Source organism: Cupressus sempervirens, chromosome 1 (genome assembly GCF_028749045.1).
Source record: "Cupressus sempervirens isolate cs-2001-9-10 chromosome 1, ASM2874904v1, whole genome shotgun sequence".
Classification (NCBI taxonomy): Eukaryota; Viridiplantae; Streptophyta; class Pinopsida; order Cupressales; family Cupressaceae; genus Cupressus; species Cupressus sempervirens.
This window is the reverse complement of record NC_143118.1, coordinates 618931109-619075287: the sequence shown is the minus strand read 5'-3', so window position 1 is coordinate 619075287 and position 144179 is coordinate 618931109. Positions and strand designations below refer to the sequence as shown.

Below are 144179 nucleotides of genomic sequence, written 5' to 3'. Positions count from 1 at the left end.
ACAAATATTTCATAAATCAATGCCATGTTTTTAGCTTCACTTTTCAAATATACATTACTCTTTTCACTTGTTCTAACAATTCTAATCTTAATCAAGTATAAATGTGATCTCTCATACCATTCTCTCGGTTCTTCTTTCAGTTCATACAAAGTATTGTTCAATTTACAAACTAGGTGCTTTTTATCAAGCTCAAAAAACCCTTCTAGTTGTTCTCTATAAACTTCATCTTCAAGTATTCTATTCAAAAATGTTGACTAACATTCATTTAAAATTTGATTAATTTCTTGTAAGATGCATATGCCAAGAGAGTTAAGACTCCTTCCAATCTTTCTATATTAGCAATAAGGATGATGGTAATATAAATGCTACTATGAATAATGAGAATGCCAAAGTCAATACTAGAAAGAGCCCCTGTCTTGAAGAGGAACCAGTCTTGTCAATATTGTTTAAAGAAGAACAATACTTTGTTTTAGCAAACTCCCTTGGCAAAAAACCCAATCCCTTCTATGTGTCATTATTCATCAATGGTCACAGGTTAAGTACTTGTATAATAGATTCGAGAGCGTCACATAATGGCATGTCATCCACCATTGTTTGTGCCTTAGACTTTCCCTTAACTGAAACCTTTGGGAATTTCTATTCCATAGTTGTTAAACAAGTACCCCTCATAGGCCAAGTTAAGGATGCCCACGTATCCCTAGCAACACATCTAGAAAGAAGGTTGAAGTTAACCATCCTAGTGGTTGACATCCCTGCCAATTATGGTATTCTCTTGAGTAGAAACTTTCGTAGGAATATGGGAGACAAAATCAAATTAGACTAGTGATATGCCATCAACCCTATGGAAAATATGAAGATTAAACTCGAGCCGAAGAAAAGGTTAAGTTCACAGTGATGAAGTATTTTGATCCTAAAGCCCGAATCTTGTATCAAGAGATGGAGTGTGGTAATTATATGATGTTCACTAACTTTAGTATTTTGCAAGAAGAAGCAGAACCGTCTAATGATTAGTGAATGTGGACATTAAAATTTGACGGTAGTTGTGCATCTGTTGGAGCAAGAATAAGTGTGGTGCTTACATCCCCTAAGAGAGACATCATACATCTAGCATATAGGTTGCAACTCAAGAATATGAACAATATTGCAAAGCATTAAGCATTGCTCTTGGACATAGCTGCAATAAAGAAAAAAGAAGCAAGAATTCTAAAGGCTCTACATGATGTAGAGATGATAGTTAAGAAAGTCTTAACACAATATATGGTGAAAAATCACAAATTATAAAATTATAGGAATTGAGTGTGGGATGAACTTGAGGTTTTTGATGCCTTCTCAACTGAAGTTGTCCCACGAGAGAAAAATGCAAGGGTTGATTCATTGACAGTCTCAACTTCCTTGTAGTTACCTCATCCTAAATTCGAAGATAAAGAATATAAGGTTGAGGTCTTGTTCAAACCAAATGTGCTTCATAATGTAGACTCATGGCAAGTGTTCAATGATGACAAGCATATCCAACAATTTCTTGAAGGATCCAAGCCTCTCACTAACATGTACTTTGAAGGAAGTGATAGTCCCTATTGAGAGTGCTCACCTAATAGCAAGAATTATTTGGAGCCAATAACTCTACAATTGAAAGGTAATAAAATCCCTCCACACCTGGTTTCATTAGAGAAGCTTTTAAGAAAACATGATGCGTATATTAGAAGAGAAAGGGATAGGAAAGCTGGTATCTATAGAGAATATGATGGATTAAACATTGGAAGTGAACTAAAACAAAAAATTATCAACATTGGGAAATGTTGCACCAAAGAGGAACGAGCTAAGGTAAAGAAGTTTCTTATGAAATATCAAGATATTTTTGCATGGGGTTATTGGATTTTGGAGAATTTCATGAATGGAGAGTTTAAGCATAAAATTCTCTTCAAGCCAGATGCAATACTCTTTAGATAGAAGCAACATAACTACAATCCCATGATTGTTGACACTATCTTTAGAGAAGTAGACAAAATGTTGGAAGTAAGGGTCATCTACCCCATACACAATTTAACATAGATCATAAAAATTATCCCTAACAGAAAGAAGAATGGAGAGATCAAGATATGTGTTGATTTTCAAAATCTAAACCAGTCATCTCTTAAGGACAACTATGCTCTCCCTAATATGGACCACTTGTTTCAAACCATAACAGGTTCAAACATGATGTCAATGTTGGATGGACTCTCAAGCTTCAATCAGATTGATTTAGATGAAAAGGATCAATATAAGAAAATGTTCATTACCCCATGGGGAATGTTTGCCTACGACAGAATGCCCTTTGTGTTAATCAATATTGGAGCAACATTTTAGAGAGCCATGAGCATGTCATTCATAGATCTGAAGAATAAGATAATTTTTATCTACTTGGATGATTTAACTATTTCAGGCCAAAAAGAGAGAAGATTATTTGAAAGACTTGGAGAAGGTGTTGCAAAGGTCCAGAGAGCATGGCATATCAATCAACCCAAAGAAGTTGGTTTTCTGTGTTACAGAAGGAAAGTTGTTGGATCACATTATTTCTTAAAAGGGCATTTGTATTGATTTTGAATTTGTTGAAGTTATCCAACAACTTAATCTACTATCAAGAAAAACTAGAGTCAAATCATTCTTTGGCCAAGTGAACTTCTTAAGACATTTTATTCCCATTTTCTTTGAAAAATACAAAATGTATAGTGGATATGATGAAAGGAAATCAAGGCTTTAAATGGAATGAAATTGGAAAGAAGATGTTCAAATATATAAAGGGTGTTATTACAAAGGCCCTTGTTCTTGTCCATCCAAACTATGTTAGGCAATTTATCATATATTGTTATGCATCAAACCACAAAATGTCAGCCATCCTTATGCAGGAGAATAAGGAAGGTGTTTAAGCACCTATTTCTTTCATGAGTATACATCTCAAGGACCATGAGCTCAAATACTCCTAATGGAGAAGCATGCCTATGTTGTGGTAAGATCTTTAAAGAATTTTTTATTTTACATTCTTCATTCAAATTCAATTTGTCATGTACCATATTCAGCAGTTAAGTGCATCTTGACTCAACAAAAGATTGGATGTAAGACACGAGGATCTTGGATCGATAAAGTTCAAGAATGTTATATTGAGATAAAGTCTACCAAGCTAGTCCACGGCAGTGGTATGTGCAAGGAAATTTAAAAAAATCGAGAAGTAAGTGAAGCAAAAGAATCTCTGAAGGTACTAATAATAAGCATGTAGGACCCATGATTTTCCAACATTGCTTATTTCCTAACTTGTGGAGAATGTCCCAGTGGATTAACATACAAGTAGAGGAGACATTTAAGGACCAAATCAGCTAAGTATGTCATATGAGATGATGTATTGTATAAGATGTCAATTGATGGTACATTTTTAAGATGCATGGATAAGCCTCAACAAGAGAAATTGCTCAGAGAATTCCATAATGAAGCATGTGGCAGGAACTACTCCTCTTCAATTACTGCCTACAAGATCCTAAGGAAGTGCTACTATTGGCTTGGCATGTTCAAAGATGCATACAAATGGGTGGCCCAGTATGAGAAGTGTAAGTTATTTTGGGGGAAACCACAATTGGGTGCTCTCTCATTAAGACCAGTGGTGATTGAAGCTCCCTTCTAGCAGTGGGGGCTAGATTTTATTGGCCCAATCAATCCTTCCTCTACTATTGGCCATTCATACATCATCAAGAAAATTGATTGCTTCACGAAGTGGGTGGAAGCAAAGCCAACAAAGAGAACCACTTATGAGGTAGTTTGTGAATTTATAAAAGAAAACATCCTAGTTAGATTTGGAGTTCCTTTGAAGTTGGTAATGGATAACGCTGCATGTTTCTCTTCAAAAACATTGTAGAATTCTTCTATGACAATGGTATACACTTGATCCATTCATCAAACTATTTCCTACAAGGAAAGATGTAAGCATTATCAAGCAACAAGAACATAGTTAATATCATGAAAAATCTTGTCTCTAACCATCAAAGAAACTCGCCAAAGAAAATGCATGAATCTCTATAAGAAGACAAGGTTACTACTAAAAGAGCCATAGGCATCTCGCCATTTGAGTTGGTATATGGAACTAAAGAAAGTCTTCCACTTCCTATGGAGCTATCAGTGCGCAAGTACTGGAACATGAAGTTTTTTGAGATGGCTTGGAAATGTGAAACTTGTATCTCACGAAGCTAGATGAAGAGTGTGAACAACTTGTAGACCACATCACTCAACATTAAATATACGTGAAAGAGAGATTTGACAAAAATAACCAGACCAAGGAGATCCATTGAAGGTGACATGGTCTTACTATGGGATAAGAGATGTGAACCAAAAAGTATACATTCTAAGTTTGAGTCTCTTTGGAAAGAGCCATTCAAGATTGTGCAAGCTAATCAAAATAATGCTTTCAAGTTGGCTTATCCCACTTGAGAGGTTCTATCGTATTCCCATAATGGCCAAGGCTTGAAGTTGTATCATATTCAAAATTGAAAGTAGGCAACCCTTGCATGGTTAGTTAGGTGACTTCATTTCCTACTATGTGCCTTAGTTTAGCATGTTTTCCTCTCCTAGTCTAGTTATTGCCAGACTTTCAATCTCCCCCCCACCCCCCATTTTTTAAGGTTCTAGCTTGGAGTTAGGTCAAATGCAATGGTATCTAAGTGTCCAAGTCTAGGTTGATATAGGTGGATTTTCTTCTCATCACTTGTCCTTAACCTTTCCTAGGTAGGATTTTGGGATCTCCCTACTCGACCTTCTCCCTTGAGCCTTATTTACAGGAATCATGAAAAATCAATCTAGACTAGTCTTCTATGACTAGCATAGGTGGGATTGTTGTTGAGTGATCCCTTGATGAAAATAAGGCTAGCAATTGATTAGATCAACACGAATTTATTTGAGCATGCCAGTTTTGGAATTTCATATGTTAGACTACTCCTTTGTTGGAAGAGAAGGTCATACACTAAGTTTTAGACACTTGGACATAGACAACTTTCATAAGCTAGTGAGAAGAAATGTGGTATGGAAATGCTTAGTTCAATCTGCCTAAGCTAATGAGCCCTTGAGTTACCATAGAAATGATGAAATCACTCATTTTTATATGGTGTCAAAGTTCCACCACTTTGGCTACTCCTTCAAAAGTGCACCCTAGAGAGAATTTTTCTGTAAGTAAAAGACTTCACATTTCATGAACTCTATATATAGAGCTATGTATTCTAAGTATATTTGGAGGCATTCTCAATGAGGCAAATAAATTCTTATGGTGTCCAAATGACAAGAAGAGCCAAGGCAGAAAATGACCATTTGCAGTGTGTTGGGGTTGCTAATATTCAACATTGCTCAGGAAAATAATTAGAGCATGCACATCATGTATGGACATCAAGAATTTCACAAACAAGTCTTTTAGATTTTATAATCTTAGATGCTTGCACAGAAGACTCAACAATCAACCCATTCATCCTATCACTCTAAAGCTCAAAGAGAGTGGACCTGTGGAGGCGGTTGGTTTTCCAGTGGTTGTCCAAGCACCTAAGCTTGTCAAAGAATGCATAGCTCAATATGATGCAAGCACTAAGAAAATCAAGATGCCAGATAACTCTATTCATCTCACATTTGATAGAGGCTTGATGCAGAGTGCTTTTGGGATTCCAAAAAGAGCTGAATATTGTGACATTGACTTTGGCTCATTCGCATCGATGTTTAATGAAAAACACTTTGAGGCGAGGAGACATCCTAACAACTTGGTTCCACCCACCAAAGAATAAAGAGTAAACTTGCAAAGACATTGTTCGAAACTAGTCTAAAGCGAGAAATTATGGATATCCTAGCTTTGCTTCTAAGGTTAAAAGGATATGTCGAGGTCCTAGATTTGATAAAACACCACTTCTTTCTAGTGTAGGTTGTGTGTGATGATGGACAACATATTGATTGATCCCAAATCTTGTGTGATGAGTTTACTAGTTGGATGAACTAGACAAAGGCATTTAAGCAGTTTTATATGTCTTCTTACCTTATATATGTGTTGGAAACACATCATCCATTGCCTGGCTTATCGTATATCAAAGATTTTGATGAAACTACAAAGGTGTATGAGTTATGCTTATGTTTACAGTTGGAGAAGAGCTTTGAAGAGTATGTAAAGGTGAGTGATTCCTTCACTATGAGGCTATGTAGAGAGCTACAAGGGTGAGTTGAAAGAAGATTTTCACCATAGGCAATTTTAGTTGTAAGCCAATTTGGATGCTTCTTTATCTAGTTTCCCTCATTCTCCTACATCTGAATTGGTGTGTTTGATGGATTTCCAAAGAGGTTTCCTAGGTATCCTATAGACAATCTAGTACTAATTGAAGTGTATAGGCAAGTTTTAGAAGTGGATACCTTGTTTCTATTGTAAAGAAGATGAGGATTCCCCTCCCTATTGATGTAGGATGATACTCTTATGTGTCTAGGTCAAACGCAAGAACTTAATCAAGCCCTTTGAAGGAAACGTCAAATTGGTAGACTATGAAATCATCAAGTCATCGTATGATCCCGCAAATTATGTAAAGAATATCCTACAACTCGGCTCTGGCTAAAAGCATGTGTCTAACTTTGAGGATTGTTGCATCAATTATTATACTAAAATTTAGACCAGGCAGAAGTTTTGGTCTAGGCTCACTGTAGGAGAAGTTGAATTATATAAAGTGAATGTCAATGTAGATGATATAGAGGATGATGGTTCACATTTGAGGTCCTCTAATTACGAAAGGGGGGTCAAGGACAAACATATCTTGTCTACTCTACTAGAGGGCCCAGAAATTGATAAAATGGAGATTCTTATGGATGAAATCATAAAGAGAATGGAAAAATGGGTAGAGTGAACGAGAGCCAGAAGAAAGTGGACAGGTGCTACTAGTTTATATGTAGGTGTATTCAGTGGATCTCAAACAACATTAGCAACTACTTATGCCACAACAGCTACTACTTTAGCTTCAATGAGTCCATCACAGTCTATTAGTAGAGGAGGAAGAGATCAACCTCTAGAAAAGAACATTTAAGTCACTCCTAATTGTCGAGGATACTCTTTGCCTAATACTAGTAAAGTTGGACATGTAGGGGCAGAGATGGATAAAGAGAAAGAGAAAGACAAGGAAAAGGAGCAGTCGAATGGAAAATACTCTAACAATTCTAGTGATAAATCTTGATGGGGATAACAACCAACCAAGTGATGACCCTAAAGGAGATAGTGGAGATGGACAATTACAAGAGAATCCTCAATAACAAAAACCACAAGGAGGAGTCACGGATCAAGGTAATGTCCTTTCTTATTTTATAACTAAAACTGTCACATTTCCTTTCTCTAGTAGGAAGAAGGAGACTCCCCCAGTGGCTGTCAAAATCTACAATCAGCACTCAATGTCCTCAAAACCAACTCTTGGTTGGAGGACACTATCAAGAGAAAGAAGAAATGGATGGAAGAAAGTGCACCTCCTAAGAATTTGATAGCCCAAGCTACGCAATCTCATCCCTCATTCCATAAGGCTAAGAAGAAGAAGACATTTGCAGCTCTTGCCACTAATACCAATGTTGGACATATGGTAATGGGAATAGCTCATCCACAAAAAGTACGAAGAATTAAGGAGCTAGCGCTAGAAGATTTCCAAGTTAAAACCCATGATAAGGGGCCTCTAATGCACAATACTATGCTTAGTGTGTGGAAAGATTCTAATGTCAAAATTGTGGATAGATTGGGAGAGTTGATGACAACCAAGATAACACTTAAGGCCTCAAAAAAAGAATTAACAGAATATATCAGGGTAGTGCTCAGACCACAACTACATTTGATCCAACCACTGAGTAAAACAAGAATCTACTAGTGAAGCTAAAATCAGAGAGGCATTTTGGTTAGATAGGTCACACTTGGATAGAAGAATTGAAGGTCTGAGGTCCTCCTTAATTGAGAACTTGGGTGATTTGATTTTGGATGCAGACAAGTTGAGAGAGGTTGTATCTACTCACCAAGTCTCGATGCAAATAGAGTCAAATAAATTGACAGAAGAATTGGCATTGATCCAAGAGGTGATAAACATGAAGATTGATGTTGTTATAACTCTTGGCATCCTCAGAACTAGTAAAGAATCATTGCTTCATTGGAAGCAATCAATGGAATTCAAGAAGGAGAGCACAGTTAAGGCTAAGCAAGAGCTAAAGATTGTATATGAAGATGTGAAAAAGGTGATTGAAAAGGTCTACGTGTACCTCGAGGATTTGCACTCTGAGTCATATGTGACTACAAATAAATATTTGGTATACATTGGGTGAATGAAATAAAAATTCATAAAATTCATAAAGGAATCAACTAGCCCTACCAATTTTCAAGATTCTATGATCTCGAAGCTCGATGGAAGTTGAAGAGGGCATCTAAAGAACTCCAATCAGAGGTCACCATAGTAGAATAACTAAGAGATTACCATAAGTTTTGGGTGGTCAAAGCTGACAATATCTACATCAATAATGTCAAAGAGATTAGAATGGTATGTGATGCATTGAGAGAACATTAGGCCATGACAGTTACTTTGAAGAAGTTGAACTGACATAAATAGAAGTGTTATATTCTTCTGATGATTCTCTTTTAGTCTGAATGTAGGCCAATCTCTCTCTCCCTCTTTGTTTCTCCCTATTTATTGTATCCATATATGGCAATTCTCCTCATATGTATGCATTTTGCAATGAATGACTATTAGTCAATCCTAATTTTGGGCTATGCCTTGCAAATGCTCTGATATGTAATGATGAAATGTAGCTGGTGAAAACTCTAAGAAGGCATGTAAATGTAACCTTTAAAAGATGAATAAGGGATCAACAAATTTTGGTGTGAACAAATCATGTAGTTGTGCCTACTGAGTGAAACATTGCATTTGCACTGAGTTTATTTGCTATTCATGTCAGTTTAGTTGTATACTGCATGGGAATGAAGTTTGATTGCTGATGAAAATTATTGGATTAATAATAAATTATGTTGTTACTTTCCTTATAGTTAGTAATATGAAGTATTTCTCTCATTTGCATTCTTATTTCATTTCCCCTATTCTGCATGAGGTAGATTCATGTGTGTTTTCATTCCTGTGTGAGAAATTGGGATTTATTTAATGAAAGTTTATTAAGTGAAAGGTGATTTGAATATTGCTATAAGCCTAATACCTTAGGCAATCTATGTGTTGTCTTATCATTAATTATTTTCCTATCTCCCCTGAAGTTTGCATTTGTTAGTTTAGCTTTGCATATAGAAGATAGAGTATATTGCATTTTAGGAATTATAGGAGAGTTAAAAGTGGTTTACATGCATTCATAATCATGAATATGGTGGACTGTTATCACCATCAATCTACCTAAGTTTCTTGAAACTTTGGGTAGCTCGATAATTTCCTCTATTGCTCTCTGGTTAAGAAAATAGCCCCAAAAGTCCTCTGATCTACTAAAGACAACATTTATTGCAAATATTTGCATTCAAGGGAGTTGTAGCTTTCAATTCAAAGCATGCTATATCACTGACCCAATATGTTGATTTTAGGTTGTTCTTCCCTACATTTGGGCACAATAAAGAGTCTAGGTATAAGTTTAACCTAGAAAGAAAAACTGTTAACCAACAGTTATGTACAACTTCACCATTCTCATTCAATTTATTTCTCAAATTCCACTTTGTGCCAATTACATTATTCTCAATTGGTCTCAATACTCATGTCCATGTGTTTTTCTTAATCTGATCAATCTCTTCATTCGCAACATTTATCCAATATTCATTATCAATTGTGGCTTTTATAGTTATGGGCTTAAACTCAACAAGTAAACAAGTATTGTCTTTGAACTTACGTCTTGTCATAACTCCAACACTTTTACCTCCAATGATTTGTTTAGGTGAATGGTTCCTTCTTGCATATTTTGCAAGCACAAATTTTGTTCTTTGATTTCCAATATTATCTTTGTGCCCAACATCCTGCTTGAGTTGTTATATATGTGGCTCGGGTAATGCAAGATGACACTTTGTGGATCTTTAATGTTGCTTGGGCATTACACCAATAGCATATTCATATACATAGAGAAATTTGATGTAATCATCAAGTTCCTATTTGGTTTCCTTGTCATTCATGTCTGCAAACCCATCAATTCTCATATCTACACTTTTAATCATTGTATTAGTAGCCTTCTTCAAATATTTATAGGCTTTTCTCTTAGAAGAATGACCAAGGAAAATATTGTCAGTTGCTTTAGAATTGAATTTCTTGTTCCTTGCATCTTTATGAATGTAACATCTACTTCCAAATATCTTGAAATAACTCACATTAGGTGCATGACCACACCAAAGTTCATAAGGTGTCTTCTTTGTTCCTCTATTTAGTTGAACTTCATTGAGAGTGTAGACTCCAATGCTAATGGCTTCTTTCCAAAATATTTCAGCAATTCCCTTTTCAATCAAAAATGTCCTTGTACAAACCAGAATTGATATGTTCCTTCTCTCAGTAATCCCATTCTATTATGGAGTCCTTGGTGCTAATAATTGTCTCTTAATTCCATGCTTAGCAAAGAAGTTAGTGAGTTTAGCAGACATAAACTCACCACCTCTATCAGATCTCAAACATTCTAATTGTCTACTAGTTTATTTTTCAACTCTAGCTTTATACCATTTGAATATATCAAAATCATGTGACTTTAACTTCATAAACATGAGTATCATCATCCTAGAATAATCATCAACAAAAAGTATGAAATATCTATCACCATAATAAATGTCTACTCTCATTGGTCCACATAAATCTTTATGCACTAATTCCACAATGTCATTAGAAGTGTGTGTGTCTTTCTTTAAAAACTTGGCTTAGTCATCTTACTAAGCTGACAATGTTTGTACATAGCATTCTCAGGTTTATGAAAATTTGGTAAGCCCCTAACTCTTTTCCTTCTACTGACTTTTATCATATTCTCAAAGTTTGACATTACATGGCCTCTCATGCCACAACCACACATCTTCAACATTTGCAAACAAACATTTACCAACTATAGGATCTAGGTAAAATAGATTACCTCTTGTTTTTTCTTCAATACCAATCAAGTTCCACCATCATCATAGATCTTGACTTTCCCATTCCAAAGCTCTAGCTTGTAACCTATATTATTCAACTGAGAAACACTCAATGATTATATTTTAGTCCTTACACCCAATATGCATCATCACTCTGATTTTTTCATTTAACGTCAATGAGCCTCTACCTTTCATTGGGCATGAAACCTCATTCCCTTGCTTAACAATTCCACCAATATTCCTCAAGTTTATCAAACTTACTAATGTCACCAGTCATGTGATGTAAACATCCATTATCAATGATCCATGTGTCATTCTTACTAGCATGTGAAAAAAGCACTTCAAGGTCTTTTTTAAATGCAACATATACCACTTCAACTCTTTCTTTCTCATCTTTAGTATCTCCCTTGGTGTACTCTTCTTCAACAATATAGCATGATTTATTCCCTTTGTCCTTGTAGTTTTTTTTATTTGTTAGTTTTTGGTGACTAATCAAGGAAGTACTATACACTCGCTTAGGGTTAGGGGTTTCATAACGTGTGATGAGATAGTAGCTTCTTGCAGTGGTATTGAATTGTACGGGTTTATAGATTGTAATCATGTTGTAATCACTAAATAATAAAAAGATTGGAAACATTATTTGGTGGAGGTAGCCCAAGGATCGTGTGAATCACTTCTTCTTTTTTTGAATCTCGTGTTCTCTTATGTGTGCATTATTAGTTTTTATTATTGGATATATTTGCATGATTGTTATTTTTGTCTTGATAATCCTAACATTATTGATGTATTTGTGATCATTTTTATCATTTATGTAACTCTTGCTCTTGTTAGGACATCTTGCAACAATGTGACCTACTTCATTAAATTTAAAACATATCAATTGTAATTTACCTTTGAAATTACTTTTACCTCTGGAAAACCTCCTTGATAACAATGCTTCAATCTTATCCATATCTTCTTCTGAGTGTGACTCATTTTCTTCCTTAATGCTCTTTTCTTTCTTTGAACTACCAATGGTTAGTGAAGTCTTGAAATCATACCCAATTGTAGGCACACTATTATCAAAATTACTTAATTCAAATGTTGTCAAACAACCAACTAAATCATCAAGAATAAGATAATTACCAAACATAGCTCTAATTTCCTAAATTGTAGATACTTTAATAGCATAATTAGCTAAGAGTTTTGAGAACTTTGCTTACAACTCTAGTATCACTTATGACTCCTCCAATAGCTTTGATCGCACTCACAACTTCCTGGATTTTAATCATATATAACAGAAAAAAATTCACCTTCTTTCATTCTCATGACATCATATTTGCCTCTCATGCTTTCTACTCTTGTTCTCAGTACATTCCCATTTCTACCATGTCCAAGTGCCAACTTGTCCTACATTTCTTTAGTACTATTACAATTTTCAACATAATCAATCTTAACATCATTTAGTGTAGATGCAATCTCAATCATCAGACTATTATGTTCTTTTTTTTAGCCATCTCTTCCTTTTGCCATGGGAGGGGTAGAAGAAACATATTGATGTTCTAGCAAATATGTACCATTCTCTCCAATTCTAGATAAATATAGCTTTGCCCTATTTTATTGTGAACAAAAGTTCTCCTTGTTAAATTTGGTACCCCTCTCTTATACATTTCAGATTTTTAGCTCAAGTTTCTTTAAACTTCTTTCTTCAAGCACTCAAGTCTGATACCAGTTATTAGATAACAAATAGGGGGTGAATCAGATATATCCAATTATCCTATAGGACTTTTAAAAACTTTACCACCAATTCAAACTTCATATACTTTCATATCAATAACTCGATAATCACATCAAACATTTTGAATCAAACTTATAACAACTTCACTTCAAATTGTTATCTAATTTTTCCTTACTATATTGAGTTGCAACATCAGACAATTAATATGAAAATAAACTTGCAACACAATAAGCATTCACACATTTGACATAAATACTTAACATGGAAATCCTTTAAAGGGAAAAAAACACCTAGGAACCGACAACCCAAATAATTTCACTCTGCTAAAGTAAGCTCTATTAGGAGTCAACCGTGTCGAAGGTTACATCCATATTTTTAGTGTAAGCTAATCAGAGGATTTTATCCAAATATCATCTAGACCTTATCACTCATTGACATTTGTAAAGAGTGACCTGCTCTAGAGGACTTACAAACATCACTGATGGATGCTAATATAAGATTTGAAAGACTTGTTAGGTCAACTCAGTTAAGATATTTTATCATCTACAATGGTAAGAAATACCATTCAACTGATATGTTAGGTTTAGTACTACCTTTCTTGTTGTTCAAATCTTTGCTTCTCTCTGTCTATTCCTTATGATCTCTTTCTGTCTGATTTATACACTTTCTCTTTCACTTGGCACTTCCTTTACTTGGTCTTTCAAAATTTGTTATGCTTGGTTCACCTTCTATCTTCTTCCTTCTTCAACTTGTTCACCAACACCAATATCAGCAATAATCAACCACCAAAAATAATCATGGTGATCCATTTTAAAAGCTAACTTTTATCTTTCCAGAATCATCCAAATTCTGTCACTTAATCACGATTGTAGATCGCATATCTCATGCATTTAGTCACTTAACAAATAGACTTCCTTCTTGAACTTTGTGTTCATCTTCGTTCTATTAAATCTCCCTCATCAGATCTTCAACACACTTTTCTAGTTGTAGATCTCCTATCTAACTTTGACTTTATCCTTTGAACTTCTCGAACATTCTTAATTTTTATCAAATGTTGGCCTCACATTAATATTTTCTTAACTTGTTCCTCTTATTCATACTTAATGAACAAGACAACATCACTTGGTTAACACTAAAATTACTTCATTAACACTAGATTTTAACATTTCCTTATTAAGTGCTTGGTGACAACTATAGTAGCTTGGTGACAACTATAGTAGCTTGGTTAATGTTGTGTTCCTTTATTAACTATGCAATTTCAATGTTGTAACTTGAACATACATCTTGCTTAGGATCATGTAAAGAAATTAAATGAACATTATACTGTCAGAGTCCAACTCATTCAAGTATCCTTTGAATACCATACACTTATCATCATACTTTCTCCAAACCCACTTCATCATTCAAATCCTCTTCATCAATGAAATGATATGGCACTCTACTGAATTAGCATAATGTCTTACCAACTAAGGCTTGGCATAAGTAACAATCTAACAATTGATACGAGTCTTTCACATGCATTAACAACATTATCAGTTGGGGCTAAAATTATCTACTTGTTTGTTGTCCCTTAATTGAATTTTGATGCATCTCTTGATGACCTTAATGCTTCGGTTATTCATCTTACAAGAATTCAAATCCTCTTTATAGTTGTTTCCCATTTTTGGTACCTATAGTTTAAAATAGTCTAAAATAAAACCAACATTTTTAGAAGGTCATTCTCCTTAATCAATTTTGTCATAGTTGGAATCTTGGGCTTGAAACATTAGTTGGGAATATTCATTAGTAACTAACTTCCTATTTTAAAGTATATTTATTTTGTTGGTCAATCACAACTTAGTCCCTTCGTTACAAAGTTAACAGTCATTTTTCACTCTTCAAGAGGAAACTTTTAGGTCTAAAAGGTATTTTAGGACCTTTGTTAAGATCTAAAAGCATGGAATGAACTAAAAGAAATGGGATAAAGTAAAGTAGCTCATTACATACTTTTGTTCAAAAAAGAAACAAGTTTCATAAGAATTATCAGAATCTAAAAACCCATGTGAAAGAAAGTATACCAAGGTATTCTTTAAATGAAATATGTGTGGGAAAAGACTTATGTTCCTAAATGATTATTCGGTTTCAAAGGATGGAAAGAACAAAGTGAAACCTATAAAATGGAAGAATTCAAGGCATCGGGATGGGTAATAAGTGCAAGAAGTATGTCTTAAAACTAACATTTGGCTTAGAAAAAAAATATAAAGCAAGAAAGCCTCTTCACATAAAGTAAAATTTATAAGGAAAAGAATGTTAAAGAATACCCAAAGAGGTTTTGGATTATGAAACTTGGAAAACAAGTCTAAACTAAAAGGAAGCAGAAAGATAGAAGACTTTTAGAAGGGTTGTCAAAACCCAACAATAAGAAAAGTACTCATTTTAAAAGCGATGGAATCTCATATTAATGGCATGCCCTTATTGTTTAGGAGTAATAAAACACTAAGTGGTGATGAAACTAGCATTAATGGTGCATCTTTTCAATCATTTCAAGAAATAATTTTTATACAATTTGAGAATCCTTAGAAGATTAATCTATGTTTATTAAGCATGAAGAAGAAGCTAAAGCTAGGGCCTCATCCCCCTAATGAAAAACAACAAAAATATAATGAGTTATACAATTCAACTTGGTTGGGTTGTATTTACATTAGTAAAAATGATGACGTATAAACATATAAGATATGACCATTTGAATGGACTATTAATTGCTCTGTAAAATGGAGGATACAAAAATGGGCAAAATTCATTTAAATGAATTATGGTGAAGGGTAAAAAACCCAAAGACACTTGATTACCAAAAAAGTGATAAAGAGTACTTCTTTGTAGGAAACCATCTTTCCTACTACTATGCAATGTACTGAGATGGCAATGGAGTGCCTAAATTGCTACAATCCATAGACAACATAAATAAAGAAGAAGAATGATAATTTCTCATTATTCTTGATAGGGAAACCATTTAGAATTCTTTCATTTTACTTATAAGAGAGAAATAATGCCATTTGGATTTTTCTTTGTCACAACTGTAATATGTGGGTCTCACTCTAATGGTCTAAAGCTAGCTCAAAAACTGCTTAGGGACAGTTACCATTGGCCTATTATTCAGATAGATGTTGTACGATATGCTAAGTCCTATAAGAAATGTCAACTTCATGGTAACTCGGTTCATGCTCTTGGACGTAAGTTAATACCTTATGTTACATATTGGCTTTTTTTGCAGTGGGATTTGACTTAGTAGGCAAAATCAAGCCTAACTCTTCTAGCAGGCATAAGTTCATTTGACTTATGTTACATATTGGCTTTTTTTGCAATGGGATTTGACTTAGTAGGCAAAATCAAGCCTAACTCTTCTAGCGAGCATAAGTTCATTATCAAAACAACTGAGTACTTTAAAATATGGATTGAAGATGTCCCTCTTTTTGCTACTATAGAAAAAAAATGTCCCTCTTTGTACTGAATCGCACAATCTCTTGCTATGACCTCCATTCATTCATTTTCATTGATTATGAAGGACCGTTTAAAAATAAGGATCTCAAGTAGTTATGCAAGAAGTGTAAGATTAAACAACACTAGTCCTTAATCTACAATCCTCAAGGGAATGACCAAGTTTAAGCGTCTAACAAAACACTTCTGAAAATATCGCATAGGATAGTTCATAAATCAAAAAGGGATTGGCACTTACAGATCAATCTTCCATTATGATCTCATAAGACTAGCATTCACACACCTATTGGGGCTACACCTTTTGCATTAGTATATAGATTTGAAGTTGTTCTACCACTTGAGGCTGAGAGTCCTTCTCTATGAGTTTTTTTGAAATGTTTGATCACTGGTGAAGACTAAAGCACGATGAGAATCCAAGAACTAGAGTTTCTACATGAGTATTGAAAAGTTGCTTTAGATCATATGCAAGCTTATCAGAAAAGGGTGTCCTAAAGCTATAACAAATTGTGGATTGTTCCAAATTGATGACTTAGTCCTTAGAGAGAATCCAAAGAATTAACAAAATAGGGTATAGAAAGGCAATTTTGAATCTAATTAGCTAGGTCCCTACACTATCACTCTTGCTATCAAAATTGCTGCTTATCAACTCTCTGCACATGAGGGACAAAAACTCCATGAGCCTAACAATGTTCTACAAGGTCCTTTTACCCACCCCCTCCTTGTTAGTATGTGGAAGGTAATCCCCCCCATGTCTACTGAGGTATTTGGAAGGAGAGAAATAATAGGGTGTTTAGGAATGAAGAGAGAAGTGAGGAGGTTGTTGTAGACAAGATTTGCAAACTTTTGGTCGACAATATGAAGTGCGACAGGTGGAGGAAGTCATTGATCCCCCCTAATCAGTTGGATATTAGGATTGCCATGTGCTGGAATTTGGATGACGGGATTATGGAGACTAATAATTCCATTATGTTGGCAAGGAAAAGGACATGATGGAAACCCCCAAGAGAGAAATGGGTTAAGCTCAACTTTCATGGTGCTACTAGAAAGGAGGGATCGACAGGTGGAGGTATAGTTAGAGACAGCAAGGGTAGGATGCTCTTGGCCTATACTGGATAGCTGGGGACAATGTCCAACAATATTGCAGAAGCAATGGCTCTTTTTTGGGGTTTAAAATTGGTGATCAATATAGGATGGGAAAACGTGGGGATTGAAGGTGACTCAAAAATCATTCAAGAGACTATAAAAGGCATCATGAAAGAAGGGTGGGCAATCAAATGTATTGTAGAAGACATCAGACACTTAAATTAGTTATTTTTAAAAGATTTGAAATGCATCATATTTTTGGGAAGGAAATGGGGTGACTGATGGAATGGCGACTTTAGGTCTAAATGTGAAGGGACTACGATGTTGAAGGGAATTTAATGCCTTGCCAAAATTGGTAAGAGATTTAGTGAATAAAGAAATCAAGCATGATGAAATCTAGCTCGAGGATCCTTTTAAATTATAGTGACTTGTTGCTGAGTAGGCGGATGGGACAAAGTCATTATGGACAGATGGCAAGGAGTGGCTGAAAAGGTACTTGTGATAATAAATTCGCAAGGCCCGAAAAGGAAAGAATTTTGAAGTTTGAGATGAGCGAACTTTTTTATGATTTTATTGTGTGTCCTCATACATTGTGATGAGTAAAGGTTCAAATTTTAAATGGTTTGGGAGTATTGGGAATGATGGAAAAGATTGGAGAAGAGATAGAGGCAGTTGACACATGACATTTATGTCTAGATGGGACACAACTATTATTAACAATAAAGGCCTTTATGTTTGCTTATGGGCCATTATTTTTGTGCCTAAGTGTGACTGCATTCATAGTAATTGCCTCTAGGATTGGGAGAAGGAGAGAGTTTTAAGGAAAATTGCAAAGATGGGGGGAGATCTTTTGCTAATTGAGCCTTCCATGATAGAGGAGAGTGATAGGAAGTCGTTGGTGTGGTATATGCTGAAGAAGGGAGGATTCTTCCCATTTATGGAGGCATTGAATGGGTACAATGAGAATTGTTCCCTACATTTTGTCAATTCTTAGCTGGATAGAAGAGTCATGATTAATGGCATCTCATTCATATCTCAAAGGAAGTCATCTCTTTGGCAACGGGACTTGCTATGAGGGGAAGGAAATGGCAAAAAGTGACAAGGGTGGCTGACAAAGCGAGTCTGCATCACTTCTTCTTGAAAGGGGAGGAACCCATTCGACATAGAGGAGGGTTTATGTGAGAGAAGCTCCACAAACCATGGAATGAAGTTTGTCTGATGTTGATGAAGTACCTAACTCTAGAAGGGAGGTATGGTGTTTGTTATTATTATCATTTCCCTCTCCTAAACCATTTTCGTCATAATGACTTTATTTCCATTCCATTCTTTCTATTACATGATTTGGTGGACATGATTACTGATGTTAAAGAAAAAATTAGGAAGGGAGTTAATGATATTAGTTTGCATCAAAGGTTGATCCTCTGGCTTTATCAATTTCACCTTGCCTTGGTCCCCCCAAGGATTGTTGACATTGATATTCTTGCTCACCACAACCCCCATCCCCTTAGGATTACGAGCCCCAAAGCCCCTACCCCACAACCTTCACCCAGTGGGTCCCCTATTGAGTCAAAGCCCACACCCTCAGGTAAAACAGGAAAGTCGAATAAAGGGAAAAAGAAGGTACCGGAGGAATTGGAGGAGAAGTGGAGAGGTGGTAGGAGGAGGTTGGGGAGGATTGCGAAATCCAATGCTAAAAGGAAGCTGAGATCTGGGGCCTCGTAGGAGTCAGATTCGAAGGAGATGGGTTGTCTTAAACAAAGGATTAAAGAGAAGGCTTCGAATTTTGATGAGGAGAACATGGAGGAGGAGGAAGTGGAAGTTTCTGATTCCTCAAGGTCTAGATCGGGAGATGGGATTAAAGGAAAGAAAGAGATGACGCATGTTATGGCCACCATTGGGTTGGGATGTGTGGACTTAACTTAGCACCAGTTCCCTGAAACTATGAATAGAGTGCCCTCCCCTATTATGATATCCTCTCCTGTAAGGGTTTCTTTCGAAGATAATGTTATATCTAAACCCCCGGTCATGTAGGATGTCACTAAGGAGTAGGTGGATGGCTACCATTACGACAAGTAGGAGGTCACCGAGGAGGTCTGGAAGATGGTAGGCAATGAACTGTGAGAGAGAATCTATGCTCTAGAGGAAAGAATGTGTCTCTTGACTAAATTTACTATCAAGGTTACACATGCTACTGCTACCACGTTACATCTGCTAAAAGACCAAGAGGATGATTTGACTAACAAGGACTCTAGGATGTTGTTTGACTTCCTTGTGGAAGATTGGGTTAAAATCCTCCTAGGGAGGAAGGATGCCAAGAAGCCTTAGGGCTCTTTCCTCCTAGTTTCTTATGTTTTTTTTCTATTGGTTGTTGAACTTTTTTGGGTTTAAGGCAGTTGTGCCTTAATTTTTTTTCTTTCTTAGTTTTATAAGTTGTAGTTGTGTTATGCATGTTTATACTTTTTTCATTGTGATTCCAAACAATGTTTTTGTGTTAAAAGTGGTAGGGGGTAATTCTGGTTGGTCGTAATCTACTCGTGGTTCACCAGTTTGACTATTTAATGGGCCAACGCCCTTATTTTCGCTACTTTAAATTCAAAAATAATGTTCTACATCTCAAGAAGTTCTATGCTTGACACTCTTGTTGTCTAGAGCATTGCACATACTTTATGATCCTGAAAAAAAAAAATTTTAAAATCACATATGATCCTCAAAAGTATCCAAAAGAAATCACATATGATCCTTAATGCTTTGGTTATCCATCTTACATGAATTCAAATCCTCTTTTGTAGTAGTTTCCCATTTTTGGTACCTATAGTTTAAAATAGTCTAAACTAAAACTAACACTTTTAGAAGGTCATTCTCCTTAATCGGTTTTGTCATAGTTAGAATTTTTTTCTTGAAACATTAGTTGGGAATATTCATTAGTAATCAATTGCCTATTTGAAAGTATATTCATTTTGTTGGTCAATCACAACTTAATCCCTTGGTTATCAAGTTAACAGTCATTTGTCACTCTTCAAGAGGAAAATTTTGGGCCTAAAAGGTATTTCTAGGACCTTTGTTAAGATCTAAAAGCATGAAAGGAACTAAAAGAAATGGGATAAAGTAAAGTAGCTCATTAGATAATTTTGTTCAAAAAAGAAACAAGTTTCATAAGAATTATCCGAATCTAAAAACCCATGTGAAAGAAAGTATACCAAGGTATTCTTTAAATGAAATATGTGTGGGAAAAGACTTAAGTTCTTAAATGATTATTTGGTTTCAAAGGATGGAAAGAACAAAGTGAAACCTATAAAAAGGAAGAATTCAAGGCATCGGGATGAGGGATAAGTGGAAGAAGTATGTTCTAAAACTAACATTTGGCATAGGAAAAAAATATAAAGCAAGAAAGCCTCTTCACATAAGGTAAAATTTATAAGGAAAAGAACATTAAAGAATTCCCAAGGAGGTTTTGAATTATGAAACTCGAAAAACGAGTCTAAACTAAAGGGAAGCAGAAAGATGGAAGATTTTTAGAAGGGTTGTCAGAACCCAACAATAAGAAAAGTACTTGTTTTGAAAGCGATAGAATCTTGTATTTATGACATGTCCTTATTGTTTAGGAGTGATAGAATATTAAGTGATTATGAAACTAACATTAATGGTGCATCTTTTCAATCATTTCAAGGAATGATTTTTATACAATTTGAGAATCCTTAGAAGATTAATCTATGTTTTATTAAGCATAAAGAAGAAGTTAAAGCTAGGCCATCATCCCCCTAATGAAAAATAACAAAAATCTAATGAGTTAAACAATTCAACTTTGTTACTCTTTCTGTAAATTTGGAGTTTGGGTTGCATTTACATTAGAAAAAAAAGATGGCATATAAAGATATAGGATATGACCATTTGAATGGACTATAAATTGCTCTGTAAAATATAGGATACAAAAATGGGCCAAATTAATTTGGATGAATTATGGTGAAGGGTAAACAACCCAAAGACACCTAATTACCAAAAAAGTGATAAAGAGTAGTTCTTTCCTAGAAACCATCTTTCCTACTGCTATGCAATGTATTGAGATGATAATGGAGTGCCTAAATTGCTACAATCCATAGACAACATAAATAAAGAAAAAGAATGATAATTTCTCATTATTCTTGATAGGGAAACCATTTAGAAATCTTTCATTTTACTTATAAGAGAGGAATAATGCCATTGGGATTTTTCTTTGTCACAATTGTAATATGTGGGTCTCACTATAATGGCCTAAAGCTAGCTCAAAAACTACTTTGGGATAGTTACCATTGGCCTATTATTTAGACAAATGTTGTACGATATGTTAAGTCCTATAAGAAATGTCAACTTCATGGTAACTCGATTCATGATCTTGGACATAAGTTAATACCTTATGTTACATATTGGCTTTTTTTGCAGTGGGATTTGACTTAGTAGGCAAAATCAAGCCTAACTCTTCTAGCTAACATAAGTTCATTATCAAAACAACTGAGTACTTTACAATATGGATTGAAGATGTCCCTCTTTTTGCTACTATAGAAAAAAAAGGTCTCTCTTTATATTGAATCACGCAATCTCTTGCTATGACCTCCATTCATTCATTGCCACTGATAATGAAGAACTGTTTAAAAATAAGGATCTCAAGCAGTTATGCAAGAAGTTTAAGGTTAAGCAACACTAGTCCTCAATTTACAATCCTCAAGGGAGTGACCAAGTTTAAGTGTCTAACAAAACACTTATGAAAATTTTGCATAGGATAGTTCATAAATCAAAAAGGGATTGGCAATTATAGATCAATCTTGCATTATGATATCATAGGACTAGCATTCACACACCTATTGGGGCTACACCTTTTGACTTAGTATATAGATTTGAAGTTGTTCTACCACTTGAGGCTGAGAGTCCTTCTCTATGGGTTTTTTTGAAAGGTTTGATCACTGATAAAGACTAAAGCACTATGAGAATTCAAGAACTAGAGTTTCTAGATGAGTATCAAAAAGTTTCTTTAGATCATATGCGAGCTTATCAAAAAAGGGTGTCTTAAAGCTATAACAAGAAGGTTCATTGTAGACAATTCCAAATTGATGACTTAGTATTTAGAGTGAATCCAACGAATCAACAAAATAGGGTATAGAAAGGCAATTTTGAATCTAATTAGATGGGTCCCTCATTATCACTCTTGCTTTCATAATTGGTGCTTATCAACTCTCTACACATGACAGAGAACAACTCCATGAGCCTAACAATGTTCTACATCTCAAGAAGTTCTATGCTTGATGCTCTTGTTGTCCAGTGCTTTGTACATACTTTATGATCCTAAGAAAAAACAACCAAAAAAAAATCACATATGATCCTAAAAAAAATGAAACAAAAATCAAATAAATCAAATATACAAAAACAAATTCCTCCCAAGTGGTGAAAACCTAGAAATAAGCGCTCCTTAAGACCCCTGTACATATGTCTATCAGAATGTCGCTTTGTGCTTCAAACCCAATTTCATCTCATATCTCCTTGTCTTCCCTAGTTTGGAATTGATCATTTTCTAGCTATTGTGGGCATGAACTATATATAGCTTTGATGACCCTAAATGTCTATTGCTTTGACCCCTTGGATACCTAAGTGATTTGGGGCATCATCATTATCTTTTGCATCATATTTTCTCTCACAAGACCACACTCATGGTTATTATGACACTTATGCCTTGGTATAGGTGTAATCTTGCAACATTAAACTTAAGTAATCTACCAGCAAGACATCTTAACCTTTATGCCTTTGATGCTTGTAGTGCCTCTCCCATTTGACTTTTGTAAGTCATCCTAATGGATGCACCCTTGCTGATCATTTGTTGTGATGGATCATGATTGTGACCCTGAGTTGTCTACACCGTTGAGGTGTTTGGATTTATGTTCCTTTATCAATTGCATTAATTATGCTTTTGACTGATCTTTGAGATTATGATGTGATTTTTGGTTCACTGAGGTTTGTGCCAGTGGTTACCAAGATCGATGTGGTATCATGAGGTTGTTCCATGATTACCTTGAGATGTGTGCAGAGATTGCACTATGTTCTTTTACCATGCTACACTAGGCTAGGTTCCTGTAGCAGTGGTTAGTCATGTTTATGACTGTGTTCGCTTATGTGTTTTAAGTGCCTTATTTAATGCTTAAGTAATTAGAATGGATTGTTCTTGTTGGATTCTTTGGTTATGTGTTGCGGACATTTACCTTGTTATATTTCTGATTAGAGAGATATTTGTTACTCATGTTATGTTCACATTTGAGAGGACCCGAGGGTCAGATGCTACACTTTGATTCCAGTATCATGGATTTTCGACTACTATGCTGTTTAGTTAATCATATTGCATGATGATGCCATTTTAAGATGACAGTGTGTTTTATGATGATATCTAGTTATCTAGTTATCTGGTATTTGGACATACCTCTGATTTCGCTATATGATGGATTTAATGCTATGGTTATTTACTTCATTCCTGCATTGCTATGCCTTTTGCGAACGTGAGTGATGTAAATAGATTATTTTAATATAATTAAATAAATGGTTAAATTAGGTGATTTAATGCATTTATTGCTTCGGCTATGTTATTATATGCAATTGCACTCGATCGTGTTGTTTAATGTGCAGGATGTATATCCCTGGCAGTGGCACATGGAGTTAGTGATTCAGCCATTCATATTTTACCAATGTCGTCCTTGTATGGTCGACGTATCCTTAATTAAATGTTTAATTTAAACCTTTCGGTGATTATTAAATCCGAACTCTTTGCATTATGTGATTAGACCAGTAAGCGTGTCTATGCATTTAGAGGTTCGCATTGTCACGAAAGTTATTAAGGAGATTTATGTGTTTTTGGGTTTTCGGGTTTTTTTAATTTGATTTATTTTAATTTCTGGCAGCTTTTCCATAGATGAATTCCTATTTATAGGAATAGCCTATTTTCGTTTGGGTCGATTCGGGGGTTAACTAGGTTGGCTGGTTAAATGCCCTAATCGATTATTCACTTGAAAAGTGAATAAATATCCAAAAAGGAATTTAATTCCTCACTTCTCACTTTCAAATTGGAAAATTGGAGAGTAAAACCAAAAATCCTCTTCATGAGGATTTACTGTTTTGTTCGTTGTGGGAGCTACGGGCGTGGGATCGTCGCAAGGTTGGGCTCGTTGGATCCAGCTCGGGGAAACCTTGGATTGCCGCGATTTTCAGCTACTTCTGCAGGATATTTATTTTATGGTTCGGATTCCCGTTTTGCCCTTTTGGTTGTGAGGTAGGGCTTTCCTATTTTATTGTTTTTGCTCCGTTTCTGCTTCTGTTTTTGGTAGCCGTTTGTTTGGAGGCTGAGAACTAGTGTTCCCCTCTGTTTCTGTATGTTAGTTCTACCCGGTTGGGCGGGTATGAACATTTCCTTATTTTTCAAGATGAGGGTTTGGAGTTTTGCACTGTTATGCTGGCCGTTTTTGCATACAGTGTCCGATTCCATTTTTTTTGGATTTTTGGGGTTTTTGAACCCAAAGGCCAAATGGGTTTTAATTTTGAAGTTTTCCAAATTTTTGAGGTTTTTACCTCGTTTTGCATGCTGCACTGTTTTCTCGAGTTTTCTTGGCACAATGTGGGTCGTGGACCTCGATGATCCGTTTGGATATCAGTCAGACCACTATTGCACCTTTTGTTGCATTAGGATGCGTGTCGCACCCGTACTCCCGACTTTGTGTTCGATTGAGTGATTTGTTACTTGTTATGGTTTCTTTTGGACCTTTGCTTTTGTTCGTGAATGCTAGGATTCATGTAGAATCCATACTCTCAGATTGAGGCCGTTGAGTGAGTTCATGATGTTTGGTCTTGTTGCATCATTGGGATTTGTGTAGAATCCATACTCTCGAATTGAGGCCGATTGAGTGATTTAATGATGTATGGTTTTATTGGCTTTGGGATTCATGTAGAATCCATCCTCTTGAGTTCCTTTCAGTTGGGTGTTTTGTTTTGCATTGTGTTCTCATTCCTGTCCTTGTGTTATGATCTTCGTGATGGTGGTGCGCCACACACAAGTACGTACACGTACATTTGTTGCGTGACTTGCGAGGCCCGATCTTTTGTGGATTTGCTAGAAGTTATGATCATTGGGGTTGAGATGGGAGTATGCATGCCCACGGGCACTTGTCGTAGGATGAGCATGGGTAGGGTAGGGTAGCATATGGAGGGGGCTTCCATCTCGCAGCCTAGTGACCTTAGTCCCATAGGGTTGGCAAAGGAAGTTTTAACTAAGTGATAATTAAAGAAAATGTGTGACTGATAATAAAACTTAAGATAATAAAATGTGTGTGCGGGGTCCTCCGTTGAGGATTTGAAACGCACGATCCGAGCTTGGGCTTGTCGATGCCAAGCGACTCTCCATGATGTCAGCCCCTACTTAGTAGCCTTTTGACTGTCTGACCAGGACCTTTACTCCTTGCATTGTCTTAGGTTCTTGGTTCAGCCATCATACTGTCTGGCGTGAGTGTTAGCCTTGGTTGTTGTTTTGTGTGTTTGTGGTTGGTTCATTATCTCCATCAGCACGGCGGGAGTGGACCAACGGGTGCCACGTGGTTGGGAGGCGTAGCTACCTTCACCACTGTTAGGGACTAGTGTACAGAGGTGGTCTCTTATCCTAGTGCGACCGTTGCTGGATGTTTTCACTTGGTACTTCGAATTCTAGAGTATGCTTTCTTGTTATTTATGCTTTCATTGGGATGCTTGTATATCATGTTTAGATGATGTTAGTTTATTTGACGCATTCCCTTATTATGATGTTTGGCATATGATTAGATGATGTTATTTGATTTAGTAGTATATTTGTTGCTTATTGTTGTTTAGCATGTGATAGGTGATGTTATCTACTGTACGATTATCTTATGTTTTTCTACTAGCATGTTAGATTTCCTTATGTTGTTGTTATGCATGTTTTAGTAGTAACGTCCCTATTACGATAGTACTGACGATCTGGTCAGTGGCTTGGGATGTTACGCGCGGGGGATGGCTAGGACCCACGATGGTCTTATGATGCTATTGACGGTTGGGAGGAACCGCGCACTTATTTGGTTCTTTAGTTCTAAAATGTTGCTTTGGATCTCTGCGATGTTTGTATTCAACGTGTTCTTTGCTGCTGTAGTTTAGATGGTTTGATGATCTTCTTTCTGTGTTGTTCTTGCACTCGATTGTTCATTCCTCGAGCCTTTGTGGTTTCGGTACTCCTTGGTGTGGAGGTTCTTTGCTCTATTTTGGTCCTTTTTGCTTCTGGGAGTGTTTTCGTGTTTCTATGGGTGACATTTGTTCAGCATTGTGCGACACTGATAAAGTATCGCACGCCCATAGAAAGAATGTCGTACGATACTGTAAAGTATCGCACGCATTACTGGAGAAGTGTCGTACGACACTGGAAGAGTGTTGCACGGCTTTATGAGAAATGTCGCGCGATACTTTTCCAGTATCGCACGCCTTCTTGAGAAGTGTCGCACGCGGTAAGAGAGAAGTGTCGCCCTCCCTTAGTAAAAAGTGTCGCACGATTTTTATAGAAAACCTGCGCGTGCCATCAGCGGGCACTTTTCTTCTTGATCCGATCCTTTTGAGAGTGGTTTTCGATACCCTTTTGGGCGTTCTTCGACCCTATGCTGTTGCATTTTGAATTCTCTCGATTTCTCTTGAAATCGAGTTTTCGTGTTTCTGTTTTAGTCTATTTAATTTCTTATACTTAAGATATATTTTAATATATGCGACAAATCGTTTGAGATAGGTTTCAGACCTCTTGGAGATAAGTTATGGATTCTAGAAAATTTCAGGGCTTCAGAAATCCAGACTTAGCCAATTTTCAGGGCTTCAGGATTTCAGGCTTGGCCAAATTTTGGGATTCTGCATTTTACCCCAGCTTGGTGCTTTGTTGATGAGTGGTCTTTTCTTGTGCCCTCATCTTGTTGTTGTGGTTGTTGGCTTTTGTTTGGGTGTGTCAGTTTGGTAGTGGCATTCGGAGATTCGTTGGTTGTCGGGATTGTGTTGAAGTCTTTCGTTGTGATCTTTGTGATCCCTGTATGATGTTGTCTTGTGCATTCATACTTGTTGTAGACACCTAAAAATCCTTTAGAAAATAAAGTATTTTTATTTTCTAAAAAATTCCTGATGACATCATCATTTATTAATTAATTATTTAATTAATTAATTAATTTTTATGCCATTAAATACCTTTATCTTAATTAAAAATATTTAATTAAGAAATCCCTCCCAAAAATGTTTAAATCTTATTTAAACATTATTTCCTTATTTATTAATTATTTAATTAATAAATTGACCAAAAATCTCAAAATAAATTATTTATTTATTTTTTGCCCAAAACTTGGCCAATTTCCTTATGACCAATAACCTCTTCCAAAATCTTCTAATCCTTCTTTAATTTTGATTAAAGGCTAATCCCATCATTTCCTACCCCTAATCCCAACTCAAAATATTTAATTAAGATTAAATATTAGTCCTCATGTTTATTAAAAAAGTTTTAATAAATATCTCTTCAACCCAAACCCTTGAAATAAATAAAACTTTATTTATTTCCTAAAAATCTAATTTATCCTCATCCTAAGAAGTTCTAGACTCTTCTAGAAAGTCTTCATCCTCATCCTAGGAAATTCTAGACTATTCTAGAAAGTCTTTATCCTCATCCAAAGTCTAGACTCTTCTAGAAGATGTCTTTAAACCTAATCCTAATCCCCTCCTAACCTTGTCACATTCCCTAAACATGGGTTAAGAATTACTAACCCAAGCCAAAGTTAACAAATATCTCCTCCTTCACCCACCCTCATTAAATGCCATCCACTTGCCTATCCCTAAGCTAATCCTAAACCATCCTAATCCATCCTCTAATCATTTGCACAAGCCTAAGCAAGCTTAAAACCTTCCTAATCAAGTCCAAGTCGAATTTGCTCTCATCACCCTCAAAATATCTCAACCATAAAACTTTATGAAGTCCACTAAGTCATAAATGACTCTTACAAGCCCTTTTATTGCTCTTACAAGTCATTATGAGGGTCTTTATGAAGATTTTATCCCTTGAGCCTCCTTTGTTGACTCATCCTTCCCCTTTCCTCCATCCTCTCACCATGTGACATGTGTCACTCCTTGATTGGTTGTAAGGAAGCACAATCCATGTGCTCTCCTCTCATGCAATCTAAGCCCTCCATGAGCTTTTTCCCATCCTTGCATCCTAGCCCTTGATCCCTCAAGCCCTTTGCCTATTTAAGGAATCCTCTCCCAAGTCATTTTAACACAATCCATGAAGTAAAGTTATAATGCTATTTTGAGAGCCAAATCCATACTAAAGCCATCTATCCACACCAAAAATCCACAATCATCCATTGAAGCCTTTGGAAGCATATTGAGCATACATCCTATCTATTTAGACAAAGCTACTCAACAAGAGAGCTTCTTATTGAGTGAGTCCATTAATGGCTCATATTCTCAATTGAGAGCTCATCTTAGTCTATCTTGAAGTTTATGAATTTTGTTTAGTTTGTAGAAATTTTATTTAAATTTGGTTTCTATTAGCATACTAACATTGCTCATATACACTTGTAAAAAAAATATATCTTGGCTTGATTTGAATCCTTGTTTCCAAGGATCTGCGGGCAGGGCATTACATCTGGTATCAGAGCCCATGTTCAAACATTGGGATCTCTGTGTTTATGTTGCCCATGTAGTTGTTGTTGCATTGGTTGAGTGCAAATGTCTTGGTGAGAACTCGTGATCTTGTTGCTTTGGTATCTACTTGTGATGGACTTGCTTGTCCAGTAGAGGCAACTAGAGTAGCGTGTGGAGAAGGAAGTGAGTCTTCCTGATTTTGTGAGCGAAATCGATGTGCCTAGGCTGGTTGGTTGCTTGTGTGACCCTCGTTGGATGGAACCACTTATTGGTGTCCATGTGTTGGTTTGTGTGTCGCTTTTTATTTCTCCTTGTGGAGTAGGTGCATTGTTTCCCTGTTTTCTCCTGATTGTAAGTTGATGAATGAATCTTATTGTGATTCTTTATTTTGTTGTTATAATGATGAAATGGTTCCTTTCATTGAAAATGAGAGTTTATTTTGAATCATTGCAAAGTAATAGATTTGCATTATATCCTTGGGTTAATGACTTAAGTCCCCAATTTGATTGTTTCTTAAGCTTATGTAAAACTGTATTAATTTGATGGATATCTAAATGTTGCATTGCATGGAAATTTTTGTTTTTTGCATATGCATGAGATTACTGATGGTATACTGTTTGATGTGTGTGAGTGTGTTCTCTAACATTGCTAGGATGATGTATTCCTTAGCATTGTGTGGTGATTTATCCCTCTTGTGTCACTGTACTCAGTCATCACCTATAATGTGATTTGTTGATGCCTTATTTTATTGGGTTGGGGGTACTTTCCTCATGTTGTTGGGCTAGCATTGGTTTTTAGTATTTTTCCTCTCTTGGAGTAGTCATCAAATTTTATCTATCGCTCTCGTTGTGACAGTTGTTACATTTGACTTATTGTTGAAGTGAGCTCTTTTTTGTACTTATTGTTGGAATTGATAATTCTCCCATTTGGGCTTTTTGATTATGTTTCATGATGACTATTCTGGATGTGTTTTATTGCTACCCAATTGTGTGTTGTGACTCTATCATGTTCATCTCGAACCTCTGGTAGTACGTTCAAGGGATAATATCATGGAGAACATGCTAGTGTGTCCTTGTTAGATCTAAAGTTGTTATTGTAACTGAATGGTTTAAATGGTGATTAAACTTAATGTTATTTTTGAAAGAAATTGAAAGGTATGTACTTGTTCTATAGTGACTCTTGGACCCTTGCTTGAAAATCTTTTAGTTCATTGTGCATTAGTGCTTATGTTATGCTTAATTAATGAATTTATGAAAAAAGAGTAATGATGGTTTCAATGTGTGGATTACCTTTCATTCCATGTCTTATGTTGTTGGGCATGCGTGTCCTTGTGTGGTTTTGGACATTTCGTCCTTTGCTTGTCCTAGTGACCAAGGCTGTTGGTTTTGTCTTTGTTGTTTTGATTTGAGTGGTGGCTCAGATCGTAGGTCTTGGTCTGTCTTAGCTTCTTCATGTTGTAGTCCTTGTCGATATCTTTTCGACGCTTTTCAAATGGATTCAATCTGAGTCTGACTGTGAGACTATGGCTTCTGGAGTTGTTGATCGATGTTCTGAGTACCTTTTCGAGTAGAGGCCAATTCAATCATGACATATCGTATTTATGGCCATTGGAGAAGTTTAACTCCTCATGTTATTCATAACGGAAGAGTTATCTTGTCTTCATAATCTACTACGTACTTGTTGGAGTTCGTGCTTGGGTTTTTGTGTTTCCTATTGCACTGACCCACCCTTGTGAGGTGTAGTGTGGTTTGTGAGCGTTCCTTGCTCAGGGTTGATGTTGCCTTGTCTTTTGGGAGTGACTCGGTTCTTTGATGAGTCTACATTTTCCTTTCTGGATGTTGACCTTGGCACATCTCTGTATTCTTTCTCTCTTGAGAGAGTAGGCCAGTGTGGTTATGCCACTAGCTCAGTTAGTGTTTTCTGGAGAGTATGTTGATGGTTGGGGAAATTGTGCGTTCCCTAACGCGTCTTGGGCTGATTTAGTGTAGAGGTTGAGAGAGAGACTCCCTCTCAGTCCTATACTCTGTAGTATCCTTCTCCCTAAGCTTATATCTTCATGTGGATTGTCTCAGTCAAGTTTTCTCTTTAACTGTTGACTTGAGGCTAGAGATTGAGTTTAGCGGTAGATTGGGTGTAGTTTTCCTAGCATGGTGCTAGAGGGACATGGTATTGTTGGACACATGTTACCATCTCATGAGTTGGTATGCAGACATTTGATGATTGTGTCCACTGACGAAAGTCTGTGCAACCTTGTGAAAAGGTGATATCTTGTCTAGTTGGGTTATGTTACCCTAGTTTCCAGTAGTAGTGGAGTTTTTGTGCCTTGGTGAGGTGTTGTGCTCCTACACTTGGTGGTGAGTAGTCCTTTGGAGTGTGTCCTTTTGTTGGTAAACTTTCATCCTCTTTGTTCTAAGGGTGAGTTTACGTGGATTCCAGAATGATCATGTGTGACATGATAGTATTCTTGGGAGTTTGGGATGGTTATTCCCCATGATTCCAACTTTGTGCTTAGTGTTTTGACCTAGTTTTGTGGTCATGTGGTTGGTGCATGTCATGGTTGGGCACCCATTGACAAGGTAGAGTGGCTTGTTCCTTACCTTTTATTGTTGACTCTGTGGCTAGATGGGTTCTTCCTAGTGCATAGAAGGTTCCTTGTTGGAGGACCTTGTGTCTGTGTGACACCCATTCTCTCGGGGTTAACCTATTTGGGGGTTAACGTGATGGTTTGAGAATGTTGGAGTGATTTGGGTTTGACTTGTACAGAGTTGTTGAGTCATTCCTATTGCTCGCTTAGGATTTTGTTCTTGGTGTGTTTGGTTTCTATTCTTGGATTGCAGGCTTCCAGGAGTAAGCCTAGTCCTTGGGGGGGGATGATGTAGTGCCTCTCCCATTTGGCTTTTGTAAGTCGTCCTGATGGATGCACCCTTGCTGATCATTTGTTGTGATGGATCATGATTGTGACCCTGAGTGGTCTACACCGTTGAGGTGTTTGGATTTATGTTCCTTTATCAGTTGCATTGATTATGCTTTTGACTGATCTTTGAGATTATGATGTGATTTTTGGTTCACTGAAGTTTGTGCCAGTGGTTACCAGGATCGATGTGGTATCATGAGGTTGTTTCGTGATTACCTTGAGATGTGTGGAAAGATTGCACTATGTTCTTTTACCATGCTACACTGGGCTAGGTTCCTGTAGCAGTGGTTAGTCATGTTTATGACTGTGTTCGCTTATGTGTTTTAAGTGCCTTATTTAATGCTTAAGTAATTAGAATAGATTGTTCTTGTTGGATTCTTTGGTTATGTGCTGCGGACATTTACCTTGTTATATTTCTGATTAGAGAGATATTTGTTACTCATGTTATGTTCACATTTGAGAGGACCCGAGGGTCAGATGCTACACTTTGATTCCAGTATCATGGATTTTAGACTACTATGTTGTTCAGTTAATCATATTGCATGATGATGCCATGTTGAGATGACAGTGTGTTTTATGATGATATCTAGTTATCTAGTTATTTGGTATTTGGACATACCTCTGATTTCGCTATATGATGGATTTAATGTTATGGTTATTTACTTCATTCCTGCGTTGCTATGCCTTTTGCGAACGTGAGTGATGTAAATAGATTATTTTAATATAATTAAATAAATGGTTAAATTAGGTGATTTAATGCATTTATTGCTTCGGCTATGTTATTATATGCAATTGCACTTGATCGTGTTGTTTAGTGTGTAGGATGTATATCCCTGGCAGTGGCACATGGAGTTAGTGATTCAGCCATTCATATTTTACCAATGTCGTCCTTGTATGGTCGACGTATCCTTAATTAAATGTTTAATTTAAACCTTTCGATGATTATTAAATCCGAACTCTTTGCATTATGTGATTAGACCAGTAAGCGTGTTTGTGCATTTAGAGGTTCGCATTGTCGCGAAAGTTATTAAGGAGATTTATGTGTTTTTGGGTTTTCGGGCTTTTTAAATTTGATTTATTTTAATTTCTGGCAGCTTTGCCATAGATGAATTCCTATTTATAGGAATAGCCTGTTTTCGTTTGGGTCGATTCGGGGGTTAACTAGGTTGGCTGGTTAAATGCCCTAATCGATTATTCACCTGAAAAGTGAATAAATATCCAAAAAGGAATTTAATTCCTCACTTCTCACTTTCAAATTGGAAAGTTGGGGAGTAAAACCCAAAATCCTCTTCATGAGGATTTACTATTTTGTTCGTTGTGGGAGCTACGGGCGTGGGATCGTCACAAGGTTGGGCTCGTTGGATCCAGCTCAGGGAAACCTTGGATTGCCGCGATTTTCAGCTACTTCTGCGAGATATTTATTTTATGGTTCGAATTCCCGTTTTGCCCTTTTGGCTGTGAGGTAGGGCTTTCCTGTTTTATTGTTTCTGCTCCGTTTCTGCTTCTGTTTTTGGTAGCCGTTTGTTTGGAGGCTGAGAACTAGTGTTCCCCTCCGTTTCTGTATGTTAGTTCTACCCGGTTGGGCGGGTATGAACATTTCCCTGTTTTTCGGGATGAGGGTTTGGAGTTTTGCACCGTTATGCTGGCCGTTTTTGCATACGGTGTCTGATTCCATTTATTTTTGGATTTTTGGGGTTTTTGAACCCAAAGGCCAAATGGGTTTTAATTTTGAAATTTTTCAAATTTTTGAGGTTTTTACCTCGTTTTGCATGCCGCCCTATTTTCTCGAGTTTTCTTGGCACAATGTGGGTCGTGGACCTCGATGATCCGTTTGGATATCAGTCAGACCACTATTGCACCTTTTGTTGCATTAGGATGCATGTCGCACCTGTACTCCCGACTTTGTGTTCGATTGAGTGATTTGTTACTTGTTATGGTTTCTTTTGGACCTTTGCTTTTGTTCGTGAATGCTAGGATTCGTGTAGAATCCATACTCTCAGATTGAGGCCGGTTGAGTGAGTTCATGATGTTTAGTCTTGTTGCATCATTCGGATTCGTGTAGAATCCATACTCTCGGATTGAGGCCGATTGAGTGATTTAATGATGTATTGTTTTATTGGCTTTGGGATTCATGTAGAATCCATCTTCTTGAGTTGCTTTCAATTGGGTGTTTTGTTTTGCATTGTGTTCTCATTCTTGTCCTTGTGTTATGATCTTCGTGATGGTGGTGCGCCACACACGAGTACGTACGCGTACATTTGTTGGGTGACTTGCGAGGCCCGATCTTCTGTGGATTTGCTAGAAGTTATGATCATTGGGGTTGAGATGGGAGTATGCATGCCCACGGGCACTTGTCGTAGGATGAGCATGGGTAGGGTAGGGTAGCATATAGAGGGGGCTTCTATCTCGCAGCCTGGTGACCTTAGTCCCATAGGGTTGGCAGAGGAAGTTTTAACTAAGTGATAATTAAAGAAAATGTGACTGATAATAAAACTTAAGATAATAAAATGTGTGTGCGGGGCCCTCCGTTGAGGAGTTGAAACGCACGATCCGAGCTTGGGCTTGTCAATGCCAAGCAATTCTCCATGATGTCAGCCCCTACTTAGTAGCCTTTTGAGTGTCTGACCAGGACCTTTACTCCTTGCATTGTCTTAGGTTCTTGGTTCACCCATCATACTGTCTGGCGTGAGTGTTAGCCTTGGTTGTTGTTTTGTGTGTTTGTGGTTGGTTCATTATCTCCATCAGCACGGCGGGTGCGGACCTACGGGTGCCACGTGGTTGGGAGGCGTAGCTACCTTCACCACTGTTAGGGACTAGTGTACAGAGACGGTCTCTTATCCTAGTGCGACCGTTGCTGGATGTTTTCACTTGGTACTTCGGGTTCTGGAGTATGCTTTCTTGTTATCTATGCTTTCATTGGGATGCTTGTATATCATGTTTAGATGATGTTAGTTTATTTGACGCATTCCCTTATTATGATGTTTGGCATATGATTAGATGATGTTATTTGATTTAGTAGTATATCTGTTGCTTATTGTTGTTTAGCATGTGATAGGTGATGTTATCTACTGTAGGATTATCTTATGTTTTTCTACTAGCATGTTAGATTTCCTTATGCTGTTGTTATGCATGTTTTAGTAGTAACGTCCCTATTACGACAGTACTGACAATCTGGTCGGTGGCTTGGGATGTTACGTGCGGGGGATGGCTAGGACCCACGATGGTCTTATGATGCTATTGACAGTTGGAAGGAACCGCACACTTATTTGGTTGTTTAGTTCTGAAATGTTGCTTTGGATCTCTGCGATGTTTGCAGCATGTTCTTTGCTGCTATAGTTTAGATGGTTTGATGATCTTCTTTCTGTGTTGTTCTTGCACTCGACTGTTCATTCCTCGAGCCTTTGTGGATCCGGTACTCCCTGGTGTGGAGGTTCTTTGCTCTATTTTGGTCCTTTTTGCTTCTGGGAGTGTTTTCGTGTTTCTATGGACGACATTTGTTCAACATTGTGCGACACTGATAAAGTATTGCACGCCCATAGAAAGAATGTCGTACGATACTGTAAAGTATCGCGCGCATTACTGGACAAGTGTCGTACGACATTGGAAGAGTGTCGCACGGCTTTATGAGAAATGTTGTGCGATACTTTTCCAGTATCGCATGCCTTCTTGAGAAGTGTCGTACGCGGTAAGGGAAAAGTGTCACCCTCCCTTAGTAAAAAGTGTCGAACGGTTTTTGTGAAAAACCTGCACGTGCCATCAGCGGGCACTTTTCTTCGTGATCCGATCCTTTTGAGAGTGGTTTTGGATACCCTTTTGGGCATTCTTCGACCCTATGCTATTGCATTTTGAATTCTCTCGGTTTCTCTTGAAATCGAGTTTTCATGTTTCTGTTTTAGTCTATTTAATTTCTTATACTTAAGATATATATTAATATATGCGAATTATCGTTTGAGATAGGTTTCAGACCTCTCGGAGATAAGTTATGGGTTCTAGGAAATTTCAGGGCTTCAGAAATCCAGACTTAGCCAATTTTCAGGGCTTCAGGATTTCAGGCTTGGCCAAATTTCGGGATTCTGCATTTTACCCCAGCTTGGTGTTTTGTTGATGAGTGGTCTTTTCTTGTGCCCTCATGTTGTTGTGGTGGTTGTTGGCTTTTGTTTGGGTGTGTCATTTTGGTAGTGGCGTTCGGAGATTCGTTGGTTGCCGGGATTGTGTTGAAGTCTTCCGTTGCGATCTTTGTGATCCTTGTATGATGTTGTCTTATGCATTCATACTTGTAAAAAAAAATATCTTGGCTTGATTTGAATCCTTGTTTCCAAGGATCTCTAGGCGGGGCATTACAATGCTTATGTTATGCTCCCACATTTTAGCTTGGCGATAAAAACAAGGACCTACTTAATTGACTCTTGCAATTGCACTTTGCATTTTCATTTTATCTTGCATCTTAAGGGTTTAATTTTAGTTTAGTTTACATATGAGTTCGACAAGAGTCTCCATCTTTCATGGACATGTTGGTCAGCTCCATTCATCTTTCTAATTCTTCTTGATCATGTCTTCGTCATATCTCCTATCCTTCACTCATCTTCTTTCTTTTCCTATCATCAAAAGGGTTTAATCTTATCATTCTATCTAATCTATGCTTTTAGGCCCTTTATATAGCCTTTTTGACCTAATTTTTCCAAGTCTCAAATTCTCGCAAAATTACACAATTACCTAATTTCAACTTTTTGGATCAAAATCAACATCCAGATTCATCTTGTTTGTCAAAATCGTGATTTAAAATTATAGTTGCTTTTATTGAGTTGACTAACTTTTTGAGGCTTTTGATCTTTTTAAGGGAATCATCATTCTTTCACTTTTTCGTCATTTCTACTCTCATCATCTCATTCCATTTCATCTTTCTTCTCGTCTTAACTTACTTCTAAAGATTTATCCTTCTCGTCAAATTTAGTTAAACTAGGGCATATTATCAACGACTAGTGATCAACCTTTGGTCTTAATCTCTTATCTATCATCATGAACTTTATTTTATCTTGATTTGATCAAATCTATCTCATTTTACATATCCTCTACCTCATTTTGATTTATATCCCAAGGGGGCAGGAATATTATATCTATCTAACAAATTGATCCTAGTTGTTATTTGCTCTCTATTCGCTTGGGGAAGACTTGATCTATCGATTCTCATTCTATCATTACGGGTTTTGATTCATCTTGATTATCTATCTTAGACTTATCAGTTCTCATCTTATCATTATCAATTCTGATTCGTCTTATCTCTTTGTGCTTTGTTCAACTAGGTTCAAAGTTAGATCTTTATCTGCTATTTTGACTTCATTATTCTTGGACTAAATGTGTTCCCCATATCGGTCACATGTTAGTCAAAGAGGGGCAAATGTAATCACCCAAAAATGGTCATCTAGAAACCATGAGCCCCTTTTCTATCATTTTTTCATAATTTATCGATTACCTATCTTTGATCAAATCATCCATTTATTATTTATTCAATTATAACCTATGGTTTGGCCACCTTATCTTAAGTCTTAATTTAATTAAAACTTGCTCCCATTTAAGTAAATAAAATCCCCAAATCCCACTTTATTCCTATGTACACACATAAATACATTTTCCTATTTTAACAATAAAAAGAAAAGCATTTTGTGTACACATGTGATGACACACATTTCAAGGTGGGTGGAATCTCCTTTCTCCTGAACACATCTTTTGCCTCTTAAGTGCTACTGTTGATTTTGCCTCTTACAGATTCTTGTGCACCAAAGTCAACTTGAGATTGATTCTCTGCCATAGATTTTGCCTCTTACTCCCTACCATCCATTTCTCTTTAAAAGGAGGCTCTCTCCTTGCTCTCTCATATCTCATGCTTGCATTCTAATGGTATACTTTCATTTTGTTTACTCACACTCTTGAGCACATTTGCACTCACTTTGCTTTACTTGCATTGTAGCTTACTTTCATTCTTAGTTTACATTTCCTTTGTGGACTAGCTTAACTTGCCTAGTCTAATTAGGGGCTTGTAACTTTTTCATTATTGTTAGCTTAGCTTGCATTTGCATTGCATACTTGTGATTCTCGGATATTAGCATTCTTGTCTCTACTCCTTTGAATCTTCCATTCTATGGTGCACCTTCCAAGGGTTGTTTAACTAAGTTCATTCGAGAACCACCATATTATCATTGTACTTGCACATCATAGATAGGAAGGTATATGTCACCTTCTAGGATGATCTTCGTCATGTGTTCTCTCAAGAATAATAGTCTATAGAAGTGTGACACATTTTGCACACAAAAAGATTGAAAGTAATCAATAGAATACTCCAAGTTTTTGAATAGGTAACCACAAAAATATAATCACACTAAGAGAGAGAACACAAGTTGATAATGAGTATACGATTATAAAGATATAGGTAACGCCCAAAAGAAAATGACTAATGGTGTCATTCTTAACACCAACATATGATGTGTTAGAATTAGTATTTGATATGAGAGATCCTAAAATAAGAGTGCATGTCATATTAATCATTAATTTAATTTAATTTAAATAACATCAAATGTAATTATTAATATTATGTATAGTCATAATAGAGTACACGTTAGACTATTAATAACAATAATTATATAATAATCAGAGCTTTCATTTAATATATTTACTCCAATATTAATAATCCAAGGAGTCCAAAAGAATTAAACATCACAATATGAATAGGATATCTAGACATAAGCAAACACAAACAATATGTTAAAACATGAACTCGCATACTCACAACACAACCATAACTACTATCATGCTAGCTATTACTTCATACTCAAGGCCCCTATGTGGAGCTCTAGAACTAACCAAAGTACATATTAACATACAAGCATTAAAGCCAACAAAAGCTCCAAACACAAATAAAAAGAACATAAATAAATGGAATGGTGTTGCATTGTGAAGTTGGAGGTATTAGCTACTATTAATTATCCCCCAAGTTACAATACTTACTTCCATCTTCTCTATATACAGATCTAATGGCATCCTTGGCCCTATCCATGCCCTCATATATGTAACATGTAATAAGCCTATCCCAATCAACAACTCATACCAGAACTTCCAAGTGCTCAATGACCTACAAATATTGCGAAAAATAACACTTCAACTTAAGTGTGAATGAAAATATGCAAAATTGCAAACAAAAGTAAAATATAAAATAAATTATAAGATAGTATCTCTCATTCTATATACAAATCTAATGACATCCTTGGCCCTATCAGTGCCCTCATATATGTAGCCCATAATGGGCTTTCCCCCATTAGCAACTCATTACGAAATTTTCTAAGTGCTCAATGACCTACAAATATTGTGAAAAGATAACACTTAAATGTGAATGAAAATACAAAAAATTGCAAACAAAAGAAAAATACAAATAAAAAGTAAAAGTAAAAAATAATGTAGAATTTATTAAAATAATTACTTACACCATCTTTTCATAAGGGCCGAAAATCCAGGCTCATGAAAAATGCAATCTTCGCAACATTGGTTGAGGAATTTCCACTTCTTACCAACAAACATGTGTCTCAAAGCAACTTTTCTTAGCATCAAGGAGTTGGAGTGATGAAATTTATTGGAAATCTTGTAACTCTAGGATGAGCCAACTCCTTTTGCCCCATACATTACCTCATTATACTAAGCACTGTGTGATTGCACATAAATTAAAAATGTTTTTAGCCTTACTAATGCATGAATTGGCCCATTCAAGCTTGCCAATATAATCCAATATGAGGTCAAAGCAATAAGTCACATATGGAGACCAAAATATACTTGGGTGTCTTCCACCAAAAGTTTACCTGCATAAGCATAATTTGTCGCATTGTTCATCACAACTAGCACTTGAACTACATTTCTTTCACCAACGTCACCTACGACATCCTTAATAGGCTCACATAGGCATGTGGCATTATTGACTTGTGAGGAAGCATCATTGAATTTGAGGAACATGGTGGAAGCTAAAAACAAAGCAAAATTAATGATCAATCAATGCATCATAAGTTATGAAATTCAAATATTAATCACAAAATCATTATCAAATTCAAATCATTTAATGTATTTAATAAAGTAGAACAATCTGTCACCTCCGTAAGAAATGACAAAATTTATGAGTGTCACATCTCTCCTATCGATCCAATCATTAATCATGATAGTGCATCTCTATTAGTCCAAACCACATGTTAATCATACAATTTTGCTTTTACATCATCACTTGTTTCTAACAAGTGGGTCATTTAATACTAGTAAGGGCTTCAAACCCCACCTCCACAAATACTTACCTCCAAGTTGTCTTTCCAATTAAAGAGCCCTATTGCAATAGATCTAAAAAGTATGTCTACTAAAAATTCATTAGAGAAAGCAAACTATAAATTTTTAATTTAGAATAATCAAATAAAATGAATTCCCTGACTGCAAAAAATGGAATGTTGCAATACTACCAAAACTTGCCAATTGTATTTTTAACATCATGTAACTCTTTATTCCAAGGTATGCTCTCAAGTGAGTTTGTGTACTAGTATTGGGTCCCAAAATATGAATTCAACATTGATATTGAACTCTAGGACCAAAACTAACAATACCACTAGGAGCATAAGTAGAAGCACTAGGACAATGTAGAGGTGTTGAAGAATCCAATCCAAAACAACATACATGCAATTGAATGAGAAACAATATTCACCAACTCTTGTTGTTGCCTCTTCTTCATTTACTTTACTTCTTGAAATAAAATTAGTGTCACATAGAAATCACAAACAACATTATAAAGTGCTAATTTACATGACTCAATATCATGGACACATCCTGAGAATATGGGACTTAAATTTATTGATGGAAACCTGTCTTTTTTCTACTAGGAAAATCTTTGATATATTTTCAAGCATCATTCTTTCAACCTAGTTTATTAGTGGTCTTAAGCCTTGGGTGGAGTAGAAGTACACAATGGGAAAAATATATGACTTCCAACACCTCAATGACAAAATGACAATAAGAAACTAACATTTTTACATTGTGCTTTATAAACTAATACAAAAATTATGGTTTGTCCCATAGTACCAAAAATTAAAAATTAAAAATAAGGTGGAGATAACACTGGTCCCATGGGGAACTCGATTATAAAATACAATAACCCACAAATCTATTTGTCCAAATTTTGCCATACGACCCCATTATTTCAGGCGCCACTAAGTCACAATTCTATACCCCTGGCTACACTGCAACATAATTGCACCATCAACCTTTACCATTCGCATGGGCATCCCATCCCATTGGCATGAATAGTGTTAGTGTCTTTATCCAAGTATGTACACACTCCCTAGTTAGTTCAATAAGTATTGACAAATTGACTCGTCTTGCTCAACGTCTAATATCTTTTTCCCAACTCTAATGTTTAAATATAAAATTAAAATTTATTTTGATAAGAAAGAATATCTTTTCCAAAATTTCTCTATATGCTTTGTTCGATAATTTTTTTCAAAAAATCAAGTAAGTTAAAATCATATTATTTTACAATTATATTTTTTAATTAAAACTAGTAAAATTAATTATTATTTCTTTTATACTAAAGTAATATTATATATGATTTAAAATTTTGATAAATGTATTAATAATTTTTTTTATCTAAATAATTTTAGATTATCATAAATTTATCAAAATATTTTTTATCTTATTTATCTAAAAATAATATTTTTTTTGCTATATCATATTATTTAATAATTTTATTTTTAAACTAAAACTAATGAAATCAATTAATATTTCTTATAAGACTAAAATGATGTTACATATGAAATTAAATTTATGAATCTTAAATAAGATAATTTTATTTCTATTTTATTATACAAATTGAACTTACATGTATAGAGTTCATTTATTTTATTATTTGAAAAATAGAAAAAAAGTATAAAAATGAGCAATAAAATGATGGTCGGCATTGGTGGTGGCTCTGGTGTCCTGCGTTCGGGGCTCTAGGATGCTATGCCTATCGTTGTAAGTAACCCAATTATGATTGATTTATAGCCTGAAGTTGTTGATGAGATCTCCACATATGTGGATGACTTCTCTTCCACTGCTACTATCTTTCATTTTAAGGGGTTCTAGCCCTCTCTGTCAAATCTTAACGCCTGGATATTCCAATTATGGAAGGCCATCATTTCAGATGTTGCCCAAATTTACCCTATGGCTAGGGGTTTCTTCATTGTGAAATTGGCCTCTACTAAAGATCAAAATGCCATCTTGCATCGTGGTTTCTCATGGGGGGAGAACTTCCCCTTGATGGCGAAACCTTGGTATAAAGATTTTGACCCGATGATTGAATCCTTTAATAAAATCCCATTGTGGGTTAGGCTGTCGAATCTCCCCCTTCACCCTTGGCTGGATTCAGTCCTGGAGGTGGTGAGGAAAGCCCTCGGGGATTTCTTAATGGTTGATACAACGTCAGTCAATGTGTTTCGAATGATGTATGCTCGCCTTCTTGTGGAGATTGACATCTCCAAGGGACTCCTTGAAAAGATTAAGCTGGACTCTCCTCTTGGCTCTTGGATCCAGATGCTTGATTACAAGGGATCCCCTTTCATTGCAAGAAATGCCACAAGATAGGCCACCTAGCTACCCACTGCTTTTCTAAAAAATCTAGACCGAAGAAGTCTCTGACTTAGTGGAAAGGGGTTTCAGAAGATCACTACACAGTTCAGAAAGCCCCTCCTATTGGGGATTGTGGCTCGCCTCAGGACTCTTTGGTGGCGGACTTGACTAGTGTTGATGTTGCCCCAATGGTGGTGACCTCTCCTGTTCTCCCTCCTTTGAATTTTGCGGTGGTGACCTCTCTAGTTCTCCCTCCTGTGGATTATGTCACTGGTAATGGAGGCCCTCTTATGGCTTCGTCTTCGAATGATGTTGTTTCTGCTACGATCCAAAGTCCCTCACGGGTCGTGAGGGTTTTGGGGGCTGATTGTGGTGTTGCCGACTTTGCATGGCAGAAGGCTGTTGGTTTGGTGGAGGATGGATGGACAACTATAAAAAGGAAAAAGGTCAAGCCCTCCACTCCAACTTTTGATATGGCATTACGTTCTCAAAAGTTGGAATCGAAAGGGAAATCTTAAGTCCCTGTCCCATTTTGGATCTCCTGGCTTTTTTGGTTTGTTGTCTATTGTAGTTTTTTATGGTTAGGGACTTAATGTATATCCTTTGCCAACCATGGGGTTTTAGGTGCCCAGTCAAAACCTATTATTTGTGGCTGAGTTGTATTGTGTTATCTGTGTTGCCAAAACAGTCACCTTGTTCTAGTTGGTGACCTGTTTCACCTTCGGTCTGTAGTTCAATTTGTGTTGGGCTTCATTGAAAAAAATTTGACTTGTAATAGGGTTTCAAGCACCCTTCAAAACCTATTTTCCTTAATAAAAAAAATCATAAATTATTAATAACTATTAAATATATAAAATTATATCTAAATCTTCACTCACTCCTTCGAAGTCTCGTTGTATTATGCCAAATATTATGTTATCCAATATAATATCTAAAAAATCTACATATTTAAATATCAATTTGTTAAGATTAATGTTAATCTAATATTATATTTGAGCTCTGCTCTGACAAAATGACAAAAAAAGCGAAACCATATTTCAAGTTCAATCGCCCCTTCACGAAATTTGTCGTGTACCAGCAGAAGATTACTCCCCAATCTCCTTTGGTGACCAAAAATAAATTCGAAGTTCTTAAACAGTCAAAATCAAGGAAAGGAGATACTGGCAAAGCAAATAACAATAGCTTTGAATCATTTGTTCAACAACACACCAATCGAATCACAGAAATCTGCGAAAATTAATCTCACAAGAAAAAAGATGGCTGGCAACCAATGCGGAGAAGGAAAAATTGGCCTCGATTTCGGCAAAAATCAGATGTCACAAAAGAAAAAACTTCAAAGCAAAAATCCTTCTATTGCCAATCCAATTCTGCGACAAAATTTGAGCCTAACCCTAGCTCCAAGTTGAAGGAGAATTTCTATCAGAAGGAGCGCCCTAACAAGCCTCGATGGATATCAAAAATAAATGCAATCCCTCTTGGAAAGCAATTGGAAAATTTTTGCATAAACTCAAAGACCTCACCAAAGCAACCCTATGAGAATAATCGGTGAATTAACATTATTGCTAGTAGAAAATCAGTATACATACCTCCACATCGAAAGATGGATCAACCAATGCACAAAGGAAGGATTAAAGCTGGATCTAAGAAAATCTTCTCTGGTCAACATTCCCCAGGTGAAGAAATAATCATAAGCAACCCTTATAATGAAAAAAGATGGAAGGGCTGTGAGGACAAGGGTATCTATATGTATTGGAATGGTCCGCCAAGGAAGAGATCCAGGCTGGTACGCATCATTTCCATGATTTGGGGCGACAAGGTAAGTACCTTAAACTCCTTTGCAGATAAATTTTGGTTCATTTTATGTAGAAATATTCAGGACAAGGAAGAGATTTTGAAATTTGATACACTATTTTACAAAGGACACCATATTAAATTTTTAAAATGGCAACCTAATTTCAACAAAACCCATATTGAAAGTATGGTAACGATCAAATGGATGGAAAGCAAAGAAATCCCATCAGAATTAATGGAAGAAAACACCATTAAAAAAATTGGTAACTCACTAGGAAATGTAATTGGATTTGAAGATAACCTAAATAAAGCTAATAGGATTAGGGTTTTGGTTAAATATGATCAAAATCAACAAATAAATAGGAAGATCATTACAAATCAATCTATATACAAATTAACTTTTGAAGAATATTCAGGAGAAATATACAAACTATTAGATGCTAACTTTGCTAAATCTCAGATCATTAATAACATCAAAGATCATTTAAAAACCAAAAAGAATACAAGTAAGATAACAAGGAGAAAGGAAATGGATATTGCAAAAACTCCATTCCTACAAGAAGTAGGAAAATCATTTGAGAAAAGATCCCTAGCTAGCAAAATCGCACCAATAACAAATGAAGAAAATGTGGATAAATCAAGGGAAACAAAAGAAGAAGAGAAGATCAATTATCAACATTCACTTAGTAAATTCAAGAATTGCAAGGACTGTCAGATAGAAAAAGAGGTCATTGAAGAAATGGAATTAAATATAGTTAGATTAAATTAGCTTCACCATGAAATTCTGCTAATACAGAATGACTTAATAGATCAGAGTATATTAGCAGAAAAGTTACATAAGGAACATAAAGGGAAAGATATTCAAGCTCCTGAATCAGAAGGCACATTAGGAACAAGTGCAAATCAGATTCATGAAATGAAGTTGGACGAAGAATTGATTCACATTGGATCTATTGAACTTAGGCTAAAGGACCAAAGGACAAAAAGCAGAGTAGAACAAGTTTCAAAAACACTGCAAGAAACACCTAATCCAAACAATGATATTGAGCAAGAAGTTATCATTCCACTAGCAGATTCAGCAAAATGGAGCAATATAACTATCAGAAAGAATGGAAAGAAAAAAGTTACAAGTTTTGGCAAACTCCTAGTAATGGGAAAGACATGTTTACATCAGATAGAGAGGATAATGGATCAGTCTCAAAACTAACTCCAAATTCAGAAGGTATAGAATCCATTAGGGGTTACGAAAAACTGAACAGTCACACCACCATTGAAGGTCATAAAGAGAATGAGGCATTAAACTGCGCCCAAACAGGAACAGGTGAGAATCAACAAATTAGTAATATGTTAATCACAAAAATAATCTCAGAGGATTTGCAAGAGGGGGAGGTCTCTTCTATAGCAGAGAAGGTATTAGATGAGCAAAACCTTGACAAAATAGGCATTGCTATGAATCAAGAAGGATTGAAAACTCCAATTTGTGGAAAATCTAAGCAGAAACGTGGAAGGAAATCACTTAAAGAACTTAGAGAGGTAGCAGGGTAGGTTAAGGACCAAACAAAGATCTCTGATATACTGAACAACGGGAAGGGGAAGTTCCTTCCCAAGGAACAATGAGGATAACAACCTGGAATGCAAGGGGTCTTAACGCCCCCAGCAAAAAACGCTTGCTAAAGCGTAACCTCACCCTTTTTGACTCAAACATCTTATTATTACAAGAAACCAAACTTAGCAAAGAAGAAGGATTAAAACTAAGTCAGAAATTGGGAAAATGGAAATCAAAATTTCAGTAGTCACAGGGAGCTTCAGGAGGATTAGGGATGATTTGGAATCCCTGGTAAATCAATATTGAATTACTCTCCCTTCAAGTAAATTAGATGGGAATGAGAGTTATCAGCACAAAATCAAACTTGCAAATAATAATAATCAATGTATATGGACCGACTTCTACAGAAGATAAGCAGACAGTTTGGAATGAGATCATTTTTTTCCTGAATTCAGTGCCACGGGAAATAGCTATCATAGGTGGAGATTTCAATGCGGTCTCAAGCATGGAAGAAAAACAAGGAGAGATTAGTCAAACTAATAAAGCTATGGAAGGATTTAAAAATTGGATTCAGAGGGACTCTCTACTGGACATCAAAACCAAGAATGGAATCTATACATGGAATAATCATAGGAAGGGATTATGTTACATAGCTGAAAGATTAGACAGATTTCTTCTAAAGGGTGAATTAAATATGGATAATCTGATCATTACAAAAATATTACCTATTGCAGGATCTGACCATTTCCCAGTGAAAATGGAAATCAAAGAACAGAGTAAACCTAGTAGAAATCCTTTCAAATGCAAGAAAATGTGGTTTATGGACAAAAGCTTTATGGATCAGATCAAAGATTGGTGGTAGGAGGATCAGTTTGAAGGATCAAAAATGTTTTCCCTGGTCTCCAAACTAAAAAATTTAAAACATAAGATTCTAATTTGGAACAAGTTACATTTTAAAAATATTTTCAAAGAAAAATTAGACATAGAAGATAAAATGAGCAAATTAAATGAGGAAATTATTACGAAAGGAATGAATAATGAATCATATCTATTAGAGAAAGAATACCTCTTAAAACATGAAGAAATTCTGGCAAAAGAAGAAATGTTCTGGAGGCAGAAATCCAGAGAAAAATGGCTCCTGGAAGGAGATCGTAATACAAAAATTTTCCACAACGGCACCATTAATAATAGAAATTATATTAATATAACCAAAATTAGGAACCTAGAGGGGGAGCAAACCGAAAACCCAGTAGAAATTGCAAATTTTTTTATAGAATTCTTTTATAACACGCTTAATAACTTTGGCTCATCAAACAAATTTTCCCAAGAGGAAATGTTGAAGCATATTCCCAAGCTGATCTCAGAGGAGGATAACAAATTCCTTAACAAACCTATTTCTCTTATTGAGGTTAAGAATGCACTCTTTAGTATGAACCCAAATAAATCCCCGGGTCTTGATGGCTTCCAAGCCTTCTTCTTTCAAAAATGTTGGGATATTTTAGGAGAGGATTTATGGAAAGCATTAGAAGCAACTCGTAAAGGTGGATCCATTTTAACTGAAATCAATCATGTTTTTTTAACTCTGATTCCTAAAAAGCATGAAAGTGTAGCACCTGGAGATTTTAGGCCTATTGCATTATGCAATTCTATTTACAAAGTGTTCTCGAAAATTCTAGCTAATCGTCTTAAAAACTTTTTGCCTAAACTTATCTCAGAAGAACAAACAGGATTTGTCCCTAGTAGATCTATTCTAGACGGTATCTCAATCATACAGGAAACTATCCATTCAGCATTAAAAAATAAAGAAGCTTGTATGCTACTTAAACTTGATATTCAGAAGGCATACGACAAGGTAGACTGGAGATTTCTTTGTAAAACTTTAGAGGCCTTTGGCTTCTCCAAACAATGGATTAACATTATTTTTCAATGTATTTCAACCCCTAAAATCTTGATTCTTATCAACGGTACCCCAAAAGGTTTCTTTAATATCTCAAGGGGCATCAAACAAGGAGACCCAATATCTCCTTTCCTATTTATCATTATAGCAGAAGCATTTGGAAGGGCTATCAAAGCAGCGCAAGAAGAGAGAAAAATTATTGGGGTAAAAGTCACTAATGGAGTTGAAAATACCACCCACCAACAATTTGCTGATGACAAAATTCTTGCTGGAATGAGCACTGTGGAAGAGATTGATCACATGCAGCACATTCTGAACACATATACAAATGCATCTGGGCAAATGTTCAATGCTGAAAAATAAAAAAAAATCTTTTTAAACACTAACATTAAAGTTGAAAATCTAATCTGTCAAAAATTAGGATTTAAAAAAAGGAAAATTTCCATTCAGATACTTAGGGATTTATCTTGATAAGAACATGCACACTAATTCTGGTTGGGAGCATATTCTTAGGAAAATTGACAACCAAACTAAATCTTGGAAAGGTAGATGGTTAACAAAGGTAGGAAGAGCAACAAAGATTAAAGCAGTGTTGGCAGCTATCCCTGCCTACCAAATGTCATGTTCTTATCTTCCAAAACACATCAACTCTAAATTGGAAAGTAAATTACGAAATTTATTCTAGAAAGGACTGGAGGACAAGTAAAGTTTGTAAACCAAAAGTATATGGAGGATTAGGTATCAAGAACCTTGAATGGCAGAATGAAGCATTAGGAGCTAAACAAGTTTGGAGACTTTATCAAGAAAGAGACAGGAAATGGGCAAAAATTCTATACAATAAATATCTTAATCCTTTAGATAAAACTTCGTTATTTAGAATTAATTCTACCCCTAAAGGATCTGCTAGGTGGAACTTTCCTCTGAATAATCACAACTTGATTTCCAAATATCTTACTTGGGATATAGGGAATGGAGAGGAAGCTTTGTTCTGGGAAGACTCCTGGAATGGAAACCCTCCTTTGATTAATTCAAATTTCTATCCTGAAACTATAACACAACTAAAAACTTTATGGGAAACTATAAAACTAAATAATTTTTATTTGAGTGAATTAATTTAATGTTTTATTATTTTATCAATTCTATTATTTTCTAGATTATCTTTCTAAATTATTCAACAAAGAAGTTTTTACTAATTTAATGTACTTCAAACATATATTGTATACTAAAAATCTTGTAAGTCTTCTTTCCATTAGTCTTCATACTTCTTGTTAAGTTTTAAAATTATATTAAGTTTTAAAATTATATTAAGTTTTAAAATTATATTAGAACTTAATTCTAATTCATTGAGAGAGTCTAGAACTCAAAATTGTAACAATTATAGAAAATAAATCTAATTATAGAAATCTTACTTATAAAAATTATAAAAATAGATAGATATAAAACTATATAAATTATTTTCCTCTCTTTTTATATTTATATAAGTTAAAACTATAGAAATTATTTAATCTTATTTACAATGTATATATTAAAAATTAAAATTAAAATTAAAATTAAATAAATATCTCACAAATTGAATAGAAAATCCCTCCACAATATTTTTTACTTTAAAAAAAAATTTGAAAATTTTATAAGAATTTATAATTGTTTCAAGTATTCTTTATAGTAAATTTATACATGAAAAATATAAAATTAAGTAAAACTAAAATTTAGTAGGAACATATTTATTTAAACATTCAATGTTTTAATAAATGTGTTCCTATTAAATTAAACATTCAATGTTTAAACAAGTGCACAAGCACCAAAGTTCTTGCCTTGGTAAGTTTTAAGATAAGAGTTGAGTGAAGTTGTATATTTAATTGTTTAAATTATTATATTTTTGGTGAGAAATGAATACTATTCCATTATAGTTAATAAATTTTGACATTAAACTAAATAAACTAAAACTTTCAAAATGGTATATTGGTTATGAAGAATTAGATCAGCTAAGAAATATGTTAATATATAGGTCATTTAAAAGTTGACCAAGGTTTGAACTCAAATATATTGTTTGTATTTATTTTTCAGTGGTCATCTCATATTCAATCTCATATTCAATCTACTGTTATTAGAAATTCTTATAGAGAATTAGTGAAAGAATGTAATTATTGATTAATGTTTTTATTTTAAGTGTCAAATATTACACTATTTGTTTGCTAAAAATAGCACATATATTTTGCAAATGATATTGAAAAAAATAGAAACATCTAAAATGATAATTCAATATAAATTTTTCAAATCATATTCCTAATTTAAAATTTAAAAATAAAATAGATTTGTTCTTTTACTAATAAATTTTCAACAAATATTCAAAATAAGGGAATATAGTTTAAAATTTCTTTTAAATATTAGATAATTTAAAGTTCAAATAAGGATTATTTTTTACTAAATTACTTTGTAATTGAAACATTTTTTACTATTTAATTTGAAATTAATATATTTACTTTAAAATTTAAATATATAGTATCTTGTATAAATTATTTTAAATATAAATATATTAAAAATATAATTTTTGATCGGTATTAAAAATATAATTATTGCTAATTATAATTTTCATATAAAATATAATACACAAACAATTTAATTTATTATTTAATTTAAAATACTCCTCCATTTATTAAAAATAATTTATATTTGCACAAAATACATAATTAGAACATATTATAATTTATTAATTTGTCTAAAAATTATAATTCCCAAGAACATAGACCGGGTGGACTTTCTTTTCCACACTCCATACACCCGGCGAGCAGATAGCGTGTGAGAGAAAAATAAGGATAACACGAGCGAGTCGTGTCCGTAAATCAACGGGGGACCCACACTGAAAAATTATTTTTCTCCTTGCAATTTTCTACAGTGACCAATATCATTACAATTAAATAGTCGTTTTTAATTTCAATAAATACATTGAAAATTTAAAGTTTAGAATAAATGTAACTTGATTGGTAGATAGAAGTTTTTTAAATTTTTGTTTTGGAACTGGACGGTTCATGTACAATGTTTAAATAAATGTGTTCCTATTAATTTAAGTTTTACTTAATTTTATATTTTTCATTTATGTACAAATATTACTATAAAAAAATACTTGAAATAATGAAAAATGAGTTAATTTGTTAATAATTACTAACGTGACATAAGACGGGACGGCGGACATATTGATGGCATGCCCATACGAATGAGAATGGCCATGCGAATGGTAATGGCAGGCTACCGGTGCAAATATGGTGCCCCCATTAGATGTCCAGTGACGTTATTACTACTTAAAAACTAGAATTCAATCAAATCGGTCCACGGCAACGGCCATCCGGCCACGAATTTCCTTCGGGCTGGATGCCGCTCATGCCCATGTACCATAGGACATCATACATCTTCTGCCTTCTGACGTCATATCTAGCTGCAATGTACGCTATTTCTGCGTTACACTGACAACTAACTTTTTAAAAAGATGCATTACTGATAAAACGATTTTCCAATTATCATAAGTTAATCGAATAGTACACAGAATGTAAAAATAGGATGTATGATGCGATGACATAGAGTTGAATGGCATGCGGCATCCAGCCAACGAATTTCATGGCTAGATTCCTTTGGGTGCTGAAAATGTTGAAAATTCTGGACGGTCATGTGAAAGAGGATATTCTTAAACAAGATCGACATTTTGGCGGAATTAATGCCCCGTCATCCTTTAACTTCCAAACCTTTTGACAATCTCCGCAACGTATAATTGATTTTTTTACTCTAACAAATACATTGGTGTTGGATTTGCTCGTCTGTATGAAAGCCACAGGTTGGTGCTAGTCGAGTGCACTCGTATAAGAAAAGCAAGAAATGTGAAGAGGCGGAGACAGGCTCAAGCAAAGTAAGGAAGTGAGAAACTCCATTCAAGATTTCGGAAGTAAGAAATTCCATTGAAGATTTTATCTGCAACTCTTATAATAGTAGCTTACCAAACTAATCTTCCCTTCTTATATTTGCTGCTAAGATTTACTCTATATTGTTTTGTACATTTTTCTTTCTTAGAGCTTATGTCGTCTATTTTTAAATATCTTTACATTTCGCTTGCGACGTCCAACTGAATGGTTATCACTCTCCCCTGTTCTTAGAAGCCTTCTACATGCCAAATCCCTTTAGATTTTTCTTTTTGCAACCTTATAACATTTTTTCTCAATAAACTGCTAGCTACCTTAAAATGGATTCAGTTGGGCATCAAAAATTCTCCCAACTTCCGTTGCTGAACAAATTACTACGCATTTGTTATGTTCAAAATCTTATGATTTATAGATTGAGAGCGAGTTTCAGAGAACCGAAGTATTCAACGAATTTGTCTGTCTTTGTTCTGAAAGACTGTTCGGAGTGTCCGCAAACCTTGGTGTTTAGCAATTACTCTACTAAAATTTTAAGAATTAATGACGGCGTGAGCTCTTTTTATATTTTGTTCATATCCTTCTGGATTTGAACATGTAGATTTTATTTTGTTAATATTCTTTGGATTTGACCCTATATATTTCATTTTGTTCATATTCTATGCAGTCAAATCCAGAAGAATACTGAACAAATTATTGGCAGGAGTTTGCCAGAGTCGCGAAGTACATATAAGATAGATTTTATATTTAACTGTATATATTCCAATCCATGTTCCACATCGTACTCCCTTTTTTTTTCTGAGGATGATATACGGAGTGTGATCTGAAAAGTCAATTGTAAAATATACACAATATCCAAAGTTGTAATAGATCTATCGTATATTGTTTTTAAGAAGTTGCAGAAAATGAACTTCCATTTGTCATAAATAAAATGGGGAAATCTAAAGACTAAAATATCCTTTGCATATCCTTCGAATTCTTAGCTAGTAGGACTGTCAAACAAAATGGGGGAAATCTAAAATATCCTTTGCAGACCCTTCAAATTCTTAGCTAGTAGGACTAATATTCTTCTTAAAAAAGGACCATTCTTAAACATCACACACTAGGGAAGAAATTAAGCTTGGAAAAATAAGTTAAACTTTGACTATTTGACACTTTATCTTGGAATAAAACCTTAGTGTGTGATGTTTAAGCCATCCACAAAGAAAGGGCTGATCATTTTACTTTTTTGACTCTTTTTTTTGAACTTTGCAATTGCTCAGTTTTTTCTTCATGCACAGGATGCCTGGTAACACCATCTCCATCTCAATCGAAATGATAACCTGCCCTAACCATTGTAGCAGAAATAGTTTTTGAATCACAACTAGTTTGTGTTCAGTCAACTGGCCAACACTCTGTTTTGAAAGATCACAAGATTTTAATAAAATTAGTTGAACCAATTGATTGAGCTAAAAACAGAGTGCTTCCTAAAATTAGGGTTTCCAGGTTCATTTCTGATTTCTGCTGCAACTTTTTCTAATATGTTACTAATTAAATGAAAAATTCTGACTTTAGTTTGCTGTTTGTTAGCAAGAATTATTTCGTGCTGTGGCCTTACAACCAATTCCAAATGTTTACTTTCAGCATTTTATTAATGAAACAGCAATATGCTTTAGGAAGAGAACAAATGGGCAAATGGGCAACTAAATGATTCCAATCTGAGATAATCAGGTGCCCATCAAAACTAGATAATATTAGCATTAGCAAAAAGCCTTATGCGTAGTACCTTATAAATTTCCGGTATGTGAAAGAACAGGGGCATGAATAAGACAGCTTTTTTGAAATTGAATTTACTCACCACAATTCTCCCCCTCACACTATATAGCAATTGACCAACTCTTTCCTAATTCAGATAACTTGCACATGTACAGAGATGTGAATGAATCCATAAGAACAGATGACAGGATTACTCGAGAGCAGTTATTACAGCATTGTTCTATAACTCTTAATGTCAGCACTAGGTACATTTATATTTAAACAAAAACACTAACAAAAAGCAGAAATCCTCCAATACATTAGCGCACCTATCTAACAAGAAAACAAGGTGTTCCAAACTAATTTTACTTTAAATATTCCTTTGTAACTGTTTTGATCTTTTATCTCTCATTTTCAATCTAGAAATGACACATTGGAACAAGAGACAAACACGGACCACGGGTTTGTGCAAGAAGTGGCTTCTTGCATCAACTTGGTCCCATTACATTCTTCATTTTTTGGCAATCCTAGGAGCTGAGAACATCATATCTGATAATCCTTCACAACCTAAGCATGTAACCACTCTATATGTTGTGATATCTGCTATTCTGTTTTCTTTCCTCTTATTGCCGGTCTTTCTATGCATCTCAGTGACTTCAGATCATTGCTGAGATTAGAACCAGCAAATCCCTTTCAAGAATGATTTTCTTCCAACACCCTATCCTTCACCAGCCTTGATTCAGGACAATCATTGCTTCCCCATTGTTACTGTCAATGCCAACAAGCCAATCATAGGACAATTGGTGTAGCCACCCTCCTTAAGGTGGGGTTCCCCACTCTGCCATCACTTCCCTATAATTTGTTTGTGTTGTATTTTGTTTTGTGACAGTCTGTCATGGCGACTATTGTGGGCTTATTTTGGTTGGGGCTGTCCCTTTTGGGAAATCGTGGTTTTCTTTTTCAGATTTCAATAGGACTTCCCAATTTTGTCTTTAGTAGGCAGTCTCTTTCTTTTCTGGATGAGATGGGCAATCTGGAAAGAAGAGCAGGTGGTTGAAGTGGATGAGTCAACTGTGTTCGGATGAGTACAAAAGAAACACTAGGACCTGAAAAATGTTGCTGGCATACTAAACTCTTTAAGTGGTCGATTGAAGTCATGACCATACAAGGCTGGACCAAGGCAGAAGTCAATATATCAAACTTTGAGACCAGATTTATTTCTAAACTAGATCCAAGAGTTGGATAAATGTTTTGCAAACTTGTATGGACACGGATACGTTGTCAATATCGGTATTAGATACAGATAATGCCATTTTTTAATACCCCCAATATGGATACAACTGGGTAAGACTAAACTTTAAAAACACACAAATAGTTAACACAATTGTCTAAGTTGTTGGAGGTGATTTCCATTCCTTGAAAAGCAATATAGACACATTAGAAGTTAATTTTTAAGCTTCACAGTATGCAAAAACAGCAGAGTTGCATTGGAAGACAAACCAAAAAAAATGGGTCAGTGGAATAGAAAAAAAATTCGTTTGTCTCTCATTTGGTGTAGGTTTTGTTAATACAAATATTTCTTTTTAAATTGCATTAATGAACCTTTTTAAAATTAAATTTGGGAAGAATTATATCAATTCAAAAATTAAAAATCACATAGTAATTTGCATGGTTGGAAAACCAAATATTTTTGGGCCACATAGGTATAATATTCAACTTGTATCTGGGCTGTATTGGATCCATTTCCAAATTGGATATTACGATATGCCCGCCCAAGGAGGGACAAAGGAGTTTCCAGATACTATGTGTTTTGCAATAGAAGGCATTGATAAGGATGATTCTAAAAGAGTGAAAATCACGACATGCAGATTTAAGTCACATGCATCTCTACATTAGAACATGCACAGTTCAAGTACACGGAAATGAAAAAAATTAAGCTATGGCCTATGATGATGAAACACCTGAGAGCTCAAATTTTACCTTCTGGTTACCAGCAAAAAATTGTTTCTAAAAAATCAGAACACAAACCAAATAGATCAGCCAATGTAGGTTTATACTGAGCAATTTATAAAGCTTCAAGTTTGAACAAATATACTAGAGAGAAAAGGGCAAGCTGCATCCTAATATGTCAGTGGCCTTAAATTTCAATTTCAAGATGAGCTCGCTTTAGGGAAGTAGCTACAGTAGATAAGGCTTATTAATATGTTTTAAAGGTAGAAAGAAACCCTTAAGACCATAGACTGTCCTCCAAACCATAGAACGGTGATGGTAGCACAAGAAGGAGGCAAACCTTTGACAGAGGAGATTGAGGTCGAAACAAGACAGAATTTACTATTGGAAAGAGCCTTTATATCTTAGGAACAATAAGGCCCTTGAACATAATTACCAGAGAAAGTGCATCTTCTAAACAAAATGCATATTTAAAGAAAAGGTGTGCATGATGATAATAGACAGTTGATCAATCAACAATCTAGCAAGTAAAGAAATGGTTGGGAAATTATAGCTTGTTTTTATTCAAAATCTAACCATTTCAAGATTGTGTCTTTAAAGAAAGTTCATAGTGTACAAGTGCATAAATCTTGTTTTCTTGTTTTCAAAATTGGTCATTATGTGAATGACGTGCTATGTGATATGGTGCCAACAGATGTATATCATTTGGTATTGGAAAGACCCTAGCAATATTATTGGAGGGTTATCCCGTTGGCAAGTGATCAAGTATGAAGACTCGGATGTTGTCAGTGATGGCAACTAAGACAGTAGGAATGATCGCCTGACTTAAGATTCAGTTTTGATTAAATTTTGGTTGTGAAATATGTTTTAAGTACTACAAAGGAAATAGTGAAAAGTCAGAATGATTTTGTCAGCAAGTTTACCAGGATAATCAGTAATGGCCACAATTTTGTATAATGATAATATAAGGCTTGTATATGTTACAAATATGTTCACTTATGTTCAGATAGTGGTTGGCACATGTTTTGAATGGAAAGTATGTTGACTGGTTAAGATCGCAATATTCAGAATAAGTCTGGTAATTGGGCAATTTGACCTAAGGAATTGAATTGTTTTACCAGTTCAATTACTTGGTATTGTAAGGACGACATCCTAGATGTCAACTCTTTAATAGCAGATCTTATTAATTGGTTTCGGTCATTATGCCACATGTTTTGTGAAGACAGATGACTTGGAAACTAATTTGAAAAGGTATAAAGCAAGGATACTTTTGTATGCAAAGTATGAGAAATTATATGCGAACTTTGTATATGATGTATTGAAGATACTATATTACTATATTGATCATCTAATGCGAGATTAGATGTTTGGTCATATCAGATGCAAGATATATTATGGACTAATCAAGCATTGTGATGTCAAAACAAGTCATATTGGTATTGTAACTATTACCTTTTGTATTTTGGGCAGTGAGTCCTCATTGAGCAGTGAGCTCCTATTATGATACAACTCCTAAGAGGGTTGAGACCACTAAAAAGGTCAAGTCCTCTAACAAGGACTAATGAACTAAATGTCTGTAATAATCTTAATAGGGTCAAAACTCCCAACAGAGTAGTTTCAGATTAGTACATAGTTGTGTGTACCATTCCCACCAGGGTTTTCTCTTGGCCAGGGTTTCCTCAAAAAAAAAATCATGGTGTTCTGAGTTCCTTATTGTTATATGCTTTACTTTTTAGTATTGTTCTTTGTGGATTCGTATGGTTAAGCTTTCAGATCATTCATTGGAATGAAAGTGCTACAATACTGATTCACCCCACTCCACTACTCTCCCCCTCCACGCGCCCCCCCCAGTATTGCCTAATTCTAACGATTTTTATCAAAGCCTACTTCCTCAGAAGAAGTTTTATAGTTTGAGGAGAGTCCTAATGGATGCAGATAATTTGCAAAGCAACTTCAAGGCAGCATTCGAAGATCTCAACAGAGCTAATAAAGAAAAGGAAAGATTGAAGTTGAAGCTTAAGGATGCACAGGATTACATTAAGAAAGTCAAAGTTCAGATTGATATCTCAAGGGTAAAGAGAAAGGCGTTAGCTGAACAGATCAAGGAACCTAAATCAGATAGCGAGACAGATTTGATTGCTAAACTTCCAAAGTATAATCAAACACTAAGCATAAATTTGAAGTCAGGTCACTTCAGATGGCTAAGGAAATTGAAGAAGAAAAGTCTTAGTGAGAGAAGCTTGAAGCAGATCTGAAAAGCAAAACTTATCAATGTAAAGGTTTGAACTCTCAACTTGGCAAGGTAAAATCTGAACTTGAAGAATCAAAAGCTAAATATCAAGAACTTGAAAAGTATACTACATTGTCAAGGGTGGACTTGTGTAAACAAAGTTACATCTAGAGAAATTATATTCAAGTAGTGATAATCTTGATGAGCAATTGATGCAGAAGATAAGCCAAAGGATAAGGTAGAAGTCACAGAGAAACCAGTTCAAAAGACTAGTAAGGAAGATGAATGAAAGAAGTGGAAGTGTCATATGAAGATCACAAGGAGAATTGAAAAATGAAAGTAAAATTGATCAACTGGAGAAATACCATGCAAGGTATGAGGAGAATGATCAAAAGCTTCTTGAGAATTCTGTAATAAGATATTAGTGAACTTCAAATGAAATTTGTTAGAGGTCAAAGGTGGTATACCAGATGAATTGTATCACAAGTTAGACGTAAGAAGACAGCTAGCATTAGAAGAAGAACAAAGAATTAGGGAAGAAACATTACATAATTTGTGTACATTAGTAACAATGGATGAAATGAAAGAGATTTTAGGCAAGGTTAGAGAACAGATGAGGAACTAAAATGAGAATTGGTAAACTCATGGCTGGAATGTATGAGGAGATATCAAAGGAAACAGAGAAAGCAACTGCAGAAGTGTTAGATGAAATTGATTACGAGGGTACATTTGCACCTAAGTCGGTTCGTATAACCATTAGAGAAAAAAACAGTGAATCCTCCTGAGTAATCAGAGGATGTAAACCAAATTTTCAGTACTGTTAAGCAACCACACTTCTTTGTTTTTGGAGTTGCTATAACACAATGCATTGCAGCAAGAACAAGAGAAGAAAAGCAAGATTTCATGGGTAATTTCATCTCAAATGATGAAATTCAGGACATTATGCTTGAGGCAACAATGAGGCAGAGGATATTGGTGATGAGGAAGAACACGAAGAAGAGAAGAAGAAGAAAAATAAGACATTGTGGCAGAAGAGGAAATAAGGAAGGTGATAAATGAAGGTAAACCTTCACTAATCACAATAGACTTAGTTGAACAAGGTGACAATCCATTTGTCACACCATCAAAACATGCCACAATAACTCACTGATCCGATTACTAAGGATACCATTGCAGCTAAAAAAAGGATCAGACCAGGAAAATGGAATGTGTAACAGAAACACCTACTTCATCAAGCATGGTGACATTGTTGGCAAGTGACTTGAGTAATGACTTGAGTAAAGCCATTGCCAGTATGGATAAGGATGACAACTTACAATCTTATGATGAAGATGCTCTAATAAAAATCTCAATGATGGCATATGCTATAGCTAAGGGCTGATCAGAGAAGAAATCAAAAAAGAATACAAGGATTCTCAGTAAAGCTTGGGCAAGTTAGGCAAAGCACTACCCACTCAGATGACATTCCAAGTAATGATGTTGTGGACAATCGAGATATGGTTGTTAATGAGTTTGATGCACATGTCACTTCATTGGACCAGTCTGCTAAGGCAAAAGTTAAACAAGAAATTTCTTAAGGTATGTGCTTCACTATCCAATGATGTAAAGGTAATGGAAAAAAACATTGAGGACATTAAGATGTGTATAGATGAATGAAAAGAACTGTACATTATTTTTGTAAATTCACTCAAGCAAGTACAAGATGTAGATAAGGGAATCAAAGAAGAAGAAGATAATTTGGGAAAGACTGCAAAGATTTTTGGGAAAACTAATCTGTTACAGAATTTGACAAGATTGTGAGAAAAACATTTGATAAAATCAGTGTGCTACAGAGAGAAAGAGACATGGTAATACAAAGATTTTCACTTTTGCAAATTTTACTTACACCAAAACTGGAGATTATGCAAAAGGAGCTAGATCCATCGGATACATCAAAGAAATCTTATGAAGTATTTAGGCCAACAGACCTATAAGCAGCTAAGATAGCATATGGAATTTGTGGTGAAATTCAAGTTGCAGAGAACTTGAAGAAGACACATTTTGCTGCCCTCAAGGCAAATTTTGCAGATGTGTTAAGGTTTGTGTAGACTATATTTGGTTGGGCAATTTTGCTATGTACATAACACTTTTTGGATTCTCACCTTTGCCATTTATGTCAAATGGGTGTAGTATAATATAGTTGCAGTGAAAAATGAACAATCATATAGCATCTTGTTAAGTAAGGAGGAATATAATGATATAAGGGAATGCTGTACATATAAAGTTTTTGAGGTGAACTAGTTTTGTTTTGGCATTGACACTTAGTCAATTTTCACTGCGTTACCACCAATTTCAAAGGGGAAGATTGTTGACAAGTGATAAAGTATGAAGAGTCAAATGTTGTCATTGATGACAACCAAGATAGTAGGAATGGTTGCCTAACTTAAGATTCAGTGTTGATTAAGTTTTGGTTATGAAATATGTTTAAGTTCGATATAGGAAACAGTGAACAATCAGAATGTTTTTATCAATGAGCTTAGCAGGATAATCGGTAATGACCACAATTTTGTATATTGATAATATAAAGTTTGTATATGTTACAAATATGTTCGCTTATGTTCAGATAATGGTTGGCACATGTTTTGAATGGAAAAAATGTTGACTGGTTAAGATAGCAGTATTCAAAAAAAGTTTGGTAATCAGGCAAGTTGGCCTAAGGAATTGAATTGTTTTACCAATTCAATTACTTGGCATTGCAGGGACGACATCCTAGATGTTAACCCTTTGATAGCAGATCTTAGTAATTGGTTTTGGTCGTTGTGCCACACATTTTGTGAAGACAGCCAACTGGTTGAAAAGGTATAAAGCAAGGACAGCCTTTGTATGCGAGTATGAGATATTATCTGTGAACTTTGTATATGATTACTTGATGATGCTATGATGTTGATTTGCTGATCAGATGCAAGATTTGATGTTTGATCAGATCAGATGCGAGATATATTATGGACTAGTCAAGCATTGTGATGTCAAAACAGTAATATTGGTATTGTAACTATTACCTTTTGTATCTTGGGCAGTGAGTCCTCATTGAGCAGTGAGCTCCTATTGTAATACAAATCCTAACAGGATTGAGACCTCTACCAAGGACTAATGTACTAAATGTATGCAGTGACTCTTAATAGGGTTGAAACTCCTAACAAAGTATTTTCATATTAGTACATAGTTGTGGGTACTATCCCACCGGGGTTATCCCTAGGCCAAGGTTTCCTCGAAAACAAATCATGGTGTTATGAGTTCCTTATTGTTACGTGCCTTACTTTTCAGTATTGTTCTTTGTTAATCATTGCAATATTGATTCCCCTCCCCCCACCCCGCGCTTCTGAAGTACAACATGAACAAAGAAAACATCTCCTTAGACAACAGAAAAAGGAAGGAGCATTTGAAGTTTCAACTTTGTATTGTATGGTAAAAACCAGATTTGACTTGACAAGAAAAGTGAAATTCTAGGCCAACCAAGACAGGAATTAGAGACTGATTCAAGAGCAAAAGAGGCATAGGTACAACTTAAAATTGATGTGAAGTTGGAACAATATTCAACTAAGAAGATTACAGGTGTGCATCAAGAGATAGATTGCATTCTGTGGAGAAAATGAGAATTCCAAGTCAACCTGGAGTTGGAAGCAAATTTGGCAATAGAAGAGACAAATGATTTAAACAATGTTCCACAATGTTTCAAGGACAGGGACAAGGGGATGGTAGGGAGCACATTTTTGGGACATTTCCTAGAAGACCATTTCAAGGGACAAGAAGGAATGACAAGGTTTAATAATTTTTTGTTATACCTTGCTGCTTAAATCCTGTGAAACACAGCGATACGGCCCCTACCCTAAAACCTAGCATCCCCATCCCCTAGCCCTTTCAGGGACTGCGGAATGCCAAGGAAACACATCCCCCTCTCGTCCCTATACCTGCTCAACGCTCCAAAATGTCAAGAAATGACCATATAAGAATCAAAAGAATATTTATCAAATTCAAATATATGAGAATCAAATAAATTCAATGAAATACACACTAAAAATTACAACTATTTATTAGTTTAATTTTATGAGTTATTTCAAGTACAAGTCTCAATACTATGCTTGAAAAGTTTCAATCTTGAGATTTGAAATCAAAATAAAATGCAGTATTCAATTCCTTTGTATGACTGTACTTTATTTTCTCTGAAAATGTTGACATGGCTATCATTAAAAGATACAATTCTGCCAAAGGATGATAGGGACTCAGAAGGTTTTGAGTCTTTTAAATATTGATAACCAGAATGAGGCTTAGTTTTATAGAATATTGTATAGGGAATGGCAGGATCTTCTATCCCCAATACATTCTCAACCCTCCAAAATGCTAGGAAGTTGAAACTTTAAAAGCAGAATTACTAAAAAAGAGCTAAATACTAGCAAGAACCAAGGTTACAAAAAATATTTTAATACCCTCCCTTTGGCATTCTTTTAACTACCCTGAAGAAGGTTGTATATGTCTTGTGGTCATAAACCCTTCAAAACATTCTATTGTTGTTGAGACTATCCCTCGCTCTGCAAAATGTCAATGGCCAACAGTAGCCAAAAAGTGGAGAAGGTTATCCCCTTCTTCAAAATGGTCTACAACAAAAGACAAGAGCCTACTAGAGACTCTTGCACTAAGAAACTAGGTCCCATTCTAGCTATTAATATCCAAAGACTCGGAGCCATCTGAGTCACTATCAACCTATTGAAAAAGTGGACCATCCAATGGTAGCCACAAGGGTCAATGCCAAATAGTAAACATTTTTAGAGAAAATAAAGTAAAATCATACAAAGATATTCACTACAGCTTTTTTTAGTTTTCAATCTAAAGAATGAAATTTTTCAAGCATAGTATTGAGACTTGAACTTGGCATGACTCAAAAACTTTAACTATTAAACACTTCTAACTTTTAATGTGTATTCCATTGAAATTTTTAAACATTTGAAATTAGAATAGTTGTTTCAGTTCTCACATATTTCATTCTCATACACTTGAAAATATCATTTTCATTTTCATATGGACGTCTCCTAGCATCAAGGAGGGGTGAGAAGGTATCTTTAGGACAAGAAGTGGACATCCCCTTTGTTGAGTAACTGGGATTGTTTTTTGCAAATGTACTAGCATTGCCATTGTTATAGATATGTTCCAAATGCAAATCCCAATCTCTTATGAATATGAGAGTAGGAGACATGTCTCATGAAGAGACATGTCCCTATGATTAAACATTATTAGTTAATATATATTAACAATATAACATATGTATATATTTAATATATATGTATAATATAATATATATAATATAGTATATAATTATAATATTATATATATATATATATATATATATATATATATATATCAACATTGTGTCTTACGATTGAATCAATTTGACTGTAGCTATAATCTTAACAATCCTTCTTAGCTAGGGAGGATTTGTTATAGAACACAATATGCTCTCAAACATATGGAGATACAATGTGATATTCCTGAAATGGCATATTTGCGGATATCAACATAAATCCATCAACACACACACATATATATTAACATATATTACATGTGGAGTTTGCTACAATTCACTATGAGGCTAAATTTCTCAACACTACCTCTTTAGTAGAGAGAGAATTAAAGCAATTATAATACAAGATTTGGACACCACCTTAAGTGTGGTCTATGACAGATTTAAGTTCTGGCATCCAACAAGCTCCGGCCCAAAGAACCATAACAAATTGATTTTCATGGTGTCCGGCAAAATCTGGCCTGAAGAACCATGATGAGTTGATTATCAAGGTGTCTAGCAAAATCCAGCCCGAAGAACCATTATAAGTTGGTTATCAAGGTGTTTGGCAAAATCCGGCCCGAAGAACCATGATAACAGGTCTACCATTTATAAGATCGTTACCTTACAATAGTTACCTTCTGTGTATATATGTCAATGAAAGATTGTCACCTTTCATTACATATCATATGTGAAATAGTAACCACCATGAACCAAGTCAAAGGGTGGTTCAAAAGCTTAGATTGCAATAAATTTTACTTAGAACTTCTCCTCATAAAGAAGATATCATTTACAAAGGATTGTACCTTAAAATTCTCCTTCTGAACATTGATCCTGGGAAGTCAGGTCCTCTAGTTACTCCCTTAGAAGCTCTCTTCACCCAACAATGTCTGTCGGATTCCCTCTGAATCTGATATTGATCTTCCAACTTTTTCGTGATAAGTTATTACTTCCTCATGATGTACACAGGAGTAGGCCCATCAAAATCATGCAATTACACATGTATTTCTAGACTCCCTCTTAATATAAAAGGATACTCATAATCTCAATTATTAGAGATAGTTACTTCAAAAGCCTCACTTTATCCAACCTGATCATCAAATGACTAATGAATCCTAGATCACAACTTCTTTGAAGCTACTATAATAATATTGAGTCTGCACAATATCTGGTAGCATGTGTAAAATACAAACTTTCTTTTCTTGTAAGAATTTCCTCAAACATAAAGGAGAAGATCAAGGCAAATGGCATTCTATAGTACATATAGACATACAACTAAGAGAGAATATAGTGAGTAGACAAATGTAAAACTCAAAGACAACAAATACTTATCTGCATATGAATGGAACATCTTTCCTTTAAAGATGGTTCAAGAGGGAATTGAATAGTGTTTATCATTTCACCACCACAATTTGAAGTTACCACTCTTATATTGTCAATCAATTTGGCATCATATTCAATTATGGAAAACTTTTTTATGTTTTTTCTTTGCCAAGGATCATCCTTGGGGATCAATGGAAAGAACAAGAGCATAATAATGACTCTTATATTACATGCATGGTTAAGAGATTGACAATGATATGCAAATAAATTTAGTATTCAAGAGTGAATAACCAAGAATACTTATTGAATGAATCATTAACATTCCCGATGCACCATTCTTCCCTTCCTGCAAAAAAAATCCTCAAGGAACAATAAGAACAAGGTAAATTTCTCATATAGAAATACAAATAAAAGGTTGACCACAAGGACAACATTGAAGATAGAAAGAAAAATTTATCTCAATATTTTGGAGCAAATACCCAATGGTATCCTTAACGATGTGAGTCTTTTATATACATGTGAGAATTTTGATTTGTAGTTTCTTCTAGCATCACAATGCAAATTGTAATTGGCATTCAATATGAAATTCACACAACTTTACCCTCTTGGGAATCCCCAAATAAATCAGTGTTGCAATCTCAAATGCCCCTATAACTTCTTATGGTTGTGTCAGAGGGATGTGTTAGACTCCCTCTGAATGGTATTTCACTATTTGAACCTTAATTTACTAATGGATCCCTTGCTACGGATAATATGAATGCAAAATTCTATTCCTTAGTATATGAGTTCACTTGACACTAGAGTCACGCACACGATGACTCTTCAATCACATGCACCATGATCTAACTATGCAGTGATATAAAAGAAGATATACTTAGATAGTAGATCTGCTTTCCTTGAAATAACTATACAAATATATGGGTGCCCCTAGTTCTTATTGATAACAAAATTCTTAGCACAAATAAGAATCCTACTAGGACCATCCACACCTCCAATTATAGTCATAAGTATAATTGTGTCATTGTCAATGGCTCTTACCATTTTAAGAAACTCATTTGAATATTTCTAAATCTTCCCATCAAACAAGTCTAGTATATTGAGGAATCCACTTGCAAACCATTTGCCTTTTCTCCATTTGAAATTGACGTACATTTCACATTTTGAAATAGATCATTTTTAGATGAATTCTTCATATCCATGTGAGTGGCGATTAAATGTTTGCCTAAGGTAATGTCCCTTCTGGATATTCCCTTAATGGTATATACATAATTTACTTAACAATTTGCACTTAAGATTTGAATTGCACTTCCTTCATATTCATGAGTTCCTTAGTTTATATCTTTTGTAACATTCCAAGCTTTATTATTGCCCTTTCTTTCTAAACCTCTTAATTAATGTGTTTGGTATCCTCTTATATCTTTTTAATAGAGAGACCTCTCTTCAAATACAAACATTCACAAGTCGCTTCCCTTCTTAAATTGTCTCATTTATAAAATAACGGATGGTGGTAAACAAGTTGTCGCTCTTGGAGAATATTTTATGTTTTGACAAGTTTATTATATTCTCTTCCCATAATAGATTGTAAATGATGTATTAATAAATTATTTTATGCCACATTCCCATTGATAACATATATCTTGGCTCAACAATCTATACCTTTGGAATTTGCGTTCTCTTTATACTGTGATGTGTAAATAGAAAATCTTTCCTTAATGGAAAATTAAAAAACTCCTGTAGTTTCCTTGCAGCACAGTTTAGGATTAAACTCACAACAAGATAGCGGTTGAGGATCCATTTGTGAATGGTATTGTTCATGGCTTGTTATCTCCGGTTAATCACTATGATAAGCATGAACTATGATATCCACTCTGCTTTGAAATGAATGAGCCCATATGTGAATTTCTTCGAATATTGATCAAAATGGTTATTCTTAGGCTAAGTTGCCAGTTCAGATTCTAGTTCGGAAGCGGGTTTGAAATTTGGGTTCGAAATTCAATCAAAAAAATTTGGGTTGGGTTCGGGTTCGTTTTGGGTTTGTCCGTACAAGATTTTTTTTTTTTTTTAATATATATATGTAAAAATATGCTGCAGCATACCAGTTCATACACCACTATGCTTATCTAAAGCAATTTAGCAAATTCAACCACCACATACATTAATGATTTGTTCGAATGGCATGACAAAATGTCAAAATATACCACCATATGAATGTTTCAGTTCAAAACTTTAAAACAACAATGTCAACATTACTAATCAATAATCAGTAATCAGTAATCAATCATAGACTCATATATGATCAAATATCAATGTATCATCAAAGAATTCATCATGATTAGGCAGTTGTTGATTAGAAGCACAATTAGTGCCACTAGCTTCAACAGTCTCAAACGTAGTCTTAGTTGTACCCTCTGGGTCAGCTCAATCAGTACTATGTATATCAAGATCGCCATCTTCAGTCGCAAGTGCATCAAAGTGGACTTCAAACTCCACGGCCTCTGGTTCGACATTCGACATCCCATTGTTTTGCCTCCCCTTTTTGTACCTATTCTCTTTGTGAGTTGTAAGCCTCAAGTTTGAATGCACAAACACTAAGTTATCTGCTTTCTTGGAGTTTAATCAGTTGCGTTTTATCAAGTGGATGAAGGAGTATGTGCTCCAATTCCTCTCAGATGATGATGAACTAGCAACCTATCAAGATTTGCAAATTTACCAACAAGAAACTATAAATTAGAGTTTTGAATATTTACCAACAAGAAACTAGTAATTAGAATCTTAAGATTAAAAAACTAACCTCTAATAAAAATTTAATGGCAATGGGCTACAAGTGTTGGTATTTTGTCCATGGAAGTACCACCATTTATGAGCGTCAACATTGTTCTTTTCTTCAAGAGCGTCAAGACTACAATCATTGGTGCTCGGAAAACTCATAAATTCAAACCTCACTGTAGGCCTTAGGTGCTCAGGAAAGAGTCTCTGAAGGGTCACCTTGTACCCTTGAGCAACTTCAGAATCTCTATATAGGAGAACTCTAGTGTTACTCACCTTGAGGACTGATTGGCTATAAAACTTGGCGCTCAATGCAAAGGCAAGCACATGCAAAAGGGTAGTCATTTTGTTCCATCTCTCTACCATGATTACCAATAGCTCCTTGAAGAACATTTCATTGGGATCTTGCTCTTTCTTATTTATGATATTTCTAATGTTCTCAACCATGCAGTCAATGCCATTATATACCTCACCCAAGCAAAGGCCTATCCATGTTAGTGTATTGGATGATGCTCAATATAGGCTCGATGATCTTTAGAAGGTAGTTAGCATGATCCCACCAAGATTCATTTAGTATCAATCCCCTTTATGGCAGCTGCCTTGGCACTATTAGATTGCATCCATATGCTCCAATCAGCACTAGTTACCATTCTAGTCAAATGTGTCTTTAACCTTGATAAGGCACCTCAAAACAATAGTGTTGGAGGCAAAGCAAGTCTCAACAACCTATTTTAAAATCAAAACAGTGATAGAATAAACTTTTGAAAACATAGAATATTTACTTAAGTGGCTAGATTTCTAAAACATGTTTAGATTTTAAACAATTCAACTTACCTTCAAAAGCTCAAATTTCGAGAATTGTTTGAATATGGCTTGCATCATATGGTGGTTCGTGACAAACATTTGGATCTCTTGTGCCTCTTCATACATTTTTTTCTATCCACTCAACCTTAATGCCAATTTTTTGCAGCATTAGGTTGAGTGAGTGCACAGCACAAGGTGTCCAAAAAATGTGTTCATACCGCTCCTCAACCAATAAGCCGGCAGCCCTACAATTTTTTGCATTGTTGGTTATTACTTGAACAACATTATGAGGACCAACTTGCTCGATAGCTTGGATGAGAATGTTTGCAATGAAAGTATTACGATAATAGATAATTGTCTATTATTAGTTAATGGTTATCTATTGTAAATATCGAGTTAGCTTTAGTTTGTTTTCACTTTTTTAGCTTTCTCTATTAGAATAGAATGTTTCTATTCTTTACGATTGTTTCCTAAAGAAACATTGTTTTATTCTTTTGTATATATTGACCTTTCGGTCTCTGTTAATAACAAGTATTTACCTCAATTACTTCCATAATATGGTATCAGAGTATATTTCTTAAATAAAATTCAAAAATCATAACTTCTTTGAAATTATCAAACCCATTTTCGAAATTATTTATCTATGATCTTTGCTTCATCATATCAAAATCCTTTGATTTCCAAACAAGCATTTTTATCTAAGGGTTTGTTGAAAGATCTCTTGCAAAATTGCAATTTTTTTGTAAGCTCATTGCTGGAAAAATCGCGACTTCTGACTCGTGCTTTTTTCCCTGCCTTCAAGTCTTTGCCAACCGCGATTTAGTGCCCTATTTTTTGTGGTTTTTTAGGGGCTCATTCTGACTATAAATCATGGCACAAATCATGTTGTTTTGTCTCCAAATTGCACACATCTGAACCAGCTCACTTCTGTATCTTTTTAGGCTCGTTTGATACCAAAATCGCAATTTTAGGGTCAAGGATCAATTCATTTTGTCTCCATTCTTCATCATCTATGTTGTCCCTGCAAAAAATGCCATTTTTCTACCTGCAAAACACTTTTTCTCTGTAATTTCAACCATTAATGGCCGCCAACTAGGGTTTTCTTCGAAACCCTAATTTTTGGGCTCGAAAAAAATTTTGATCATAGATTCTTGGTTGGTTTTTCAAGAGCTCAACTAGGTTGTCATCTAATTTTTCTAGGTGCCTCAATTTTCGAGCTAGTGGATCCAGAAAACGACAACATATTCCTTATGGGTTTTTCGAGCTCTCTTCTAGGTCACTCTCAAATTTTTTTGGGTCTTCCATTTTTTGCCTTAAAGAATGTTCCTTCACAGATTTTCATTGAAAAATGTGCCATGGCATCTGTGACAAACATTCTGCTCAAGCACAACTCCAAATTCAATGGTTGAAATAATGGCACTTGGAAGTAGCGGATCATCGCAATTTTTGAATATCAGAACACCGATCACCTTGTTCTGGTTGTTACGAAACGTCTAACTACTTTTGGCTCTAATCAGGTTACATGGGATCTAAATAATCGAGAGGCGGTGATGCTTCTCAAATTATCCGTGGCTGATAATCAGCTTTCTCAGATTCCATCTGACAAGACAATTGTCGAAATTTGAACACATCTTAAAGGTCTTCATGAGACTTATGACAAAAGCAAAGCCTTCTTTCTTAAAAACACTATTTTCTATTGTCATGGATGAGCGTACCTCGCTCTAAGCACGCCTAAATCGGATTCAAGAAATCCGTGATCAGTTACTTGCCATCAGTCGCATGATGGAGGAGAGGATATTGTGGTTATCACTCTTCGGAGTTTACCAAAGTCCTATGAGCATTTTATCGAGACTATCAACGTCACATCTTCTGGTGTTGATTTGAAGTTCACTGATCTCTGCACCCTACTACTTCAACAAGATCGGTGGAAACAATAGTTCGAAAGCACCTCTAGTTCCACCTCCAAGAGCAAGCCTTTGCTACGAAATCCTTTCAGAAGGATAAAGGCAAGTTTCAACAGCCATCTGAGCAGAAGTCTTCTGCTCCAGCATTAGACGGTTCTCGAAAGAAGAACATTCAATGCAACTACTGCCACAAGTTTGGACACATGAAGGTTGAATGTCGGAAACGCTTAGTTGCATAGTCTAAGCAATCAGGTCCATAGCCCAAAGCAAACAGTGTAGAGCACACTAAGGCGGAATCTACCTTTTATGCCTTCATGGCCAAAAGACCTACAGATCATGTGAAGTGGTTTGCTTGGTACATTGATTCAGGTGCCTCTTGTCATTTCACTCACCGCAAAGGCTAGTTTACTGACTACCAACCTTACTTAGACTCTGTTATTTATGGTGGTGGAGAAGAGTACACAGTTGTCGACAAAGGCAACATACAAATTCAATCTACTGAGAGGAATTTCATAATCCTTAACGTGTACTACATTCCAAGGATGGAACTAAATCTACTCTCAGTTAATTGGTTACTGTGCCATTCTCCACACTTGGATGTCACCTTCAGTTCACATCAATGCACCATCACTAATCAAGTGACTAAGTATAGTCTTGCAGTGGGTCTTGAGGATCATGGTCTTTTCAAACTTACTAATTCTGGTGATTCACGGGACTTAGCTATGGCTACTCAACGGTCTTCTATCAACACACTTTGGCATCAGCAATATGGGCACTTAAATGTGCATTATCTCTCACAGCTTGCTTGGCATGAGCTTGTTCTTGCATTGCCAGAGATTCAGACTCAACAACTTGGAGTTTGTGGCGCATGCTAGGCTGGGAAGCAACATTGCACACCTTTCACCAATGGCGATTCATGGCGAGCTTCTCAAGTACTTCAGCTTGTTCATGTCGATATTTGCGGCCCTATGGAGACTCGTATTCTTGGGTCTAGGTAGTTTCTATTGTTTGTTGATGATTTCAGTAGAAAAATGTGGGTGTATTTCCTTAAAAAGAAATCAAATGCATTTCCTGTATTTTAAAAGTTAAAACCTTTAGTTGAAAAAGTGTCTGGGAAATCTATTATTACTCTTAGATAAGACAATGGGGGGGAATTTTGTTCAAATGTTTTCTCCAACTTATTGGATACGCATGGCATCAAATGCCAGTTAACCAAACCCCACACACCACAACAAAACAATGCAGTTGAATGTCGGAACAGGACAATCGCCAAGATGGCTCGATCCATGCTCGAACACAAACATGTTCCAAAGAAGTTTTGGGCCAAAGCAGTTAACATTATAATTTATCTGTTGAATTGGTCACCCACAGTGGCAGTCAAAGGTAAAACTCTAGAAGAAGCCTAGTAAGGTCGCAAGCCCAAAATCAATCACTCAAAGGTTTTTGGCTTCCTTGCTTTTGTTTGGATTCCTGATGCATCACGCACCAAGTTGGATGCCAAGAGTCAGAAACTCATGATTGTTGGATACAGTAGTCTTCACAAAGCCTACCACCTGATCGATGTTGAGACATCTCGTCTCATCTACAATCATGATGTAGTCCTTGATGAGCAGCGAGGACCTTTCATGCCTGCTTCTCTTGTTCCTAATCCAGCATACCAGCCTATGAAGGTTGATGATTTGGGAGTTCGGCTTCCATTAGGTCCACTTGATGGGAGGGCTCCAATAGCTCCCGCAGCTCTAGCTATACCAATGATGCTTGTACAGACACCATTGGCTTCTCCTACAGGATCACCTCGCTTTGTAGATGCTTCACCTGAGTTTGATCCAAATTCTTTTGACGAGGACCCTGATCATCATGCATCTCTTGATACTCATGTTGGTCATTCTCCCATCCGGCCTAAGTGGTGGGCTAAGACACTTGATCTTCGTAATGATGAGCTCATTGATGGGAGAACTGCTCAGAAAAAGAGCAAAACTATAGATTTTGTTAACTTTGCTCTCATGGCCAACATTCACAGTGTGTTTGAACCTCAAACATACTCCGAGGCTACAGGAATTCCAAAGTGGGAATAGGCCATGCAATCTAAACACCAAAGCCTACTAAAGAACAACACATAGGTCCTTTCTTATCTTCTGCCAGGGAAGAAACCCATTGGCTACAAATGGGTCTACAAAATCAAATACAAATCGGATGGTACTTTGGATAAGTACAAAGCTCGCTTAGTGGCGAAGGGCTTTTCTCAGTGTCAGGGCACTGATTATGAGGAGACATTTTCTCCTACTACAAAGATGAGCACCATCAGATTAGTCCTAGCCATGGCAGCTCAGTTTGGTTGGAAGGTCCATCAGATGGACGTCAAGAGTGCTTTCCTGAATGGTGATCTTCATGAAGAGGTGTACATGCCGCAGCCTCCTAGTTTCAAGGTTGTTGGTAAAGGCCATCAGGCTCTCAAAATGGTAAAAGCTCTCTATGACTTGAAGTAAGCCCCTCAAGCATGGTACATCAAAATTGATAAGTACCTCAGTGATCAAGACTTCAAGAGGAGTTCTTTAGACTCAAATCTATACATCAAGACTACTAATAGTGACATCATCCTTCTGGTTATTTATGTGGATGATCTAATCATCACTGGCAATTCGACATCTTTGATTCAGGTAATCAATCAAAATTTGTGCTAGTCTTTTGATATGACTGACCTTGGGCTCATGCATTATTACTTAAGTGTTGAAGTTTGGCAATAGTCTTCTAGTATATTCATCTCTCTATCCAAATATACCAGGGCCCTATTAGACAAATTCTGTATGCAAGACTGTAAGCCTGCATCTACACCTATGGAGAAAGGTCTCAAGTTATCCGCAAAGTCTAATTCTCCTTCCATTGATGATACTACATACAGGCAACTAGTAGGTAGCCTCATCTACCTCTTTGCTACTAGGCCTGATATCAACTTCGTAATCAGCTATATTTCACGCTTTATGATAGATCCTAAGGTTGATCATTGGATGACAGAAAAGCGTGTGCTTCGTTATGTGAAGGGCACTTCAGATTATGGACTTTTGTACTCTTGAAGTTCTAATCCTAAACTCAGTGGATTCACAAATTCAAATTGGGCAAGCTTTGTTGATGATAAAAAGTCAACTTCTAGATATGTGCTCAGTTTGGGATCCAGTGCAGTCCCATGGACCAATAAGAAGCAGCAAATAGTTTCTCTCTCCTCTACAAAGGTCGAATATTGAGGGATTGTAAAGGTAGGATATGAAGTTGTTTGGCTTCATCAGATGCTTGAGGATATGCAGATGTCACCAGCAAGACCGACTACTCTATTTGTTGATAACGAAGGCGTTATCAAGTTAGCACGAAATCTAGTCTTACATGAATGAACCAAGCATGTGGATGTTCACTACCATTACATACAACAACTAGTTCAAGATGGGACTATAGATTTGCAGTATGTTCCTACCACAGATCAAACTACAAACATTCTCACCAAGCCTCTTGGTCCTGATAAGTCTGTCAAATTCAGAGGACAACTTGGTGTTCTAGATAGATTAACCATTAAGGGAGGGTATTACGATAATAGATAATTGTTTATTATTAGTTAATGGTTATCTATTGTAAATATCTAGTTAGCTCTAGTTTGCTTTCGCTTTTTTAGCTTTCTTTGTTAAAATAGAATGTTTTTATTCTTTACGATCGTTTCCTAAGGAAACATCATTTTATTCTTTTGTATATATTGACCTTTCGGTCTCTGTTAATAACAAGCAAGTATTTACCAATTACTTCTATAATAAAACGCATCATCCTTTACCTCTCCTTCACAATCTACAGCTTTTAGAAACATTGCGTCTCTTGTAGACACTGCAAGAACATTCACCAAAGGATGATTCCTTGCATCTTTCCATCCATTTGATACTATTGTTACACTTGTTTCAACCCATGAATCCTTGATATGCAACATGGCATTCTCTACACGGGCCACCTCATCATCTAATAAAGTAGTCTGTACCTTCTCATATCAAGGGCCCTTGAACCCGTTTGGAGCTTCATTAATTACCTTCACCATGTATTGCCAATACAGTGAGTGAACAACATTAAATGACAATCCATTTGCATAAACGCATCTGGCTATGGCTTGATCAGCAATGTCTCTAGCTTCATTTTGGAACGATGATTCCAAGGGTCCCACTACTCTCTTACTTACAATTTGTTGTTAAGGAGGATGCAAGAATGGTGGCCCTCTACAGGTGGTTCACTAGGAGTGGTAGTTGAAAACATAGATGATGATTTTCCTTTTTTTAAAAGCCTACCACTTTCCAACGGATGTGAAGAATTCGTCCTCCCAGTAGCTTCCTCTACTTGCTTCTGTTATTGAATATATTTGTTTACGATGTGATTTGGAAGGAAAGTTTTAGGTAGCACTACATTTACTCTTGGCTTCCCGGTACAAAATTTGATGTCTTTTTGAGGAATAAAGCACAAATGTGTTTATACTAAAAGAGCTACTAAATTTCTCCTTGCAATGGCTACAAATCCACACATAACCTCCACTTGGCATCTGTCGAATCATTTGCACGTCTCCAAAGTGGGGAACATATGTCGATTTTGAAATGGGGAACATCTGTCGAATCATTTGCACATCTCCAAAGTTGGGGAACATCTCCTTAGTGCTTCATGTATTAACCGTTCGTCTCCACTGTTTTGGTTTCATTCTTCTGTTTGATTCTCGTTCCTTTTCCAGATACATATATACTATATTGTTGTTGCCTTGCCATGTCAGTAGATGAACTCTACATGTCGAATTTGAACTCTTTTTCTTCCTTATGAGCATTTCTTGGTCTCTTATGTGCGTTGATACTCCACAAATGGCCTCACAGTTTCCTTACTGCTTAACATGATGGTTCCTCTTAACTATGTTATATGCATGATACACTTCTCGTGGTGATTGGATGTCTAAATGCTATGGAGTGTCTATGTAAATACCTGATTGGCTTGTTGTCAATGTTGCCTCATATTCTAAGAGCTCATATCTTACCCAATTCGTGCTTATTAGAATGCTCAAGTTTGAAGCTTGACTGCAGAGAGATTTTTCATTTGAAATTGGTGGATGAAGAAGGGCAACATTGGTAGCCTCAGGGTTACAGCCTGTGAGGAGGAAATGGCTATGTATCTACGATGTTTGATTTACACAAGGCATCTTTCGATTTCTTTTGAATATGTATTAGAGAAGCCATTCTCAAGCCACTCCGCAAATCCTTCTTTCATAAGGATATACAGATGAAGGTTAGACACAATAGCCTCCATTCCTAAGTTCTCAGCTTCAAATTTGTATTGTTCTATCACTCTTTATTCATTATTCTAAGTTTGCAATATGGCTTTGATACCATGTTGAGTAACTGGGATCGTTTTCTACAAATGTACTAACATTGTCATTGTTATAGATATGTTCCAAATGCAAATCCCAATCTCTTATTAATATAAGAGTAGGAGATATGTCTCATGAAGAGACATGTCCCTATGATTAATCATTATTAGTTAATATATATTAACAATATAAATCACAATATTGCATATATATATATATAGTGACTCACGATTGAATCAATCCGACTGTAGCTATAATCTTAACACCCTTGGCATCTTGTCATTCCTGAAACAGCTAGGGCCAAGGATGGCAAGTTTTGGGGTAGAGAACGCATTATCATGTTTCATGGGATTTAAATAATGAGGTACAAGCAAGAATTGATGTGAAGCTGCAACAAGATTCAACTAGCAAGATTACAAGTGCATCTCAAGACAAAAAATTTAAAGCTCCAATTACTGTTGTCTTCACTCATTAGATTGAAGGGGAGAGTGAGTTGTGGGAGAATAATTAGTTGATAGGCTATTTATGCAGGGATTGCCCACTGGGATTCAAGGTCTCACGTTGGGAAATGTTTTGGCATTGTCCAAAAATGTTTCAGTTAAATTGGAAAAGTTTGAGATTGTTTGAGTTAAGAGAAATGATAAATGGTGAGGAAGGCTTTTATGTTCCTTCCCCCAAGGTTTAAAGTTCGGCTTCCTCTAAATCCTACAATTTGAGGGAAGATACAGAACCAGAAACATAACCCCAAGAGTTGTTGATGCCAGGGGTCCTAGACCTTACCCAACCAAGTTCTGAGGAGGTCTGTGTACCAGTCATGGAAGCGTGTGATCTCAAACCAGAGTTACTTGAATGCACAATGGGTTCTTCCCTAGACTAATAAAAAATAAATCTAAAGCATTCAAACTTTTATTATTTTAAATGATAGATGATGTTTTAGGAAGAGCTTAATTTGATGCTAAGAAATGCAGCCCTATGTTGGAAAAGTATGCTAAATAAGTTATTATTTGTAAATTATTTCATTGGTTTTTAAATGCATTACTCTTTTTATAAATATGGCATTTAAGAGAGAACTTTTGTAGTTACACATTTAGACTTTACGATCAAATTTTATTGGTTCAAAATGAGTTTTGATGCTGGATGAAATATATGATGAAAAGGAAAAGGGAGGATCAATAGTTGAGGATCGTGATTTTTATGCCTCTCAAAATTCAACATAAAAATCTAAATCATTCCAAATTTATTTGAGAAATCCTTGCTTATGACTAGGGTTTTAGGATCACACGGTCAAATATGATGCAACATCAACATTTTTTTCCTCTTGTGACTAAGGTTTCAGCGTCACATGATCAAATACAATGCAACATCAACATACATTTTTTCTTGAGGTGTCTAAAAAGGTCCTCCAATCAAGTGAGATTGATAATTAAGCATTAAGTTATGTTTTAATGATATGTTGATATAGCATATCATGATTTGCTGGTTTCCTGATCCAAGAAATACATTCCATTCAATTATTGATGCTCATTTGCAACACTAACTACTTTAAAGTTACAACTAGATAGCTGAAATAACTGTTAAAAACATTGAACATCAAATCAACAAATTATTTAACAACTATTGAAACTTTCTTAAGAAATAGATTAGATTATGCAGTTGAAAAAGAAAAGAATTGACACAATCATTGTCATGATTCTCTTTATTCATTTCTATTAGACTACAACCTTTCCTTGAATATCTGTCCATACTTGTAATGGGCATGTCAACAGCCAAAAGTATACATTTTTTTATACTTCACATCTCTAAATGACTATGCACTGATTTATATTTGGATTTTCATGTTTGCCAACATATATTACTGTTGGCAATACCATTGCACCTCTTTTTTGGTGCAAGCGCTAGTTATACAAGATCTCCCAAGAATGTGATCAGGAGTTTGGTCATAGGTAACTGCCAAACTTAGTTTAAAAGTGGGGATATGAAGTATGATTGGAACATGGGGAGAAATTTCAGATCTATTGGTGGTATCTGCAATGATCATATTGCCAGCACTGCATTAGGATCTTAACCTAGCTTTGCTTCTACAATGAAATGGTGGAATCAACATTGGATTCCTTGCTCTAGAAGAACCTATGTTGGAATCTTTAGTAGTGGCTCAAATTGTGCCGCAAAATTTCAAGAGAATACTTCGAAGACAACACTACTAGAAGATCTACATCCTCTTACTGGTTGCCATGTCCCTTTGTTGGAAGAGATTGGTATCATCCTTGTCTTATTGGGTGGAAACTCAAAAGACAAAATTGCAATAATGTCTGTGGAGTTGTAGCCATTGGACCTTGTCTTTGAACACCTATTTGAGAAGTATCAATACAAATGCCTTCATCTAGAAACAAAGGATTAAAGTAAACACTTTCTCCACACAAAAAATTACCATACAAAGCTTTTGAGCACAAACTTGGGATAAGAATATCATGAGAGTTGCCTTCATCAAGTTCTTCCATGATATCACCTGCTAACTCATTACTCACTTGATCATCATTATTTTCTTCATAAAATCTCTTAGACATAGAATCTCCTATTTGATGAGAAGGCTCAAAAAGAGGATTTCTTTGTCCTTCAAATGATCCATAGGACTTTAATTCCACTCCCATTGGATTAAAGGAACCTGTCTTCATGTCCATATAGCTTTCATCTTCAATATGTTCGGTGATATCTATCCCCTCTTGAATCATCATTTCTTATCCAAGACATCTTTCATGAAGTGTGAAAGTTGGCATGCATGATAAAGAATTATGATTACATGGTTCATCTTCTTCTCCTAGAAGCTGATTTTTAACTTTTTCATCAACCAATCGTTTAATCACAAGTTCATCAATATCATCAAATGTAAAGGTCTCCATTTCCTTAGGGAAAGAAGATATTTGTAGAAGTTCATGGCTGCTTTTATCTCCATCAATTGTAGTGGTTTCTGATTGTTCCATGACATCTAAAGTATTGATATCATCAATAGATTCATCATCACGAATGGTCATTGAAGGATGATTTGGAAGATTTTCTCCACATAGGAAGTCATCATCTGAAGCATCCAGGCACCATGTTGGAATAAAAGCAATATGATATTCACTTTGATCCACATTTTCCTCATCTTCAATCATTTGTTGTGTAGTTTCTCGAGGTTTTGATATTTCTCTTTCTTTCTCATTAGGATTGAGATGATTGAATAATTTCTCCTGGATTTGGAAATCTTCACATTCATGCCTTGATACATTAATAGATGCTTTTTCTTCTATAGGCACCATTTCTTGATCATCTCCTAGATTAGACATAGGACCTTTGTCTTCTTTCATACATGAAGATTTAGATGAATCCTTTCTAACATTTGGACCAGAAGATGTTGTACTATCAAGAAAATAATTCTTGCATGGGTCTTCTTTCTCAAGTTCTTGTAGCGTTTGAAGTAAAGAAGGATGTACTTTGTTAGGATCCAGGCATGCATTTCCATAGAAGGTTTTTAAAAATTCAACCTGATTGCGATCAATGGAAGTATGACTTCAATGAGTAATAGGTGCAAGCATGGAGACACCTTTTCGATCACCACTATCCATCTTCGATTGACATGAATCACTTTTCTTATCAAGCCCTTCTTTATAATTACATGTAGAACTTGTTTCTAAGGATGATTTGGGCTTGTGAGAGAAAAATTGATAATCTTTACCATCTTCTTGTTCAATCTTTTGCAATGTCTGGAGCAAAGATGGATGAGTCTCGCCTGGATCTAGTTTCCGTCCACCATAGAAACTCTTCAAAAAGCTAGCTTGTGTAGGATCAACAAAAATCTGATTTTGTTCAGGCAGAGGCGCATGAGAGATACTTTTATTATTCTTCATCACTGATTTAGATGAAAGACATTTTTCAGTAAAGCCTTCTTTATCTTTAAATGCTGAATTTCTTTCCAAGAAGGATTATTGATAATGAGAAAGAAACCCATATTCTTTTCTATCATCTTCTTCGATCTTCTGAAAAATTTGAAGTAAGTGGGGATGAACCATTTTAGGGTCTAACCTCCTACCGCCATAGAAATTCTTCAAGAATTCAACTTGCAGAGGTTCATCGGGAATCTGTTTCTTAGGATATGAAAAGTATTCATCATCACTATCGGTATCACTGTCACTTTCAACTTTTCCCTTGTACCAAACCATGATTCTAAATTGCCACTTTCAAATAGAGTCGCCAATAATCAATCTTTAAAATAGAGTCGCCAACCTTCATTCTAGGGAAGGTACCTTTTATCAACCATGTTATTGATTATTGTTCACTTGGTTTTGGATGTGACCAAGATTTTGCCTATTTCTTCTTGAATAACTACTATTCTTTCAACAATTACAACATTGTGACCGATAGGAGCTGTTTGCAAGATTTCCCCAAACTCGTCTTCTTCTTCAAGAACTTGATTCACTACATGGTATTCTTGAGCACTTCGTCTACACCTCCAGGCTAGAGTGTTCAAGTCTGAGATGATATCTTCCTGGGTGTCTTGAAAGCTGAGGTTCGGTTGGAGAACAGGAAAAATGTTCTCATACGGGAGCACCATTGTGCTTCATTACAGGCGACTGTCAATCTTCTTCGTTCAGTCTCCCCAGCAGAGTCGCCAAAAATCTGTTGGTAAACAGATTTGTCACAGAAGAATTTGCCCAATGGAGTGTATGTGGCAAATCGTTCACAACAGTTGGATAGGGCCTTGATATCTGACCTTCCTCTACGTTTCGAGGGGCAGCTCCCTCATATGATATAATTTTGAAGCTTTTCAAATAGATATAAAATTAAAATGAAAGGGGAGAAAGCTCATGATGACGAATGCACCACACGACTTCAAAGCTTTCTCAAACTACTAACTTAAAATTGCTAATAACAATGATCAAGATCTACGCTTGAAAAACTATTACTAGCACAACGCTGATCCACAGATTCATAAGCATCTACACCATACCGTGAGAATGCTCACTACAAAGAGAATCAACATTTGAAACAATTTAGATTCGAAAAGAGGGAACTCAAACTGCACATTCCATTATTTTCTTGCACCAAGAAAGCAATAGAGATTTTTCAATTCAGAAAATAAAAAGTGTACATACTTTCCAAATTTTATCCCTGGATCAAAATTTCAGCATAGTGTTCCCTTATTTTTCTAACCAAAAAGTCCCCCCCCCCTTTTTACAAAGCCAATAGGTGTCCTTATATAGACATAGAGGTTAATAACTACCTCTTCGTGGTTAATAACCACCTCTAAAATACGCAATTTTGGAAGGTTAATTAACCTCACATAACAATGACCATTGATTGAAATGTATAGCTTGGAACATGTCTTCAGATGGTCGAATCACTGACTTGTTGTGTTACTTGTTAAGACTCTTCTTCATGATCATCGCCTCCATCTTTGATTGATCTGCAAAATAGAGTGTTTGCAACAAAAGGACATTGGTTCTAGGAACAACCTTTTGTTGCTCAGAATTGTGCTCGGACTGCCATCTAATCATGTTGTGGGCGAGGGGGGCCAGCCATCCTAATACAGTCTCCAAAGCCTCCTTCCAATCTTTTGCACCAGCTCAGACTTAACTGCTTTAGCTGTGATAGCCTGCCAATGCTGTCAGGAAGGCATATTAAATTTTCACAGTAGCTCAAATTCATGTATTGTAGTTGTGAGAGGTCGGAGATGTTGTTAGGAAGACATTCCAACTTGTGACATCCCGACAAATTCAAAGACTGCAAATGTGACAAATGACTAATGCTGTCTGGGAGGCTTCGTAAGGACCTGTAGTTAGTCCAATCCATGATCCTCAATTGCGATCTCATGCCTAAAACAGAGGATTTCTTTTTTTATTGCTAAAAGTAACTCCTCGAACGAATTCGTGCTATACCACGTGCCTGCAAAGGAACAAGATTCCACCTTTAGCCATCTCAAACTTAGAGGAAGGCTGTCTAAGATATCTTCTATGTGCACTTGCTCCAAGTGTAGATAGTGAAGACTAGGTGTACACAACATTTTAAGGCACCGTGAATCACCTTGATGAAGACGAAGGCGAGAGATATTGATATTGCTAGCACTGTTGAATGAGCTGCTTGACTGGACAGTCTCCCGTTGCCGGGTTTGATCTTCCTCAGCAATGATTCGGCCCATATCTCGCACGAGGTCATGCATATCAAATACACCTTTCTCCTCCATCTTTATGAGCAGCTTCATTGAAAGATTGATGATAGCAGTGTGCACATTCTTGTACATGGATTTCCAGAAGACAAGGGGAGAAGTTGTGCATTCTCCAATAAAATTGCAGGCAATGTCCAGAAATATTTCCTTTTCCTCGGTACTAAGACCAATATAACTGATCTTGAGTGTTTTCAAAATGTCTCTATTGCCTGCAATGTTTTGAGCAGTTTCAATCCAGCAATCAATGTCAGTGTCAGTCTTCTTATCATACAGGAAGGCTCCTATGACTTCCAGAGAAAGAGGGTGCCCCTTGCAGGCTTCCACTATTCTATTTGAGAGCTCTTCATAACGATGACCTGGGGATGGCCTGAGGAAAGCATTCCAACAAAACAACTATAGACCTTCACTTTCTTCCAGTGCGCGCATCTCGTGAATGCATTCGGATGAGATGTGAGCAGAATTGAGAATGTGTTTATCCCTAGAAGTTATGATTAAGCGGCTCCCAGGGGACAACGAATCCACAGCCAAGGCGTCCAATTGAACGCGATCATCCACGTCATCCAAGACGACAAGCCCACGGATTCCTCTTAAACGATTTGTCAACAAATATTTGCCCTTTTCCACATTGGGCAGTTCTTCGTCATAGTTGGCCAAGTCCGACAGAATTTGCCCCTACAGCTTTGTGTGGCTAGTGTCGCGGACATTAAACAGGAACGAAGAAGCTTCGAAATCACCATAAATTTCATTATACACGGCCTTCGCGGCTGTGGTCTTACCAATACCACCTATACCCCATATTCCTACTTGGAGGTTAAGAAAAACATATTTTTGGTGGCTAACATTAACCTTTTATTTGGAGGTTAAGAAAAACACGTTTTTGATGGTTAACATTAACCTTTTAAGAAGTTAAAGGTTAAGAAATACGTGTTTAGGCGGCAATCATTAACCTTTTATATCTGGAGGCTCAGAAGTTGGATTTAAAAAATTTCAAATGCTGCGCGGAGTTGGGAACGAGCCAGAGACGTGGAGGCTTAAAGACTCACAAATTTCACAGATAGAATGATCCATTTAAGGCTTAAAACCAGGCAAGTTTTAAAATTAACAACGGCTTATAAAATTGAAAGAATTTTATTACCGGGCAACAATATGAAAAATATGAATATAAATATTGTGAGGCACATATAATTGCTTTAAATCTGAATATATATTTTATTCCTGAAACAATAATTAATCGAGTATAAGATATTAATCAACATCATCAAGACAATTACCTAGCATCAATCAAATACCAAGATTGACTCTTTATCATGAACAATTTTATTTTGTGTACTTCGACCATGTTCAATTAATGGATCTTGCAATATAGTCATTGTGCATGACTTTAATTTACAGCTTGCAATATTGTCACTACTCATGACCTCAATTTAATTGCACTTAATCAATACAATGAATATTGTAGGGAGATCAGGGCAAAATCGTCTATGTATTCACTTCTATTTTATTGATCAATCTATTCTTGTTTTCAAATCAGTATACTATAAACAAATCCCATACATGTCTTACTGCCATCAGTCTGTGGTTCTTATATCATACTTACAAATGGATCTCTATTCATAGAATGGCATTGTGTGGTTATACATAATTTAAGGGCAATGATTAGTATTGAAGAAGTGTGTTTGGCAAAAGACACATGCCTTTAACATGGCAACTTATAATTGTGAATGCAAGCTATAAGAAAGCATTGGTATTTGTCCCAATGGAGGATCAGAATAAAATACCAATTTTCCATTGGAGCGTAAGCAACAAATGATACAAGTACTCATTCATAAAGAAACCAAAAGCAACAATCATTTCATCATTTGAATTATCTTAAACTTCAATAAGGACGAACATTAATTATATTATGTAGCAAACATTTTAAAGGCATTCGTGAGCGGAAAAGAAGAATCCAAAAGGAAGGAACTAATTCATCTCCATACTATAAAGAACTCGAAGGAAATTGGCGAAAGATTGTCAAGCAAACAACTTTAAATAAAGAAAAGACAGCCAGCCATGGAGGATAAGGGTGACCTGCCCCTAAATAGTCACGAGGTATAATGTGATTATATTCCAATGCTATAAATTAGTTTTATATATATAGTAATAAAATATATATAATGTAATAATACATGTGGAAATTCATATTTATATGAATATTATTATGAAAAATAATTAATGCTCTATGAAAGGGTCAATATAGCTCCTTAAGAGAGAAGAGATTGATCCTAAGCTTTGTAGTGTCAATAAGTGAGACTGACAACATGCAGATTGATAGAATCCCTACAGCATTGCTATGTGAGATTCTTATGATCTCTCTATGACCGACATGACTGGGATTAATATAATCTCCATGTGCCATAATATTTTGATGATGTCAACATATGCATATGTGATTGGCCTTAGATAGAGGATGTCCCGTCCGAGAATAATCTTACGGGATTCACCAAAGAAGATGGTGAAATAACCGAGGATAATTCTAGAATTGATATTATATCACTCAAAACTTTGGAGATCCTCAAGAGGGTTGGGGATCTTGATTTGGAGACACCTTTAAGGTTTGGGACTAACATAGAGGGTAGAATAGTATAGTCAGACTTGTTATTGATTAATTCTAACATTTATTTTGTATGTTTGACTTGTCCTAAGCTAACCCTAATAGCAAGACATCACATTGGTTGCAACATAGTCAAACAAATTGAAATAAAAGATTCAAGCTTTTTTTAAACATGAGGATAATGTAACCCCACCACTCTTTATAGTGAGGTCCCTTGATGAAGTTACCATCGGGAGGGTAACTATGTCATCTCAAGTAATGCAGGTCATCACTTGAGACTAATTATTATGTATAACATCTTAAGTAATAGTTGAAAGCAAAGTATGAAGTCAACCATCTATACAGCCATGAAATGAATCAAATCTCCAAATCGATGATGAACAATTGTTAGGGGTATAACAAACTGTTATATGATCGACTCCAATTAATGAAGTTACGATTAGCATGAATTAGTAATAGACATGCCTTATGGGTATTTAAGAGATACACACGCTTGCAATGAAGTGTACTAATATTACATCGAGTTGATCATTTGAAATACACCTAAGGATAATTATTCATATACACACACAATGACCAAAATTTGTAGAAGAAGTTAATAATATATTATAGAGGATAACATATATCTTGCAAAATATAATATAAATATCACAAAGGATAATACATCATTACAAAAGACAATAATAGTTAGCGCATCATTTATTGTAGAGGACAATAATACATTGATCAATATATTCAGAAGCATATATATTCTATCAAACAAGAGAAAATCTAGTGTAGATCAAGATATTGATATAGATATATACAATCATATATATAAGAGAAGAGTCGATATATATATATATATATATATATATCATCAACATACAATAGCTAGAGATATAGATACATTGTAATCAGCAGTTGCAAATCGGGCCTTTGTGAATGGTCATATAATTGACCATATTATAACTAATCATTTCAATATTAAAAGGAGACTATTGAGTTTTTCACCTTCAAGTTTGAAGATTTTCCTAGAGTATGTGTTGTGTTTAACATATTATAAGAGCAGGCCTAAGAATTTGATTAGAATTGTTCAAGCAATCAAATAAATTCTTCCATCTAGGCAATAGATCTTTGAAGGAGCATTTGTACGAAAATAGATGGTGAACAGTGTCAAGGTAGAAATTAAGCTTGTTGGAGCCCTAAACTTCGACTCCTAAAAACCCAGGGTGATCATTACATTAGAGGAGATAGGATAAATTCATTAATGTCCAACGGGAGACCACAAAGGGTCTAAGGGATTGAGAAGCAAACAAGAAGGCAATAACCAATAACGGGAGCACCAAATGATGTATACGAAAAGAATACAACTAGAAAGCAAAAAGAAGAAAAAAACCAAGAGAGCCTAAATACTCCGCATAGCTGAGAAGTGAACTGAAAGATAGATTTTAGGGCGAGGGTGTGCCCCAGACCATCTTGAGGAGCTGTTGGAGGTAGGGCAATGTTGTCGAGTGTACCCTCAATGAGGTCATGATCTTAAATTCATAGAGAATAATATAGTCAAGCCTTCAAATGATATTGAGAAAATCTAGTTGAAGAAGAATGATATTAAGGCTAGTACCTATAGTCTCCAATAAATTGATGGCTTTGATGCTCCAATCACCATGGATAGGATTGGGCAATTTGTCAACATCAAGAACAAAGTTATTTGGAGAGTCGTGTTGTGTAGCTTGGGTAACCAATATGTTTTCTATTCTAATAAATTTCTTGCTAATGCTGACATTGTAGCTATGTTTATTGCAATATTATTATATATATGTGAAGATAGGAATTTAGTGGTAGATGTTTCCAAATAGCTTTTTTCTAAGGAACTTTTACAGAATTTGGATATAGTCATCACCACTATCTGTGTGGACCTTATAGCCCCCCTGGCCGATAACTATGGCATGCTCTATATTTGTGGAGCTCCAATCCGAACTTACCTTACAAATTTCTCAAAAGACCTTGCTGACTTCTAGGTTGATTGTGAGAAATATGAAAGAAGATGCTCTTTGTGGAGCCCTGGAATTTGTCAACAATGTAATCATATTTAATCTCGTATACTATTTGACTTAAGAGGGGAAGGGTATGATGTTTCCTAGGAGGAACTTGTATAAATCCAAGTAATGGATATTTTTCCAAAGATAGGGTAAAGGACTAGGATTTGAAAAACTTTAAAGGAAGCTATTGCAAGTAGGTATTTACGCAACTTGGCTAACACCTACTCCATCCACCATTAATTTGGAATAGTAATTGATGATAATAATTTGTACAAATAACTTAAATCGAATAAGATAAATGATTAATCCTATCATGGGACATTACAATCAAAACACCAATTGAGAAATTTAGGATAAATTAAGTTTGGTCCCAATAGGGGACATTACATAGTATGTCCTTTATTCCTCTCTCAAAATGCAGTTAATCTAGACATGTTGAGTTGAAGACCTTTAATTAACCAATGAAGATGACTAGGCACCATGTCAACATGTTGGCATGTCAAGAATCATGTAGACTCAATAACTCATAATGGGCAATGTTTTCTAATTACATAATTCTGTGACCAAGGTTCTAACTTTGATTAACTCTTCTAAAACTACCTCTCTTGATCATTTTCTTCCTTCCATGTACTTTCTTGGGAAATCACCTTCTTGAGATGACTCCCTTGTTAACAATTTTGTCAATATGAAATTTCTCATACAAAATTGTTCGAGTATGGTCTTGAATTTTTGGATGACATTCAAGATGTTACATTCTTCCTTCTACATTTGTATTTGAACTTTGATCTTTGAGGTCTTGAGCCTTCAATGCCTTGACTTGGATTGTTTTAAATTTGGATGTCTTTCACCTCAAATCTCCATGTTTCTAAATGACCTAATGTTGTCTATGGATTGGATAGATTAATCCTTGATGTTTGATCATTTTCCAACTTGTCGAGAATACCATGTTTTATTAATACGTACTTCAATTCTATGTCTAATCACTTCTCTTACATGGGCACATTTGAGATCTACAGAGGCAATTTTCTCTTTATTGCCTTAGTCAATATTCAACGTGGTCCATGTTTTGAATGCTTGAACGCTTATCAAAGGGAGTAGTACAATTTCTCCATACTTAACCCAAAAAAAAAAAAAAATTCATGCCATTTGAATGCTTGGATGCACTTTGGAGGTTAAAGTGGATATTTCCTTTCCTTCATCAAATTTTGAACATCTTGAACTGTTAATGTTTTTTACAGAAAATAATGATAGACAACAATAAGAAAAGTAGAATAAAAATTGCACAAAAGACACGAGATTATCCTAGGAAAACCCTTCGACATAAAAGTAAAAACCTAACCACACAGGAAAATTATCTCTTTTATTGATAATAAATATTCAAGTACAATGTTTTTGACTTGATACGATGTCTCATTACACTAAGCAATCACATATATACATTGAAATTATAGACTCTTCATCTTACACCCGAAGGTCTCTTCAATTTCCAAATACAAGACTTCATATTTTTGAACGCATGACTCTTCACATGACATGTCTCTCCAAATAATATCATCTCAAATATTATCATAAATATATTCCCCAACTGTTGAAACTATATTATCTCTATTTCAACATATGCCAAAATTAGAGATAAAGATCTCTATCGCGGCTACAATCTTCAACACTCCCTCTTAGCAAGAGAGAGATCTTTAGTATGGAAGGCATGCATAGCTGCAACCAAAGATGTCAATAATAATTTTTGTCACATAGATTCTCATAAAACATGTTATCTCAGCATAATATCACCATAGTAGCACTAAATGAACATAATGGAGTCACACATGACTTCCATCACGCCGCATCGCAAAGGTTGGAATGAGTTCTTTCACCTTAGAGTTCTCCCTTGGAAGAATGCATTTGTACCATGTCTCATCGCAAAGGGTGAAACAAGGGCTTTCACATCAAACTTCTCCCTAAGAAGAATGCAACTTTACCATGCCTCATCACAGAGGGTGGATCCACCATACCTACTTGCTAGGGGTGGAACATGGAATTTCACCTCAAACTTTTCTCAAAGAGAACTCATTAACAAGGGATTGCACCTCGATTTCTCTCAAAGAGAAGAACTCATCAACAAGGGATTGCACCTCGAACTTCTCTCACAAAGAACTCATTAGCAAGATGTATAAGAACATTTGAGATTCTCTCTCAACAGAGACTCTCTCTTAGCAAGAATGGCTTTAATCACCACAATAAGATAGCTCATTCTAATTGTCATATAAGATTGCAAAGAATTAGATATCTCCCTCTGTCATAGAAGCTCCTCTGAATCTGAGTAATCTCCCACTGAATATCACTTTTTGTATATGATCTTTCTCTTTTAATGAGGATATGCATCGTCAATCCAGTCCAAGACTATAAGCAGTGTCCCCATACAGTTTGCATTGCTTTGCATATAATCTTTCATCATCTCATTGCTCCCTGATCTGTTTTGCAACTAAAACAGATTAAAAGTAACTCATAAAGTCAAACTATGATAGATTAATGCAAAGGTTTACACTATTTCTAGTTACATAACAAAAATTTGCAATCATAGAATACTTTTCTTTGTATTGAGATCTACAAAAGGAAATTGCTACCTTTGAAATCCTCTACAACTCATAGAAGCTCTACAATCTTAGTAACACAGAATCCTCGGATATGAGCAGAAAAGACAAGGCCAAATTGGTTGGATAAAACAAGTGCCTTTAGTGAGGCACACTTGGCATCAAATTTATTTTCCACCCTCCAATGTCCATGTAGTCCAAACCAGCACAGCAATAAAACTTGATTAAACCCTTCTTAAGACTTCAACAAGTGCAACAAGGAAATATATATATATATATATATAGAACATATTCAACATTTAGGAAAGTAATAAAAATCCAAGCCAATATACACATTTCATTATCCATTTAACAAATAATTCCAAATGTTCAAGCTTATAATTAACGCCCCCAATTAGATAAGCTATTCTATAGATTGGATTTCAAAATGTGCATCCCTACAATGAAAAGAAAATACCCCACATGGTCTGATCAAGCAATGTCATTGTCGTCAAAATCATCTTCCAATAAATAGAACAAATCTGCATCCGAATGTTTGTTGTCAAGATCCACGAATTCCAACGGGTCTCTATTGTGGACCTCTATGGCAACCATGGAGACCTATGACAAGAAAAAAAATGATTTAGAGGGCCCTGACGATGAGAAGAACCATTGCAAGAATTATGCAGCAAACTGGTGTCAATAATTAATAAATGAATATGAATAATAAGAGTAGGCCATTAACAATAGCCATCATGACTAACTATATGCATTGGATGCCAAGTCATCAATAAAAGATCAATCATTGTTGTTGGCAAGTATGAATGCGTTAACAAAATGCCACAATAGATGACAGGGAGGAACCTGGCAAAAGTAAACATGACTTCAACAATGAATATGAACAGTGTCATACATGACGCATGGTACCTAAAGGTGCAATGCATAATAGGAAGAGAGTGTCATCAAATTGTCAAAAGGCTTGATAATCTAGAAATTATCTCATCAATAAATCAAGTCCAACAAATGTAAGCTTACAAGATTTTCACAGTTCAATCTTCAATACTACATCAAATAACATACAAACGACAGAAAAAATCCAATGGTGATTCAAATCAACAAAAGCCTCAATTACATTACCCAAAACTTTGTTGGATACCTCAAAATCAATCAAAGCCTCGAATTTATGTCACAAAACATCAAATACCCTAAAATCGAAAAAAAATCAATTGTGAGTCCTCAAACTCTATACAATGAATCTTCAAATCCAAGTACAAACAATATGTAACCTAACAAAATATTCAAATTTATGTCCAAAAACCTTGTCAAACAACTAAAATCAACAAATGAATCAAATTTGTAACCAAAATCTACGTCAAACAAGTCCAAATCAATAGAATGCTCAATAAAAAATTCAAAATGCAAAAAACACGTACGATAATACATTTAGATCAATTTGAAGACAATTAAGAACAAAGAGCTCACAACAATCTGCAGTGGAACTTAACAACAAAGAAACTCCCTTATGTACAACTATTAATTAATGTTTTGACCAAAAAATAGTGATAAAGAGCAATAAGAAAAGTAGAATAAAAATGCACAAAAGACACAAGAGATTATCCTGGGAAAACCCTTCCACTTGAAAGGAAAAACACATCCACACCAGAAAAATATCTCTTTTATTGATAATAAATGTTAAGTACAATGCTTTTCACTTGATATGATATCTCATTACACTAAGCAATCACATATATGAATTGAAATGATAGACTCCTCATATTAGATCCTAAGGTCTCTTGGATTTCCAAATACAAGACTCTTCATGTTTCCAAATGCATAACTTTTTGCATGACACGTCTCTCCAAATAATATTATTATAAATATTTTCTCTAGTTGTTGTCACACTATTATCTCTATTTCAACATATGGCAAAATCAAAGATAAAGATCTCTATCACAACTACAATCTTCAACATGGACCACCTTGAGAGCATTTTAAAAGTGAAAGAGGAATTTTGAATTAAGGAAGAATCCTTCATCATGGTGATTTCCCTTTTCCAGGCAGAGTTTTGGGATGGAGGAGGAATTTTGAATTGAGGAAGAGTCCTTTATCATGGTGAATTTCATTTCCTTAGCGCAATTTATGGGAGAAATTCGAATCGAGGAAGAATCCTTCATCATGGTGAATTCCCTTTTCTTGGCACACTTTGGGGTGGAGGAAGAATTTTGAATTAGAGAAGAGTTCTTCATCATGGTGAATTCCCTTTCCTTGGTGCATCTAGGAGACAGTGAAAGATTTTGGATTGTTGCCATGCTTTGGCCAAATTTCCTTTGTTTTAGTCTTCCACTTCAACTAACTCGAATTTGGATATTCCTTGTTTCTTTCATAATCAATGCTCAGTTGTTGCCAAAAAAAGACTTCAAATAGAAAATACTAAAAAATTTAAGTTCTTAGGCCAAACAGAGATAGTGAGACTTACTAAAAATAGAAATTGCTAAATACAATTAGTTTGCCCAAACTAAAAATTAAGCTACATAAAGTCAATGAAACTTACTAAAAATAACAAGTTTGTCAAAGCACTTAAAACTTCACTAATCTACCCTTTGAAAGATTTCTTTTCTTTTCCCACTCAATCAAGTTTCATTGACCCCTTAATCACAAAACTTCCTCTCTCAAAGAATGCAAGAATAAACACTAACGCCAAATGATGCTTCCTTCTAGACATAACACAAATAACCAATGTATGTCAAGCGTTGGGAGACGAAATTGACAGCAAAAAGACTTGGCTTATTCAATGAAAAGAGGGGGGACCCATTTGCAATGGGGCATTGTGTGAAAAGGTGACAACAAGATAGCACTATATATTACAAAGTAATTGGAAAATATTTTCTTACTGTTAATAGTGATCAAGAGATCAATTTATACAAGAGATTGAACGATGTTTCGTAAAGAATATAAACATTGTATTCTAGAGACAGAAAACTAAATATTAGAAACATTCTAATATTTACTAAAGATCACAATAGATAACCACTAGATACTAACTAGAGATAATAAAAACTATCTATTATCGTAATTCCCTCCATTAATGGTTAATCTATCCAGAGCATGAAGCGGTCAAAAAGAGTAAAAGGCAAATTTTGTCTTCTCAAAGTGTTTTGCACTTTTTGTTGTGGGTTGTGAACCAAATTGCTTAGATAGGGCAGCTAAGCACTTCCTACATTCAACCTTCATGTGCCCAAACCTGAGGCAATATTTGCATTGAATGTTTTTCTTCCAAGAGCCTTATGAATCTGGAGTAGAGAATGTCTGTTGAGAACACTGTTGGTGGTACTTTGGATAATGGTCCAAAACTTTACAGATGAGCATAATGCTCCAAAACAAACCGCAAAAAGCCATGATTTTTAGGAGAAAATCGAATGTGAATTTTGGGGTAAAAAATCAATCAAAACCCAATGTGATTTTTGAGGTGAAAAAAAATCAAAACCCAACATAATTTTTGAGGTAAAAAAAACAATCAAAACCTGACAATACAAAGCTTCATCTTTTTAGGAAAAACTGTAAAACCCAACAGATAATTTTTTAGGGAGAAATTACAAAGTTACAAACCCAATAGAGGAATCCCACACAACTTTGCAAATTATTGAATCAAAAAATTTTAAGGAAAAATTTATAGAAACCCATAAGAAAAAAAATTAGAAAAAGAATGAAAACCCATCAGAAATGATTTTTTTAGGAAAAAAATTATGAAAACCCATTAGAATTTTTAAGGGAGGCAAAACACGAGACCTTGCATGGTAACAAAGCACATGCAAACAGCATGCGAGTACATGCAACAAACATGCAAGTACATGCAACGCTCAAAAAGTAGAGACCCAAAAAATTTTAAGGGTGACCCAATAGAGAGCTCAAAAAACCTAAAAAGAATATGTTGTTGCTCTGGATCGGCTGGCTCGAAAACAAAGGCACGAAAAATTGAGGCACCCAGAAAAAGTAGACGACCCAATTGAGTTCTCTAAGCACCCACCAAGAATCAAAAGTCGGTGGATTTAGATCTCTTAGAATAAAAACCATAGTCAAATTAGAGAGAGTTGGAAGCAAATATACATGTTAAATAATTTCAAAAATAAAAGGCAGATAATTTCAACTAAGAAGTTATAATTACTTTTGTAAAAACTTTAGAGTATTGTCTTTGATACTATATTACGAAGTAATTCAAAAATATTTGATTATTATTAATTTTGATCAAGAGATCAATTTATACAAGAGACTGAATGATGTTTCCTTAAGAAACAATTGTAAAGAATAGAGACACTCTATTCTAGAAAATGAAAACTAAATATTAGAAACATTCTAATATTTATAGAAGATTGCAATACATAACCATTAGATATTAAACAGAGATAATGGAAACTATATATTATCATAATACTATAGTCTCATTCAAGCAATGGTAATTCCAAATGGGGCTAGGAGACCAAATGGCAAGTGGCATTCTATGCTACAAAAACCATAGTTGGATTAGAGAGAGTTGGAAGCAAATATACATGTTGAATAATTTCAAAAGTAGAAGGCAAATAATTTCAACCAAGAAATTATAATTACTTTCGAAAAAATTTAGAGTATTGTCTCTGATACCATATTACAAAGTAATTGGAAAGTATTTGATTGTTATTAATAGTGATCAAGAGATCAATTTATACAAGAGACTGAATGATGTTTCCTTCAGAAACAATTGTAAAGAATAGAAACACTCTATTCTAGAAAACGAAAACTAAATGTTAGAAACATTCTAATATTTACAGAAGATTACAATAGATAACCATTAGATACTAAACAAAGATAATGGAAACTATATATTATCATAATACTATAGTCTCATTCAAGCAGTGGTAATTCCAAATGGGGCTAGGAGACCGAATGGCAGGTGTCATTCTATGCTCCTTGCCTGAATGCAAAAGAATAAGTTTGATGTGCCTTATGTGCTTATCCTATTATAGAATCCATAGGAGGTGGTTAAGCCATGTCAACAATTTGCGAAGGATGTTAGTGCAGTACCAACAAAACCCCCCAACATCACTCATTGCAAGCTCGTGTCATACCTGGAAGAGATTAGAACATGTGACCAAGCTCTAATACCACTTGTTACAAAATCCATAGGAGGTGATTAAGCCATGTCACAAATGTCGAGAGGGACACTGACGCACTGCCAACGTCCCAAGAAACTTCATCAATGAAGTTAGTTATATCATAGGATTGAGTTAATGTTCCTAACCCTAGTAAGAAAGATATGTTTTATGGATTATAGTTCAATGATTACCTAACATTGCAAGGTCTCAAGTAGGATCTATCTTATTCCACAATCAATAGATGATGTCATTAACTATATTCCATTTCTTGATTTACTTGAAATTGTAATTTTAGGGCAACAACTAGCGTATTGGAAAAGGGGACATTTACAAGTTGAGATGTGCAACTATTTCTGTCTGGTGTATCTCAGCCAGTAAACAAATTTATGGTTTGGATTTGCAAGTATTTCAGTGTCATGTATTTCATTTCTTGAGACTAGTTTGCAGAAGTAAAGGTTTATCTGCATTAACAAGCGTAGTTGCCCTTTGCCAATTTCTGAAGGCTCCACTGCCACTAGCAAAACCTGGGTCACATTAACCTTCCAGCCTTGGTGTTGCAGGAATCTAAATAATAAAACTAATTATTTATAGAATTTTACCCTTAAATAATCAAAATTAATTCTTTGTACAGGTAATCAAAGAAATGTACTAACACTGTATATCACTATTTTTTTCTGAAATTTCATTGTGGAATGCTTTATTTTAAATTTAATCTTTTGCTGTAATCTAGTTTTGAATAAAATACAAATGCTGTAGGGCATAATTTTCAGGGAACAGGGCAAGGAACTTGCATGTTAAAGGTGGTTATCTCCACTATTCCAGAGAAGTTTTGATTAGAGAATTGTAATTAGTTTTTTTCCCCTTTAAGAGTTGTGTGAGGTTATGGAAATTACTAAATGTAAGTGTCATAATTACATTTTCTTTTAGTGTGAAGGATAAGGTCTTTAAGCAATGGCAATTGAAATATTAGATTTTTATTTCAATAGACTGCCTTCATATTTCAGGTAATTCTGCAAATTCAATCACTCCTTGCCATGATATGTTGTGAGGGCCCTTCTCCCAAGCCAGAAGGCATTGAGGTTGAAGACATCAAGGGCACTCTGCCCACGACTAAAACAATTCCTTTTGCTGAATTAACAAGATCTACAGTTTTAGTCTCAAACACAACATCGCGCACTAAATATGACGTATTTTTAAATCATCGGGGAAAGGACGTGAAGGATACGTTTGCCAGTCTCGTCTACCACAACCTCAGTAACAGAAAGCTCAAGGTCTTTCTTGACAATAAAGAGATGGAGTACGGTGAAGCTATACCCCACACAATCCACCAAGCTATTAGCACAGCATCTGTTCATATTGCTTTTTTCTCAGAGAATTATGTAGAATCTGTTTGGTGTTTAAGTGAGCTCAGTTTAGCGGAGGAAAGTGGGGCTCCCATTATCCCCATCTTTTGTGGTGTTCAACCTAGTGACTTGCGGATGAAAAGTGATGATGAAGTCGGAGTGTATTCAAAAGCCTTTCACAAACTCCATCAGACAGTTGACAGCGAATCTATTGAGAAATGGAGAACCACACTCCACAGGGTTTCCTATAGGTTTGGCTTTAAATTTGAAGGGTAAAATTCCATTAATTCCTCAAGCTTGCTTTGTTAATTATTTTTTACAAAACATTTCCTTCCTGTGTATGCATTTACTATTATAATGCACTTAATGGACTTTTGGCTACAACCTATAATGTTTCTATTTTAGGGATTATGGAATGCTGTTGGAGAAGATTGCAGCTTCTGTAATGAAGCATATCAAGTCTGCCCGCAAATTTGAGGCAAGGATAATCAGATCTTTTCATTTGCTCTATGTTTGCTTGACATGCCCTTTACTCGCAGGATTGTTTAATTTCTATTAAGTCCCTGTGATTTACGTTAATAGCAGGATTGTTTAATTTCTATTTAAGTCCCTGTGATTTACAATTTAACTAATTACGGTTTCCCCTTTTTGTTCGATTAATACTTCATTTGTAATGTCTTCTTCCCCAAATACTTCTCTATTGTAGGTAAATGCAATTTCCAATATCCACTCAGAATATTATATAGTTGCTTTCTGAATCTTCAAAGGCATGCTATTTTTTACTTCTTTTTTTTAATTTATGAGTAGTTTAGACCTTTTATTATCTCTATATCCCTGCAAAATGTTGAACCTATTTTATGCAGGGTGAGGAGGTGGTGCTGCATAGGCATAAAAGAACCCGTTTGCAAGTAGAAAGCAAAGGTAAAGCAATTGTTGGGGTTGATTGTCAGATGAAACAGTCCTCTTGTGCACTTCAAATTTCTTCTGAAAATGTTATGAGTGATCTTTTAAGTAAGGTGCAGCCAGGAAAACGGTATAGGATCCAAGAAATTGGCAGCTCTTATGGTAACCCAATTGAATTTGAATTCAATACAGATACAACATCTTGTAAAGTAGGGCATAATGATGTTTTGGACTTTCAGCTTCTAGACTCGGACAGATCTAGACTTTCTGAAAACATGCCTAATAATCAAGTAATTGATCCTGGAGTTCACAATGTTGATCAATTTCATAGAGTCAAAGACCTGAATGATAATACTATAGGTGACAAGAAAGAGGCTCCTACCAAAGGATGGATTTGTGTTACACGATGGAGATTCGGTTTCAGTAAGCTTTGGAAACTTTTGTGAAGTGTGATTGAAATGTAAAGCAGGTGTATGGTCATGAGAAGTCTACTCCTAATTTCTGAGCTTTGAGTCGACAAGTTCTCTTTTTTCCATTGGCATATATTTATCAAGATTACTTTTCTGTAGTTCATTTTCAAATATAAATTCAGGTTACCAAATTATGACTGCTTTGTTTTTGCCACATTCCATTCCAGTGGGCCTTTAGTTTGTAACCTTTCCATGTCAATTAAATTTTTTAACCTTTTATAATATTGTCAATTTGATCTACTAAACATTATATTTGCATGAATTTCAAAAAAGAAATTTGATGTTCCACTAGAAGAGTGTTCATAATTGTATGTAACCATTCCTGTAACACAGTAGGATTACTATGTCATTTTATTGAAAATTCTTGCTTTTAGTTTTTCTGCTTTTCTCCATTTGCTTCTTGTTTACTAGATTTTTTTCAGCATTTTCTTTTGAACTTGGAAATACTAGACTCAAAGAAGCCCATAGAAATCACTGTTAGGGAATCTATGTTCAAATTTTTGTTTTGTTAACTCTCTTCTATCCTTCTATTCATATTTTCTAATTTTGGTTTTTCTACAGCAAACTCATTTTCAATTTTTCAGCATTTTCTTTTGAACTTTAGAATACTATACTCAAAGAAGCCCATTGAAATCACTGTTTGGGAATCTATGTTCAAATTTTTGCTTTGTTAACTCTCTTCTATCTTTCTATTCACATTTTATAACTTTGGCCTTTCTATAGCAAACTCATTCTCAATTAAAATTAAATAAAATCCTCTCCAAACCAGACCAACTTGGCCAGAAAGTCTGTTGAGGTTTGACAGGACCTTGTAACTATGTTTTGCAGATCCCCTCTTGCTTTGATTGTCTATCTTTTGAAGAGTAGCTTCCATTATTATTGAAAGGCATCACATCACATAGACCTTTTCTGGTACTACAATTCCACTTAATCAAACATTAGTCCATTCATTATCTCTACTGCAAACACAACATCAAAATAAAAACCCAGATACAAAAGGGCGGTGCAACTACAGACCCAAACAAATTCATACAACCTTCAGTATAACCTAAAATTTGAAAACTATGTGGATTTCAAAAGATTTACCAGAAATTACCCAAAATAAAAGTTATGGCAATTGGGGTAATAAATATCTTTTCCAAGAAACCTTAAAAACAATAAAACAATAGCTGCAAAGTATAAAGACACCAATAATTATGCATTTGGACAACTGACAATATCCCCAGCTGCTACCTTATTACCAGTAATATCAACATTGCCAACCACACTCCAAGTATCAGACATGTCCATTCCAAATATTTTCAAGTACCTGGATGATTTTACCCGTGTTACTGACTCTTGCAAGGCATTGACCAGTCATATGATTTCGGGAATTACTACTGATGTCTCAACATAGCAACTAGTTTATATTGTAGAATTACGATTGATGTCTCAGTGCTAGAACATCCATCTCCACCAACTTCTAGGCCTCAGCATGTTCAATTTCAAGTCAAGACATGTGCCGGATCAATTCCTACAAGTCATCTGCACTCCCCTCCAACTTTCAATCAGGCATCCCAGGCCTCTTTCTGTTGCAAAACCTGCAGTGGTCTCTAAAGAGAAAACCTTGCATAATAACAAGATGGCTCTTGAAATTCTTGTAGCAGCGGTAAACATGATGGTCACCTATCCTTCTGTTCATCTTCTCTCTGCAGTTTGGTCTTTGAAATCTTTTGGATATGTTTTCAGTTACTTTTCAGCTGCATCATCATGTATACTTAATCTCTGAGATCTCATGAAACATTTGATGAACATTTTAAAATTTCCATTTACCATCCAATACAATATATAATGCAGATTTGATCAGCTAACTGATAAATGATAACCAATAACTGCTTATAGCAGTTAGGAATGTATTAACACCAACAATTCCACCCCTTAATAGTGTGACATCCCAATTTTTGACCTAATCTGAAATATAGCCATTGAGATTCACATGAAGTAAGTTGGCAGTTTAATTTGTTATAATCTGGCGAAATGGTAAGATAGTTAGTTGTTATGATTTCAAGTGAAGATAACAGGCTAGTTGATCGTTAATTACGAATTCATAGAATTGAGATGAAGATTAACCGTTATGATTATTTATGATTAAATAATTTATAATTTAATTACGGAGAAATTCCTTGCATAAAGCATGTTGAAGGGGTGGAAGCATTGTCAAAAAAAAATTTGGCAGGAGGGTCACCATCACTAGGCAGATGGGTAGAGTACCTAGCGACTTGGAATAGGATACATCTATTGAACCGCATGAGTTATTCAAATAAATTAGTAAAATAATTGGGTTAAAATATAAAACGTATCTCAAAGGATTTTAATTTATCTTTCATCATATTATTATAGTAAATATTTAAATTCGTGCATTTAAATATAAAAATGATTTGGCATCATTATAATTTAATAATTGGGGGCGAGGGCCCTAGCTCGGTTGACTAAATCTTCCCTGTTGCAGGGGGTTGGTCACGGGTTCTAGTCTCCTCCGTCCTCGTGGTACCGGTGGGCGTGTCGCGCCAATGCTACTGGTCACGTTAAAAAGTTTACCAGGCGCACTGCAGTTTATAAGGGGGTCGTGTTGCACCGATTCCTGCAGTCTAAAAAAATAAAAAATAAAAATTATAATTTAATAATTTAAATAATTGATGTTTTCAAGTACATATAGCATTATAATAATGTTCAAAATATAATAATGTTTGAATTATAATATTCGAACTATAATTTCGTACTTTTAACCAATTAACACTTGGCATGGAAATCGATTTAATTTTTGACAATTTGAATTGTATAATTTTTCAACTTTATTTTATTTTAAAATTCAATTTGATTGGCATTCTAATGGCTTCTTGTAACTGATGGTAGCTGAAGAGCCAAGCTGCTTCTTGTATTACAAAGTCTCATGATCGTATCAGACAATCCATTCTTCCTTCTTTATCATCAGTGGCTCACCATTCTCTACGTTTTATTCATAGAGTAGAGAAACCAGAAATAATTCCAACCTCATTCATAGTTCTTCCATTTTCCCATAACACTATCACGTCTCTGTAATCCGCAAGTTCTCAGCAAGGAGCAGAGTCTTCTTCCTGCTGCAGGGTTTAGAAGCAAACAAAGGCGTCACATAAGATAACCCATGACCGTGTTTCATTTCTTTATTTCCTTTCATATTGCTAAGTCTGACGTGAGTCGGGTTTGTCATAAGAATTGATCTCAAATATTGTTAGCCATGATAGTATAACTTTCCATAATGCTGTGACAGTCGAGTATCTTGTTGTGTAAAATCCAAATACTGAAACCAATATAATCACAGACCGATTCATGGTGGACAGTAATAGAATTCTAGTTCTTGGAACCCGTCATTATATCATAGATGTTTCTTCATTCATTAGTGTGTATCAATCATGTATATAAGAGATGAGAATGCAATGATAACTATGAGCAATTAAATGTAATACATTCATTCATACCATACAAGGATAGAAACAATATCATGATATCCAAACACCAAGGTATTCACCAGGCAATATAGGTGAAGAGGTGTTAAGCAATATGGTGGATATAAACTCGTGAGCACCTGCGAATCACCGGCACGGCAGCTTGAAATGGTGAGGAGGTGTAGAGAGTCTGCACAAACAACTCATGTGATTCTTGCTAAGTCCAATCTGATGCTTGTTTAATCTTTCTTTACTCTCTTTTCTCATTGTTATACCAAAAGTTAGTGCTCTGCTTTGTACGTTTACCTTTAATGATAGTTCATGATAGTACAATGTTAATTTTATTGTCCCATGTCTTTTACATATGAGTGCATCAATTTTTGTTAATGTCATGCTATGTAGGGTTGTCTAGATGATTTCCAACACCAGGGAAAGTATTGTAATTCTTGATTTGTTTTTCACTGAGTTTAATATTTATTTTCAGTCAGCACATAATGATAGTTCAGAGAAAGAATCAAATATGCTCCAACTCTTTTCTTTTCTAATTGGATATCCATCCTTAGCCGGCTAGGCATAATAGTTGAGAACTGTATATACTAGTTGTTGGTTTCCTGAAGTGCATAAGAGATCAATCTTCGAGTATCCTTGAGAATACATCATTTATGAATTCAAATATTAGTGTTTAAAAACTTGATTGTTTAAGTGAATCAACATCAATGCACATGCTACCACAATTTTCCAAACAAATCCAAAATACTATTAACACCAAGGAATTCATTGGCAGAGAAGCCATGAAATGGTGAAGAGGTGGAGTTAATCTGTAAGAACGCGGAAGAGAAATCAGTTATGATTAAATTAATTAATTAAACATTCAATTTTGAAATCTTTATAGAACATAATTATGTAATCACAGAGTGTGAAATGCTAGATGTATGGAATCTTCTTGAATAATTGTTAGAATCGTCTGCTCTAAGAATTCCGATTACCTGGGACTCATTTGGCTGTGTAGCCAAGGAGATGGGTGATGAGGTGAGAGAAAGGAATCATCAATAACATGAATCAGTATCAGTTATGAGAGAACAACGTTTATCATTTTAAATATGAATTAATTAATAGCTCATGCATGAATTGTAATCTTCTGCTGCCAAGTCGTATGGTGAGTTAAATACCAGGATGCCCAATGGATGGCAAGTTGGTCCCTGTCTATTCCAGGTAGGGAGGGCCTTTCTCGTTAGAGATCATGTGGGGATAAGGTTTGGTTCGAGGTTGGGTGGTTAAGCCCCTGACAATGTTTCACTTCTCCATAAGTTACAGGACATGCATCGGACAAAGATAAGTCATTCATTCAATTGGTTGTCAGAAACAGGTATTATCACTTTTATGATTAATATGCAAGAAGGTAAGATTAATTGAGTTATTCCACCGTTACACTTAGATGCAAGAGATAGGTTTTATGCATTGTTTTCATTCATATGAATATCGAATCTAAGTATATGTTCTAAACTTGAGTTACTGTCACAGTTAAGTAATCGGAAGGAAAGGAATCTAAAGGCCTAATTGATTGAGAGATGACTGGAACCCTAAATGATACAGTGGTATCGAAAGCCCTAATTGAATCCATGGTATCATAAGCCCTAATTGAATCCGTGGTATTGGAAACCCTAATTAAATCCATGGTATCGGAAGCCCTATTTGAATCAGTGATATCGAAAGCCCTAAAAGATTCCAATGGTAATTGATGCCCTAATGATTACAGTGGTAAGTGATGCCCTAATTTTTATATAGTGGTATTTAATGATAATCGTCATTTGATTTTGATTTAACAATATTGGATCGAAATCGTTTTGTGGTATTCTTAAAGAGGTATTTGTGGACTAACCAAAGGGGTTGCAGAAGCAGCCCTAGTTTTGATTTTGACCTCAGCTTCCATGGTATGTGGATTTCAATTTTTGTAGTAATCTCATTTGATGGTGTTTCAAGTTTTTAATTAAGAAATTATGTTCAACTGATTTTAATTGTCAATCCCTTTTCATATGATCAAAACTGATTTAACTGACTTCCTATGAAATTGAAGTGATAACTGTTTTTCTTGAGTATGATATTTGTTAATTAAGACCCAGGAAAACAGGATGTTACAAATAGATTGATCCTAAAGACATCAAATCCACCTTAGGGAACCCCCATTAAGGTTTACAAAGCAAAACATGCTGAACACATATTTTGAGAAAAAAGATTTTCTGAAGTAGCAGACCTTGAACCAAACAACGCTCCATCAAGTTGTCTTATGACCCTCATAAAGGTATAGCTTCGAGTTGTGTTCTTGAACCACAAAGTCATGAATTATTCAACAATGATCCCTAAGAGATGCGATTGATCTCTATCACTGTCTAGTAACCGCGAAAGGGTATAATTCTCGATCATCTACTTTGAAGCTTGATCGACAGCAATTCATACTAAGCACAATATCAAGTCCCAAACCTGTCCCCAAAATGAAGCTTTACAAAACATATTTTCTTCACATTTGTCAACATCAAAAAGGAAAATAAAGCAAAAAACCAAAAATGCTTCCCATGCAAAGCACCATCTGAAAGCGAGACGCTGACTTGAGATGATGGAAGTTCCTCCATCCTCCAATGCTGCCAACCTCCAAAGTTTAGCATCATCAAGAATCTATTCCATATAAAGATGAAGGATTTGGTTCACCAACCAAGGTATCTTGACCCTTACTTAAGTCTTAAACCTAAGTTAGCACAATCTGAATTCTTTGTCCCAACTAGGGTAGTTTCGCCATTCTTCAACATATCAATAATGTTTTTGTTTTGTTGTCACATCCTTATGATCATTGTATGAACATCCTTATAAACTCTTCGTGTAATCAATTATAGTAATTATCAAAGCATTTATACGTTATCCAATGAAAACTCTTTCACTTATCAAGAACATTCCATCTTTTGTTTCCTCATCTTTCTTTATAACAAAGTGCTTCAAAGGTGCTACCGTAATATCACATGAACCTCGAATAATACAAGGATTAATACTCCAAACTAAAAGGTAATATTTTCCTACCTTTGTATAAAATGTGGCAACCTTAGTGACATGAGTTGGAGCCAATTCAAGGATTTCAACTATATTGTTTGTGATCATGGCCAAAATGTAGAATGGTTACCAACTAGAATAATAAAGCATACATTCAATCATACTAGAATCAACAAGAATTTAACACCAATATCAGAAGTACTAAAGTTGGCAAGGGAAACCAGTATATTGTATTGATTACCAAAACACACAAGTACATCATTCATATCCTACGGTTCTTAAATAAAGGTCGGTTGGTTAGGAAGACAACTGACACGTCCCCTCATTAACAACTAACTCACTCAAACAAACTATCTTTAATTACAAAAATTTTCTTATTAGGCCCTACATCTTTCCCATCCAAAAAAAGAAGAAGTCTGGAAGATGACTACCCAACAAAAACCAAAAGGAAACTATACTTCAAGTAGGGTAGGAAGACGTCCCTGGACTGGAAGCCTGTTCATAGATACGTCATAACTCTCACTCCGCAACAATATGCTTAGCTCGATCTCCTTGAAGAAAGTGCAAGGCCTCCAATCTATCTTTCTCAACGACTAACAATTTGGCTTCCAAAGTCAGCTCCTTTCCTTCTTTCAATCTTCTTGTCAAATCATTTTCCTATTGCAATGCTAGGAAGGTGCCTTGAAATGCTTCCTCCATCCGAGCCACTAATTGTATGAGAAGTGGTTGCTCATGTGTAGTGGGTACAATATGTCCACTCTCCCATACTATCGTTGCCTGGTCATGCCTAACTCTACTCTACATAAGTAAACTCTCGTCTATATAGCAATCGGTCTATATAAATGCCACTAGTAACTGCTACTCCAATGATGGATTCTAAGTTTTGCTCCTGAGCCTATCTAATGATCTCCTTAATGGCCCGCTCCATGACCTATAACTCTTTAAGGAGGTTTTCAACTTTTTCCTCAAATGAAAGTGTTGTCATTCATGCTTCTATTGGTTCCAAGAGCTCCTCTTGATTTTCCATGTGGTCCTCTATCTCCATTTCCAAGGGTGTTGGTGAAGGGGGAGGTATGATTTCAAATTTTCCCAGCAAATTACCTACCTATACCAACAATGTGTACTCCTATTGTGCTACTAGCATACCTGAACTTGTTCGCTCTATGGACTTCTCATCGTGAACTTCCTTCTTGCCAGTAGATTGAACCAAAAAGGCAATTGGTTGAGCCACCTCGATGCCTTCTGGTGTTGCCAATCTAACACTACATGTAGCCTTCCTATGGCACCAAAGATCTATCGTATTAGTCTGAGACAACTAACTAGGAGCAACAAAGTTCACTAGAATGGTAATGTGTTTTGCAACCCATTGAGGAAGTAACTATCCACTTGCTTGCATCCACTCTTCCTTACTACGGGCTTCTTCAACATCCTCGATACTCACGTCTATACCAACACCCTCTATACCAGCACCCTCCAGACCAATCTTTGTACCAACACCTTATGTACCAATCTTCTTCGTACTAGCACCTTCTGTACTAGTCTTCTCTATACTAGTATCCTCCCTACCAAGGGTACATACTGCTTTAAAATGGCCAATCTTATGGCCTACTTCCTCTACTTTCTCCTACGTACGGCCAACCATCGTATGGTTATCCCCAATTTGGTTCTCATGGGTTTCTATGTACTCAAGAATGGCTTGTGGCAAGGGACGTCCATCTATAGCTAAATATGTGACTTCACCAGGTGTGCCCTTGAGATGCCTTAGCCGAAATTCCTCTTTGTCTGAGACATCTGAAAAAGATGCTCCTGTACTTTTTTCTTCTTCCTCCCAACATCGATCTTCTCTATCTGTGATTTGTGTTTGAATAGGAGTGTTAGGTATTACCATTTGCTCAAGGGCTACTTGTGTTCGAACTTCTTCCAAGAATTATGGCATGATGGGGCATGTAGAAAGCTTTATGTTTTAACTGCAAAATTTCCCTCAACCATTCTGACAAGATTCTATGCCCAATTGTAAACCCTTCCCATATTCAATCCATTTACTATGGGTAGCATCCAAATGACAATATCAAACGTGTGGCTTAACAATCAATTTGCTCTTTACTAGCAATGCAACTCCACTCATCATTGACTATGAATATTTTCTTCAGCCTACGGCTATTATTCTTACTAAGGATGTTGTCCCATTCTTGCTTGGAAAGATCATTCCTGCACATTAGTCGAAGCCAATTCTCTTTTTCTTCCATAGTCATCTTTGCGGTTTTTGTTGCATTGTGCCCTTTGTTGGGAACCCCAAACACTTTATTTATCTCTTTTGGAGAATATGAAATAGTGGGGATTTGCTGAAAATATTGAATTATAGACTTATGCCCCTTCTTGTCATATCCAACAACCATGGTTCGCAACACAAGGTCAAATTCCTTTAAGTAAAAAATGGGCATAAAAATATTTTATCTAGCTCTACTTTTTGTAATGCCTCCTTGAGTATATGGTTCTCCTCCATATTCTCCCACCATGTCCAGCACTCGCTCCCTGCTACACTTTTGAATGTGATATTGGCAGCCTTAATCCCTTCTACATTTTTCCCTTTGTACTTCTTGTTGGCCATTTTCTGCACCTTTTTCAAGTACAAGATTGTCTTTCTTTGAATAAATCACTAGCCCTCTACTTAGATTTTCAATACTTGTCTTTACAATCTTGTGAGTATTGTTAATTGTGCTTGTGCCTTTACCCCTTACACCATTTCATCCCCCAAACTGTTAGTAACCATATGTCTAGAGTATAGCTTAATAATCTTCTTGATGTCGTACTTGTACAATTCCTCCTTTACTGCATCATGGTTAGTACGGCGATCAGCCTTTATGGTTTTGTATGAATTGGAAGACATTGCTTGTACACCAACTTCCCTAGCTCATATGGTTGTATGCCAACCCCTACGTACTCGTACGACTATGGTAGACTTTGTTCCGAAATTCTTTCATACTTGTATTCCAATGGCAGCCTCTGTATGACACCCTACCTGTACTTGAAGCCCAATCGCAGCCCTTGTATGGATTCTAGTGCTCATACATTTTCCACGTACTTGCCTAGTCGTTACTTGTTCTTTACTTCTTCTCCCTGTCTTTCGTACTTCAATCTGGACTCTTAACCCTACGTACAAAGAATGTTATCCACCGTGCTACAACTTTCTTTGCCTTTTGTACTCGTACACAAATGCTTCGCACTGCAACTTTCCCACGAGCAGTCTTTCATACACATACCCTAATGTTATTTCTTCTTGCTCCCCTTCTATGTAAGTTAAGTCTCAGTTGATGTAATGTTTCCCTGTCCTTGGAGCGCAATTTATATAATGTGCCAAGGTGAAGGTTTCTTATATTCGCTTTAGTGTTTTCTTTTAATTTTTTTCCTTTCATTTCATCTTCCTTTATGCATATACAATAGGTAGAAAGACTCCCCCCTTGTCTTATAGTGTTTCAATTTAGACGCGTTGACTAGGTGTTTTATGGAATTATTATCCAAAGTTGACAATTTCATTGCTCGGTCTTCTCTTACTTCCATTATCTTGTATGGACCCAACCATCATACTTTGAATTTGCCCGACTTATTTCATTCTTCCCGCTGTATTCGAGTACCAATTGCCCTGGTTGAAACTTTATTTTCTTCAAATGTTCATCATGCCATAATTTCCACCTCCGTTGTGCCACTTCAATAGCTCATTGTCCTTCTTTCGTCTAGTTTTATCAAGGCCTTGAGTCTTTCACTTAGACTCTCCATATCCCCTAACTTGTATGCAATTGTTATTCTTAGGTTGGGTACAACATATTCCACTTGCATCCCAACCTCCTACTCGTAAATTAAGTGAAACGGGGTTTGCCCAGTGGTGGCCTTGTATGTAACCCTATAGGCCTATAAGACTATTAGAAGCCTTTCCTCCCAATCTTCCTTTTCCACTCCACATGTCTTGTACAAAATGGTTACCAATATTTTATTCATAGCTTCTACCTAACCATTTGCCCTAGGGTAGTACGGACTAGAAAAAGAATGGCAAATATTGTACTCACTTGTGATTGTCTTGATTGCCTAGTTTACAAAGTGTACTCCTTTGTCACTTCTTCTGTACTCAGTGTTGTATTGTTAGGGAGTACTCTCGCCTCTACCCACTTTGTGAGGTACTATGTGGCCACTACTACATACCTACATCTGTAGTTACTGTTGGCAGGCAAGGACCCCACAAAGTCCAATCCCCAACGTTAAAATAATTCCTGTGGCTACAAAGGAAAAAGTGGTATGAAATCTTTTTTTAGGGGCTTGCCTGCCCTTTGACATGTGTCACAACTGAGAACCCATTCCCCAGCATCAGCATGAAGTGTTGGCCACCAAAGTCCTACAAGGAATACCTTCCAAGCTGTTGCATCTAGTCCCATATGTCCTCCCACTAGACGACCCTTATAGGATTCTCTTAGTTTTCGAGAATCTCCTCCATCACACATCTCCTTAGCACCCCATCAAGCCCCATCTTATACAATAACCCATTAATAAGCTGTCATGTTTTACTTTTCAATGTAGTTTTTCTCCTATCTTGGAGAAAAATTCTTTTGAAAGTACAAACTATGATTTTGAAAGTAAGTTCTTGGAGAAGGATCAACTATCTACTTGTCCTTCCTTGGATAATAAGTTTGTTATCTAGATACAAGAGTGTTTGATGATCCATAAAAAATGTTAAAGGCGTAACTAGTAGGTAATGTCTAAACTTTTGAACTGCATAGACCACACCTAGTGTTTCTCTCTCTGTGGTACCATAATTTTGTTTTTCTTTTGAAAGCAGCCTGCTAGCAAAGTACGCCAAGTGGTTCAACCCTTCCTTTTGAGTTTATGCCAAAGTGGCGCCTATTGCATAATTAGATGTGTCCACATGGACATGAAATTCCTTGTTCTAGTCAGAATATATGAGGATTGGAGTTCCTACTAGTCTCTTCTTCAATTTTTGAAAGGCCTCCTATTGGTCTTTTTCTCATACAAAATTTCTCTCCTTTTTTAGTTAGTTTCTCCAATGGTAGGGATGCCTCTGCAAATCCTTTTATAAACCTCATGTAGTATCCAACGTGTCCTAAAAATGATTGACACCAGTTATATCCATGGAAGCTTCTTGTTAAAGTGTAGCTTCAGTAGAAGTGAAGTACATAACATGTTAAGCATATGAGTCTGTGATTGCTACATTCACTTATAAATACATGTGTGTACAAACACACACACACACACACACACACACACACACACACACACACACACACACACACAGTAATTGTTCCTTATTATTGTTATATATATCTTGATAACTCTCATATACTTACATTTATCGTTCTATTATATTTATACACACACACACACACACATATATATGAAATGGTAAATATCATAATCATATAAGACAAAGTCATTTATTGGGCTTGTTTAGTTATGTTACTATCGGTCATTCTAATTATATTCATGGCTCCGTAGGGCCATGACCTTGCGTGGCCTTTGGCCACGTAGAGTCATGTCTCTACGGGGACATGAGACTCTTCATTATTCTATTTAATAGAGATCAGTCACTGCTGGGTAAAACATCAATCAATGACAATGCATTAAATACCAACAATGATCAAAACAAGTTGCAAGTAATTCAGTTTTATTTTAGTTGGATGGTATAATATGCAGACTGGTAATATAAGGTAATACAGATTGTTTTTATATTCAAATAAGAATATCATTGACACATATAGATAACTGAAATCTGAATCAAGAATTCTGTTTTAAGTAAAACAAAAGAAGATTTAAATATTCATCTATCAGAGATCCTTAAAACTTGAAGAGGCTGCAAACTTTGCTTCATGGAAGATTCGAGTAACGATCATTCTATAAGAGATGGAATTAGAAGAATATATAGAGACAAATAAACTGATACCAGAAAATGATCCAAACAAAACAACATGGAAAAGACACAACAATGAAGCCATTAAGATTATCATAGATTTTGTGAAGGATCACATTCTCCCCTCTATATCAAGTCTTAAGAGAGCTTTTTGAGATGTTTTCCACAATTAAGAATACTTTCGAAATTAATAACACTAGTTGATTGCTAACATTGAAGCAAGATCTACTATACATCTAAAATAAACAATGGAGAATCAATTACGTCTTATTTTTTAAGAATTTCAAAGTTGAAAGATCAACTTGAGACTATTGGAAATCAAGTAGATGACAAAGAACTTAGCATTATAGCCTTAAAAGGACTACCACTATCTTGGAAAACTTTTATATGTGGTCTAAGTTCTTGACAGGGGTCTTCCTAAATTTGAACTACTTAAAAACGAATGTACTCAAGAAGTGTCAAGATTAGTTTCTAGAAGAATCAGTTTAAATCAAGAGGGAGACATTCAAGCTCTTCAAGCCAATACCAACAGTTAAGGAAAGAAAGATAAATTCAAATGAAATAGAAAGGAATTCAACAAATCATACAAGAAACGAGATGGGTCAAAAGTACAATGCTTCGAATGTGACAAATTTGGTCACACCCATAACTTCTGCCCAAAATGAAAGAAAATTCAAGCAGCTCTAGCAGAAATCAAAGATGAAAATTACACATTCTATCTAGCACTCTCAAGTGAATTAAACTCCAACAAAAACACATGGATTATAGATAGTGGAGCATCACAGCATATCATGGGCTTTAGAGATAAATTTGAAAGCTTTGAAGGATACTCCTCTGAAGAAGTAACCGTTGGAGACACTTCTACACATTTGGTATTACTCTTCAACTTAAGAACGTTTAGTTTGTACCTAGCATAAAAAGAATTTAGTCTCCATCTCCGATCTTGCTGACCAAGGGTATCGAATCACCTTTCACAAAGATAAAGTACTATCTTGGCCAAAGAATTCAAAAAAAAGAAAGCTATATCCATTGGATTTAGAGATGGAAGTTTATATAAACTTTGTAATCGGCAAAATTTATCTCCAAATCATGAAGCATCAAACACAAATGAAATATGGCATAGAAGACGAGGTCACCTTCATTTTCATGCCTTATCATCTATAGGAAAAATAGTAACAAGGTTACCTAGTCTTAAACGTGATCATTTAGGCATTGGCAAAGGATGTGCCCTAGGAAAAATAATAACAGGGTTACCTAGTCTTAAACCTCATCATTTACGCATTTGCAAAGGATGTGCCCTAGGTAAAAACACTAAAGGGTCCTTTCCTAAAAGTGAACACAAATCAAATTTTGAATTTGAACTCATTCATACTAATCATTTTGGTTCTATGTCTGTACCCTCCCTAAATGGATGTCTCTACTATGTGATCTTTATAGATGACTATTCTAGGACAACTTGGATTTACTTCCTTAAACAAAATGAATCAATTAAAGTGGTATCCAAATTCAAAGAATTCAAAGCCCTAGTTGAAAACTAGTCTAGACAAAAAATCAAAACCCTAAGATCAGATAATGGAGGTGAATACATCTGAGAAATTTTTAAAGACTTCTGCATTTATGTTGGGATTAAGAGGGAGTTTTTTGTACCATATAATCCTCAACAGAATGGTGTTGCCGAACAGAAAAATAGACCCATTATTGAATCAGCCAGAGCTATGATGCATGATCAAAATTTTCGTACCTCTATTTGGGTTGACGCTTTTAATACTATGGTTTATATTCAAAATAGATCACTCAATATTGGAAAATACAACTCCCGAAGAAGTATTTATAGGCAACAAACCAGACTTAAGCCACCTAAGAATATTTGGGTGTCCTGTTTATATTCATATTTCTAAAGAAAAGAGAACCAAATTAGAACCATCAGGAAAGAAGGGTATACTCATCAGATACAATGAATCAACCAAGGGCTACAGGATCTTTGTACCTGGACAAAGAACCATTGAAATTAGTAGAGATGTAAAATTAGAAGAGAACGTGGCCTTGAATCTTTCCAAAAACATTGATGAATCATACTCCGAACATACTACTGAACTAGATGAGAATCCTTCAATAGAGAATGAGAGGGAGAATGATACATATCATATTACACCTATCCCAGATTCAAAGAATACTGAAAATCCTACGAGTAAAAAGAGACCACTTTGGGCTAGAAAAATGATAGAAGAAAATCATATAGAACCTAATGAAGTAGTCATAGAAAACAAGAGAACAAGGAATCATTAATGCTATGTGGCACTATTATCTAAACTCGTCAAAACAAAGCCTACAAATGTCAAAGAAGCTTTAACAAGCAAATCTTAGAAAGATGCAATGCTTGAAGAATATCAATCCATACAAAAAAATGATGTGTAGGATGTTGTACCTAGACCCAAAAATAAATTGTCTCTTCTAAATGGCTATACAAAATCAAGCATGCACCAGATGGCGACATTGAAAAATACAAAGCCAAATTTGTAACTCACGGATTCTCGCAAAAGGAAGGAATAGATTACGAAGAAACATTTGCTCCAGTCACCAAGTACACATTTGTTAGGACTATCATAGCAATTGCAGCATCCAAAGGATGAAAGATACAACACATGGATATCAAAACAACATTTTTAAATGGTGAAATTGAAGAAGTATATATTGAGCAACTAGAAGGATTCATCACTCATGACAAAAATTATCACATATGTAAACTAAAGAAAGCACTATATGGTCTTAAACAAGCACCCACGACATGGTACGAAAGAATAGACAACTATCTCTCAAAATTAGGGTATTCCAAGAATGAAGTTGATCCAAACATATACTTCAAAATAAATGGAGATGATATGATTATTCTCGTATCGTGTGTTGATGATTTAGTAATAACAAGTGAAGAACATCTTATAGCTAAATGCAAATAGGAACTAACAACAGAATTCGACATGAAAGACCTAAGACTTCTTCATTACTTCCTAAGCCTAGAAGTCTAGCAAAAGGAGAACTACATTTTCTTAAATCAAGGAAAATAAATTGTTGATATTTTAACTATATTTGGAATGATGGATTGTAAACCAGTAACTTCTCTTATGGAAGCTAATTTGCATAAACTAAAGAATAACGGATTTGAATCTGAACTTACTAATACTACTTAGTACAGGCAGATTATCAGGTCACTGATGTACTTGGTCAACACTCGTCCTAATATATGTTATACAACTAATACATTAAGTCAATTCATGTGTGAACCAAAGAAGATACACCTTATGGCAGCTAAGCACATCTTATGATACTTAAAAGGTTCGCTTGGTATGGGACTCAAATATAATCAAGTTGAAATCAATCTTCATGGATATTCAGATTTTGATTGGGTAGGCAGCTCTACTAATCGTAACAGTACCACAAAATGTTGTTTCAGTCTTGGGTTAGCCATGATTTCTTGGTTTAGCAGAAAACAATTATCAATTGCCTTAAGTTCCACTGAAGCAGAACATAGCTTCTTCCATGGGAGCTAGAGAAGTAGTATGGTTGAAAAAGTTGCTAGTTGGATTATTCAAGAAACCTTTGAAACCTACAATCTTCCACTACAATAATCAAGGTTGTATAAGGCTTTCGGCTAATCTCGTCTTTCACAATCGATCTAAGCATATTGAGATACCTTATCACTACATTACAGATATGGTAGATCGAGATGTTATCAAATTAGAGTACATTAGTACAAATGAGCAAACAGCAGATGTCCTAACCAAACCTCTTGCCAATTTCAAATTGAAATATTTCAAAGGAAAACTTGGTATGATTAAATTGTAACTATAAATATTGAAATAAAGTTTCAATTATGTTATATGTGTGTTTATGCTACTATTTCATAGTTGCATAAATATGTAATGAAAGGTGATGATCTTTCATTGACATATATATTTAGAAGGTAATCATAGTAAGGTGACGATCTTGAAAATGGTAAGCCTGTTATCATGACAGATTATGTTGTTGTTATGGATATCCGGAAGTTAGTGATAATGAACGTGTTATGATTAGACTACATTTAATTGTTGTTGTGGAGTGTCGAAGATCATAATACTTGTCATGATAGAGTTCATGATATTGTGATTACAGTTATTTGACGAGTCACTATCTCAACGAGGACATAAGACTCTTCATTATTCCATTTAATGGAGATCAATCACTACTGTGTAAAACATCAATCAATGGCAATGTATTCAATACCAACAGTGATTGGAACAAGTTGCCAGTAATTCATTTTTATTCCAGTTACATAGTATAATACGTAGATTGGTAATATAAGGTAATACAGATTGTTTATGTATTCAAATAAGAATATCATCGACATATATAGATGACTTAAGTCTGAATCAAGCATTCTATTTTAAGCAAAATAGAAAAAGATTTAAATATTCATCTATCAGAGATCCTTAAAAATTTTACACTTCCATATTTGCAACGACTCTAGCTTTGTCAAAATTTGTTTTCAACCTTCTTTACATACTATGTCCAAGAAGCCTGCCTTGAGGGACCATGAATCTGCATTTCTTTGGTTTAATGCCAGCCTAGCCCTATGGCATTGTTCCATGCATTCTCCTAACACCTTCAAGTGGTGTTCCTTCGTGCTGTAGCTCGACCAATCATCTAGAAAGGCCTTGAAATTTCCTACTAACACCCCCTCAAAGATGTACAAAATAGTCCTTTAAAATGTGGTCGATGCATTACACAAGCCAAATGCCATCCTATTGTAAGCATTTACCCCATCCTCGACTACGAAGGTGGTTTTTCAGTTTATCTTCTTCGGCAATGCTGATTTGGTTGTACCCCTGAAAAACCCATCCATAAAGGACTACATCTCATGTTCGGCCACCTCTTCTAGGATATTGTCCATGAAAGGGATGGCTAAGGGGTCTTTTATGGTTAGTGCATTCAAGTAACTGAAGTCTATGAAGATCCGAATTTGATTTCCATCCATTTTCAAGAATATAACAATGGGAGACACCCACTCGCTAGTATGCACTTTGAATATTATGCCTACATCTAGCATCTTTGTGATCTCCTCCTGAACTTTAGCCGCATAATTCTTATTCTAAAAGGTCTCTTGTGTATTGGTCTTGCTCCCAATACTAAGGGTATTCGATGGATGCACAGTTATGGTGGCACTCCTTTTAAGTCCTTTTACATCCAACCAAACACGTCCTTATACTCGAGAAATATTCTGAATGCTATCGCTTTTGATACAATATCTTAGTCCTTTCCTATAAAAATCTCCTTTGGTTGGTACTTTTCGCCTAAATTTAACTTCTATAGCTTAGCCTCCTCATACTCTATTCTTTTATCCTTATGGAATGTGTGTGTCGAGGTATCATCAATTGAGGTCGTACCTTCTATGTGCTCCTTGTAACACCCTAGATAGCCCTCCTCAAGTTTCGTCTCTTGAATCTGCAACATATTACACTCTGATTGAAACAATTCATAATCCCTCATTTGCCAATGACACAGGTCGTTGAGGGAACTTGTTTCTGATGCAGAGCCTCACCTTGGAAAACTCAAGCGGAAAATAGTCACTCAACCGAGTTGCTTCAAGGGGCACATGCACCTTCCAAGATCAAACTAAAACCAAACTCGACACTTGACTAACTGGTTCTCTGCATACATATTTAAAATGAGAACTTGTGACATGAACTTCATGGATGATTAAAAACTCCTGCAGACTGTTAAGAAACTGAATTTTTCAATACCCAGTAAAAATTGAGATGCGACAGGAACTTTCATAGCCTCCTGTCGCACCATTTTTCTGCACTAACTCAATAAAATCCGACCCGACTTTTCTGCAATCTGTTTGACATACTTTTTCGGGAGAAGAAAACTTGACATAACTCCGACCAAAGACCGAATACCAAAAGCATTTACTCATATTTAATCTACACCATCTTTTCTTCTTGCTTGAATTTAAAACTTGGGCACAAACCGACCACCGATCGAGAAATGTTTAGGAACTTACAACTGCACATTCTATGTATATAGAAACAATCTTTCCCTTTATCACATATCATGAATATATGAAATATTCAATCGACTCACAGACATAAACCCGCGCGACTGCATGTATCCATAACCAAGATAACAGAAAGGAATAAAAAGAAAACACACACCATATACATACTCTTCTGCAATCTCAGAACCAATCGCAGAGAATTGAATAAATCTTCATCAACAAAAACGACTCTCAAAACCACGTTTACAATATCACAAGTTGATTCCTCTATAATGGAATTCAAAAATTCTACAGTTTTGAATGATTTCAAGATAAACGAATTACATACGATTTGCAAACATTAGAACACTCGAGAGTATACAGAATATCGGCTTTCAAAACTGGAAAGCAAAAGTAAAAATCACACTTCATGCTGAAAATGTAGAAAATCAACACAAAACATGAAACTTTTTATTCCCTTCATATTCAATCCCCCTCTTGTTACATAAAACTAGCTTTTTAAAACCACTTTCCTCTCCATCGAGTAGGGAGATGAAACGTCTGCACATGCAAAAGCAGGGAGCTGTTTTGCAAATTATGAATATTCCTAAAACTGTTGCCAACTTTCCAGCTGTTGTTATCGACTTTAGCTGGCTTAATCAGTAAATAGACACAAAATACTTAAATAAAAATCGACTCAACATAAAACTGAAATTACTTTGTCCTAAGTGGCTATAATTGGAGAGCTTATATGATTGCTATTTCATTTATGCCACCACATCGTAGGACATTATTACAAACATCAAAATTTAAACACACTTTAAAACATAACATTAAATTTCTGCACAACTTCCTTTCGCATTTTCCACCATGTTACTTCCTGTAGCATTTTTTTGATCTGGCACTGCAACAGTTTCATCTTCTAAAAATTCTCATAGCCATAAGATGCCCTCTTCATCTAGCTCGATTCCATTGCCCTCCTCTCCCTCGGCTTCTGAATCTGAAGCAAGCTCTTGACTTACCAATTGGCTCCTTAAGTCAATTATGTATTTTTGACCATCTACTTCAAGAGTATTTTTCTTCCAGTTGTGATTTGTCTTTGCTGAGATTAACCACGGTCTCCCCAATAATGCATCGTACCCCTTCTTCTCTAGGGCAATTACTACAAAATCCAAAAAAAGGTCAAGTCCCAATCACCACTTTTTGTCCCATTAAGGTTCCAATGAGCTTTGGGTGGCCAAAGGGTTGGTTTCCCAAGAGCCTTCCAAGTTTCTTCAAGAAGGACATTAACACCTGAACCTTCATCAATGGTATTGGTCAATTTGCATCCCATAATCTCCATCTCCACCATCGCAAGTGTCCTTCCCATTCCTGTGGTAAATACAAAGCTATTGTCTTTACTTGTTCTTACTTCCTCCTTCAATGGTTCTTCCTTAGTACTATTTTTGTGTGCTATTGCCACTCTTAATTGCAGTAGGATCTCCAACAGGTCTCCAATCTTTACTAGTACAACAGTCTCCAAAACTTGCTTCATGATGTTAGTTTCCAAGATGGGCTTGGTGGAGCAAATTTTAAGAGTACTTACCTTTCCTTCCTTATCCATTATCTCTTGGATCTCCCTACTTGCTTCGTCCAACCTCTCCTTTTTTGCGCTCATCTCAAGGTATGTGAGTTTTGTGGCTTGCATACAAGTGATATGCAGTACTTCCTCTTTTGGTTCCACCACCTCCAACATTTTCACACTCTTATGTTTGGAGCAGTTGGCATCCTCATGATTATCGAGTCCACACCATTTGTAGAGCATCCCCCCACTCTATTCTCCACTCTGACCGTTACAAGAAAAGTGTCTGCATTTGTTACACCTCCTACATTGTATCATGGATTGTCTTTTGGAGTCATACTAAATTTGTTTCCTTGGTGTGTTGTTATCACTATTATTGTTGTTACCCCTCCTGTTATTTTGGTACCCTCCAAGTGATGCTTTCATGTTTGTGTTGCATGGGGGGGTAGAGGGAGGTGTGGATGGTTCCCCTTCAATAGAAAATACTTGGGCATTGCATTCTTTTAAATTGTAGGGACAATCCTTAATGGAACATCCCATTACCTGACATATGTTGCAAAATGCCTTCCTAGGGCAAGTGTTCACTGTGTCCCTCATTTTCACAGTTTGTACACCATAGTCCTTTTCCTTCTCTTTTCTCTTCCTTGCGTCCTGTTATTTCCTTCATCATCCTCATCATGTCTTTCTGTGATGCTTGTATGGTTTTAGATTCATCCTCACTTTCTTTAGAACTCTCACTTTCGCTTTTGTGCCTCCTTCCTTTAGAAGTCTTGTTTTCACTCTCTATATCCATCATGCACGTACATGCCGCAGCAAATAATGATGGTGGAACAATTCTCATTTTACTTCATAGGGACTGAATTAATCCTTCAATAAACCATCTTTTCTTTAGCCCATCTACGGGTTTGTTATCCAATTTCCCTATCAACTCCTTCAGTCTCCTACTATATGCTCTTACAGATTCATTTTTTCCATGTCTTGTGTTGTACATCTCTATTACGATCTCATCATCGTCCCGTAAGAGTCGGAAATCCTCCTCAAAGGCCATGCATGGATCCCTCCATGTGGCCTTCCCAGCCTCCAAATCTGTGTACCAATCAATAGCCATACCCCGTAAAGTGGTAAGAAATGCCTTTGGCCATTCATTCGTGTCATTTTCTCCATTCAATTGCCATATTGTTATACAGGTTTTACAATGCCTTGCAAGATCTTCTGTTCCATCTCTTGCGAACCTTGGGAGTTTTTGTTTTTTTATAGCCATCCCTTTCTTGCTCCTCCTTTGACAGTTCCCTCCTACTCGGACTTCGTTCCCTCCTACTAGGAGGGTTTCTTGAATGCTTGGTTTGGAGACATCTCCTGCTCCCCCTAGCTCCTCTTCACCATGACTAGAGTTCTATACCTGAGTATAATGGTATTCCCTAGATATCAGTATTATAATTCGAACATTATTATAATGTACAACTAATAAATTACTAAATGATAATGGTGCGAAATCATTTTATATTTAAATGCACGTAATTAAATAGTTATTAAAAATAATATGACAAAAGATAAATTAAAATCCTTTAAGATATGTTTTATATTTTAACTCAATTATTTTTAATTAAATTATTTATTTAAATAACTCATGCAGTTCCACAGATGTATCCTATTACAAATCGCTCGGTCCTCTACCTATCTACCCAGTAATGGTGATGCTCTGCCTAATTCTTTTCTGACAATGCTTCCACCCCTTCGACATGCTCCCTACAAGAAATTTCTCCGTAGTTAAATTATAAATTATATAATCATAAATAATCATAACAGTTAACCTTTCATCTTAATTCCATGAATTTGTGATTAACAATCAACTAACATGTCATCTTCACTTGAAATCATAACGACCAACTATCTTACCATTTCGCCAGATTATATCAAATTAAATTGCCAACTGACTTCATGCGAACCTCAATGGCTATATTTCAAGCTAGGTCAAAAATTGAGATGTAACATACCATTCCCCTTGTGGTTCATCATCCTCGATGAACTTGAAATTGCAATGAACATTATAAAGGAGTATTTTAAAATTGGAATGTAACGTACCATTCCCCTTGTGGTTCATCGTCCTCGATGATATCTGCAAATTAGACACTAAAAGAATATTCCAAATACAAGATATAACATTGTGATATCATTTCTTTTCTCAATTGGGTCAGAATGAAAATCATAATCGAAACTCAAGATCCATTTTTATTTTAAAGTTTCGAAGAAGATACTTGCATGGTAACATAAAATTAAACACGTGCTCACCTGAGTTCTCTTTACTGTACTTGTGATTTTCTTAGCATCTTTTGAGTTGATTCTATTTCATGTTCCTGTCATACTCATGTAGGCACTCACCATATCATTAGTTTGATTCCATACTGATATCTTCATTTAAGAGAATTTTTAGGGTTCAATGACTGAAAATAAGATAAGTATTCAAAATTGAAATTCTTCAACTAGCAAGTTCTTGATCTTAATTTAAATCACTTATACATACCATTTGGCATAAGGCACTTATTAATGGGTAGTTTGTCCTAATAAACTTACAAATCACCTGAAAAAGATTATTAGATCCATGTTTTTCCATTGTAACCTCGGCCTTCATGCCCAACATCTTATTAGAATAATCATCTTATGATAGGATATCTCCAAAACAATATACAACAGCTCAATATGTAAAGTCAACATCGCATGTGTATTATACATGTATAACAATTTGTCAAAGGGTAAAAACATGATATACTATGCAAGATCATCATACATCTAATCAAGAACATAAGCATCTAAAATAATTCATAAGGTTCTCATCATTCTTTTGTACATACTAGGAAATTCATCTTTTCCTTTTCTGTGATTCAAGCTTCCATGCCCATCTCATCAAAAGTTTACATTTGTAAACAAACACTAATAGTTCCAATTATGCAAGCGTGTTTACTCCTTACTGGAGCACATAATGATCTTGTTGTTTAACCAACATCAGAGAGGATCATGGTTTACAATTTTGTTTTCATTCAGTTCAAGTTCAAATAGGTAACAATTTATTTATGTCATCAATTTGGGTCGACAAACCCACTCATAATGGATTTAGATAACATTTTATCAAGATTGTATAATCTGTGTTTGGATTGCACAAGTCTCGGCACCTGGACCCATTTTAACCTTTTCATTCTCGACAAAGAATGGCCCTCCCTCTAGGGATAAGGAATATGTATCATTCTAGTCCTGCCATCTGAGTATTCAGGTGGGTTGAAGTCCCAACAATTATTCGACAAAACAACTGAAGCGTCGACAAAATAACTGAAACATCTGGACAATCAACAAAGATCACTTGTTTGGTTAAAGTCCCAACAGTTATTCGACAAAATAATTGAAGCATCTGGACAATCCGCAAATCAGCCTAATTCCACCCTGGCCAAGGATTTCAAAATTTGGGTTATCAAACCCGATCTCCACCACTCAACTTGCCAATCCTTTTTATCTTTTTAATTAGGTTTCGCCTTTATGATATCATAGTTTATACTTTTGTCCACTTTATATCATTTCAGCCTTCCTGGCTATTCTGAATTATTTTGCAATGTGTTTTTCCAATTATGCAAAATAAATCTTTTCAACATATACATTTCAGTTTCTCAGAAATAGTGCTAGACCCAAGGTTTCAGCATTGAACCCAGCGCTTTGATACCATATGTAACATTTGGTTTTCTCTCGAGTCTAAAATAACATCCAACATACTCAAGGAATACAGTTACTACTTCGTTTCATAAGAAGACAGTTATATCATTCATGTTCATGTGAATAAGATTTATCATTAAAAAAAAGTTAAACAAAATTTCTTAACTAAAAACTTGAATTACCATCAAATGAAATTACTACAGAAATTGAAAACCACATACCTCGTAAAACTAAGTTCGAATCAGACTAGGGATGCTTCTACAACCACCACTATTTCAATTAGGGCATCATTTACCATCGGTTCATTTAGGGCTTTTGATACTGCTATATCACTTAGGGCTTCAACAACCACGGATTCAACTAGGGCTTCCAATACCACAGATTCAATTAGGGCTTCCGATACCACTGATTCAAATAGGGCTTCTGCAACCACGGATTCAATTAGGGCATTTGATACCCCTGATTCAAATAGGGCTTCCGCAACCACAGATTCAATTAGGGCTTCTGATACCCCTGATTCAAATAGGGCTTCCGCAACTACAAATTCAATTAGGACTTTTGATACCACTGTATCATTTAGGATTCCAGTAATCTCTCAATCAATTAGGGCTTCAAATTCCATTCCGTCCGAATTGCTTAACTGTGACAGTTTCTCAAGATTAGATAAACACTTATATTCGATTTTCATATAAATGAAAACAATTCACAAATCTATCTAAGTGTAAAATAATGATAACAATGAATTTAATTCAATTCAATCTTACCTCCTCATAAATAAAAATGATAATACCTGTTTCTAATAAACAATTGAATGCTTATCTTATCTTTGTCTGTCCCATGTTTGACATCTTGAGTGAGATGAAACATTGTCAGGGGCTTAACCACCCAACCTCAGACCACAACATATCCCCACACGATCTCTAATGAGAAAGGCCCTCCCTACCCGGAATAGACAGGGATCATCTTGCCATCTAATACGCTTCCTAGTAAATAACTCACCATTCGATTTATTAGCAGGAGATCACAATAACAGGAATGTGCATAAGCTATTAATTGATTCATATTAAATAATAAATATTGAAATGTCATAACTGATACAGATTCCTCTTTTTCACTTCATCACCGTATTTCGTGGCCACACAGCCAAGTGAATCTCAAGTATTCGAAATTTCTCAAAGCAGACAGCTCTATCAATTTTATTTCGAGAAGATTACATACAACCGTCATTTCACATTCTATAATTTACTCTTTTAAGATCTCAAAATTGACAACATTCTACATGAATGGAGCATACATGAGCTAAAGTAATTTTTTATGTATTATTTTTATGATACTAATGTCAATCTCATTTTTGTCAGTTCTCTTCACCTCCTCAACTTGTTTAGGCCATTAAGCTGGTGATTCCTTGGTGCCTTCAAATTAACTTTACAGATATGCTTCACACCTTCTTCACCATATTCTGGCTTTTAGCCTGGTGAACTCCTTGATGCTCTAGTTTATCGTTTATTCTCAATTAATTATATCACATAGCAAAAATAAATGTAATTTGAGATGACAAATTTTCAAGAAGGATTCAGATTATTGCATATTCGAACATCATGAAAGTTTCAAACTTGAAAAGGAAATTAATGTTATGGCAACCGACTGATTAAAGGTCATATTGTTTATAAAGAAGTCTTAGTCGACTTCACTCACTATCTTGCATTACGATTGTCTTAGAGGCAGAGTAAAAAGGTGAAGAAAAACTTCAATCTCAGAGCGTAATTTCTACAATAATACTGGCACACTTAAATTGAAGGTGAAGAACACATATGACTGCTACAAGAACAACTACCATGCTTTAACAAATAGTATGGAATGGAAGACATTTTCATTGTATGCAATTATGAACCTTACATGACACTGTAGAATTAACGAATAGCTCGAATGCTTGAGAAGACTCCAAACCGCGGCAAGCTTATTCAGCCGTATGCAAGGTAAAACCCTCTATTACTTCTGCAACTAATTTGGTTGTTAGTTGGGGAAACTCGAATGCAAATGGCTTGAAAGCTTCAAGTAGTAATGGACACCAAAGCAAGGAATAGGAATGCCGATATACATTAAGGTTTCCATAATATAGAAATGAGCCAGACCTTACAGCTACCTTTAGTTACAAGATTATATTTGAAACTTATTCAAATCGACTTAAGCGAAAAGAAAGAAAGGAGGGAAAAAAAAATGAGAAGGAAAGAAGAATGAATCGTTTCAGGTATGAAACTCAATTAAAAGAAGAGCCTGACTTAACAACTTCTTGCAGTTACAAAAACCTATTCGAATTCCCAAGAAGTCTATATGATTTCCAATTATAAAATCGAATAAGAAGTTGGAAAGAAGAATTGGAAGATTAAAATTCGAAAATTATAATAATACAATTATTATAATTCGAACATTATTATAATGTACAACTAATAAATTATTAAATGATAATGGTGCCAAATCATTTTATATTTAAATGCACGTAATTAAATATTTAGTAAAAATAATATGATGAAAGATAAATTAAAATCCTTTAAGATACGTGTTATATTTTAACTCAATTATTTTTAATTAAATTATTTATTTAAATAACTCGTGCAGTTCCACAGATGTATCCTATCACAAATCGCTAGGTCCTCTACCTGTCTACCCAGTAATGGTGATGCCTTGCCTAATTATTTTCTGACAAAGCTTCCACCCCTTCGACATGCTCCCTGCAAGAAATTTCTCTGTAATTAAATAATAAATTATAAAGAATCATAACAATTAACCTTTCATCTTAATTCCATGAATCCGCAATTAACGACCAACGAACATGTCATCTTCACTTGAAATCATTACGACCAACTATCTTACCATTTCGCCAAATTATATCAAATTAAACTGCCAACTGACTTTATGCAAACCTCAATGGCTATATTTCAAGCTAGGTAAAAAATTGGGATGTAACAATCAAGGTCTCAGGTTCCGTCCAACCGTCTTTCCTTCACCTTCTTTCCGAGATTGCCAAATTGGCAATGCCCTTTATTGTATTTCCAAATAAGTTATCTTTGAGTTGATTTCGCTCTTGGTATTGATTTACATGTTCAGTTAAGTGGCAACATCTTTCTTCCTGTTCCCTGCTTTGTAGGAATCCCCGCAAGGCAGTTTCCCCATCAGCTTCTTCGTGTTGTACTTGCCTTGGGTCCTTGTTTAGAAGAAGGGGCATGAATTATTTTGTTTGTTTTTCTACCTTGGATTGTCTCTCCTGAAGTTCCTGTGTACTTTCAATCAATTGTTGGAGCACTTGGCGCCTTCTCCACTCTCTTTGTATTTTGGCTCTTTCTTCATCCACGCGTACCAAGTTTCTTGCCAGCAACCGAGGAATTTGTCCAAGGTCCTACACCACTGGTGGCACCGAAAGTTCATCCTGTAGCATGCTTTTTTGAACCTTTCTCTTGGGCTTCCCTTTGAACATATTGGTTGACAAAGACTTCCCAAGGTACCACCAAATCTCATGTCACCTAATCCTCCCTTGTGATTTCTTCCTCTTCTCCATCAATGTCGGTTACTTGTATATGTGGAAGGAATGCTCTACCCATTACTCCATTCTTCTAATATACGACCTCCAGGATCGAACTTAGGCAACGATGCAAAAAGTAGAAGAGACAATGTTATGGGGTCACCTAATATTGGCATTCAAATTTGGCTAGATAGTCATGAGACATGGGTTGATGATGCAACTAGTAAGAGGGCAGATTTTGTGCATTATAGCATACAAGACATAAAGAGGATTTAAATTCAGTGTGATGAGTTGCCACAACTCCAACTCTACACATGATGTTGTTATTATCAAAGTAGCGCAGCGGACTAGTGGACCAATGTTTCTAAAGTTGATATGGATCCAGGCATTTGGTTCAGCATGCAGGTGTGGATTGCTTGAGGGCAAGCAATCTTTGGGAAGAGACGATCATAATGTCCCCAAAGGTTGGTGAAAAAATAATAATTAAATTGATTATTTTAAAGTTGTCCAAAAACTTATATATTAAAAGAATGACTTTATTTTAATTTATTTATTTAAAATTGATTTCAAAAAATAAGTATCATTAAAAGTTAATTAATTAATAAACTGACTTTATTGTCAACTTTAAGATATGACATAAAGTTGCATTTTGGAGGGAAATGAAATAAAGCATTTCTCTCAAAATAGGGAAAAAGTTGTCATAAAAGGAGGAAAAAGGGAATTGTGAAGGTAATCTATATTGTTATTTTCATTTTGAGTTTTTTCTCTGTAAGCTTGAAGGTTCAATAACACCCCATGATGGAAACCCTAGAGGCTTTGGTGATTTGGACGAAAACACAAATCAGCCCACTTGGTGAATTCATCTTAGGATTCACAGTTGCACATCATTGATCGGTTTTCATGGAGATTAAGTGATCAATCTTGCAGAACTTCAGAGGGTTTGTTAACTTATGTATGGAGATATTTTGGATATGTGTTACAGGGTGTCATTCTGCATTTTCTGATTTGTAGCAGCAGCATTTATAAACAGTATCACAAGAATACCCATTGGCTAACTTTGTTTCTCCATATTTCATCAAATTAGTTTTCCTTGAAAATCTATATCATTTATTTTGCATGTTCAATCTACATGTTTGCATGTTGCAATATTACATTATGATGAAGCAAAACACAAACAAAAATCAAAATCAGATTCGAAGTGTAATTAGAGTTTGAAATATTTCATCTTTTGTTATGGCATCTAAACTAAAAGATGCCCCACAATGGATAAAATTTGACAAAAGAGATACCTCTACATCATGGCATCAAAGCCAAAGGTCAGCCCCCAAAGGATGAATTTGACAAAAGAACATTGCTGCCATGACATCTAGAGTAGATGTAACCCAACAAGGAGATAAATTGAATTTTTAAAATAATAGACTAAAAACTCAAATGATAAATAGTAGGTGCATTCATAATGGAGTCCTGTGCTAAAACTGTAAAAATGTGAAATGTCATATTAGGTAAAATATTAAATCAGGAAACTAACACATCTAATTTTGGTGTATACCCATGATGAATTTGGACAAGAGCAAATCCTAATAATTATCTAAATCAAAGTGTCATGCCCTGTCATAGACCATAGTTTCAGCTTTCATAATCCCTGGTCACAGCATTTAAAAACCCTAGTCGCTGATTTATATCATCAAGTATAGGCAAATATATGAATGCATGGTGCCAACCCTAAGCAAGAAAAGTTATTATTGGACGAATAAGAAAAACTATAAATAAATTTATATACACACCCACAATCTGAATATAAATAAATTTATATACACACCCACGATCTGAATATTGCAGACTGAGGGAATTAAATAAGAGGCCGACCAAGGTAACCGATCATCAGCACTTTATTAATAAACAACCCTATGTAAAAGTCACACCCCTGGTGAATTGAAGGATGTGTCTCCCACATCTTGAAGGATATATAAAGAAATGAAACACCATCAGGATAGGGCATCAGGAAGTAAAAATAGATATCAGAGATCTGAGAATCAAGGAAATAATGAATTGAGCACTGAGCAGAAAGAAAAAGAAAGAGAAAGAAAAGGGAAAAAGAAAGAGAAAGATAAGGAAAGTGGAGAGTCTCCCACTACTTTTGATATGACATCATTGTTGGGAAGTGATCTAAACAAAAAGGCACTTGCTAGTGTTGAGAAAGGAGACTTGGAACCATATGATGAAGACCAGTTGATGAAGATTTCGATGGTAGCCTTTGCTAAGGCTAAAGAAAGGTCAGAAAGGAAGACAGAGAAGAAGGCAAGAGTGCTAAGTAGAGCTCTGGACAGTATAAATAAGATATTGCCTATACCATTTACATTTCAGAGCAGCTAAGTTGTGGACAACTTGGATAGGGTGTTAGATGAGCTTGATACTCATTTTCAGTCTTTGGAGCAAGCAACTAGAGAGCATGCAAGGAATACAAGGCAAAGAGATTTCATAAGATATGTGCATCCAATGCTAGTGACACAAAAATAGTTGATGAACACATTAAAGATGTGAAGGCTTGTATTTTTTAGGGTAAAAAGACATACATTCATTGTATGAGATCGACCAAGTGTATAGCAGATGTTGATAAAATGATTAAGGAGGAAAAGGAAAGGTTGGAGAAGTTAGCTACTCTGTATGAATCATCTAGCCAAGTTGTGAAAAAAATTGATAAAATCAATGGATAAGTACACTACAGTGTGAGAAAGATAGAGTCCAAAGGAGATTTCTAGAGCAAAGGAGTCTTCTCACTCCTAAGCTTGAAATTATGCAAAAGGAATTGGAATTGCTTGAGACAACTCAAAAGTCTTATGCATTTCCAAGAATACGAAACTTGAGGCAATTGAGATAGTGGTGAAATATAGGTAAAGCAAAGAATCTGAAGAAGACATAGGACACCAACTTTCAGGCTTTGAAAGTCAATTTTGTAGATATCTTGAGGTTTGTGTAAACTTAGTTTGTCTAGATGCAAAAGTTTGGATTATTGTTCATAGTTTGAAGATTTTGGAATCTCACCTTTGCCATTGATGTCAAAGGGTGAGTGATCGAGTGAAAAATGATATATGTACAGTTTATAATATAAGGGGGGGAATATTGTTAGATCAAGCTACTAAGAGTATTTTGTATTTGGCATTGGACACTTAGTCATTTCTCACCATGTGTTTCCATCAATGCCAAAGGGGGAGATTATGGGCAAATGAGTTTTAGGTGAGTGATCAATTGTTGTCATTGAAGGCAATATACTTCATTTGCATGATTGCTTGGGTTAACAATTAGTTTTACTATGACAAGTATGTGGAAAATGTGTAAGTCCAAGAAAGGAATGCAGGATACAGTCGAATAGTTTGGTTGAGTGACAACAACAGATTTATCAGATAAGGCTACAATTTAGGGACTATGGTATACAGTGGGTCTAAGTTGTTGGTATGGTCACTTGTGCTAATATGGCGATAGCATGCGTTTTGGTAATGTAAACCAAAACAGGTCCAGCATGGTAGAGTTTCAGACAGATTATGAGATCGGGCAATTTGCCTTAGCAAATTGCATTGCCTTGTCAATTTAATTACTTAGCCACAATGGGACAACACCTAGGAACTTAAATCTTGGATAGCATGGTCCAATTTTGTGTTTTGGTAACTGCGTGGACATGTTAGATGAAGGGAAGATGTGGCCAACATAATTAATTAATCATAAGAGTATAAAGGAAAGTCTTATTTGGTATGTGAGGACATGTATGAGTGATATGGTGTTATGTGTGAGCCTTGATGCTAGATCTAGCGGATGCAAGCTACAGTGGAACTAATCAGGCATTGTGATGCTATGTAGTAGTCCATTTTGATATTATACTTTCATTGTATTTGGATAGTGACTCCAAAAGGTTGATATAACCTTCATTCTCGAGCAAAGTGCTCTTTCTTTTTGTTCTCAACTCCTAACAAGGTTGCAAATCTCTAACAAGGTCTTGTCTCCTAACAAGGACTATTGTACTAAATAATATATAACGACTCCTAAAAGAGTCAGATCTCCTAACAGAGATACTTTTAGCTTAGTGCATGGTCTTGTGGGTTCAATCCCCATTGGGGTTTTTCCTTGGCCAGGGTTTCCTCGAGAACAAATCATGGTGTTATGAGTACTTCTTTGAAGTATGCTTTACTTTTATGCATTGTGGTTGATGGTTAAATTGTGAAATTGGTTTCTAAGTGTTGCAACATTGATTAAACAACCCCCCCCCCCCCCACTATTGCTTGACCCAAGCCAAATCAGACCTATAATAGATCAGATCCAATTTTATTACACCAAACAGCTAATCACATTAAATACTATCATTGTGGTATATGTTTAGCCTATGCACTAGCAATTATCATTTATGATATAATCTCTTGTATATGTAATATATGTTGAATGTAAAATACATATATCTGAACAAAAAAAAAATTGTGACCTCACAAGTAATCAGCAATTAAAAGATTGTCCTCTAAGTAGGTCACCTAGAGTGCATGTCCAATGTGCCTACCACTAGGGCCAAGAGGGTGAGTGTCCACTCTTGGGCATAGATAGGTGGATTATAGGAACCCCTATTGTAATCTCCTCTCCCAACTCTACGATGACCAAATGTTGACTTCTTAAAGTGACGATACATGAATATGGAGAGTAGATACAAGCACCCCACTGGGTAGGTGATGCAAGGAAGGACAGGGAAAACTAGGGCCAATGGTACACCCAACTCTCCAAACCACCCTACAAGAGTTAACACAACAAAAGCAAACACAAAGAATAGCAACCAAAGGAGGAAGAGAAGTGAAATACTTTTATTGATTCTTCAAATATTCAACATACATGCCCAACTATAAGGCTTTCTGGGTTACGGCCAACTACAAATACATTCACATTCAAAGATCCAACAGCAAATTCGCAAATTTCAGTTTTGCTCTGCAATCCTTTCTCCAACTCCCCAATCTACCTAGTTCTAAGCCTAAACACTCTATTTATACTTAGCCAAAACGGCTTACATATCATTCTAGAACATGAAGAAGCCACAAGTTGGCTCTCAGCAAATATTAAATGAAAATAAAACAAAATTAAATACACATGTCGGCCTACATCAACAATCAACTGTCTTGAAATCGATGTCCAAGCAAAATTGCGATATCTCCTAGCTCCGATTGAGTTAGAACTTGCGCTTCGAATTGTGGGTAGATATCTAGGTTCTCTACAAACCCTTAAGTGTGCAAAGTCTAATTCATTAAGGAAAAGTGCACATCCATTCTGAAAGTTGAGCACAAAAAATTGTCACGCAGAACAACCAAAAATTAATGTTCCGGGCAAATTACCATATCTCCTAAACTATAAGGAGTTAGGACTTGCGCTCTGGAACATAGATAGTACTCTAGGCCCTCTCGAATCCCTAAAGTGTGAAACCCTTCATTCATTATAGAAAATTAGTTACACGATCTACAACAAGCACCCAAAAACCAAAAAATGCAGTTTCAGCAAAACCCAGTTTCAGTAGCATAGCAGTGCAACCTAGGATGCTCCTGCATCAGACAACCAAGGTTGGAAGAAATGATTCTCCTGAATCATTGAGATGTCACAACCTAAGCTGAATCCAACTCGGGTTGAGAAATCCATGAAGCATCTTCCATAGGTCTATTCTTCCACTTCACTAGATATTCATAATAATCTTTTCCTCTTGTGCTCTTACCAATTCTCCGATCCAAAACCTGTTCAATTTCTTCAATCTGCTTTTTAGGATAGTCCTTTGATACAACAACTTCATCATCTGACTCATGATACTTGTATAAATCAGCAACATTAAATATAGGAGATATATCCACGTCATTAGGTAACACAACTTCATAAGCATTTCCACTGTCAAATTTCTTCAAGATTTTACAAGGTCCAAACTTCTTCATCTTCAACTTACTGTATGTTCCAATTGGAAATCTTCCTTTCTTCAGATGAACCATCACTTCATCACCAACTTGAAAATCATGATGTCTCCTAGACTGATCAGCATTCTCCTTATACTTCTGATTACTTTCTTCTATCCTCAATTTCACTTTCTTATGCAAAGACTCTATATAATCAGCAAATTCTTCTCCTACATCACTTCTCTTTTCTTCACTAGCAATATCTCTCAAATCTAATATTTCTCTAGACTTCATTCCAATAACAATCTCAAAAGGTGTCTTCCTTGTACTCCTATTCACAGAATTATTATATGCAAATTCAGCTTGTGCCAATAGCATTTCTCAATTACTTGGCTTATTCCCAACTAAACATCTCAGCAGGTTACCCAAGCTTCTATTTACAACCTCTATTTGTCCATCTGTTTGTGGATGGAATGTAGAACTAAACTTCAATTCAGTACCCATCTTCCTCCACAAACTCTTCCAAAAATAACCAACAAACTTATTGTCTCTGTCAGAAATAATACTTCTTGGTAATTCATGCAATCTCACGATCTCTTTCAAGAAAAGTTCAACAATATGCTCAACATCTGATGTTTTCTTACATGGTATGAAATGAGTCATCTTAGAAAATTTGTCCACTACAACAAATATGAAATCACGCCCCTTCACTGTCTTAGGTAATCCAAGAACAAAATCCATACTGATTTCACTCCAAGGTTTCTCAGGAACAGTAATAGGTGTATACAAACCGGCATTTTGACTTACTCCTTTTGCAACTTGACCAACTCCACAACTATTTACAAATTTCTGAACATCCTTATACATTTGCAGCCAATAATACGTCTTTTTCAACAAACTCAATGTCTTATCAATTCCAAAATGTCCAACTAATCCACCACTATGCTTTTCCTTAATCAAATTCAGCCTTATCGAACTTCTAGGAATACAATTGAATACCTTTGAACAACATACCTTCTTGAATGAAATACTCATCATACTTATGTGATTGGTCAGATTTGGTGCTCTGCACTCTCTCCACACCTCAAAAAAATCAGGATCAACATCATATAACTCTTTCATTTCATCAAAACCAAGAACTTCAACCTTCATTTCAGTTAACAAAGAACGTCTTCTACTCAATGCATCAGCAACTCTATTAGTAACCCCACTCTTATCCTTAATTACAAATGTAAAATTCTGCAAATATTCAACCCACTTCATATGTCACTGATTCAATTTATGTTGACTTCCCAAGTATTGTAAAGCTTTATGATCAATATACAACACACACTCCTTAGGAATCAAATAATGTCTCCACTTCTTCAATGCTTGAACAATAGCATAGAACTCTTGATCATACACAGAATGCTTCCTTTTAGCATCATTCAATTTTTCACTAAAGAAAGCAATAGGCTTACCTTCTTGACTGAATACAACTCCAATTGCTTTACCACTTGCATCACATTCAACTTGAAATACTTTGTTGAAATCAGGCAAAGCCAATACAAGTAATTCAACAACCTTTTGTTTCAAAGTCTCAAAACTCTTATCAGCTCCATGTGTCCATTTGAATTACTTTTTATCTCCCCTCATTGTCTCAGTCATAGCAATACAAATAGCACTGAAATGCTTTATAAACTTTCTGTAAAAACTAGCCAAACCATAAAATGATCTTACCTCAACCACGTTCTCAGGTGTAAGCCACTCCAAAATTGCTTTTACCTTCTCAGGACCATCTTCAATCAATCAGCTGAAATCACAAATCCCAAATACACAATCTCCTCTTGCATAAAAGAACACTTTTTCAAATTAATCGGTAATTTTTTCTCTTTCAACCTCTGTAATACTTGTCTAATATGCTCAAGATGTTCTTCCTTAGTCTTACTGAATATCAGAATGTCATCCAAATAAACAATCACAAACTTACCCAAAAATCTTTTCAGGACTTCATTCATTAGCCTCATGAAAGTACTAGGTGCATTAGTCATAACCAACTATTCATACAAACCATCTTTTGTCTTGAAAGCAGTCTTCCATTCATTGCCTTCTCTAATTCTAATCTAATGATAGCCACTCTTCAAATCAATCTTGGTAAAATACTTTGCTCCACTCAAACAATCCATTATGTCATCCATCCTCGGCATAGGAAACCTATATTTCACAGTGATTTTATTAATAGCTCTAGAATCAGTACACATTCTCCATTTTCTATTTTTTTGGGTGTTAATACACCAAATACAGCACATGGACTCAAACTTTCTTTGCTCAAACCTTTCTACAGCAACTCATGCACTTTCTGTTAAGTTCTTCATTCTCTATAGATGTCAACCTATATGGTGCTTTGTTCGGCAAACTAGCTCCAGGAATCAAATCCATACAATGACTTATGCTTCTTACTGGAGGTAAACCATCAAGAATATCATCAGCAACAATATCCTTATATTCATTCAACAATTTTGTAATTTCTGATGTCATTTTGTCATTATCAACGTTTGCTGCTTGGTCATTACTACCAACACGCGGTCCTCTAGGAACTATAGCAAAACAAACTTGATTCTTCTTTACTTCCTTTCAAATTGCTTTCCATTAACCATGCAAACTTTTATTGCAGTACAACTAACCTCATGTGGACTTTCAATCAAAGGCAACAATGTTTGTTTCTTCCTATTTACCCAAAGAGTATATTGATTCAATCTTCCATCATGTACAACATATCTATCATATTGCCAAGGTCTACCCAACAAAATATGACAACAATCCATGGGCATAATATCACACAACACTTCATTGATTAATGTCCAATTTTGAACCTCACAAAGCATTGCTCATTTACCAATATCTTATGCTCATCTTTAATCCATGAAACATGATAAGGTTTGGGATGTTTCAGCCTCTACAACTGCAACTTTGTAACCAACTCTTCTAATGCCAAATTTGTAGAACTTCCACTATCAATGATTACCTTGCAACATTTTCCATTCATCTTACATCTGGTCTTGAAAAGACTTCTTCTAAGGACAGGTTCCTCATTGCTTCCGTTGTTACATAAGGTTCTTCTCACCATCATATTTTCTCCAACCTCATGTCCACTTGGTGAACTCTTAATGTCTTCTTGAATCACAACATTTATGTTATTCTACGCACTTCTAAAAGATCTGCATTCAAAGGATCTATGCCCTTCTTTACCACATCTAAAACAATTACCACAGAAACCATATGATCCAGTACCTCCTCGATATGAGCTACCACCTTTCCACTAGGTCTTGTCTTTGTCATCATTCTTTCATTCTAATTTGCCTTTATCCTGCACAAAACTTTCAGATCTGCCACCTTCACTATAAGATCTACCTCTGCCTCTCAAAAATCTACCACTTCTACCTCTTTGTCTTTGTTCATGCTTCTTTGTTAAGATTTTCTCAGCTTTCAAGACATATTGATATGCTTCTTCAACACTTTCCAACTTCACAAAACTTATTTCATCTTGAATTCCAAATCTCAATCCATTTATGTACCTTGCAATTTTCTCAACATCATCATCCACATGTCCAGATCTGATGTCCAATTTATAAAATTCCTCGGTATACTCTTTTACAGTCATGTCCTTTTGTTTCAAATTTTGCATCTTTTTCAACAAGCTAACTTGGTAATTAGCAGGAAGGAATTTGTTCTTTACCTTGTTCACCATCCTTAGCCAAGTTTTGATCTTCTCCTTTCCTCTCCTTTATCTATCAGTTTGCAAATGCTCCCACCATAGCAAAGCATGACCTTTCAACCTAGTAACTGCAATCTTCACCTTTCTATTATCAGGAGTGTTTTCATACTCAAAGAACTTCTCCATATTTGAGATCCAATCTAACACAGCATTGGTGTCCAATTTCCCATCATAAAGAACAACTTCTACATCAGGCTTTGAATTTTCCCTAGACAACACTCGCAACAATCTTTCCTCATCTTGATCTTCCTCAAGTTCTGGATTATGGTTTGGTGATGTTGCTTCATCATCACTTACATCATCAAGATGTGCTTCTCTCCTCTGGGCTATCTCCACAGCATCTAATCTGGCTACAATTTGTCTCAACTGATCCAATATAGCATTATCAACATTTCCTCTACCACGAACCATCTTTACAAATCAGGTTCCTACAAGATCATAACCCTCTGCAAGTTATAGGTCAAATCCGCAGATTTGCCACCCTACAACCAAATCTAAATCAAGATTCTACACGATCCAATCTCCACAAGGATGAACCTCAAGCTCTAATACCACCTGACGCAAGGAAGGACGAGGAAAACTAGGGCCAATGGCACACCTAGCTCTCCAAACCACCCTGCAAGAGTTAACACAACGGAGGCAAACACAAAGAATAGCAACCAAAGGAGGAACAGGAGTGAAATACTTTTATTGATTCTTCAAATATTCAACATACATGCCCAGCTATAAGGCCTTCTAGGTTACAGCCAAATACAAACACATTCACATTCAAAGATCCAACAACAAATTTGTAGTTTCCAATTCTGCTCTGCAATCCTTTCTCCAACTCCCTAATCTACCTAGTTCTAAGCCTAAACACTCTATTTGTACTAGCCAAAATGGCTTACGGATCATTCTAGAGCATGGAGAAGCCACAAGTCGGCTCTCAGCAAATATCAAACTAAAATAAACCAAAATTAAATACATAAGTCGGCCTACATCAACAATTAACTGTCTTGAAATCGATGTTCGAGCAAAATCGCGATTTCTCGTAGCTCCAATTGAGTTAGAACTTGCACTTCGAACTGTGGGTACATATCTAGGTCCTCTAAAACCCCTTAAGTATGCAAAGTATGATTCATTAAGGAAAAGTGCAAATACATTCTAAAAGTTGAGTACTCAAAATTGTCGCGCATAACTACCAGAAATCGATGTTCCGAGAGAATTACCATATCTCCCAAACTATAAGGAGTTAAGACTTGCGCTCTGAAACATAGATAGTACTCTAGGCCCTCTGGAATCCCTGAAGTGCGCAGGCTTTCATTCATTATGAAAAATTAGTTACACGGTCTGCAACAGGCACCCAGAAACCAGAAAATGCAGTTTCAGTAGAACCCAATTTTAGTAGCAAGACAAAAGCTAAAACATGCAGGATAGCAATGCAACCCAGGATGCTCTTGCATCAGTAGGCCAAGTCGAGTGGATGTCCAATGTGCCTACCACTAGGGTCAAGAGAGTGAGTGTTCACTTTGGGGCTTAGTACAAGGCTAGCTTCAAACCGATCTATCATGCTTCCTCCTTCAAGCCCTATTGTGATTGAATACTAGATAGTAATATAGTACGGTCTATTTTATTGATTTGAGGTAATTACATGTTTCCATCTAACCCTAATGATTGAAAAGTGGATATGTATATATCATTGGTTGTAGTTGCAACTGTGGGATATAAATCAGGGTTTATCTCATTAAAAGGGATATTTTAATGGGTAAATATATGTATCTAACCAACTCTCATTTCTTGTTTAAATTGCCTCTGTGATTCTAGGGAAAAACCATAAGGGGCATTACACAAAGGTGAACTAACAAAAAATAGGTTAAACCTATCAAATAATAATGATTAAAAAAATGAAAACATGACTTTAAGACAATTGTATACATTTATTTACAATGATGTATAAATATTTACTTGGATTTTTTTTAATTACGGTATTTCAACACACATGACTATTGGATATCACAACTATCCAGCTTAGTAACTTTAGTATATTGCGATATTCCCTATCCTGAAATGCTAAGGCAGGGGTCCCGTGTGAGGGGAGCAGGTGGCTCCATGATATTTTTTTAGGAGGGGCTAAAGGTTTAATTAGAATCTTTTCCTACAAAATAGGAGCCCCGATTTTTTAGCCCTCTCAATTTGAGGCAGGTGAAAATGGGGTGGGGCTTGATTTAGCTCCACCAACTTTGGAAGAATTCTGCCATTTGTCAACAACCTACCAAAATGAAATAATCCTATCAAACAAAATTATGAAGAAACATAATTTTTATTTTTAAATTCTCCAAACAACCAGCTTCTTTGAATCTAGGAGCTAATTTTTTGAAACTGATTCACATAGGATCACTGTTCCCTTTTTAAATATTGCTAAAAACTCTCAGCAGCACCTGCTCTATTTTTAAGAAAGCAGGTACCCATGGGACCCCAGCCCAAACCTCCTTTCTATTTCCTACAGGTACCCATGGGACCCCAGCCTAAACCTCCTTTCTATTTCCTACTAAACCTATACGGCTTTAACTTAAAGGGACAGACTTCTACAGCTTCAACTGTTTAAAGTGATCTAGGGGAATCGGTAGTTGGGAGATTTTGTTATTTATAAAAAGCCAAAAATTAACAGTTTTGATTTGGTTGGCGGCATGCATATGGATTCACATACACAAAGTTAATAAAATCCCTGACTCGCAATAAAAATATCCCTCCAGCGTAAAGATTTTCAACAATGACATTTATTTAAAAAATAGAAAATAAATGATTAGGAAATAAATAAAGAATATCTTTACGGTTGAGGTCTTATGGTGTTCGAGGTTGAGGTCTTATTGAGTGGGATTTCTTAAAAATATTTTTCATAGTGGCATTGAAAGTTTGAAGTGATTTTATGATGAGGGTTCCGTGAATTTTCTAACTATAGCCAAGACTCAAAATTTAAGCTTCAAAATTTCATTTGGCAATGAAGAATGTTATATAGCTAAATCTAAATAAATGTTGGTAGAAACTCAAAAAAATTATAGATGAATGAAAAGTTGCAGCAAAATCTTACGAAATAACCGGAAGAAACTTTTAATCCTACCTCAAAAACATCATAAATCTAATTTTTTTTTTAAAATTGGGACTCTCTTTTGTACGGACTTTCTCGTAGAACCCCTATTGACCAAAAAAATTGTCGCTGCTAAGTAAAAACTTTGCAACTATCAGCAAGAACATACCGTCTACAATGTTGAATCCTACAACAGAAAAACTTGGACGCAAATTCCATCATATCTGTAGTCGCGGCATATAAATTTTTGTAACTGCGTCCACATGCATTTCCTTCCTTTCGGCCTCATGGGGGATGGGAGGCTCCGAAAGGTCTCGATGGTCAACCGAGTCATAATCACGCTATTTTTTCTTTGACTGATGAGAATCTTTTTGTGCTTATTTGTATGATTTGTTTAATTTAACAAATGCGGTTTTAATAATCAGTGTTTGAGTGGGGCCTTGGAATCTTGAATATTTTACTATTTTTAATTAAGCCGATACGCTATTATCTAGGCGGATGTCTGGCAGAATAACGTGATGTCGTACTTGAAAAGTGGGTAGAGCGAAAGCTTTCAGCAATTTAGAAAACATAAGTTTCAGCTAGAATTTGCTTGTTCTAGTTCTAGATTTGACAATTTAAGGATATGTAGCTGATTGGCTTTACACTAGCCAACTTCACTCACTTGAAAGTTTCTAAATCTTTTTCAACATCAATTTTTTCTATACACCGCAATCTTCATTTTGTCATGTAGTTTGTGGGATGCCCCTATGCATTATGCATTCTTTTGAATCCTTGTTTTAACTCTGCAACTCTTCATCCATCAACATATGCTCTCTCTTTGATATTGAATTAACTAGTTGCTTTACAACCTTAATTCTCGTTGATGTGGATCTTCCATTTGACATCGGGAAGTCTAAGGCAGGGGTCTCATGAGGGGGGGCTACAGGTCTATTTTTTAGGTACAGGTGGTCCCATAAGAATTTTTTTGAGGGGCTACAGGTTTAATTAGAATCTTTTCCTTCATAATAGGAGCCCCGCTTTTTTAGGAAGCGGATGAAAATGGGGTGGGGCTGGAAATAGCCCCACCAGCTTAGGGAAAAATCTAGCCATTTGTCAAAAACTGAGACTTTAAAATTAAAAAAGTCTTTTATCATAAAATAAATTTTAGGAAAATTTTCCTTAAATTTGGGAGCTGAAACTCAAATTACGAAATCTATAGGACCTCTCAGCTTACAAATTTCCTTAAAAATCTCAGCTGGTGCAGCTCTATTTTTTAGGAAGCTGGCTTCCATGGGAACCCCGCCTAAGTTGCGTAATTTATGTTTCTTACATATGGAACCATTAAACAAAGACTAAGATTTCCTGAAGAATTTATAAATCTTCTGTTCTAAATAATTAACCCTCCAATTTTAATATTTAAAACCACGATGTTATGAACAAATAAGTCAATAGATTTGCCAAATGGCTTCCTACAAATAGATAAAGATTTGTGAAGATAATCGGTCAATTGGCTATGAAAGAGAAAGTTGAATAACAAGAAGAACCACAAGAATTGTTAATATGTAATCTTGTTGCGTGGCATCAAAGAAATTTTCCCCACATTCTCCTCTATATACTTCACTTGAGATCTCTATAATCTAGGGCATTGTGTAGTCATATTGGTTGTTTAGTATGTCATTAGTAGTGTCTACCATAAGAGCAGAGCAACAGGTGAGCCCAAGCAACACAGAGAGCATTACATCAATACAGGTGAGCAATACATTAATAGCTTGGATTAAAAAGGTAGTAGTCACGAAGACTTTTGTGAGCCTACATAGCCTATACTAAAGTCCAAACAACAATGATACAATTAGTCAATATCTAACATTGTCAATGGGTCTTTGGTCTACTAGTGAAGTTGAATAGCTCGCAAAGAGCCCACCCAAGATCAAGTCTTGTTGAGTGCAAAGCTTTGACACCATAAGGGATGACCTAGGTGATATATATATATATATATATATATATATATATATATATATATATATATATATATATATATATATATATTTGTTTGTTTGTTTGTTTGTTTGTTTGTTTGTTTATTTATATTATCGATTCCAATGATAATGAATTCATGCAATAAACAAATTAATTTTTACTAAGTAAAACAAAATAATCTTGGTCTGCATGGCTTCAGTCTCTTTATGATGGGTTCAGGGTTTGCTAATTACAACCCATATAAGAATCCAACAAAGTTCAATTTAGTAGACCCTCCAATTACAACCTAGATAAGAATCCAACAAAGTTCGATTTAGTAGACCCTCCAAAGTGTTAATAAAATCAAGAATATAATGTTGTGATCTTTAAGGGCCCATTTGGTTGTAGGACTGACTTTATTTTGTTAATTTTTTTAAAAGTCAAATTATTTTAAGTATCTTTTTCTTTGCTTTTTAATTGACTTTATAGTGAAAGTTATACCACAACCTTTAAAATTCAAAAGATGTTATATTATAAATCTAAATTTTAAATATAAATTAAATCAAATTAATTTAAACTCATATTCAATATTGTTTATAGTTACTTAAATTCTAAGTGTGAATTTTAAATATGTGTATTTATTTTTATTTTTTTTAAATGTTAATATTTTAAATTAAAAATATTTGACAACAATTTTTAAAATTTTCATTATATTTCAATTATTTTAATTATAAGTAATATTGTAATTAAACCTTAAATATAGGTATAAATTTGAATAAAAGATCAAAACTAAAAGCATTTTATTTTTAAATATATTATAGAAAAAAAAATACAAAGATAATTTTATGAAAGTTTATAAAAGATATCAAATCTTAAATTAGTCTTTTTAGTCATTTATAAAAATTGCATATTAAACTTTAAATAATGTTGAACTAGTTTATATCTTATAGGTACCAATCAATCCTATTCAACTATCTCAAGTAAATATCAAAAATATATAATTTTTTGAGTAATTAGTACATTTAAGTGAATTTATAAGTAGGTAGGAAAGAGGGTTCCATATGAAATCATCCTAAATTACACCTCCCATCAAGTTGTTGGAATTCTTTAGAATAACTAAGAGTGGGGGTGAATTAGTTATTCAAGGTCCAGATGTCTAAATAAAACTTTTACAATTCAGTGAACCCATAAAACTTTCTACACCATGCATGCATTCATATTGTGTAAACCAAAATTGATATGTTACTATTAAACTATCATGTAGAAATGTAAAGTATAAAACACAACACATCCATTAGTACACATGACACAGTGATTTAATGTGGAAACCCAATTTGGAAAAAACCACCAATAACCTGCTACTCCTTTCTCACTCTTTTGAAGTGATGCCCTGTTAAAGGCCAACCCTGTTAAAGGTTACAACACATACTATTAAATGTGACCCGATTAAGAGATTTCAATCAGTCTGTTAAAAGTGAGCCTTGTTAGAGGATTTTAGGTCATTCACTTGGAATGCCACCCTGTTAAAGGATTTTCCAATGACTATTAAGTCAACCTTCATCCAAAGGATTTATCCTAATTTGATACAATTGTTAGAGACTAATAGTAGAGTTTGATTTGATACAACTTACAACCTTACTTGTGGATTACATATCACTATTTAGTCCTCATCTCTGCTTGGCTTCCAATCTTTACAGTTCTGACAGCTGGTTCACCCTTCAAGCATTCATCTTCATTAAGCCTTCTTGCTTAGTTCGCCATTGCAAACTTCTTCACTTAGGTCACCTGATAAGGCAAACCCTTCTTCCTTCTCCTTGTCAGATTTTTGCATCCAAAAAACTTTCTAACCTCTCAACCTTTGCTTCATGACCAAGCATCCCTAAATATAGGGAATTAGAACTCTTTTTCTCGCTCACTGTTCATCTTAAAAATTAGGGTTTTTGATGGATTAGGTAGGATGAAATGTATCTACCCCATATCTTGTCTTTTCTAGAAACTTCTCCTAGAATCCATTTGAATTTGTCTCCAAAATGGTTTACATAAGATTGTATGCCTCTAGCTTATCAATCTTATCTTCCTTCTAATTCACAAATTCTAAGAAAACAAACTTGTTAGCTTTTATTTGGTGAATCTTCGATCTTTTTCATAATGCAACAGCTCGAGATTATCAATTTACTGATGCTCGACATATACTCTGTTACTCAGCATCTATTGTAAAATCACTCAATGTCAATTGGATTTTGTTGGTGCTCAACACATACTAAAAATCATTCAGCATCTACTAACTTGCTCAACACCTGTTAGTTTGCTTGGCATCCACTAGAAAATGCTTTCACTCGGCTCCAATTGACTTTTTGCTCAGCTTGCACTATCTTTACTCGGCACCTTCTATCAACTTGGTCAAGCTTAGCTAATGAACTTTGTTCAATCTCTTTCATCTAAACTTTCTAAGTGTAGCCAAACATTTTGTAACCCCAAGTAGATCATCAATACATTATGTTATCACTATCTTAACTGATTCTTGCACTTCAATACATAATCATAACTCAACCTTTCCTCTAGGTATTTTTGTTACATCTTGTTGATCAAATCCTCTTCATCAATCAACTAAGTGATATTGCTTGAAACATATAAGTAATTGTTTTACCAACATATAGCAGGTTTGACATCAGTTACAAAAAAATGATAGAAAACACTTCTTACAACAATGTTCTAACTCAAATGATCTTTTCAATCATATATCAACACAAGTCACTCTCAATTTATGTAAAATTGTGTGTGTGTGTGTGTGTGTGTGTGTGTGTGTGTGTGTGTGTGTGTGTGTGTGTGTGTGTGTGTGTGTGTGTGTGTGTGTGTGTGTGTGTGTGTGTGTGTGTGTGTGTGTGTGTGTGTTCCAACTCTAGTCCAGTTTATACAATTTCTAGCTATGCACTTTTTCGCATATGGTCCAAACAAATAAGTGTAGTTATAATGCAAATAATACATTGTAAAAAGAAATTTTCATCCTTTTAAGTCTTACAACACTTGCACTATGTTCCTTTAGCATGCACTATACTTATTGAGTGGGCATCACTGGCCCAACTAAAGTATCCACATCCATCATGTCCCTGCAATATCAAATCTACATTAGTTCTTAGAATAAAAATTAATTATTCATGACACTAATTTTTAATTAAATTAATTGTATTAACAACGCTTTTCCTATTCAAGCAACACCAACATATATGCTCGAGATTAGTTTGTGTGTTCGAGGTCTTTAACAAACATGGGTCAACACCACATTGACATGTTGACACATTCATTAGTCATCAATCCTGCAACATCAAAGATACATTTTTATATGAAAATACATGCTCCAAAGCATCAAATATATTTGAATCAAAAGTAGGTGGTTTCTTAAATGTGACCCAAAATAGGTCATCTAAAACACATAACCCACACACCAAAATTAGATTGCAACATCTGCAATTGAAGGACGATACTTTTTTAATTCAAATATCACTACCACTATCAAAAATACTAGCTAATTGTCTTTATACTACGAAGGAGAAACCAAATGGGCACATCATGTAATACTAAAAGTGTTTTCTACAATCATCTCCCAAAGCAGCCAATCACCAAGTTTGCACAAGCTCATAGTAAATATTTGTGAAGATGAAAAACCTTCACAGATCTAAATGTTTGTGGGGGGAGATCATCCAAGGATATAATATACAGTTGGCTTTAATCAAAGGTTTCATATGAGCTTTAAGTCAAATATTGTGGAATTTATTTTAGAATACACATTGTACTTCAATAATCAATTTGACATAGTTTGAGGGTAGATTGAAAGTACTTGTGAACTATAGATTTAAGGTGAGTGAGAGCATAGATTTTAGGTAGCACAATCAATATAATAAATCTAATTTTAGATTGCTACAAAATTTCCAACTACATTTACAGCTAGCCACACCAAATTACCTGCAAGTATAATTTCTTTTGAAGGTGGCATTGGGTTTTCAGAGCATACATAGATCAAAATTGTTGTTGTTACTTCAATATAATACAATTGTCCTTTTATATGTGTTGACACAAGCTGACAAATTTGCATAGGCATACCAATTAACTCAAAGGAAAACAAAGCATTCAAGTGATAAAACTAAGAAAAATTTCACAGCTAATCTAGAACTGCTTATCAAACTATTTAATATGGTATAATGTGGACCAAATTACCATGTCTCAAAAATAGGGAAACACATTATTTAGTACAAAAATGAATTTCCTCAACAACCAAGTATGAAACTAAACTTAGTTGATCACTAACAAACATATTTTCATTTCATCATTAAATCACAAATATTGTGTGGCAATGTGTTAACATTTACCAATCATCTGGACTATTATTCTACCTTGGATAGATATGATGAGCTCCCCAAATTCTCTTCCATGTCACTACTCATATTGCTCCAACACTTATCTCAACTATGTTAGACTCACTTCACCTGATTCATTAATGAAGATGTGCAATTTCAACAACCATGGCTTGAAGATCATCAGAGAAACTTCATCTTTATGAACATGCATTGTTCTAGGATCTATATCTCCAAGATAGTTATCAATAACCTATTTAACTTCACCCACTGCTCAAAAAAGATTTTACAACTTGCTTTGTTTCAAATGCATAAGAGGAAAACTAGTTTTCATGCATGCTAGAGTGGCTTTATTTTTACATAAAAACATCCTCTATTTAAGTGCAAACTACTTTTATATTTGTAACGACAACCCCAACAAGAACTGGTCATGTATCAACCACTCTGCAATCCCATATCAAAATGCTAAAGACCATTGGACAACTATAAGAAACTCACACCTTGAAATGCCAAGCATAAAAATGATAGCCAAGGAATATATCAAACAAGTGTATCAAGCATTTCTCTACTCAAATAAGATAAAGCACATATCTCTTTTTTGCACTCAGAATGCTCCCTGAAAGCATGCACAGAATTTTTATAGTTACCAAAATGGTTGTTAATGAAAAAAGTATCCCATGATGAACGTTGTCTTGTTTTTTGTATAAGAAGTGATAATAAATTCCAAGAATTTATGTACATCCAACAACATCAGAGAAATAATAATGTATACTCAAGATGTAACATGGGTTGATAAAATTAATCAAAAACCACTAAAGAATAAACATCCCACTCCTAATGTCATCCAAAGCCACATAGTAAAGAGTGAAGTCAAGATTGAATGTACAATGTGGAAAGACATAATAAAGACAAGCATAAACAGAGGGAAAATATTAACCTCTTGCAAAAGTACTATAAATACCATCTTGAAACAACTATGGATACCAAGATGAATAATGATTAAGGATATGAAGAATAAGATGGATGCCTTGGGTAATGGAGTGGACAATATGAAAAAAAATATTAAAAAACTTGCGGACCAGAGTTGCTCCATTTTGAAGACTGTTGTGAACAACATCAAAACTCTGCTAGACAATCTAGATTAGGGGAGAATTCATGGATCTAAGGACAGCCCTAGTAAACACACTAGAGAAAATTCAAAGAAATCAGAGGTTGTGGAAGACAAAGATATTGATAACCTGAAGGCCTTCTTGGTGAACATGAATATCCTAGCAAATTTTAGGTTGTTGATTTACTAAAGACCCTGTAGCTATCTTGGTGTTATCTTTTTGCTGGTTTTTTGTTGTAATACAGTAGAATGTGGACCAAGTTACTATTTATCAGAAAAAGGGAAACACTTTATTTATTAGAGTAATAAAGTATTTTTTATTATTTAAATCATATTGATTTAATTATTAAGTCACCTATTATCTCTAGTTTACTTAAGCTAGACTTTGGGCATATAGTAATTAATTATTATCATGCAACCTAGGTTAGTTACATGTTAGGGTTTTGATTTCCTTTTATAAGGATTAATATCTTTGTAATTTAACCAATTCAATTTTGATTAATAGCCATTTCTCTTTTTGCTCATCAAGAATGTCTCATCTATGGATTTAGGAATTTCACCCTCCATAGTTTTTTGCTTCTCTCTTTATGTG

The 144179-nt window shown here is 35.4% G+C and overlaps 1 protein-coding gene and 2 long non-coding RNA genes across 5 annotated transcripts; 1 reads left to right on the top strand and 2 right to left on the bottom strand.

Moving 5' to 3' along the window:
• Positions 1–38818: 38818 nt before the first annotated feature.
• Positions 38819–136564, bottom strand: LOC149579431 (uncharacterized). 3 transcript variants are annotated; one of them, XR_016365038.1, is made up of 3 exons: positions 136362–136559; positions 39399–39926; positions 38819–39049 (listed from the first exon to the last, which is right to left on the bottom strand). It is a non-coding gene; the product is annotated as an uncharacterized LOC149579431 (long non-coding RNA). The 3 variants fall into 3 exon arrangements; XR_016365037.1 differs by lacking the exon at positions 38819–39049 and adding an exon at positions 39142–39271; XR_016365036.1 differs by lacking the exon at positions 38819–39049 and having other exon boundaries at positions 39355–39926; positions 136362–136564.
• On the top strand, positions 51372–96516 carry LOC149579433 (disease resistance protein Roq1-like). Its single transcript, XM_089832682.1, has 4 exons — positions 51372–51708; positions 94574–95184; positions 95318–95390; positions 95776–96516. The coding sequence occupies exons 2-4, from the start codon at positions 94604–94606 to the stop codon at positions 96259–96261; spliced, it is 1140 nt and encodes a 379-aa protein (XP_089688808.1). The 5' UTR covers positions 51372–51708; positions 94574–94603; the 3' UTR covers positions 96262–96516.
• LOC149579432 (uncharacterized) lies at positions 97330–118940 on the bottom strand. Its single transcript, XR_016365039.1, has 3 exons — positions 118786–118940; positions 118347–118618; positions 97330–98024 (listed from the first exon to the last, which is right to left on the bottom strand). It is a non-coding gene; the product is annotated as an uncharacterized LOC149579432 (long non-coding RNA).
• Positions 136565–144179: the final 7615 nt, after the last annotated feature.

Bases quoted from the DNA above. Each gene is read 5' to 3' on its own strand.
- LOC149579433 (XM_089832682.1), top strand. From the start codon at position 94,604: ATGATATGTTGTGAGGGCCCTTCTCCCAAGCCAGAAGGCATTGAGGTT. The intron at 95,185-95,317 runs GTAAAATTCCAT...TTTCTATTTTAG, and splicing joins TTTGGCTTTAAATTTGAAGG to GGATTATGGAATGCTGTTGG. The intron at 95,391-95,775 runs GCAAGGATAATC...TATTTTATGCAG, and splicing joins AGTCTGCCCGCAAATTTGAG to GGTGAGGAGGTGGTGCTGCA.